At 34.0% G+C, this 142,302-nt stretch overlaps 15 protein-coding genes, 1 long non-coding RNA gene and 1 pseudogene across 24 annotated transcripts in view; 11 read left to right on the top strand and 6 right to left on the bottom strand.

Annotated features, from left to right (window-relative positions):
* The window catches only part of LOC7480050 (dicarboxylate transporter 1, chloroplastic), a 4,232-nt gene extending 3,761 nt beyond the window's left edge, over positions 1-471 (top strand). The window contains exon 3 of the mRNA XM_002299874.4: positions 1-471. This exon is cut by the window's left edge and continues 369 nt beyond it. The gene's annotated coding sequence lies outside the window, so the exon portion shown is untranslated.
* Positions 472-11,103: 10,632 nt separating this feature from the next.
* LOC18095077 (pentatricopeptide repeat-containing protein At5g27110) lies at positions 11,104-14,465 on the top strand. Its single transcript, XM_024608660.2, has one exon. The coding sequence runs from the start codon at positions 11,190-11,192 to the stop codon at positions 13,773-13,775; it is 2,586 nt and encodes an 861-aa protein (XP_024464428.2). The 5' UTR covers positions 11,104-11,189; the 3' UTR covers positions 13,776-14,465.
* Positions 14,466-17,498: 3,033 nt separating this feature from the next.
* On the bottom strand, positions 17,499-21,086 carry LOC7465150 (zinc finger CCCH domain-containing protein 56). The gene is made up of 2 exons (XM_002298367.4): positions 20,839-21,086; positions 17,499-19,989 (listed from the first exon to the last, which is right to left on the bottom strand). The coding sequence occupies exon 2, from the start codon at positions 19,984-19,986 to the stop codon at positions 17,959-17,961; it is 2,028 nt and encodes a 675-aa protein (XP_002298403.4). The 5' UTR covers positions 19,987-19,989; positions 20,839-21,086; the 3' UTR covers positions 17,499-17,958.
* Positions 21,087-22,342: 1,256 nt separating this feature from the next.
* LOC18095076 (uncharacterized) lies at positions 22,343-40,333 on the top strand (annotated as a pseudogene).
* A 95-nt stretch (positions 40,334-40,428) lies between these two features.
* On the bottom strand, positions 40,429-43,229 carry LOC7465149 (chaperonin-like RbcX protein 2, chloroplastic). The gene is made up of 5 exons (XM_002298366.4): positions 42,435-43,229; positions 41,707-41,798; positions 41,220-41,277; positions 40,845-40,910; positions 40,429-40,762 (listed from the first exon to the last, which is right to left on the bottom strand). The coding sequence occupies exons 1-5, from the start codon at positions 42,771-42,773 to the stop codon at positions 40,640-40,642; spliced, it is 678 nt and encodes a 225-aa protein (XP_002298402.2). The 5' UTR covers positions 42,774-43,229; the 3' UTR covers positions 40,429-40,639.
* A 3,459-nt stretch (positions 43,230-46,688) lies between these two features.
* LOC7480048 (uncharacterized) lies at positions 46,689-50,320 on the top strand. Its single transcript, XM_002299872.4, has 2 exons — positions 46,689-46,874; positions 49,256-50,320. Exons 1-2 carry the CDS (start codon positions 46,861-46,863, stop codon positions 50,013-50,015), a joined length of 774 nt encoding a protein of 257 aa, XP_002299908.2. The 5' UTR covers positions 46,689-46,860; the 3' UTR covers positions 50,016-50,320.
* Positions 50,321-53,634: 3,314 nt separating this feature from the next.
* Positions 53,635-55,148, top strand: LOC7465147 (uncharacterized). Its single transcript, XR_002983265.2, has 2 exons — positions 53,635-54,746; positions 54,894-55,148. It is a non-coding gene; the product is annotated as an uncharacterized LOC7465147 (long non-coding RNA).
* Positions 55,149-69,516: 14,368 nt separating this feature from the next.
* On the top strand, positions 69,517-74,480 carry LOC7484033 (nuclear transcription factor Y subunit A-1). 3 transcript variants are annotated; one of them, XM_002299870.4, is made up of 6 exons: positions 69,517-69,859; positions 70,736-71,005; positions 71,456-71,562; positions 71,706-71,774; positions 72,913-73,077; positions 73,647-74,480. In XM_002299870.4, exons 2-6 carry the CDS (start codon positions 70,738-70,740, stop codon positions 74,082-74,084), a joined length of 1,047 nt encoding a protein of 348 aa, XP_002299906.1. In that variant the 5' UTR covers positions 69,517-69,859; positions 70,736-70,737; the 3' UTR covers positions 74,085-74,480. The 3 variants fall into 3 exon arrangements, with proteins under 3 accessions (XP_002299906.1, XP_024453900.1, XP_024453865.1); XM_024598132.2 differs by having other exon boundaries at positions 69,526-69,859; positions 71,456-71,547; XM_024598097.2 differs by having other exon boundaries at positions 69,526-69,859; positions 70,697-71,005.
* Positions 74,481-75,009: 529 nt separating this feature from the next.
* Positions 75,010-80,835, bottom strand: LOC7465146 (translocation protein sec62). 2 transcript variants are annotated; one of them, XM_024593782.2, is made up of 6 exons: positions 80,644-80,797; positions 80,402-80,456; positions 79,339-79,653; positions 78,457-78,658; positions 75,923-76,151; positions 75,010-75,534 (listed from the first exon to the last, which is right to left on the bottom strand). In XM_024593782.2, exons 2-6 carry the CDS (start codon positions 80,411-80,413, stop codon positions 75,270-75,272), a joined length of 1,023 nt encoding a protein of 340 aa, XP_024449550.1. In that variant the 5' UTR covers positions 80,414-80,456; positions 80,644-80,797; the 3' UTR covers positions 75,010-75,269. The 2 variants fall into 2 exon arrangements, with proteins under 2 accessions (XP_024449550.1, XP_002298400.1); XM_002298364.4 differs by lacking the exon at positions 80,402-80,456 and having other exon boundaries at positions 80,644-80,835.
* Positions 80,836-83,100: 2,265 nt separating this feature from the next.
* LOC7485749 (uncharacterized) lies at positions 83,101-84,849 on the top strand. The gene is made up of 2 exons (XM_002299869.4): positions 83,101-83,553; positions 84,260-84,849. The coding sequence occupies exons 1-2, from the start codon at positions 83,244-83,246 to the stop codon at positions 84,553-84,555; spliced, it is 606 nt and encodes a 201-aa protein (XP_002299905.2). The 5' UTR covers positions 83,101-83,243; the 3' UTR covers positions 84,556-84,849.
* Positions 84,850-88,569: 3,720 nt separating this feature from the next.
* Positions 88,570-89,634, bottom strand: LOC7465145 (uncharacterized). Its single transcript, XM_024581475.1, has one exon. It carries the CDS (start codon positions 89,632-89,634, stop codon positions 88,570-88,572), a length of 1,065 nt encoding a protein of 354 aa, XP_024437243.1.
* Positions 89,635-91,965: 2,331 nt separating this feature from the next.
* LOC7465144 (calcium-dependent protein kinase 7) lies at positions 91,966-97,249 on the top strand. 2 transcript variants are annotated; one of them, XM_052448939.1, is made up of 9 exons: positions 91,966-91,982; positions 93,181-93,752; positions 94,470-94,593; positions 94,731-94,874; positions 95,129-95,281; positions 95,370-95,485; positions 95,685-95,852; positions 95,982-96,212; positions 96,743-97,249. In XM_052448939.1, exons 2-9 carry the CDS (start codon positions 93,231-93,233, stop codon positions 96,887-96,889), a joined length of 1,605 nt encoding a protein of 534 aa, XP_052304899.1. In that variant the 5' UTR covers positions 91,966-91,982; positions 93,181-93,230; the 3' UTR covers positions 96,890-97,249. The 2 variants fall into 2 exon arrangements, with proteins under 2 accessions (XP_052304899.1, XP_002299904.1); XM_002299868.4 differs by lacking the exon at positions 91,966-91,982 and adding an exon at positions 92,090-92,723.
* A 12,602-nt stretch (positions 97,250-109,851) lies between these two features.
* LOC7485748 (sulfite reductase [ferredoxin], chloroplastic) lies at positions 109,852-114,452 on the top strand. Its single transcript, XM_002299867.4, has 8 exons — positions 109,852-110,174; positions 110,780-111,556; positions 111,644-111,940; positions 112,075-112,272; positions 113,149-113,283; positions 113,408-113,524; positions 113,625-113,783; positions 113,910-114,452. The coding sequence occupies exons 1-8, from the start codon at positions 109,989-109,991 to the stop codon at positions 114,114-114,116; spliced, it is 2,076 nt and encodes a 691-aa protein (XP_002299903.3). The 5' UTR covers positions 109,852-109,988; the 3' UTR covers positions 114,117-114,452.
* Positions 114,453-115,147: 695 nt separating this feature from the next.
* LOC18095071 (photosystem II 5 kDa protein, chloroplastic) lies at positions 115,148-115,637 on the bottom strand. Its single transcript, XM_024588913.2, has one exon. It carries the CDS (start codon positions 115,615-115,617, stop codon positions 115,300-115,302), a length of 318 nt encoding a protein of 105 aa, XP_024444681.1. The 5' UTR covers positions 115,618-115,637; the 3' UTR covers positions 115,148-115,299.
* On the bottom strand, positions 115,532-118,412 carry LOC7465143 (40S ribosomal protein S2-4). 4 transcript variants are annotated; one of them, XM_052448931.1, is made up of 3 exons: positions 117,641-118,412; positions 116,804-116,989; positions 115,532-115,836 (listed from the first exon to the last, which is right to left on the bottom strand). In XM_052448931.1, the coding sequence occupies exons 1-2, from the start codon at positions 118,307-118,309 to the stop codon at positions 116,831-116,833; spliced, it is 828 nt and encodes a 275-aa protein (XP_052304891.1). In that variant the 5' UTR covers positions 118,310-118,412; the 3' UTR covers positions 115,532-115,836; positions 116,804-116,830. The 4 variants fall into 4 exon arrangements, with proteins under 4 accessions (XP_052304891.1, XP_024444669.1, XP_024444676.1 ...); XM_024588901.2 differs by lacking the exon at positions 115,532-115,836 and adding an exon at positions 116,035-116,396; XM_024588908.2 differs by lacking the exon at positions 115,532-115,836 and adding an exon at positions 116,035-116,391.
* A 7,097-nt stretch (positions 118,413-125,509) lies between these two features.
* On the top strand, positions 125,510-130,504 carry LOC7485746 (uncharacterized). 2 transcript variants are annotated; one of them, XM_024609744.2, is made up of 5 exons: positions 125,510-126,810; positions 127,318-127,614; positions 128,117-128,296; positions 129,235-129,453; positions 129,863-130,504. In XM_024609744.2, exons 1-5 carry the CDS (start codon positions 126,352-126,354, stop codon positions 130,268-130,270), a joined length of 1,563 nt encoding a protein of 520 aa, XP_024465512.2. In that variant the 5' UTR covers positions 125,510-126,351; the 3' UTR covers positions 130,271-130,504. The 2 variants fall into 2 exon arrangements, with proteins under 2 accessions (XP_024465512.2, XP_024465504.2); XM_024609736.2 differs by having other exon boundaries at positions 125,511-126,810; positions 128,114-128,296.
* Positions 130,505-139,658: 9,154 nt separating this feature from the next.
* LOC112323383 (uncharacterized) lies at positions 139,659-141,203 on the top strand. The gene is made up of 2 exons (XM_024581404.1): positions 139,659-140,319; positions 140,503-141,203. The coding sequence occupies exons 1-2, from the start codon at positions 139,659-139,661 to the stop codon at positions 141,201-141,203; spliced, it is 1,362 nt and encodes a 453-aa protein (XP_024437172.1).
* The last annotated feature ends 1,099 nt before the right edge of the window (positions 141,204-142,302 follow it).

Here is a 142,302-nt window from a genome sequence, read left to right as displayed (position 1 = left end):
GATCATGAAAATTCGCCGACCCAAAACTTGTGGTATCCCAACTCTTATTAGCCCTCAGAAGCGACTTTCACATCTTGATTTACTGTCTGGTGAAAGGCTTTTAGTTTTTGTTCTGAATCTTTCTCATAGAAATAATCTTTTGGTGGCCTTGGTAGAGACCTCTGTTAGAAAGATGGTATACGCTTAGTCTTATTATAGCAGAAATTATAACCTGTACCTGAAATTTTGGCAAGGCGTAACGACTGCCTGGAATTCATTACAGAGCAGTCCTGATGCCTGAATATCTTCTCTCCGTCTCTATACATAGTTTCTTGGTGGCATGAGGAAGGGATGATCATGGAGACGTGCTCGTTCGCTTGGTAATTTACCTTTCGTTTTTCTTTTTTTTGGGCAAAGTGGTTGGAATTTTACCAAGATTATGATTGCCGTGGAGGTGTTAAATCTCATTACAACCTTTTTATTTCCCATAAATGTGTTGGTTTTCCATAATTGCATGTTATTTGTTTCCATGACCCCTGACTCATAGATTCATGTCTATTGCATCGGAATTTCCGTAAAACATTATGTACATCAATGTTTTCATTGACAATTGCTCAACATGTTTGTTTATAACTGGCCAATGCGGCTGGATTAAATTTGAAAGGAAAAAAAAAAGATAGAAATTTGATAATAGTAAATTTTAATTAATTTAATAATGTAATAAAAAATAGACAACAATAATAAAAAGTAAATGGAAAAAAAATATTGCAATGGATAAAGTTCGGTTAACATATGAAATCTATGATATGAACATGAAATATGTTTATGTGTTTATCGTGTGATCTAAATTATGAGGGAGAAATAATTTGATAGAAAAAAAAATTTACGATAAATAAAATTAAAATTACAAAAATTAAAAAATAAGTATAAATTAAGATATTTAATAGTATAATACGGATTATTTAACTGGTTGTGTTTAATGAATATGTTTATTAAAATTAATTTATAATAGAAATTTACAGACACAAAATTTATTGAATATAATAAAAGAAACAAAATATTATGAGATGTTGTACATATTAAAAATATCATAAAAAAATAAATATTTTTATTTTATAAAAATAAATTTAATTTATATGAAATACATAAAAAAAAAATTATAGTCGAATTATATAAACCTCGTGAAAAATTAAAAACACTAAAAAATAACTGTTATTTAAAAAAAAAAAATAAGCCAAAAAAATGACATAGGAAAGGTATTAATTAAAAAACAAACTCAAAAAATATTTTTTTTTAAAAAAAAGGTATTAATTGAAAAAAAAACAAAAAAGTACTAGGAAAGGAAAAGCCCAGGTGCGTCAGTCTTAAAGCCCGCACGCCTGGGCCTGCAATTTTTTTTTAAAGGGCGGCCCTATTTTTCTAAAAAAAAAAAAGGAATAGATAGATGAAGTGTCATTAATCAATCCAGATCCTGACCACCACTGTGGTGGCCAGAAAATCAGGCCAATGGGTTTTTTTAATCTAAAAAACTTATTTTTCAATTCATTTTATCTACAAAACATCCTACAAATACTCTAAGAACATCAAAAAACCAACCTATAAACCTTATTAAACCCCAAAAACGGTCGAAACCACCAAAACAAACTGTAAAAAAATATTGCTTCCTTGACCTATATCTGGTTTTTAAGGCTATTTTTAGACTTAAAACAACCACCATAAGACTCCTCTCACGTAGTGGAACCTGTTAATACCGATTTTAATCTATTTGGTGGTTGAAATCATCACCAATTAAGAGCCTTATTTCTATTCGTCGGAATCTAGTGACTTCTCTCTCCCCTCCCATGAAAAAGGATTGAAAAATAAGAAAAATAAATTTTAGTATCAAAATGTAATTTTAAAAAATTAAAGGGATTGGTCATCTTATAACAAAAAAGATGGGGGACTAAAATGTACTTTACAAACAAATTTGAAAGCATTACGTATATTACTCATATTTTTCACTTCGGTCCTGTTTTTCAATTCAACATTTCCTTTCCAAAAAAAAAAATTAGATGCTAATTTAGGCTCAAAATGACTCAATTGTGCAAGGAAAAAGTTTGAAAATCAAATTGAATTTTTTAAAAAAACACCACTCCAATCAACAGTGATTTATGTACAGTAAAAACGCAACACCCTTTATACATGTACTTAATTAATACTTAATTCCATCACCTGATCAATATTTCATATTTCCATCTGCTGATTCCTGGTGATAGATTCACCTTTCTTACTGGTACAGGTTTCTTTCCCTGTGGGTAATATTTGGGTCCAAAAGCAATTAGCAGCTGATTTGATGCCTGGGCGCCCTTAAGTAAAGGGCTTTTCTTCTCTCTTTTCTGGTCATCATTCTTACATTCATTTGGGTTCGGAATGAATGTTGTTTTCCATGGACCATTGCCAAGACTACACATCTAAAGGTAAAATTCATTCCATGGTGTAGCAAAACATTTTGTCCAGCTAAAGGGATAAATGATCTGCAATCTACTATAATTAAAAGGAAAGGAAAATAAGAAGGATGATCATCGTTTTTCCCTACGAGTAAGGAAAGAAATTTAAATCCCCAAATACGATGTTCTAAGACTCTGAGGATATCTTCTTTAGCTAATTGACTTTGGTTAGAATGCTGGATTAGATTTTCACGGAGATTTGCGTATCTTAAAATCTGAAGATCATTTAGCGAGTGAGGTGCAGGATCCTTTAAAGGAAGGTTTTGGTAAGTGAAAGTTGGGATCCGCCCAAGTAAAAATCAGCAATCTACGGAAGCACAAACCTCATCCTTCATACATAGTGTACACTACCAGATTTAATAGTTTTATTGATAAAAAATTTTGTTGGTATTTATATTTATAGTCCATCGGTACCTATTTTATTGACGGGCTCATAAACAAAAACAGTCCATCGGAAAAACTTTTGTCGGTAATTTTTGGTTTGTTGGTGAGTCCGCTGGTAATTAATTTCCCGATAGATTTACAGATGGATAAAGCGCGCTAAAAAAATTTTATCCGCTTCATCCCGTCGATATTTCTCTTGGGAAGTTTGTCATATATTTGTCGGTAAATATAGCATATTACCGACGAAATACCATCTGTAATTCTGTCGGAGAGTTAAAAGTAGCATTGACATTTACAATAATGTTTTTCCAACTCTCTGGAATATACCGACGGATGTGATCTGTCGGTAACCCTTTCAGTAATATTCTAAAATATTTTTTAAACAAAATATATTGAACATAAGTAGAAAAATAATTAAAATAAATTAAAACCAAATATATAAAAAGAAATTAAAATAATATATTGTAAATATTTATTACAAATTTAAACATTTGTACGTTCAAATACAAAAAATATAAAATAGAGGCAACGCTGGAGAGAGTTTGAGTGCTCGGAACCGATTGCGAGCATCCAATAGTCAAAACACTATGGGCTATTTGCAAGTTCTCGGTCGTAGTGTTAGAGAGTCCGTACACCCAATTTCTATCAGGCCTACCAGACAATCTTACTTCGAACCACAAATCCGGATCAAGATCCGGATGGGTCGAAGAATTGTCCTCGTTTCTCTCCTTCAAATTCATCAAATTGAAGGAAATTATAACTTAATAAAAAATAGTTGAAAACTAACATACCATAAAGTGATGAGCTCCGCACATGCGTTTCAACAAAAAGTTTCATCGGGTTTGGCTCCCGTCCAAGAATCGTAGCCTGCAAAATAAAAATGTTGTCAGTTAAATATATTTATAAAAAAAATCTTACCATCCGCTTCACATGCGAAACAAATGGAACAGAGCCGCTGGTATGCGTGATAACAAAACCGTGAACAAGCCGATGTCGATTCTCCGTACCGGACTGTGATCCTCAAGTGAAATGCGCGGATGTCATGTGTTGAATGTAGTCTGCCCATATAGCCTTTGAGATATATGGTGGTCTGAAATTCTTCCAAATTGCCATGTCATTCCAGGCTGGAATCTCTCTTTCTCTCGTATATGTTTTTGCTTTCTTTTGTGCCTCGTACCAAAAATCACGTAACTTATATGTTACCAATAAGTTATCTGTTAGTAAATGAATAAATTTAAATATTTGGAATAAAAAAATTATCATGATTTCAATCTTATCTAGTTGCAGCATGATTCTCTTAAACCCTCATCGCAACATTATCATTAACTTTGTTTCATTCAAATTTTTCCTTGCAATAAAAATTTATAAAAGAAAAATTTCAGTAATTTCATTAAACTAACCTAATTATCATAATAAAAACATATTTAAATTAATACTAACCTTAAACCTTGAAAACCATACATCGACCTGCGATTTCCATTCAGAATGTCAGGAAACGTGGCTCTATTGAAACAATGAATTTTTCATTGAAGATTTAAAGGCCGATGTTATTGTTCTTGTAGCCTCAATTTTTGTAAACCTGAAATTGCATTCTTTAAATAAAATTATTTTAAAAAACAATTTATTAAACATGTTGTTGTGAAAGCAAATCAAACTTACATTGAAAGGTTGTCCTTCCACTGGGCCTCGTACTTACGAGAAAATGGTTTCCGCTGTGAAAGGACCCTTCCTCGATGTTGCGGCATCGCACTCGATGACCTTGCGTCGTGAGTCGATATCTATGCCTCAGGTGCCTATTCTTGGTCGGCACCTAATGACTCGTGGTCGTCAGCATCACTGCTAGAATAGCTAGTAGCGATCATGTCCTCACGTCGTGCAATAGACTTTCCTTTAGGTATCTACACAAATTAACAGAAAAGAAAATTAAATGACTTCTTTTTTCAAAAAAAAAAATCGGCAGCACCTCCCTTATACAGGAGGCTACCTAAATTTTTTAAACCTACAAATACACAATATATATGACACAAACCAGTTAATTTTATTCATATTCTTCAAACAAATTAGAATAATTCAATTTCGCACAAAATTCTCATTTTCTAAGTGGTAATATATTTAATCTGAAATTTACAAAAAAATAATCTAAATTAAGAAAAATTAAAATTAATAATTAATAATTAATCCTACACATTTAATTGAAATTGAACAAAAAAATTGGAAAACAAATAACTAAAATTCTTCAAAATAATGAAAAAAATTATTTAAATAACAACTAAAATTCAACACAAAATTGGATAAAAATAATGACAAAAAATAACAAAATAAATGAAAAGGGATTGTTAAAAAAACTGAAAAAAAAAGTAAAAAAAAGGAGAAAAATGAAGAAAATAACATACTTTAAGATGAGAAGAGAAGATAATGCATGATTTCGGCTCGGGTTGTGAACAAAAATAAGAGAATGAAGAAGAAAAGAGAAAATGAGAGAGGATGAAAGATGAAGCCTAAGCTGTCATGCCCGTGATTTTTTATATTAGGTTTTACCGACGAAATATTAAATATTAATATCTTTAAAAATTTTATCGGTGATTTCGTTTGTAAAGTCAAGTTGAAAATTTCAATTTGCACGAAAAATTTTAGAAACCCCTTCAAATATTACGGACAACTTTTCATTTTATAAGTGATTTTGTCGGTAAAAGAGTAAACAATGAAGAGTAAAAAAGAGCATTAATTACCAGTGTCTTGAAATTCATATTCCATCAGTGATTCCGTTGGAGAAAGTGTACCACAATAAAAAAGACTATTAATTTCCAACGTGTTAGATTTCTTATTCTGTCAGTAAAAAAAGCATTAATTATCAGTGAACAACACCTTAAGAAGTGAACAGTTCACATCGCCACATGAATATATCGATGAAAACATTTTGTTGGTATATCCATGTGTAATTAACATAATGAACATTGTCAGAGAGAAGTGAACGGTGCTCATCGCCACTGGAATATACCAATGAAAACATTTTGTCGGTATATCCATGTGTAATTAACACCATGAATAGTGCTAGGGAGAAAGGGAACAATTCTCATCGCCTTGGAATATATTAATGGACACATTTCATTGATATTTTCATCGATGTAAAATAGTGTCTAATGCCATATTGTATTTGTATTTCCTATCTATCATCTCGGATGCATACATCCATTTATATTGAACTAGGCCTTTAATTTTTACCTCAAATGATAAATGTATGAGTAGATGTTCCATCGAGTCGAAAAAAAATGGAGGGAATATCATCTCAAGTTTTCATATCGTCTGGGTGATATTCGTTTCAAGCCTTTCCATGTGTTGTGTCTGTAACTTGTTGGAACATATATCTCTAAAAAAATAATTGATCTCTGTGAGTGCATCCCATATCCCCTTTGGCAATAAATCTCAGTAAACTAATGGAATGAGTCTTTGCATAAACACGTGGCAGTCAAAGTTTTAGATGATTTTAAACCAACGAATTGAAGCTCGAACAACTCATCTTGTTGTTTGAGACACAACGACTTAGTGCTGAGACGGTTGAACTCTGATGATTATATATGGAACTGAAATCACACATTTATGGTATGTGTTCTCCCCCTTATCTCACCTTATCTCGGTGACGACCCACCTCTGCCTCAAACCCCTCTTTTCTAGATGAATTGTATTTGAACTGATAAATATTTAAATCTGTAATAGATATTTGATTTTTATTTTTATTTAATTTCTTTTAATTATTTTCTTCTCAGTATATTCTAGAGAGTTGGAAAAGAATTATTGGAAATGCCACTTGTACTATTTAATCACTGATGGTTTAATTCTGTCTGTCATATTCACCGAGGGAGATACCGATAGAATAAAGCGGGTAATTTTTTTTGGCGCACTTCTTCCGTCTGTAAATCCATTGGTGATTATTTTACTAACAGAATTGTAGACCAAACAAGAATTACCGATGAAAGTTTTTCCGGTGAACACTAACCGTTTGTGCACCCGTCAGTAAAAGTCATGTCAACAAAATCAATTTCTAACCATCAATGGAATATTCTTTCGGTAAATTGCAAAATTCTGGTAGTGTTCTAAACAAGTATTTGAACCAAAGATTATGTAACTCAAATATATCTCAACAAGATGAACCTATACTCTAAATTTTGGAGGAAAACCAAAGTATAAAAAGAGAAGAAAAGCAATAAAAATAAGGTGAGGAAGAGTGTATAAAAATCTTAAAAAAACATATATTATATCAAACTCTTCCTTAACCCTTTTTTTTTTAGTGAATTCTGAAAGCTAAAAGGTTATAGAATTAATTTTGGTAATAATCGGAATTAATTCCCACCACAAACTTTGATTAGCTACTATAAATCAAGAATTAAATCTAAACATAGTGATCATAAATCTAAATTTCTTGAGTTGGAAAAACTGTTCAAATTAAAAACAAAATGCTTTTGGAAGAGATAATTAACATTCATGGGCTAGACAAATCAATAGGCTGAAATTCTTCATAGACCAGACCCAGGCAAAAAATAATCTTTTGTGGTCCAAAATACTATTTTACAATAAACTCGGGCCAGAAGCTCGAGCACGAGCCGGGCCAATATGAGTGTGTGAGTTTAAGTCCAAAGCCTAGTTTGGCTTTGAACCTCTCCCTTCCAAAAGTTTGGATGTTTTTTAGATCCAATTTTAACTTTCCAACTTCCTACTTTACAAACACCAAAATAATTTGTTTCTTTTTCACGTGGGATAAAAGCTTTAAGAGAGTTTTGGATTTCATTAAAATATGTTAATTAAGGGTTCTTTGAGATCAATTTCTTATTTACCTATAATTTGTTTAAATCATGTTAATGATTCATATCAAAAAGTTTGCGTTGGAGATTAAATTCCAACAAAATTTTAACGTAAAAGTAAGTGGATCTCATTTTTAATTTGATCTCAAATATGCCTATTAATCATGTTTTAACAAATTTTCCAACATTCCTTTTCCTTACTACCATGGAATTTAAAGTATAGTTTTGATGGTTTGATTTTGAGGTTTCGAGGATGGTTAATGTCTGCCAGACATTAGAGGAAACTTCTAGACTTCCAGGTTGTTCTACATTTTGTAGGAGCTTTATTCTTCAATTTCAATGGGAGTGAAAAAATCAATTTTGATTTTTATATAAATTAAATCCAAAATTCCAAGTTGTACTTTTTTCTATTATTAATGTGGGTGTTCAGGTCAGCTTGCGCGTACCTCCACTAATCCCACGAACCCTGAAATTAACGACTATGTAAACCTCTAGTGGCCTTGAGGTTTGTGGGACTCGAACTGGTGATCTCTAGGGAGCAAACCTAAGACCTGACCAGTTGAGCTACACCTCTCATGGTTAATTCCAAGTTGTACTTGTTTCCATCAGTGGTTTTTATTTGTTAGTTTTTGTATATACCTAGAGGAAAGTCTATTGAGACAATTTCCAGTTTAGAAACATTAAGGCTGCTAGAACAATAGTATCGGCCTTTAAATCGTCGATGGAAATTCTATTATTTCAATGGAGTCAGGTTTCCAAACATCCTGAATGGAAATCGGAGGTTGATGCATGGTTTTCAAGGTTCAATGTTAGTATTAACTTGAATATTTTTTATGTTAATTTGGACCGTTTATTGAAATTACTGAATTTTTCCTTTAATAAATTTTTTACTTCAAGGGAAAATTTGAATGGGAGAGAGTTGATGATAATGTTACGATAAGGGTTAAGGAGAATCACGCTACAATTAGGTAAGATCAAATTCAGGATAATTTTTTTATTCCAAATATTAAAATTTTATTTTTCATTTACTAATAGATAACTACTTTGTACCATATAGATTGTGTGATTTTTTGTACAAGGCGCAAAAGAAAGCCAAAAAATATATGAAAAAAATAGACCTTCCAAACTGGAATGACGTGGCAGTTTGTAAGGATTTCAGACCATCGTACGACTCAAAGGTTGTATGGGTGGAATACATTCAGCATGTAACGTCCATGTGTTTCACTCAAAGGTCACAGTCCGGTATGGATAACCAGAACCGGCATTTTCACAGTTCCATTACCACGCACAACGACATCTTCGTTCTGTTCGTTTCACATGTAAAGCGGATGGTAATATTTTTTTTATTAAATCCATTTTTTATTAGTTGTTTTTTATAAATATATTTAAATGACAACATTTTTTTATTTCAAGCAACGATTCTTGGACCTTTTTATTGAAATACATGTGCGAAGTGATGATTGCCAAAAAAGGGTGCAATAGTTTGTTGATAGTCAAGCTCAGCACTTTGTGATATGTTGGTTTTCAATCATTTTCTTTCTTAAGTTATTATTTCCTTGAATTTGTTGAATTTATTTTTTCTTTCTAGGATACATATAACAGCCGGTTGAAGAAGAGATACATGGACGATCCTTCGACCCATCCGAATATCGATCTGAATTTATGGTTGGAGGCAAGATCTTTCAGTGGGCCCGATAGAAATCAGCTGTATGGACTATCTAACACTACGACCGAGAACTTGCAGACAACCCGTAGTGCTTTAACAGTTGAATGCTCGCAATCGATTCCAAGCGTTCAAACTCTAGAGTTCACAGTGATTTTAGACCAACAGGTACAGGATCAGACGATCCATCTTAATGATAAATATGCACAGCTCACTGCTGATTATGAATAACTTTGTGAATTGGTAATGGAGATGAGATCACAGATGGGTAGTTCATATGCACCCCCTAATTGGCCCTATGGTCCTGACAACGACTAGCATCCTTCAGCGACACCTCTATTTTAGATTTATTGTATTTAAACATATAAATGTTTAAATTTGTAATAAATATTTTATTTTTAAACTAATTTATTTTAAAATTATAAAATAAAATTATTTTAATTTCTACTTTTATTCAATATATTTTTTAAAAATATATTTTTAAAATATTACTGACGGGGTTATCGACGACACAATTTCGTTAGTATATTCTAGAGAGTTGGAAAACAATTACAATAAATGTCATTATTACTGACGGGGTTACCAACGAAACTAGACCGTCGGTATATTCAAAAGAGTTGGAAAAAAATTATTGCAAATACCACTACTTCTATTAACTCACTGATGAAATTATAGATAGTATTATGTCGGTGATATGTTATGTTTACCGCTAGATATACCGATAGAATAAAGCAGGTAAAATTTTTTTGGCGCGCTTTGTTTGGTTGTAAATCATTCGATATATTTATTACCAATGAACTCATCGACGGTCCATAAATTAGCGATGAATGTTTTTTTGATGGACTATTTCCGTCTGTGAGTCAGTCAGTAACATAGGTACCAACGGACTGCTGGTATAATTACCGAAAGAAATTTTCGTCAGTAAAACTGTTAAATCTGGTAGTGATAATCTCTCATCGAAATGAACATAAACTCTAGATTTAGGAGGAATATAGAAATTTAAAAAATGAGAAGAAAAACACTAAAATTTGAGGTAAAAAAAAGCATGAAAAATCTTTTCTTGAACTCTTCCTTCACTTCCTTTTTATAGTTAATTTTTTAAGCTAAAAATTTAAAGAATCAATTCTGGTATTAACCAGAATTAATTTCCATGTTATCAATTTTTAATGAACCATCATAAATCCATAATAAAACCTGAACATTATGGTCATAAAACAAAACTTATCAAATTCTTCCTTTCATAAGTTGGACAAAACAGTGGGCTATGCTAGAATAAATAATTTTTCTTGAACCAAATTCATGTTAATGTTCTATATTAAAGAGCATGTATTAGAAATTAAATTTAAAAAAAGTTTTAATCTTAAAATTGAGTGGATCTCATTTTTAACTTTGCCTCAAATATATCAATTAACCATGTTCTTTAAATAAATTTCTAACGGTTTGTTCTAACTTAGCCTTAAATATATCTATTAATTTCTCTAAATAAATTTATGACAATTTGAGGTTAAATGAATGATGACATATTGTAAGACCTTACATTCCTCTCGTCCCTTACACAAAGACTGGATGAATTTTAACTTTGACTAAAGCTATATTATATATATATATATATATATATATATATATATATATATATATATAAGCAAAAACAGTTGAGATCAAAGAAGAGCCGTTATGGCAAGCAGCCCAATTGAGGGTGATGGTTGGTCATCTAACATCTTTCTATTTAAACGGCAGTCGTTTCAGTTTGAGCGACTAGTCATGCATCTAGAGATAACACAAGAATATTTAACGGTCAGTAACGACCCATTTAAAACACGATATCCGTTACCCTCTTCTTTTAGCCGCCAAAAGTAAACTACCTCAGCCCTGTTATTGATAATGGACATTTCTCTCTGTTTTAAACCTCGAAGCCCTTCTCTTATACCCAAACAAACCAACATCAACACAGACCCTAAAAGGGACTGGAATGCAATCATGAAAAACCACGCCAGGCTCAAAAATGACCATGCCATTCTTTCTACATATACCCAAATGGAATCTTTTGGCATTGCACCAAATAACACAACCCTGCCTCTCATTTTCAAGGCCTGTTCGAGGCTCAATGACGTTGAGAGAGGCAGAAGGGTGCATTCTAGTATTCAGGGTACTAACTTGATCAAAGATGTTCGAGTTGGGACAGCTGTTGTTGATTTCTATTGCAAATGTGGGTTGCTTGAAGAAGCTAACCAACTGTTTGGTAAAATGACTCAGAGAGATTTGGTTTTGTGGAATGCAATGATATCTGGGTTTGTGGGCTGTGGTTTTTATGGGGAGGCAATTGGATTGTTCAGAAAGATGAAAAGTGAGGGTTTTGAACTAAATTCACGTACTTTGGTGGCATTGATTTTGGCATGTGAGGGGTTATTAGAATTGAGGTTAGGGAAGGAGATACATGGGTATTGGTTGAGGAATGGATATTTTGATTGTCATCCTCATGTGGGTACTGCTTTGATTGGGTTCTATTTGAATTTTGATGTGAGAGTTTCGAGTCTTGTGTTTGATTTGATGGTTATGAGAAGTGAAGTGAGTTGGAATGCAATGATTACTGGGTTTCTTGATTCAGGGGATTCGGTGAAAGCTTTGGAGCTTTTTGTTCGGATGCTAGAGGATGGGGTTAAGACTGATTTGGTTACCATACTGGTCGTGGTTCAAGCGTGTGCAGAATTTGGATATCTCAAACTGGGGATGCAAATTCATCAAATGGCTATTAAATTTAGCTATAGTAATGATTTGTTCATAGTAAATGCATTGCTGAACATGTATAGTAAGATATCAAGTTCAGAATTAGCACGCAAGTTATTTGATATCACTACAGTTCGTGATGCTGCCCTGTGGAATTCTATGATTTCTGCATACATTGAATATGGATGCTATGAAGAAGCTAGTGATGTTTTTAATCGAATGCGAGAAGAAATAAGCCCCGATGAAAGAACTATTGTTGTTATGCTTTCTTTGTGTAGAGAGTTAGATGATGGCTTGAAAAAGGGTAAAAGCTTACATGCTCATGCATGCAAGAGTGGAATGAGGATGGATGTTTCTATTGGAAATGCGTTTTTGATCATGTACACAGATCTAAATTGTGTTGAAGCTGCATGGAAGGTTTTCAGTGTGATGAGTGATGTAGATGTCATCTCATATAACACTTTGATCTTGGCACTGGCCAGTGCCCATTTGAGGGGTGAGGCTTGGGAATTATTTCAAATCATGCAAGCATCTCAAGTGGAACCAAACTCTCACACAATGATCTCTCTTCTTGCTGCTTGTGGAGATGAAACATGTCTAAAAATAGGACGGTCCATCCATGGTTTTTCAATAAAGCATGGTTTTGAAATAAATCTACCCTTGAACACTGCGCTCACTGATATGTACATGAACTGTGGTGATGAACCGAAAGCTAGAAGTCTTTTTGAGGCCTGTCTCGCTAGAGATTTGATATCGTGGAATGCTATGATTTCCAGTTACATTAAAATCAACCAAAGCAATGAAGCTTTGTTATTTTTCAGTCGTATGATTTCAGAGGTGGAACCTAACGTGATCACAATCTTAAATGTTCTCTCAACATGTACTGACCTCGCCAATCTGCCTCAAGGCCGGTGCCTGCATGGTTATGCCATACGGAGGTTTTCCCCTTCTGATTCAAATGTGTCTCTTGCAAATGCTATAATAACAATGTACACAAGATGTGGTAGCATGCTAACTGCTGAAAAGATCTTTAAAAGCTTACCAAAGAGAAACATCATCTCTTGGAATGCCATGATAACCGGCTATGGTACACATGGTCGTGGTTATGATGCCATCATTGCCTTCAAGCAGATGTTAGAAGAAGGTTTCCAGCCAAATGAGGTGACTTTCTTATCTGTACTATCTGCTTGTCGCCATGCTGGCATGATAGAGCAGGGTTTGGAGCTCTTTTATTCCATGGTTCAGGATTTCAAGATGATTCCTGCGCTTGAACATTATGGCTGTGTAGTTGATCTACTTGGTCGTGGCGGATGCTTAGATGAAGCTAGAGAATTTATCAATTCTATGCCTATTGAACCAGATGCATCAGTGTGGAGAGCACTGCTCAGTGCTTGTCGATTTCATTCTAACCCAAAACTAGCTTCTGCTATTTTTGAAAACCTTGTCAAATTAGAACCAGCAAATGCAGGAAATTATGTTTTGCTATCCAATATATATGCTGAAGCAGGTCATTGGTCAGAGGTAAGACAAATAAGAACATTTCTCAAAGAGAAGGGTTTAAGAAAGCCACCAGGAACTAGTTGGATCATCGTAAGGGATCAGAGTCACTCTTTTACCGCTGCAGATACATCACACCCTCAATCTGACAAAATTTATGCAAATTTGAATTCTTTGCTGACCTTGATTAGAGAATCTGGATATGTTACTGGTTTTTATTTGGTATTTCATGATGAAGAGGATTAGAGTAAAATCGGGGTATGTGGTGCCAGAATTAGAAGCTCAGTTGTGTTTGGAATGATCAGCTTGAAGAGAAGTTCTCTATGGTGACACTTACAACTTGGGGCATTCTAATGATTGTCATGAATTTAGTACATTTTTCAAATAATTGGGAATATCTCAGGAACGATTCTGTTGTTACTATCTAATTATTGCATCTGCTCATGCAAAAAAATATTGTTGAGGCACGAGTGATGGGGAAGACAATCCTGATTTACTGTTAATCTGTTAAGAGGTGGAATATCTTATAAGATTATGGAATTCCTGGAAAGCCTGAAAGGACCATTGACCATAAACCTGGTTCATTTGGAAAGAGATCAAGAATCATCCAGGAGGTTGCAAGGCTATTAAGTCGCAATTTAATTGTGTATTCACTTGTAGGGACATGACAGGTACATATAGTTTTTGCTGTATATATATATATATTAATTAACAGAAACTATTTCATGTGAGAAAAGTACCATACACTTGCTTATAATAGTTAAATTATGATTTTGCTCTCAACTAAAAAAACAAAGAATTGGTTTTAAATGGTAAAAGAGTCTTTTCATGGGGTTCATTTTTATTCTAGAATTGTTTAGGGGTATTTTTGTTTTTTTATAATTTTTTAAACAGTTAAATCACTTTATTACTATTAAAAGCAAAAAAAAAAAAAAATGGCTTAGGGGCTTTTTTGATAATTTCATTGCTATGCACAGTGTGATTACTCTACTACCCTTGAAGCAACAAAATCTTAGGCTTGACTTTAAGGGCATATTAATTATTTCATATTGATTTTTTAGCAATAATCAAGTGGTCTTGGGGTGATTCGGTAATTTAATTAATTAAAAAAAAGTTGTTCCCACGTTTCATGAACGCACCAGCAAGCCACCCCACCATCTTTGGATAGCGCGTGTGGTGTCTCGCATAGGTGGAAAATAGGTTTTCTTGGTGTTTTATGATTCCTCACTATGAATAAAACTTTTATGGATAGCTCCTGTTATTATATAACCTTTGGTTTGGCGACAAATGACTTTTTTTTTTCCTTTTTTTCTCTCTTTTTCTTGGATTTCGTGCCTAGCTTTTCAACATTTTGCATCAACTCTTCAGTTTTTGTGTTTCTTATTATTTTAATTGTTATTTTGTTTATTTTAATTAATTTATAGAATTGAATTGTTTTTTAATTTTATCCTCTATTGTTTTTTTTTTTAATTTCATATTTGGTTTTCATTCTTTTTTATTTCTATTTATTTTATTTGGGATGATTTTCAAATTGATTTTTAAAAAAAAATTCATTATCTTTTATTATATTTACATATCAGATTTTATTCTCATTCTTTTTCTTACTATTTTTTTTTTTGTCTTGACAAGTTTTTTAAATTAATATTTTTTTTCTAATTTCATCCTTCAATATAAAATTGACTTTATTAGTTGACCCCAAGTCTAGGATTTAAAAGGTTGCGTATTTAAAAACTTAACCCATGTTTAAGATATTCACCTGAGTTTATTTATTTTAAAACTCATATTCTTTAGTTTCATCATTAAACATTTGATTTGAATGGATTGTAATTTATTTATTTATTTTGCATTATATAGGATTTTTCATTGATTTTAAAAATTACTCGGGTTATCCTGGTTTTTTTATTTGTTGTTCTTTGTTAGATTTATCTTCTTTTTAAAATATATTTTTTAATTAAATTAAATTGATTTTTCAATATTTTTTTAAATATTGTTCGGTATATTACCATCTTCATTTTTTTACATTGTTTTAAAGGTTAAACAAAAATATTCAGGCCGTGGCGTAGCGCAAAGCAAAAATTCATTTGTTTTTTTCTTTATTTAAATTCATGTTTATTCTGTTTCATCCTTTAACGCTTGATTTATTTGAATATTGGGATCTATAAATTGTTTTTTGGCTTTCTATAGGATTTTTTATTAATTTTAAAAATAACTTGGATTATCTCAGGTCTTTTTTTTTCTTTGCTATTTTTTTAATTATATTATTAAATTAACTTGATTTAATTGATCCAGTCAGGTTAATGACCTGAGTCTCAGATTTTTTTTTCTTTAAATACACTGGCATCACTTGAGAATCCTTTTTTTATGTTAGAACCAATTCGGTCCAAGTCGCAGCATAGCACAGATCGCAAATCTAGGTTTGTTCGAGTCATTTTTTTGGATCTTTTTTTTAATTGATTGTTTTTCATTTTAGGCCTTGAATATTTGGTTAATTAGAATTTGGCTTTCTAATTTGTTTCGATTTGGATTCCATAGAGTTATCACGAGCTTATTCCTTAAATCCCGAGTCAATTCAATCTGTCAACTTCTTAATATTTTTTTAAAAAAGTGTTGTCCAGTATGTCACCGCCGCAATATTTTAGAAAGATTTCGTGCATTATACATCAAATTCTTAACGTTCTGACATATTTATGTTTTTTTTAATGATATAAATAAAATAATCCAGCCTGCGGTGTAGCGCGGGTAAAAAAACTAGTGTGTATATATATCTTAACATTCTTTATAATTTATTGATTTTGTGCATAAGCTTTTAGCAAACTTCTGTGACCTATTTACTTTGTGTGTTTTACTGATTAATGACTAATTAATCAGATGCCATGGATATGAAAATTTGTTTTCTAATAGCTTACCAATTACTGGAATCCATCGCTGCTTCATTTTCGAGGTTAAAAACTGGGGATGAAAGGATCAAATTTTAATGTCTTGAGCTCGTTCTTATCCCTTTATGATCTGTGAAACCATCTCCACGCTTGTCATTTTCGAGGTATAGTGAGATATATTTTTTATACAGGTTTCTTTCCTCTGTAATCAGTAGATGATGGTTCTCTACCTCTTCCATGAATACATTACCATATTCAAACACATTTCATCTGGGGAAATGGTGGTTGTAACTTTTAAGACGATATTTTAGAATTTGCTCCGAACATGGTGATAACACCAAAATCAAACCTAAAACACTTTCTCAGCTCCATTTTCCACTGCTAACATGTCAAACTTACTGATCATCTAACAATTTAACAACAGGGGGGAAAGAGGGTGTGGTTAGGCATGGTTGATCGATTGCCTTGGAAATCCACAGTTATAAAGACGTTCTACCAGCCACCAAAAACCAGAATCTGTGGGTTAAGACTGTTTCCCGAAGTTGATCATTCTAAACTTGAGCTAAAATCCTTCCATGTTTAGAAATCTTTGGATCAATATACCAAAAACAACAGCAAACTCGACCCCATCAAAGGCACATAAACGATCACGAATCCCTTCCCTGAAACCCCTAACAAGATCTAACCTTACAACCTAGCTAGCAACATTAGGCAACCCGTCAAGATCAATCCAAAGTTGCCCCACTAGAAACATCAAAGTTCCAAGAATTCCCGATGCAACAAAGACTGATCAACTAAAGGAGGCATCAGCCATCACGGTTGGTATATGATCCCTTGGTGCTCCATAGTATGTAAAAGTAGGTTCCACATCACATCAGTTTTATGGGATAAGAATTTCCTCATGCCTATATCTCATCTTCTAATAAAGATGGAAAGAATAACAATGAAAATACCATTCACCTTTCCGATCCAATATCCCCTACCCACCACCCCACTTGGACCCACCTCATCATTGATTCTGATGAAGCAGATATGGAAGCAGATGGAAAGTAAACGCTTAAGGAACCAAAGATGGAATGAAAAGGACCATAAAGATTGCTAATTGTTTTAGTATTAGTGTAAATGCAATTTATTACATCCTCAGGATTTGTTGAACTCCAATACAAATCAACCTCAGATGACAGCAACAAGAACAAATAAATTATGTAAAATGGGAGAGCAACACTTCATCCCTGCCCAAAAAGAAAAACACATATCCTATACTCTTAACAAAATAATTCAACGGAAAATATGAACCTGAAAAAATGAAAATTCCAGACGAATCTAAGTGGAGCTGGACCTTTGCAGGAAAAACCCCTGCAAAAATTTAAACCTCATGATTACCTCTGTAATAATTTCAGAAACAAAATGAAAGAATGAATGGAGAATTTCTTCTGTGAACTTTTTCTTCCTTTGAGCTCGTATCGTTACGACTACCTTATTTAAATCTGATAGCACCAACTAAAAAATCTGAAATTCAGCTATGACTATATATGTATTTATTTGCTTTTTCCCTAAGCAACGTTCTGATCAAGCTGCAACCCGTCAAGCCAGGCTTGCAAAGCCACGTAATCACTGGATTCGATGTGAGGATTTGAAGTAGAGCCATCAAGGATGGCCGAGACTGGAATAGCAGTTGCCTCGTTTGTCTCAGATGGTGAGTCCTTTAACATTGAATGAACCCATGACACATCGGGTTCCTCTCCAACGTGCTCAATTGAACATGATGTGCGTGGCTGACCCATTTCGTCCGCCTGTATAAACCTATCTACATTCCTGTTCTCAGATTTCCATATTGACCCTGAATTTGTACCATTGGATCCAAGGTCATATGATGGCTTAGAACTAAACTTCTGTGAGAGAAGGCTGCTTTGTAATTGTTGCAACATCTTCTCCTGGCGAACATGAGCAGATAGTTGAGAGCCCAAAGAGGACACAGGATAATTGATATAAGATGATATCCCCTGAATTCGAGATGCCTTGCTTTTCTGATGCTGCTGCTGTTGATTAAGAGCTGCTGACGAATATGTGGGAGAGAAAACAGATGCAACACCTCCCAGTTGCTCAGGATGCTGAGGAGATGAGACATTTGCATAGAAAATCTTGTCTAGATTTGAGTGGTTCAGGGTGTTTGAAGGAGAAAAAAGATCGGTATAGGAACCATTGTACTGTAGCTGAGAGAAAGAGGATGGCTCGTTTAGGGGCAGATGTTGCTGGAATGCAAAATCCCGCAATCCATTAAGCTCCTCGGATGAAATGTCTCTTGCATTGAGAGAACTTCTCAGACGGCTTGCTTGGAGACTGCTATGCAAATTTGGGATAGTTTGCTGAGGCCAAGGCACAGATGGGTGTGAACTGTTGCTTGAAAGATGCTTCAGTGGATTAAATGTAGAAGGTGACGTCGAGGAAACTGCTGAAGGGGAGCTAGGCAACAACTTCGAGGCCGTGGTGAAATCCATAACATCTACTTTAGAGGATGCAGCTCCAGTAGACATATTCAGAGATCTCAGTTCATTTGATGTGTGAGCAAAGAAACACACTCGACGCATGCAATTCGTGCCTTCCTTGCAAAGTCGAGTCTTGTATTGGGTAGGGTGTAGCCAGCTCTCGAAAATCCCATGAGCATATTCACACAAATCCCCACGCCTACATGTCCCATTCCTGTGACCTGGACATGGTGCACAACTGTAATGGAACTTCCTTGGGTCCCTTCTCCTTGCATTCTCACCTGGATGAACAAAAGGACACTCGGTCCAATCATGGGCATATGCCCTGGAACAACGTTGGATCTTGAAGGAGAACATCCTAAACTCATCGCTAGCGTAAACACTGTTCTTAATATCAGGAATAGTTGGATCAACAGGGTATCCTTTCTTAGCAGAAGAATGTACATCGTTAGGCATACGGGTAACTGGCGACAATATAGAGCCCGAGGGAGAGGACGAGGAACCTTCATCAATCAATGATGACAGAGAAGGTGAACTGGATCTCAAACTAGGACATGAAACTGGCATCATATCCCATTGACAGACAGAACCATTTTTCAAGAGCTCTTCAAGTGCAATTTTCAGGTGAGGAAATTTTGAGGGAGCAACGATAACATCAATTGGGCGACAACCATTGGCATCAAAGGCATTAGTATCAGCACCTGCAAGTAATAGCAACTTGACAACAGAGATGGCATTAACAGATCCACCAGAAACAGCACAATGAAGAGCAGTGCTCTTATCCGGGCCACAACAGAAATTTATATCTACCTCAGGTAGAGAAAGAATTAGTTTCACAATGTCAACACTGCCATATTTAGCAGCAATCATTAAAGGGGTTCTCTGCTCGAGAACCATCTTCCTCGATCCCCCATGGCGACCGTACCATAGTCCAACCTGCTTAACCTCGGATTCATCAAACACTGATCGCCTGAAACCCTCGACGTCATTACCTGCCGCAAACTCAAGCAACGAGGAAAAAGAATGCTCGGTATCAATCGAGTAGCTCATATCTTCAGTAAAAGAATTGCTTTCCATGGGAGACAATGGAGTCATAGTCTGCGATTTTTTTGACTGATTAGGCCATTGACACATAATTCAACAAACCGAAAACCAATTTTCACAATACAATTCTGTAAGAAACACAAAATTGAATAGAATAATTTTCTTCTTTCAGAAAACGAAAGGGTGCCCACCTCAAGTTTTTGAATTTTATGACAAAGAAAAGATAAACTTTCAATTGGGGAGAGAATTGTAAGACCAAAAAAATGACAAGAGAAGTCAGTGAGCGATAGGAGAACTTGGTATGGTGTGTATAAATATAAGAAAAGAAAGCTAAAAATCCTTACAGATAAAGAAAAAGAATCTGTTCCGTAGATTTTGAAAAGCTACCAAGGAAGTCTCAGACAACTTCGGATTTTCTACATAAAAACTTTCTATGATTAATCTTTAAATTAGTATCCAACTAATAAGTACTGTCCTGAATTCTGGTTTTTAATAGTAGTACAGATCCTTTCAGGAACCAGAAAAGAATAAATAATTTTTCTTTGATGAAATACCTAACGTAGCAGAAACCGGAGAAAAGATAGACAAGAAAGAACTTTCTGGCTTCAAAAATGATGTATAATTCTCATAAGGAAAATATAATCTCAATAATATTCAAATGGAAACTCATTTTCTTCTTTCCAATTTTAGCTCTTATTTATTACCATTTCTTGGTACTTCGGTTATTGAAATTTAAAACGAAACCATGATCTTTAAAGCTTTCTTTTTCTATTATTTTTCTTTCCTTTTTCTCATATTTTCTCACCAACCAAACAGAATCTAAAACATAAAAAACTTACTAATTAACGTATTATCAAGACGATTAAAATCATAAGCATAAAAGTAAGGAGCACATGAACTCACTCATTGAGTTAAATATTATACAAGGTGGTGGTGACTTTTTCTTCAAGAAACCAGAAGAATCCAATCAAGAAACGTACGGTCAAATCAAAGAAGCAAATATAATTGCCAAGAACTGGAAAAAAAAAGAAAAAAAGATGGCGAGTATATTGAAGGGAGAAGCTCAAAGGACTAGAGAGAGGGAAAGTCGATAGAGAGTATAACGATTTTTTGAAAAATAAATGTGAGATTAAATAGGGTTTAAGGGATTTTTGGGGTGAAGTTTGAAATTTGTGTAAACTTTGGGGGGCTTAAAAGGAGTTCTACGGTGGTTTAACGGGGTAAGGAAGTGAGAAGGGGTGAAGGGAAATCTCCTCCGTTTAAGAATTCTCCTCTCTTTTTTCAAATACAAAATAGTAAACCTTTTGTTGTTTAATTAATTAATTATGTTTTAATTATTTTAATGGACTAGGACTTTTAATATTTTTGTACTTTTAATATTTGGTAAATCTAACCTAAATACCTAATCTCTAAATAATTTCCAAAATAAGTTTTTTTAATAATGTGTGTGGTTTTTTAAAATATTTGGTAAATCTAACCTAAATACCTTTATCCCAGTATTCCAATTATATCAATGATGTGTGTGGTTTTTTTTAATAAAAAAAAGTGTGTATGTGTGTGTAAATTAATAAAACCAGAAGATTAAAACAATATAATATATGATAAGTTAATTAAATCACATAAAAATATACAAACAAATATTTTATCTAGTTAAAAATAAATTAGAAATAAGAAAATGAAAACAAAAATAATTCTAAATCTAACAACTCTAGAAATCCATCATCATATCTCTTAAGTTATCTTAAAAAATAATAATCTTTAAAATTTTGGTATTTATTAAAGGAGTACAACAAATCTTCAACTAACAAAATAATAATTAATGATATCCTAAAAAATCCAAGTAACTTAGAAATAGAACTTCCAGGTTAGATAATCGGTTGATCATTGATTCTAGCAATCTCATATATTCTCCATAACCAAGATGATTGATAATTTATACTTGGTGTTTGGTATGCTAAGGTGGTTTGTGGCTAATGTCTGCAAAAGATCTTTTTTTAGTGGAGACAGGGACTCTGATACTTAAATAAATATCTTTTTAGAGAGAGAAAATACAATAATATTCTAAAGAAAGATACTTTGAAAACATATGTGCAATAGAGAATAAATATTGTGAACTTTTATTCTGAAGGTCTCATGGTGTACTTATAGCTCATGAATCTTGTTTTTTTTCTGAAGAGAAGGGTCTGGAGAGTAGTTTTACCCTTGTGATTTTTTGAGTTATATTCTACTTGAAATAATACTTATTGGATTAGTATAAAATATTAAGGACCTGTATGAGGTCCCGAAAAAGTTATCTTGAGAGTGTTGGGCTCGGGCGTGATGGCCCGAGCCCATGAGGGGTGAAAGTGGGTCCGGACGCGCTGCCTGAACCCAAACACGCTGGGCTCGAACATATTAGAGATGAGAAATGGGTCCAGATGCAATGACTGAACTTAAACATGTTGGATTCGGGGCACGCTCTCAAGCCCAAGCACGTTGGGCTCGAGTGTGGAAGCCCGAGCACGTGCCCTCTAGGGAGTTGGACTCGGGCAGTAGCCCAAAGCTCAGGCTCCTTGGGTGTGGGGCCCACTTTCCTTGGGTCTCATGTTGTACTTTGGGCTCGGGATACCAAGCCCGAGCTCAAGAGGTGTTCCTGTTGGGTCTATTTTGGAGGAATTTTTTAGATCCATTTTAGAGGTTTTTTTGGTTCATTTTATTTTATTTGTATCCATCAATACTATATTTTATAAAACCAACAAAAATCCCATTATAAGCTTATTTGTTAGAAAAAGAATGGTATTCTCTTTCAGTTTTAAGTGAAGTTATTACTGAAGTTACATAAGAAATTATATTTATTTGAAATGATTTATAGGCATGCTAAAAATGAGTAGTTTGTTATAATCGAGTTGCAGTATCTCTTTCCTGTTGAAATTGATATTATTATTTAAAATTATTAAACAAATAAAATAAAATAAAACGTCTTAATTGGAACCTGAGCTCAATTTACCAATTCCAAGGTGAATCGAGCAAGCCCGCCCTTGCGATCTGGCTGCATGTTATGATTCTCCATCAACTGTGGTGGATTTAACTGTGATTCTTCAACTCATTCTTTGTTTTTATTTTTTTAATTATTTTATTCTAAAATGAGAAATTTTAGAATAAAATAATAAATTAAGTCATATTTATGATCAAAAAAAGTCACGTTAATGATCAAATAGCGTGATTTCGCAAGCTTATAATTTAAAAATTGATTTTATGGTTAAAGAGATAAGTTTCTTTTCTTGATTTATTATGTTCAAAACTTAGGATTAACATTGGAGTACTCTCCATGATGCCCCGAGGACTCTTTCCGAGCGTGTTTGGAAAGTCTTTGGTTAATAAGAAATCGTTATTTAATATTATAAATATTAGAAATTCTAATTGGTCTTTTAGATATTTTAAAAACAATGAATTGGTTGAACAAATAAAAAGTATTAGCACTCTTATCTAAAATAAGTTGCATTGTTTTTTTTTTATTTACTATGATTTGATGGTATTTCTATTTATATTAGCTTATCATGACAGGTTTGTTACGATAAATAAACTTTAGTTTTCTAAGTCAAGAACTTGACCTGTAAAGATAAAATATCCTCAATTATCATTGAGGGTTTTTAGGATAAACTTAGAATTTTTGCTATTACGTCATTTCAAAAAATATTTCGGATAAAATATCTTGCAATTTTTTGTCTTTATATTATAAATGAATGAGTTGTATTACTCTTAATAATATTTTAGATATTGACATTATATAGGTTTTTTATCCTGATATTAAAAAGGAGTAATAATAATTATTATTTCTAATAATATTTTGGATATTAACTTTTTTGTAGGTTTTTTTTTCTTATATTAAAATTGAATAATACATTTTCTTGCCAAAAATAAATTTTTAATATTTTTGAAATATATGTCAAAATCCTTTGGAATTTTACAAACTTGTTGTAAAATCCATACAACATTTTTAAAAACATGCCAAAATATTTTAGATATTATTAAAAAAAATACTCAAATAATTTTTAGGATTTTTGGTCATATGCAAGGAAAAAAGAAAATATTTTATTATTATTTTTTTAATTATTTTTTAGGCTTTGTTTGACAAAAACTCATTGTCCTTAAAACTAAAATTGTCAAAATAGATTTAGGGGTGTTTGTCAAACACGCCCTTAAATTAAAAAGAAAAACATTAAGCAATATTATTTCCGAGAACACAAAAAACACTGCCCAACAACTCAGTCACTTGTTAAGCCCCACAAATAGGCATTTTGACCTCTAAAACATGATTTATTCATCCCAACAAGTCACACTGTCATAAACAAACATATTTGAATAAAAAAAACAAATAACATCAAATCTTCAAAATCATGTTAGAGGTTCCAATCTTCAAAATTATCAAAGCTAAACAGCAAGTATATTCAACAATGTGGGATTCAAAATTGACATTTATCATTTCACAAGCCTCAAACAAGATCTTAGAGCCAAGAACATGCATCAGCAAGCCCTGAAAAAACAAGAAAAGCTTACTATTATATTTGGCAGATTCCACAAACTATTCTATTTTAGTAAAACAAACATCAAAACATTTCTTAAACATCTAGTAAATAGTAATAGCCAACTCAAAGGAGGATTAAGCAAACAAAAAACAACATTTTCATGCATTAATCAAGATACAAGTTTAATACGATGTATCACCAAAACAAGTTTAAAACATTATTGAAACATGTAATGAAAAAGATAGAGGAGTACCTCATAGATATCACCTACTAGTTCAGAAAAGATTTATACCTTCGAAGCTTCAAAATAGTGGTTGTTGCCTTTTTTCTCTCTTTCGCAAAACTTTACCTCCACCAATTTCAAACCTTCCAAAGCTAAAGAAAACCTTGTGTTAGGCTCGTGAACCTTCACAACTAGGGCTTTTTTTAGTATTTTCCATCCTCATCTCTTCTTTTTTTTTTTGATTATCCAATGTATTTATAACATTTTGCTTGGTTTTTTTATGGATTCAATCAATAATTGATCTATGCTTGGCCCTTTGATCGAAATGAGAGAGTTTTTGGTATGTTTTTACAGTTGTGAGCTTTGTACCTTGTTGGTTTTACAATGATGGTTTTGTAACAAAGTTGGTTTTGGAGATTTTGGTGGTTTTGCTAAACTTAAATACCAAAGAGTTGTTCCTAACCTTTTAATCTTGAGAGAAACGTGATCAACCTTTGATAAGAACCCACTGAGAAGGCTTAAAGTGTGAACACTCGAAATAGATGAGTGGTTTTTGCATAATGGGTATCACAATCATCAATGACTAAGTTATTCACTTTTGAAGTCTTGTTGGAACAACTTTAATGTCATTGTCATTTACTATCACCTGAAGTTGGTAGAGGGAATGCACATCTTTTGTTTGGATCAAACTTTGCTTGATTTGGAGGTATGTAACTTCACATTCATTTATTTGAATGTGTTAACTCGATCAATCTAGAATCTGAAAATGCAGTAATGACTAATCAAGGATAAGATGGTATTCAAATCATTGAAGAAAATGGGATGCAAATGTTTGATGAGAATAGTTGATATTTGTAGAGGGGGTGTTTCTCAGTCGAATGGTGGTGGTTACAACCATTGAAATGGTTGGAGACGTCAAATTTATTCGCCTGAAGATACCTATTCGATCAGCTAAAATTATCAAAAAATAAGATAAACAGTGCCCGAACGACGCATCGTCTAAGTTAAAACCCTAAAAATTAGGGTTTTTCATTTGGGATTTGACAAATTTCAAATATTTTTTTTATTTTTCCAACTTTTTTCCAACTTTTTCTTATATTTGTTTATATTTATGTGAGGTCCTAAAATAGGTAATAACAAACATTAAAAAAGAAAATTTACTGGTATGAACAGGCTTTGTTAATCTAGGAATATGTTCTTAAAATTCATCAAGAAATAAATTATTAAATCTTAGTTGACGCGGAAGCTAATTAAAAAAATAATCTTTACCATGAAAAAAAATTACAACTTAACAGTTAGCATGGGGACAATAAAATAACTAAAAGGATCAAATACATCAAAATAACAGTTCGCACACGCATCTAACATGTTTTGTAATGAAAATAGAAGAAACGAAAAGGGACAGTGGTGTTAGAGTCAAATTAGTTTCGTGCCCTTCGCCGTGGTTCGAGACAAAAGTCAATCTAGCAGAAAAAAACTTGAATATGGTGTTATATATATATAAGCGATGAAAAAATGTGAAATGAAAGCTTGAACATGTGTTCCATACATAGTTATTAAACCTGTTCCGGGGTTGATCTGGTTAAGGAGCCGGATCCCGAGTTTCATGGGTCAATCCAAATTAATTTAGATTAACCCGAAAAATTTTAAAAAAAATTAAAAATTTTAATATTTTATATGAAAAAATTAAGAAAATTTTCATGTAAATATAGGTTATACATATTGTAAATAATGAAGTTTAAAAGAATATTTTAAAAAGTTTTTTATCCCACATTAAAAAGATATTATGTTAAGCTTTTCAATTGAAGTATTTAAATCAAAAAAGTTTTTTATCCCACATTTAAAAAAACATAGCTTTTTTCTTGTGAATATAGAGTATATATACTAATGAGTTTCAAATCCCACATTGAAAAAACATAGCTTTTTTCTTGGAAACATAGAGTATATATACTAATAGGTTTCAAATCTCACATTAAAAAGATATTATGTTATCCTTTTAAGTTGAAGTATTTAAAACAAAAGGTTTTTTATCCCACATTGAAAAAACATAACTTTTTTTCTTGGGAACATAGAGTATATATACTGATGGGTTTCAAATTCCACATCTGAAAAAAAAAAAAAAAAAGCATCGGGTCTCGCCTGGGTCACGGGTTGACCTGCCAGGTCGATCGGGTTTGGCCGGATCGTTGCACCGGCCGATCTTTTGACAAACCCGGACCGGTCCAGCCCCCTGATCGACCCGCCGGGCCGATCCAAGTTTAATAACTATGGTTCCATAAAATTAATTCATCATGTTAAATGGTAAAAAAAAAGTTATTAATAATAAACAAAGATTTAACTTAGATGTTAAGCAATAACTGCTTATAAGAAAAAATATGATATTGCACCGCATCATCCTATGTAATATCTTGATTTAATCATGTGTTGATATTTTAAAAAATTAAAATTAAATAGAAACAAAATAACTTTCCAGCATGGTTTCTTTGTTTTTCATTGATATGACTCCAACCCATGGTGTGGCTCTTAATATGGCTTGGGTTTCAAATATAATTCTGTTAGATCTGGGCTGTGGTGACCTGTTCGACTTAATATACTTATACATGATCAAATTATCCCACTCAAAACTTGATCTTACTTCTAGAAATTTTTTAAGGGGCGGCGCATGGTGTTTAATAAGTTCCGAGATGGTTCCGACGACCCATTCTTATTTTCTCATCCTTTTTCTTTTTCCTCCCCTCAATCTTGTGCCTTATTTTCACCCCGGGTACCTCACAGTAAACTAATTAAGACAATTTCTTAGACTCGAATGCAAAACAAATAACTAACCATGTATAAAATTGAAAAAAAAAAGAATTAAGGGTCTAAAACAAAATCATAAAGACTACATGGAAAAAAAGAAGAATAAGGAAAATACAAACCACCCATGATCAAATTAAAACACTCGTTATAAAACCTTAAGGGGTATAACTCAATTAGTCAGGTTTTAAATTTGTTCTCTAAAAATCACCAGTTTAAGTCTCACAAATCTTAGGGTCACTGTTAGCTTAATCCTAAAGACTACATGGTCGTTAATTTTAGGGCCTGTGGAATTAGTTGAGGTACGTACAAACTGACCCGGACATTCATGTTAATAAAAAAAACATTCATTATAAATTATTTATTATTTTATAGCTTGGATGATCAAATACTTATTAATGAGAATTGACGCAATTAATTCAATTTATCTTTATATTTTATATATAGACTCCATTTTGTCTATGTTACTCATCAATACTTTTCTTTTTTTTAACAATCCTTGTATGAGAAAGTAAAATACAACCTGGTTTTATAAAAAAAAATCAAGTTAAAAAAAAAATGGTCACATGGTGTCAACTTTTTCATGTTCTTAATAATAAATGAGGATTGAGTTTTTATATAAAATTATTTTTTGTTTATTTTAACAAAAATAATTGAAAATATTAAGTTAATTTTATGAATAACAATAAAAAATGAAATAAGAATATTCATTACAATAATATTAAAAAAGTCATTATATTATTATTATTATTATTATTATTAATATATCCCCCATTCAAATTTTTTAAATTCTCTCTCGTTACATTAATGGATCATAGATTACGTACACTCTCTTCCTAAGCTTCATTTCTATTTCTATTTCTGTCCTCCTCTCGCTCTTATGCCATCCCAATTCCGCCACCACCGGAGCCGATCACCACCATGCCGACCGCCGCTGCCACCGTCCCTATCCACGGGCCCGTGACCTCCTCACTCGACTGGACTCACCCGACCCGAATACCAAGCTCAAGGCACTCAGAGAAATAAAAAACCAGGTAATCGGTAATCGCACCAAGAAGCTCTCTTTCCTCAAGCTCGCCGCCATTCCAGCTGTCGCCTCTATCCTCTCCTCCGCCGCCGCCGAAGCAGACTCCCAATTAGCCAATGCTGACGTCAGCTTCACCAACATTATTGTCCAGTCAGCTGCGGTTCTTGGCAGCTTCGCTTGCGGCTTCAATGCCGGCGTCCGAGCGGTCCTTAACGCTGACGCTTTTCCTAGCCATATTCGGATCCTCTCCAATCCCGATAAGAAAGTAATCATGCTCTTTTTTTATTGAAAGCTTTAAAATTTATTGATTGGGAATCTTATTTTGTTTAGAAAGGAATTTAAACCATACATAAACTACTTATCGGTGCTAAATATTGAAAATTTTGTGTTTAATGCGTAAATTTGTTTATAATAATGCTGCAATTTCATAAAATCACTGCATTTATGGAGTTTGTGCTTGGAATTTCTTTATAGAAATGTTTAATCTTTATTTTTTAAAGCTGCGTTTGATTTCAGAAAGACGAAAAAGAGTGGATATAATCAGTGCAATTTTTTCTCTGCTTACTGAAGGAGTTCTTAATCTATGACTGATTATGTATGGTTAATTTGAAATTTGTTGGGAATTTTCCTTTCGTAAGGTAAATGGGTTTTGTTTGATCTTCAGGTGGTGGATGCGAGTGCTCTTTCACTTAGAGTGATTTATCATTCGAAATTGGCACCGAAGTATGAGTTTGTTCAAGAAAAAAAACATGGAATTCCTTATTTCTTTACTTAATAGCGATAATGAAAATGTTACTGGACTCGGTGCAAGTATCATTACACATTCTTTTGAGACAAGTGTGGAGCAAAGGGCATTATGTGATGCTGGGGTTCTAAAAAGTTAATTAGCCTCCTTGAAGGTTCTATAAGTCAGAAAAATGCTAGTTTAGAGTCGCTGCCTGCAGTCTTTAAGAACAATCCTGGGGTCATCTCTAAATTCACGGGACTTAAAAATGAAAGAGCTGTTGAAGGCTCTTTAAGTCAGAGAGATGCTAGTTTAGAATCTTTGGCCACAGTTCTCAAGAACAACACTGAAGCTGTCTCGAATTTTGTGGGACCAGAAAGTGGGAGTGTTTTAAGCTCTATAATTGAATTAACAAGGGATAGATATCCCCAGACAAGGTTGCTTGCCTGCATGTACCTGATTGTCATAAGAATGCTTCTCCTAATTATATGCAAGTGACCATTCCACTGCTGCCAATTTGCAACTTCTAATATACTTCTAGTTACACAGGTCTTGAACCAAGTGATTGATGCGCACCTATGTCTACGTCTTGCTGATAGAATGTCATTCAGAACTTGTGTGCAGGTTGCTTCAAGAATGAAATGCTTGTATAGAGCTCACTGATTCCTTGTTGGAAAGCCTTATATATGGTAATGACTATAGTTTCTGCAACTGTTAATTCCTTATGGTGATTTGGTCCGTTAAAGCATAATCCGGTATCACAATTGAATTTGCACCACAGACCCTGAGCCTTGTGTTCAAGAGCAAGCTTTGGCCCTTGTTCGGAATCTTGTTGATGGATGTATAAAGTCCATTGAGTATGTGTTTGCTGAAGATGGTATTCTATTAGATGCTGTTGGAAGGCAATTACACAATGCTTCACACGAACTTGGAATACAGGTTAAAAGTCTTTTACACTCTCTCCTTAGATGTTGTTGGCAACTATTATTGTAACTTTTTAACTGCTACATGGATGATGAGTATCTATGTAACATCCTTAAATTATAATGTCATGAAATCTCACACATTTCTTTACGAATGTCAAGTATTAAATAATATGTCTAAGATTATGGAATTTATTTATTTTTTTAAAATTTCAGCAGAGTTTCCTCTATTTTTGTTGGTATCAAGTTATTGACAACACTTTTATCATATGTCATTACAACTTCTATCTTGATCCAATCATCCTGGATCACATCCCATTCATCAATCAATCACTCAATACTTAATACTTATCAATATATTCAAGTCTCATAATATCAATTAATAAGTCAACATAAAAGAACTACTAAAACAAATTGAAAAATAAACAATTTCATCACTAAAGAGTAATAAATGTTAACTAACTACATATATGCATTTAGACTAAATGAATACAATATTAAGATTAAGAGTCATATTGTCTTAAAACATCTAATATATTCTACTACTTTATATTATAATTCTGAAAATGATTTAGCCATACTACCATCTATACGTATATATAATACATCCATTACATACTACACATCTTCTATTTGATTTTTACAGCACAAAGGTTTTCAAAGAAAATAAAAACATAAATATTACATTCCAAAATGATAATTCATAAACAGAAAAATCCTACATCGCCTCATGGTGCACCTGTTTCAACAATAACCATATTAATTAATTTACTCAATATCTTAGTCATATATTAATTATTTTACTCTTAACCTTTGAAATTTAATACTTCTAACTTTAATCAATTAATTCACACAATCTTTTCAAAACTTAAATATCCAGCCAACTCATCTTGATTGCCAATAATTCTAGTACTTTCATATAATTACCCACAAAATAATTCTGGTACTTTCATATAATTACCCACAAATTCGGTTAACCTTCCTCGGTTACCAATAAATTCGGTAATTCCATATGAATTACTCAGCATTCGGCTAACCTCTTTTGTTAGCCAATCAATTCGATAATTCCATACGAATTACCTCATATTTAGTTAACTTCTTTGTTAACCAATAAACCCGGTAATTCTCTTTATTACCCAAGAAATCCGGCTAACCCATTTTGGTTGCCAAAATCAATTCGGTAATTCTATATGAATTACCCAGCATCCGGCTAACCTCTTTTGTTAGCCAAATAATAATTCCGGTAATTTCACATAAATTACTAATAATTCTCATTTCTAATAATCACTTAATTATTCATTCTTTAAATATCAATTAAATAAACAACATAGATATAAAAGGAAAACTAATAATTACAAAATAAGGTGACGAATCACCTACCTTCTGCTCGTGATGGCCTAGCTCCTCCTGTCTGATGACCAGCTCCTCCTGTCTGATGACCAGCTCCATACGTAACTCCTGAATCAATCAAATGTCATTATATCATTAGTCCATCAATATTTTTCTTACGTTCCGAAACGCAAAGCACATAATTCTTTTTTAATTCGTTCGGATAAAAATTCATTCTCAAACATAACATCATCATTTCACATACAACCACATATTTAAATCAAGTTACTTTTTTTCTTGCTTTATGTTCATAATTCCTCCATCAAATAATCCTTCTATTCTTTATGCCTTCACATCATATTATTTATTTTATCTAAACATATGTAAGAACTATTTTCAAGCACAATCTAAACATCTCGTCTTCATGCTTTCTTTTTAACTAGTTCAATTCTCTTTTAAATTGAATTTACTTATTTCTCTCAACTTTAAGGCCATTTCTTCATGTAGTCTTTCTTACTTATTTTAAATATCATGATTAAACATAGTTTCCTAAACATTAACATTAAAAGTCATTCCTCCACTTTTTCTTCATTTGGCCGAATGTTATCTTCCTTTTCCTCCCCCAGATTTTTCTTCATTTACTTGTTATTTCAACTTGTTTTCATGCTATTCCACTTATCATTTTTCCTTCCCCTCCTAATTACCCCAAATTCTCATAAGAACCCTAAGTTCAAGAATCAAGGATTTAAGGAAAATTCCATGAAATTACATCCTAACTTAATCAAGTAAGCTTAAAAACATCTAAATCAAACATTAAATCCAAACTTCTTATGCTTACCAATTGACTTTCTTCCAATTTCTCCTCTCCCAAGGTTAGCCAAATTCCCTTTCTCAATTCCTCCTTCCTTCACTTGATTCTTTCTTAGATTAGTGTTTTATAAGTTGGACTTTTTAAGTTTACAAGGTTATTCTTTCACTTTTCTTATTTTTTTCCTTGGTTTTTATGTTTTTCCCTTACTTTTCTCTCTCGCGTTTTCTTTTTCCATTCCGCTTCTGCCCAGTCGGCAACATATAAAAGAAAGGGAGAGCTGATTTGTTTTTTTTTTTAATGGCAAATAACCATTTTGCCCTTAATGAGTCTTTTTGCTTTTATTTGACGGTCCTTATTTTTTTTGTTAGCACTACCAAGCCCTGTTCATCCTAAAATTTTAACCAGATTTGATTCAATATATTTTAAGGTCCCTCGTAAAATTTCAGCTCAATCTGATGGTCGGATTGAAAATTACACCCAATAACATAAAACTGGTAAAATTGTGATTTTTCGTCAAATTTCCGAATTTCTCCAAAAATTCTGAAATTTTAACCCAAGCTAAGGCATCGTATTAGAAGGTTCCACGCAAATTTTCAGAATTTTCTGATAACCCGATCGAGAGTTATGAAAAAGAGAGGTGGGGTTGGATGAAATACTTGTAGTAAAGGAGTTTCCAGATGTATTTCCAAAGGAGTTACCAGGGTTACCTCCTGTGAGGGAGGTAGAAGTTTCTATAGACATATTACCTGGAACCACACCTATAGCTCAAGCACCGTATCGGATGGCTCCTGCAGAGTTTGCAGAATTAAAGATACAGTTACAAGAACTATTAGATAAAGGGTTCATACGCCCTAGTATATCACCTTGGGGAGCTCCTGTCTTATTTGTTAAAAAGAAAGATGGGACGTTTCGACTTTGTATAGATTACAGACAACTTAATAAGGTGACTATTAAGAATAAGTATCCTTTTTCACGAATCGATGATTTATTTGATCAGCTAAAAAGGGCATGTGTATTCTCAAAGATTGATCTAAGGTCAGGCTATCACCGGTTGAGGATAAAGGAGCAGGATGTACAGAAGACAGCCTTTAGAACTCGTTATGGACATTATGAATTTATGGTAATGCTATTTGGATTGACAAATGCCCCAGCAGTATTCATGGACTTGATGAATCGGATCTTTCGATCCTACTTGGATAAATTTATAGTGGTGTTTATTGATGATATATTGATATACTCCTCTTCACAGATAGAACATGAACATCATTTGAGAGAAGTCTTGGAGATCTTGAGGAGGAATAAATTGTTTGCAAAGTTAAGTAAATGTGAGTTCTAGTTGAATGAAGTGGTCTTTTTGGGGCATATGATATCGGGAAAAGGAATATATATGGATCCAAAGAAGATAGAAGTAATAATGAAATGGGAAAGACCCACAAATGTGACTGAAATTCATAGTTTTCTAGGTCTGGATGAATATTATAGAAGGATTTTCAACAATAGCTTCTCCGATGACTTGATTAACTTGAAAGGAAGTTAAATTTGAATGGTCAAAGGAGTGTGAAGCTAGTTTCTAAGAGTTAAAAAAAAGGTTAACATCAGCTCCAGTGTTAGCCTTGCCAAAGGGACAAAAAGGAATTGTGGTGTATAGTGATGCTTCCATTAAGGGTTTAGGATGTGTACTTGTGCAACATGGAAGGGTAATCGCTTATGCATCTAAACAGTTGAAACCGCACGAAGTAAATTATCTTGTACATGATTTGGAGTTGGCAGCGGTTGTATTTGCATTGAGGATATGGAGATATTATCTATATGTAGCACAAATGCAGATTTTCACAGACCACAAAAGTTTAAAATACTTGATGTCGCAAAAGGAATTGAACATGCGACAAAGGAGGTGGATGGAACTAATCAAAGATTATGATTATGTCATTGATTATCATCCAGGGAAAGCAAATGTTTTAGCAGATGCCCTGAGTCGGAAGAATAAAGCTTTTGTTGGTGGATTACTTGTGAAAGGAGATAGAGAACTCTTGGAATTGGGTAAATTGAAGGTGCATTTGAGTATGAATTCAGGGGGATGCTTATTGGCAAAGTTAGTATTACAGTTTGACATGAGAGAAAGGATTCGAAAGGCTCAGTTTGTTGATCCTGAAGTGATGAAAGAAATGGATAAGTTGGAGTTAGGCCAAGAATCATTGGTTCAAGTATCAAAAGATGGGATGGTGGTGCTGGGAAAAAGAATATATCTACCCGACGATGAAGTTTTGAAAGGTGATATCTTGAGGGAAGCTCATTAATCTAAACTGGCAATTCACCCTGGAAGCACAAAGATGTATAGAGATTTGAAGGAGAGTTACTGGTGGCAAAAAATAAAGAGGGAGATAGCAAAATACGTGGCCAAGTGTACCATATGTCAGCAGGTGAAAGTAGAGCATCAACGGTCGGCTGGAGAATTGCAACCTCTCCTGATTCCTGAATGGAAATGAGAGAAATTTACTATGGATTTTGTATCTGGGTTACCTAGAAGTAGAAAAGGAAATGATGTAATATGAGTGATTGTGGATAGATTGACAAAATCATCTTTATTCTTGTCTATGAAGATGGGGATTCGGTTGAAAAACTAGCCCAATTATATCGTGTACCAGTTTCTATAGTTTCTGATAAAGATCCTCGGTTTACATCGAGGCTATGGCCTAGCATCCAGAGGGTACAAGATTGGATTTAAGCATGGCTTTTCACCCACAGATTGATGGACAATCCGAAAGAATAATTCAGCTATTGGAAGATCTATTGAGAGCTTGTATACTGGAGTTTGAGGGACAATAGGAAGATCACCTGCCATTAATAGAATTCACTTATAATAACAGTTATCAGTCTACATAATGTATTTCATGTTTTGATGCTGCGGAAAGCAGACTTGGATCCTGCACGAATTTTGCCACAAATTATGATGGAAGTATGGGAAGATTTAACTATGGAGGTATAGCCTGAGCATATTAGGGACTGAAGTATAAAGGAATTACAAAATAAAAGCTGTTAGTAAAGGTATTATGGAGAAACTCTCAAATAGAAAAAGAAACCTGGGAGAGAGAGTCAGAAATGAAAAAGAAATATCCTGGATTATTTTCTTACATAGGTATGAATTTAAATTTCGAGGACGAATTTTTTTTATAGGAGGGGAGAATGTAAATCCTCTAGGCGAAAAATCATAAATTGACTAGTTTTATGAAGAAAACAAATTCGTAACTCTTGATCGGCTTATCAGAAAATTCTGAAAATTTTCATGGAGCCTTCTAATATGATGCCTTAGCTTGGGTTAAAATTTCATAATTTTTGGAGAAATTCGGAAATTTGATGAAAAATCACAATTTGACCAATTTTACGTTATTGGGCGTAATTTTCAACCCGACCATCAGATTGAGCTGAACTTTTACGAGGGACCTTAAAATATATTGAATCAAATCTGGTTAAAATTTTAGGATGAACGGAGCTCGGTAGTGCTAAAAAAAAAAAATAAGAACCGTCAAATAGAAGCAAAAGGACTCATTAAGGGCAAAATGGTTATTTGCCATTAAAAAAAATAAAACAAATCAGCTCTCCCTTCCTTTTATATGCTGCCGACTGGGCAGAAGCGGAATGGGAAAAGAAAAGGCGAGAGAGAAAAGTAAGGAAAAAACATAAAAACCAAGTAAAAAATAAGAAAAGTGAGAGAATAACCTTATAAACTTAAAAAATCCAACTTATAAAACACTAATCTAAGGAAGAATCAAGTGAAGGAATTGAGAGAGGGAATTTGGCTAACCTTGGGAGAGAAGAGAAATTGGAAGAAAGTCCATTGGTAAGCATAAGAAGTTTGGATTTAATGTTTGATTTAGATGTTTTTAAGCTTACTTGATAAAGTTAGGAAGTAATTTCATGGAATTTTCCTTAAATCCTTGAACTTAGGGTTCTTATGGGAATTTGGGGAAATTAGGAGGGGAAGGAAAAATGATGAAGTGGAATAGCATGAAAACAAGTTGAAAGAACAAGTAAATGAAGAAACATTTGGGGGAGGAAAAGGAAGATGACATTTGGCCAAATGAAAGAAAAGTGGAGGAATGACTTTTGATGTTAATGTTTAGGAAACTATGTTTAATCATGATATTTAAAATATGTAAGAAAGACTAAATGAAGAAATAGTCTTAAAGTTGAGAGAAATAAGTAAATTCAATTTAAAAGAGAATTGAACTAGTTAAAAAGAAAGCATGAAGACAAGATGTTTAGATTGTGCTTGAAAATAGTTCTTACACATGTTTAGATAAAATAAATAATATGATGTGAAGGCATAAAGAATAGAAGGATTATTTGATGGAGGAATTATGAACATAAAGCAAGAAAAGAAGTAACTTGATTTAAATATGTGGTTGTATGTGAAATGATGATGTTATGTTTGAGAATGAATTTTTATCCGAACGAATTAAAAAAGAATTATGTGCTTTGCGTTTCGGCACGTAAGAAAAATATTGATGGACTAATGATATAATGACATTTGATTGATTCAGGAGTTACGTATGGAGCTGGTCATCAAACAGGAGAGAGGAGCTAGGCAATCACGAGCGGAAGGTAGGTGATTCGTCATCTTATTTTGTAATTATTAGTTTTCCTTATATATCTATGTTGTTTATTTAATTGATGTTAAAAGAATGAATAATTAAGTGATTATTAGAAATGAGAATTATTGGTAATTTATGTGAAATTACCGGAATTATTATTTGGCTAACAAAAGAGGTTAGCCAGATGCTAGGTAATTGATATAGAATTACCGGATTGATTTTGGCAACCAAAATGGGTTAGCCGGATTTCTTGGGTAATTAAGAGAATTACCGGGTTTATTGGTTAACAAAGAGGTTAACTGAATATGGAGTAATTTGTATGGAATTACTGAATTGATTGGCTAACTTGATTTTAGGAATGGATTGGCTAGTAGCATATACAGCTCAAATAGATTGTTTTACAAAAGTAGTAACTCTTCAGGGTGAGGGTGGAGTTTTAAGGAGAAAGAAATGTCATACCGAATAGTATAATTTCGGTAATGACTGCTGGGAAACTACTAAGAAAGGAATGTATAGCCTATCTTGCTTATGTAATAGTTTATGATTTTTTGCCCAGAGGGTTTACAATCCATGCTGTATGATAGTGAAAATGTTGTGATATCTGGTTTGTCATTTCAGTTACTAATTGTTATTGTAACTGCGTAACTGTTTTGTGGATGGTGAGTCTTCTATTATTGCAAAAGTTGTTTTAAACATAGCCGTCATCTGATGTTGCAATCAAGCCATGCTGCTTAACTAGGGGATGATGTCTGTCACTTTTGGCATTATCATGATGGTATGTGGATGAACATTTTCCAGTTCATCAGCTTTGTTCTTAATGAATAGGGTTGTTTTCAGATACTTTGGTTGCATTTATGATCTTTCATTTGAAAATGTCCAATTAGTTGCTTTACATAGCTGTGGATATGGTTGTCTTTACAATGTCAAAACCATGAGTAATATATATATGTGCGGAATTATAGAATGTAGAAACAATTTGATTCGATCAGTTGGATTGCTGCCACACCCAATGCAGGAGCGATAGTGGATTGCTGCCACACCCTATAAAGGTGTTTCGTTAAGTAGCCTAAGCTGTTTTCGTTAAGTTCAATTGATCCCATGAGTGCTGAATGATTTTTAATAACTTTTTTAGAAAAAACTAATGGACATGAAAAAGGAAAAAATTGCAAAACATGCACATGCTATAACAGAACATCGATTGAAAATTGTAAGGAGACTCTTGCGTGTACATCCACCACATGTATTATTATGTGTTCTTACATTCATCATTATATGTATTCATTCCAAAAGGTTTCTTCTTCCTTCGTTTTTTTTTTTTTAAATGTCATCACTGTTTCTGATTTATCAAAAATAAAACTGTAACTTGATGTTCACTTGAGATTGTCACCACGGCATCTGATTTATCAGAAAAGAAAACAGTAACTTGATGTTAAATTGAGGTGCTCTTTCCATGTCCTTAGCATTGATCATGAAAAGAAACTTCTCGCAGGACTGTCACATATTAAAACTGTTGATCTTCTTGCTCACTTTGCTAATCATCATAGTTGTTTCATATTTTAAGGCACATCAATGATTTTCCATTGAAGGTAGAGGCTGACAAGCTTGAAGATTGCAAGTTCCACATTGAAAATTTAGACATGCATATTGAGAAATTAAACAAAACAAGCTAGTGTATTGTTGAAGGATAATGAACATACAGGGACACAAACAACTTGCATTCTACATGGAATTTGTTATTTATAAGAAAGTCTTGACATCATTGATAAAAACATGGCCGCATGAACATACACCTTTCCTAATATTAGCAAGAAATCTCAGAGACACCATGGTGCATTAGTTATTAAACATAAGTAGGTCTATTATCTTGCTGTGTGATGGTTGGTTGTCTTTTATGGTCAGCGGGTATTAATCTGTGAACTCTGGGATGAGGGCAAATCTCAGCTCTATCATCCAGATGAACTTTTGCATTTCCATGTGAAGATTGTTGATATGCAAGTAAAAGTGTCATTTATCAAGTAAGCTCAGTAAAATGTCGGCAGGGGAAACAAGACTAGTTTATATTAACAAGACATTTCTGACATGTGCCTACAACTATATGCTGGATGATTTAATTTGGTCTCTATGTTTAATCTGTCTACTTTTTGAATGATGAAGAGCATTGGGAAAGGTAACATATTGTCAACTATTGTTTCTGCCAATCATGATTGAAACCATGCAAGAAAAAGGTGGGTCTCGGGGGAATTTACAGTGTACTGCTGTTTATAGACTGCTAATAGATAATTAAAATTCTTATCATGTAGGGAATGTATCTTCTTGGCAACGTGGCAAGTGGAAATGAGTTTCATAAGGAAATAGTTATGCAGCAAATTTTTGTCCGAGCAGACAATTGAGCCCAATCTTTCATGATCAATTTCTTGCAGTGTAGTGATAGCAGGTTTACGTACAGCTGCTGTCTGGATGATAGTAAATCTCACATTCCCTTGTCCTGGTGCATTTGGTCGGCTAGTACAACTTAAGAATGCGGGCATGGTATCTCAAATAAGGAACATGGTTAATGATTCCTGCCTTGACGTGAAGGTCACTGAACTTATACCTGAGTTTGGAACACCCTTTTACTCGTTTTAACTGTTTTACTAATGTTCCAGTACTATATTTTTTGCAGCTTCGTGTAAGAACAGTGATGACTCAGTCTATGACTTTTGGTGATGGCCTCACATGATCATCTGTATGCATCCCTTGAATCTAGCACAAAGAGGAGAGACAAATGCAGAACAATCTTTGGTCTTGACCTTATTTTGTAAGATATGTCCAGCATTTCTCTGGAAGCTTGAAACATTATGCTGCAGTGAAGGTTGGTGCTCATTTAAATTTTGACTGGGTTGTGATGGTATATTTAATTGGCAAATTTCTCTCCTTTTCGATGGATTGTCATTGGACAAAATCTTTTATTTGTTTAAATTAGTTAATTTATTTTCCTTGGCACACAAGTAGCTCTGCTATAAAATTTACTTCCAGCAAATTGGTTGGACCGGTGTCAATTACTCGATTACTATAGCATCATATTGGCATGGATATACGCTCTTTATTCTCTACCTTTTCATTTAGTAGGTGAAGATGCTGGCATTAACCATAAACTATTTTGCTACATATTAGTCAATTTCCCTTCGAGTTTTAAATTGGAGATGGTGATTGCTTGTTATCTGAGCCATATTTCCTTCTTTTGTTCAATTCTTTCTTTTGTAGGGGTCACATTACATTGCTTTCAGTTTTTCCAGTTAGAGAGCAGTGTGGTTCTCGATTTGTGGGGGCAGCAGATCCCTTTCCGTGATGCCTACATTATGCATTAATTTTTGTATGTAATCGATGATCCTTGTTGTAGCACATGGTATCAACTTGTAAATTAAACCACGACATCCATACATACATACATATTTTTTTGCAAATTAAGGATATATGCTTGTTCCTCGACTCTTCTTCTGAAACATAATGACTCACTCTGTAAGTCCCTAAAAATCCATGTTTCGAAACCATGCCATGGAGTATGGTACAGGAAAACCCTTCAATTAATTTAAATCCTTCTTTTTTATGGTATCTAGACTGATGAGTAATGTCTATATACAATATATTTATCATGTCTTGTTAACAGGAGAAAAATAATAGTATAAAGAAGACAATCTTTGGAACCAAATGGGTTGATATTGAACCCAAGATAAACCTGCACTAAAAAACACGACAGCAGACAGAAAGAGAGAATGAATATAAATCTGCATCCCTTCAGCCAATCTTCTCTGTGTTTGTGTCATCTGATGGCCATATCACAGTCTCTTTGAGCCGTTCACGCATCAACTCCAAGTTCTCATCAGAGATTTCTTTATATATCTCAGCATGATCACATTTCTACATCACAATAACAAGAAAGTACCTTTTACATATTTATGTGCTTAATTTACATGTCAAAGCAAAAGCGGCAGTCAATTACCTTAATCCATTTCCCATACAGGTGAAGGCGTGTGACCATCACTCTTTCTGCAAGGTCCTGCTTCTCCTGCCAGTAAAAAGGATGAATCCATTCAAATGTTGTTACTCTTACAATTCTATCCTCTATCTACCTGTCTTTGCTAAAATACATTATTCGTTTTAATGACCATGTGAAAATTACACTTGTTTGCTGAGAAAAATTGAGCGAAAAAAGCACATATATCTTGCATCTTGTGCCCTAAAAGGATGTCAAAAGTAAGGCAAGCAATCAATTAAGCTACTTAAGGGAAAATCCGCGCAGCGTCAAAATCTGGGGAAACTATTGAAGCAGTTTCAAGGTAATCAAGTTACACATAAAGGCTTACAAAAAGACTACCTTCACGAGAGCGCGAAGGAAACGCTTGCCATCTCCTGGCTTATTATGCGCAACAAAACTGCCAAAATATAGAAATAAGCAAACTTAATAGGAAAAAAGGAATAGAACAATCACTAATCAGAATACTTGATAGATAGTCCAGCATTCACTTGATGAAAATGTTCATGTTATAATGGTTTCATGCCAACAGACAACCTGCATCTACAGTTAGGATATCTAGAAGTACCAGTGTTGATAAATCTATATGTCTCTTGTGTATTATTTTCAGTGCTCAAGTTTTCATGGATGAGAAACATGGGTGCTGCCTTTTTGACGTGAGATTCTCAACTTACAGAGCTTAAAAGCTAAATCACATCCATTCCATTTAAAAATAACCAAATGTGCGAAAAGGTGTTTGGTTAGAAAAATAAAAGGAAAACAAAGCGTAAATAAATAAGAAAGTTACTAGGAGAAGCATTAGTCTTGGCCCAGTGAAGACTCCACTTACTTATAAAACCATGTATATTGCGTTGGATTCATCTCGTAGAGCTGGTTAAGTACAGTCCTTACAGCTTTGTATGTGAAATAATTGAGTAGTTGCTGCAGGCAGGAGCATCTTGATCAGCATAAGAGAAAATTACAAAGCACTATCATTAACATAGGCATGTCAATAGTTATCAATGTTCTTGAAATTCATGGTCAGATAACTTTTATTTCAACGAACAGGGAAATTTTATATCACACAATCCAGCAGTAACTGTAACTGTATATCTCATGCTTCCAGAAGCAAATCAAAGAGGGAGTTGAGATACGTACTACGGTTCTGTAAAAATTTATCAATCTAAGCTTATGATTTATAAACGATCATTTGATTTGATATCCATTATGTTATTCAGTTGATTGCTAAGTTTATTATTTTTATAGTAGCAACTACTAGCAAAAGGAAATGTTTGTGACACCATGTTTAATTAGCTAATAATTTATGCAGCCATAGTCTTCTACATTCAGCATATTAATTTCCTTTGAGTTGCATTCCTTTTTTAACTTGATGAGTTTTATTTAAGTAGGCTTTACGCTTCAAGACATTGTAACAGCAGCATATTTGGAACACAGACATGAATTCATGATTATTGACATCTGAGTTTCATCATCTACAGGCCAAAATAGAGGAGGAGGGGGAGGGGGAGCTAATAAATATAGAGCTAATAAATGCATCAAACAACAATAAAAGCTTACCGTTTTGACATCCTCAAAACTATCCTCATATTGCCCCGCCAACTCGCTGACAATCACAAGTCCCCTATCCTTTCTCTGTTTCCTTGAGCTCTTACTAACGATTCCTGAAATAGCTTTTGATGAGAGCCTCCAATCATGCCATGAGTCCACGAAAGAACTCCCCAGTTCCAATGATCCTGGCCTTGTTAACTGCTTTCTCTTTATTGAACTCCTTTGCAAAGCCAAATCTCCACTGTTCTTAAGACCAATATTAGTTGTGGGCAGCGAATCCAAACACAAACATGGACTGGTGTGTGGATCCACCACAGATGAGCCCATTACAGATAAAGCTCCCACCATTTCTCTCCGCCCAATTTCAGCTTAAGGGAATCCTTCAGAAGTATATCAATACCCTAGTCAAGATTATGGCTGAGCTTGATGTTTCTTTGGTGTTAATGAATAAAATACAAAGATACCCAATAACAGAAATCAAGTGCGTGCAAATGGGTATCCAATAAAATGGGAGATACACGTTTGTAGTCAAAGATTCATGAACGGAAAGAGAATTAGGAGGGTGCTTGAGGAGAGAGAGGTATAATGGAGCAAGGAAAGTGGGAAGGATGTAAAAGGTGTGTTCTTTAGAAGGTGTGACAAGTCTTGACCAAACAAAATTTTGAGGTCCAAAATTCTCCAAGCCAGAAGGGACGAGGGGTTAACACGTTTAAAAATCAAAGTTTTACAGCTTCTTTTCTTGATTTCCAGAGTCTAACCAAAGTACCTGGACAGATTTTCCTCTAATTCGGTGGCTCCCCTGTTCCACGTGTTGTTTGGTGTATATGAACGTGTTAAAGTGAACAGGAAGCCTTGCATAATGCATAGTTCATACCGTTTAGGCTAGAGAGTTTCAAACGGTAACTCTATCTATGCCCACGCTCAACATTACAATGTGGAACTGAGTCGCCGTACACTCCGAGTCACTGATGGAAATTGGAAACTAGCTGGAGCAAAAGAGGTAAACGAAGACAGGTAGTGTTATTTTCGAGAATTACGTGGTCTCGACCAAACCATAGACTTATGGACAGTGAAAGGATAGAGTTAGCGTGTGTATGCTTGTGAGATGCTCCGCTCTTGAACAGTCACACTCCTAACAAGAGCTAGCAGAAGTTACGGGCAAAATATCTTTCAATTCAATTCATCAACTTTGTGTGGAAAATATGGCTGTTTGTTTGCTTGTATGAACAAGGCCAATCCATCCATAAACGGAATATAGAATAGAGCTTGACAGAAAATAACGATGCCTTGCGGTTTTATTAGCACACGAAAAAAAACATATTCTGTGATTAAACTAACATGGTGATAAACTTTATGAAGTCTCGTGGCGTATCATAGACAGAAGGAATTAAAAGCGGTGCTCATGTTTGGGAGGCGAGAGAGAAAATGACAGCCAGGAAGTAAAATTTGAATGGGGGCATTTCACATGGTTTAAGCAAGTAGTAGCCTGTAAGGACGCAGCTAGACTTGGACTTTTCTATGTAGGCAGAGAAGGGAATGGGAATGCGAGTGTCTATTATTTGTTATTATTTATTAATAAATAAATAATAAAATAATTAATTAATATATATACATATATATATTTGAATTTTGTGTATGTATTAAATGATAAAATGATAGATGTTATTCATATATTTGTATTTTATGTCAGTATTAATAAATAAAAAATAAAATGATAGATGTTATTCATATATTTGTATTTTATGTCAGTATTAATAAATAAAAGATAAATTGATAGATGTTATTCATATTATTTTAAAAAAATCTAAATATTATATATATATATATATATTTTTAATTAGATATTAGCAGATTTCAAATAGAGTTTTACAATATTAATGGCTCTAAAATCTTTTAACTGATTTATATCAGGTCGGTATTTATGAGTTCGGAATAAATTATTATGTTGCTCAGGAGTGCAAGCGCGTGAGAAGTAGTAGCACGCTCCTGTGTTCCTGAACCGTGTAAGCAATAAATAGATTCTGTTCTGTTCTGTCTGAAACTTGCGACTCTGTCTTGGTAATAAAGCTAGGAGCTAAGCTAAGCTTTAGCTCATACATGGTCAAGCAGACGTAAAGTCCTAAATCCGTAAATCGTATGCACACGTCCACCGTCCACGTGAGTGCTATACCATACCAGTATACCACCCTACGGTCTGCGCGTGAGATTGGTTGGGCTTGATTTCTTAGCCTTTGGTTCAAACTGGGCTCTCAACCCAAGCTCACTTGTTAAGCCCAAATCAAGCAAGTGAGCAGCTCAAAGTATATTAATTAACTATAAACTAAAGGATGAGGAGATTTTACTATTCCCTTTATTATTTATTAGAATTTTACTGTTTTTTTAATATTTTTAATATTAAATTTGTTTTTTATTAAATGATACACTTTTATAACATGAATCACGTTAATCTAGTTTGAAATTAACTCGATTGAGTTAAGGTTTTTTTTTAATTAGTTTTTTTTTAATTAGTTTTTTTTTAATTTTATCCTTTAATATTAGGTTGATTGAGAATTAGACTTGATGATTTTTTTTTTTTACTTTCTATTATGTTATTTCAACCTCATGACTCATGAATAGTGTTTAAAGGGTTAACCCGAGTAGACTCGAGTTGTTTTTTGTGTTTTATTTTTAATTAATTTTTTTTTTCAATTTCATTATTCAACATTGGATCGGTGGGGAATTGAGTTTCATAATCTGTTTCGATCTGTTTTCTATAAGAATATATTGATCTCATGATCAAGATCATCTATTTTAACATTTTAACCACAGTTAAATCATGTTATTTTTTTCTAAGAGGTTATCTTGGTATCATGACTTGGGTCATGAGTCCTTCAATATTGAATTTTTTATATTAGGTTTTTTTTGTCTCATGACGCGAGTCACGGGTTTGGTGGGCTAACCCAATTGACTTGAATTTTATTTTTAATTGATTTTTTTTATAATTCCATCATTTAATATTGTATTTTATTTGGAATTAGATTTCATAATTTTTTTTATTTGCTTTTTATTAGGTTATTTCGCCCTCATAATCCAGGAATAGTATTTAACAGGTTAATCCGGATTGACTTAACTTATTTTTTAAGTCTTTTTTTTTTATTAAAACTTTTACAAATTTCATCAGTCAACGTTGGGTCCGACATAGTGATTGAAAATTAAGTTTCATAATTTGTTTTAACTTACCCTCCATGAGGTTATTTCAATCTCATGGTCAAAATCGTGAATTTGGTAGGTTAACCCAGGTTAAATCAAGTTTTTTTTTTCTTCTTTATATTAGCTTATCTCGTTTAATGACCCGGTTTATGGGTTTGACAGATTGACTTGGATCATTTTTTATATTTTTTTCAATTGATTTCTTTTCTAATCGATTTGCTTTTCATAAGATTATCTCAATCTTATGACCCGAATCGCGAGTTTGACTGATTAACTCTAGTTACTTTTTTAAGTCCTTTTTTTAATTATTTTTTTTTTCAATTTCATCATTCAACATTGGTTTGATTGAAAATCAAGTTTCATAATTCATTTTAATTTGCTTTCTATGAGGTTATCATAGTCTCACAACCTAAGTCGCATATTTGACATATTAACCTGAGTTGATCAAAGTCAATCCAATATGTTGTTATCTTAATATTAAAAAAAATATCAACTTGAATTTTTTTTGTCAGATTATATTTGTACAAGTTGTGTGGATTGCTCTAGGATTTGCAAATTTAATTGGGTTATATCGTGTCAATTCTCATATGATTTAAAAAGATTATTAAAAAAATTTAATAACTTTTAAATATTTTTTATATTAAAAAAATTAATTTGTCCCATAACATATGAATATGATCTAGTTCCTCCTATTTGCATAGAAAAAGCTAAGTTCTAGTCTCAACTTTTCTTCGATTTTAATTTTAATTTTCCCTTGTTTTTCGTAACAGGGGCTGGTTGGATCATGGACGGGATGGGCTTTTAGGCTTCAGCTTCAAAACAGGGCTGGCAATGGCATGCTGCCATCCCCTTCCTATTTCGCATTCCATAAACATCTGAAGAAATTTAATGCCATAAGCAAGTTAAAATCTTCATATAATCAATAATAATATTGATAAATAAAAAAAGTATAATTGGATCTGAGATTATTTGGAGTCGAAATCCATCAGGAGGATCGCGACTAAATTTATTCTATAAAAAATCTTATTTTTGACACATAGATAAATAATAAAACGACGCCGTTAGCAGTGGGATAATGGTAAACAACATCATTCCAGCATCAGTTTCCCTAGCAAAACTAAAAAAGCCTTTCGGGGCCTAGAGAGCTTCAGTTTCCAGCAAGAAGAAAGGACAACCCGAACAAAAGAAGCAATTTCACACTTGAACGCACGCACGCACGCGCTTATTCAAAAGAATCGAAAAGGAAATGTTCTATAGAGGGTACGTGCGTGATTTTCCCAACTCAAAACCTTTTTTTCTTTTTTCTCTACAATCCAATCTTTCTTCTAAACGATTTCCTTCTATTTCTTCTGGTTTGTTAATTGGTTCTCGTAATTGGGTTCTTTTTATTTATTTTCTTTATGCCATTAATTTCTTAATTTTTCTGCGCAAGAGGCTGTTAATCTTTTGCTTATATCAAGAGGCTATGTTGGTGCCTTTTGTTTTGTTGCCCAGCTTGCTGTATCTTTGATTATATTATCTGGGTGTGATTTGTTCTTGTTTAATTTGATCTCGAGCTCTTAAAAAATTAACCATTCAGTAACTATATCTCTTTAGAGATGCTTACAGAAAGAAAATGATTATATTAGGAACGCAAAGAGCTGGTTTTTATTATTAATCTATGATTTAGTGATTGATGTTGGGGCAGAAGGCGGTGTCTTATTGAAATGATTTAGTGATTTAGTGATTTAGTATTTTGGAAATACTTTGCTCGGATATATTTTCAACTATTAAAATGGGTGAATAAATCCACCTATCGATTCTTGTGAAATATTGAGGGCCGCTGTAATTTATAACATGCCGTTACTTGTACTAGTTTTGCTAATTTGATGCTTTCGAGAGGGAAGGGATTTAACTACAAGTAGGCTAAGATGGTGTCTTACAAATTTATTATTTTGATCAGTGAGATTGAAATGGATTAAATGAATATATAGACTTATGCAGGCTGTTGTAAACAAAAGGAAGTGATATTAGAACTGCGAAATAGCATCATCTCATGATATCCTAAAGTTACATATTGATGTTAGTTATTGTGATGTTTTAATATTTGTGAGACACCATTATGAAATCACTGAAAGCTGGTGGCCTGGGGTTAAGAGTTCACTTCCTACTTTGAAGTGATTTGCTGGGGAGAGGTTGTGAGTCTGTATCTATGATTGGAAGGCTCATTTCCACTGATCCTTTTCATGGGAATGAGGACAGAGTGTGACTTAGCTCAACTTGATGGAATACCCACGGGGCAGCTACATCATGGTGTGTTTACCTGCCTGAAGAAACTAAAAAAAGGGAGAGTGAGGGGGGGGGGGGGGACAAGAGCTTTATGCAAAAGAATTTCAATACACACAAGGGGTGACCAAGCTTTGTTTTTAAAGAAAAACATATTTTAAGCAAATATTGCTTTTAGACCCCCCCCCCCCCAAAAAAAAAAAAAAAAAAAAAGAAAGAAAGAAAGAAAGAAAGAAAGAAGAAGAAGAAGAAGAAAACAGTTGTGCTTTTAAAGAACAACAATACTAAACTGGCATTTAGTTGTCCGTTTTAATTTGCCGAGTATTCACCATCAAGGATGTAAAACATGTTTTTTAAAAAAAAAACGAGGACGAATGTGTTTGCTTGACAATTTAAATCTACAAATCATGCAAGTTCAACCTAGCACATACAACGTACTGGTGCGTTTCCAATGGACATATGATTCTAATTTAGGTGCATTCCTCTATTTAAAGGGAGGTTGTAGGCCATACTTTTTTTTATTGCTGATCTTGCTTGATCTCTTATTCTTTTGGTAGGTCAGGGAGAACATAGTTCAATCATTTAGTAATTTTGGAATCCCGGACAGCTTAAGGATGAGAATCCAGTTAGTTTATTTGGGGGCACTAGTCTAAGCTTATGGATAGAATAAATGTTAAACATGTAAGGAAATGAGTAAGATTTGGGAGTGGAGTATCTTTTAGTGGAACCATGAATTTGAAACCAATCATGTGGTTTCTAAGGTAAGTTTAGGTCTTAAAAGTTGTAATTTCAGAGTTCTCATTGAAGGTTTCCAATGATTTTATAGTCCAGTAACTTGATCTCACTCACTTCTCAAGAAGCTAAACCAAGCTCTTCTAATTGTTCATGTATCTCATTGTTTCCTCAATCCTCAGACAGCCCAAATTGGTAATATGCCCATTAGTAAAACAAGAACATTAATAAGCATGGTCCACTTAAAAATTCTAATTGATTTTCTTGAAGAAAATTTAAACTGAGGCTGACCGAGTTGATAAGCACTAGAGATGTTCTGAATGCATTAAGACCAGCAAACAAATCATTCAGTTACACTGAGATGACAGAAATAACTTTGAACTTTTTAGCATCTGGAATTCTTGTGTTCATTCAAGGCTCTGGGATGCCAATTTTATTTCTTGCCTTGGAATTTTTTTTATATATATGTTTTTAATTTTTCTTAATTGATAAAAGAATACCAACCTTTAAGGAACAAAAGCTTAAATTTCTGGTGATATTCTTGGATGTAGTTGCATATAATTTTGCATGATTCTGTGCATAAAGTATTGGGGAGCTTCCTATGTGATTTGCCTATTTGATTTATTTTTTTTAAATTGAAGTAGATATCCTGACGGTCCTGATGGACGTGAAATGGGTGCAAAACGTCAGCGGATGGTTGATCAGGGTCCTTCATTCTATGGTAATTCCCCTGGTTCAAGTTTTATGTACAACACACCTCCCTATGGATATGTTAGCCAGCCACCTCCGCCTTTCCCTGTTGTTCGCCTTCGTGGTCTTCCTTTTGACTGCACAGAAACTGATGTGGCTGAGTTCTTTCGTGGTTTGGACATAGTTGATGTTCTTTTTGTTCACAAGGGTGGTAAGTTCACTGGTGAAGCTTTTTGTGTTCTGGGGTATCCTCTTCAAGTTGATTTTGCACTTCAAAAGAACAGGCAGAACATGGGCAGGAGATATGTTGAGGTTTTTCGGAGTAAGAGGCAGGATTATTACAAGGCAATAGCAAATGAAGTTTCAGAATCTCGTGGTTCACCACGACGAAATATCTCTAGGGCTAAATCTTACGATGAGGGAAAGGACTTAGCCGAACATACAGGGGTATTACGATTGAGGGGGCTGCCATTTTCAGCTGGCAAGGATGACATAATGGAATTCTTTAAAGATTTTGTTTTATCTGAAGATTTGATTCATATTACGATGAATTCAGAGGGTAGGCCAACTGGGGAAGCCTTTGTGGAGTTTGCAAATGCAGAAGATTCTAAAGCAGCGATGGCCAAAGATAGGATGACTCTTGGGAGTCGTTATATAGAGCTGTTTCCCTCATCAATCGAGGAGTTGGATGAAGCGGTTTCAAGAGGCCGGTGACTAGTTCTTATTATACATCTGCTTATATCCGGTATTTTGTACCAGAAATCTTTAACCTTGCCTTGTTGTTTTAAATTTTGCTTTACTAGTTTTTCCCTAATAAGACTACTTGTTTGTTGTTTTGAGCTGTTTATCTTAGGATTCCACTTATGAATATATTCATATCTAGTCAGATTGGTATTCTAATATTGTGTATTGGTCTAGCGTGTAACTTCATTGGTTTTTAAGGCTTTTGATGCCACCTTTGAAGAAGACTGGTTTAAAGGAGGTTTCCTACGAAAATATAGGTGCTATTTTGAAGGTCTGATGACTATTCTTCCAGAGTGTGATTGGCTATTCCAAAACGGTGTGGATTGTGGAATTTGTTGGAATATGGCTACATCAATTGCATTTCAGTGCTGTGATTCTCGGTACAAGTTTCCTTTTTCTTATTGCATGTCTTGTAGAATTGAAGAAAGGCAGCATATCATTGTCACTGGAGAATTCAACTGTTGCTTTTACTGTCATAATTGTTGCATGTCAAGTAATTTATTTAATTTCTTGCTCCTGTTCTTGTTGCAAATACTCTAGTTGATGAATAGGTTTTTCTCTCGTCGATTTGACGTGAAGTACCGGTTTCCTGATCTCTAACCCGAAATTTCAACACACATAATAGCACGTCCAGACTCTGGACTGCATGGACCTCTTTGGATCAAGATATATGTATTTGTTCCGTGATAGATAAAACTAAAAATCCCTTTTCTTTTAACCATCCAAACTTGCATCGTTTATTTCCACTCCGTTATAATCCTGCTGATGAATTCTTAGCACGTACTCCTTTGACTCGTGTGAGCTAGGAAGTGGAAAAGGAGTGAAAGGGGTACATGCACAAAGACAGAGGCGCCACTTTTGGCTGAGCGATTCACGGCAATAATTTTTGCTGCTTTTGAGGGGATATGAAGGATAAAACAAAACCTGGATTTCGACGCTAAAAGGGTACTTTCTTGGTGCTAAACCGAGTAATCCTCCTTGACAGGCAAAAATATACTGCCAACGTCCAATCAGGCTCCAAAAGATTCGTGTATTGAAACTTGGGCAGCCAGGAGAGAATGCCATGCAGAGAAGATGACAGAAATGTGGAAACAAGCTCCTCGTCCTGGCTATATTCAAAGCAAATTCTTTATCTAAAGTAGTATTTGTTGCCTAATTTTGGACCTGATGCATTCTCGATATAAAACCAAGTACTAGTTTGTTTAAACCAATGCATGAGCAACATGATTCGTGTGTTCTTCCCCATCTTTAATTTATCCACATCTTGAAAGTTAATAGAACTTATCCTCCTTTTGTTTTGAGCAGAATCAAACTCAAAGGCTAGTTTTTATTTTTTCTGGTAAAACTAACTAAGAAGCTAATGAAACACCTGACAATGGAGGTGAGAATCATGAATTCAAGCTTTATAAATTCGATTGTCTGTAGTTGATGAGGGGTAATTATGGGAATTGCCCTAATTGTCTGTCCTAGTTTTTATCAGATTTTCACTAGTTTCATTTCTTGCGAGAAAACTTGTATTTTCACCGACAATCAGCAGGACATTTCACTGCTATCGCTCCAGTCTGATCGGCGTTTTGTATTCAAGTGCCGTTGGCCAGTAATCCGGACAGAGAGCAGTAAAAATTACATAGGATTCTATTGTCAAGGAGTTGTTGTGTGCGTGCGTGTATCTGAATATACAAACAAAACTTTTACTTGAATTATGTTCTAAACTAATCAACTCATGCTTAATTAATTAAAAGAAGCAGAAAAAAAAATGTTTGATATAATAAATCGGTGAACAGATCATAGGTAGATCACATGGAAAAAAACTACATATTTTACACCCATGTATCTCCGAAAGTATCCTATCCTATCAATTTGTAGAACAAAATTTAAGATATTTTTTATTAATTTTTCAAGTATATTTGTTTTTTGCGCTTAAAAAGTATTTTTTAATGATTTTGGATTGTTTTAATATACTGATTTCAAAAATAAATTTTAAAAAATAAAATAAAATATTATTTTAATATATCTTTAAAAAAAAATACTTTATAAAATAATCGCTACCACAATTTCAAATACTATCTAAGAATCTAATTCAACCTTTACCAGATTAGTTTTACTTTTATCATATAATTAAATCAAAGATTACATGAATGAAAGAGGCAAATTTAGATTCAACAACAAGAAGTAGAATTCAAAACAAAAGAAATTCCATTGACCCATCTGATTTAAGATAAGCTCAAGCATACTCTGTTCAGTTCTAGCACCAATAAAAAAGAAAAACAGAGTAAAATTGTGCCTTTCAGTAAACAATAATGGCGTGAAACTTTGAAAAATGTGGATAAGTTTGCCACGTGCACAACAATCAGTAAACTCTTTTTTAGGATCCCCTGGAGAGGGTCTGAAAATGTTTTTTTTCCCCTTACAAAACGCCAAGAAAGAGAGAATCAGTGAATATAAAAAAAAAAGTCTGAGCCAGGTGAGCTAGCCAGGTAGGGCTGTGCCTAGCAGGTCACGCTACTAAACAGTGCCTCGGCTTTGTCCTCTCTTGACTTTCACTTGTGAAATCTTTGTTAAGTGAAGGCAGGCAGGAGGCCACAGGATATCTTTGCCTACATGCTGCTGCTAGTAGACTAGTAGACTAGTAGACTAGCAGTTGTTGTAGCAGACAAAATGTGAGTAAATAAACGAAACTCAGGAATCTTAACTATCAACTGTTCATGACTTCATGTCTTGCCCTTGTTAGTCTTGTTGTTGTGCAATCCTAGGATGCACGAAAGTTTCCAACTACTCCTTCTTTGACACTGATCTTTCTAATTAAGGGCAGGGGCAGTCACCGGATTTAATCAATGATGAAAAAAATTAAGAAGTTTTAGATTATTGGGGTGATATCCTAAAATTCCATGTTTAAATAGTGATTAATATTTAAACATTCATGTTTATATTTTCTTCTTTTTAGCCCAGAAAATACAAATAGTTACTAGAAATCTTGATGCTTATAAAATAATTTTTATTAATAAAATTTAAGAACCTTTCAATGATAAAATCAGTAATTTTAAATAAAAATAACAATAACAAAATTTTAATTTTAAATTTTAAAAATAAAAATATTTATTTTTGTTTTGTGTGATTAATTCTCTGAGACAGAAACTTATAGTGCCAGCAAGAATCTTTAACGACCTTTATACTTACTGAGTTTAGTGTATGGTGAGGTTTAGAAGAGACGAGTGTGGTAATTTATCAGATTCACGTTGCTTTAAATTCAATCATATGTTAGATCCAAGTATATTGTATTTGACATATTACTAAACTCATGTTATCTTAAGTTTAACTGAACCCAAAAATTTATCAGACTTATATTATCATATTATGTTGGTTTTCATATATGTATATGTTAAATTAATATTTGATTTTTTCCATTGAAAAAAATATTTATCACAGACATAAAATTAAGTTAACTAAAAAAAAAAAACCTAATACTAAGGCTTTTTAAAAACAAAATCGTTTTGTGATAAAAAAAAATAATCTAAAATAAATCGTCTTCACGTATTAATATGTTTCGGGCAATGAGCAATCCTGCCCAAATCCCTATATTCATGAATTTTTGAAACAAGTCGACTCCTCAATATCAGAACACGGGCAGCGGGCAGACTGACCGAAGTACCCCCGAGCACTTGAGTGAGAGAATATAAATCCTTGATCTCTTTCAAAGGGTTAAAGCTCTCTCCCTCCCTCGGCCCCCTCTTCCAGTCTCTCTAGGGTTTTGATTTGGGCTTTTACGCCCTCTTAACACCGAGCCGGCTAGTATTTTCTTTCTAGTACCTGGTTTCTCAACATAGAGTCCTTGGTGTTTCATATATAGAGTACAAGGTAAGTGTTTTCTTTCCATTAACGATAGTTTGAATAAGTATATATAGATCATTTTCTAATACTAATAGTTTAAAACAGTACCTGCTTTGGGTTTGTTTCTTCATTAAAACTAGGTTTTGCTAAATGATCTCTAGATGGTATCTGGTTGAAGAAAATCTCCATTTGGGTTTTGAAAGATTGAGCAAGGCAGTGATCTCCATATCTAGTGGGGTTTTTATGTTTAGAAGTAGCTAGCACAGTTGTAGTGATCTTGAAAAAGCTGTTTGAAAAGAGTTGACGGGAAAAAGGTTTTTTAGTTTGTTCTTGCCAGTTTTAAGTACTACCTGTTTCTTCTGTACTTCAACTCTATATCCCTACCAGTTAATTTGCCACACACATCTAGATACCAAAGTTCTTATACTCCTTGCTCTCGAATATGGCTCCAAATGGTAGAAAAAGAACAAGAGCAAAAACAACAAGAAGAACCCAGTACAAGAAGCGGGTTATGAAGCCCAAGAGCATTAAAGAAGCTTCAATAATTGAGGATTTGCCTTCTAACTCTTCCACCACCACCACAAGCTGCAATGGTTGTTCAAAGATTGATGGCTTAGATTTTGAGGGTGTTGATATCTCTGCAAGTGCATGCTCTACTCCAAAAGCTGAGAGGTTTCGGATACCAGAGATTCAAACATGTCCACCTGCACCAAGGAAGGAAAGGATAATATCAAATTGCTCTTTGCAAAGGAGACCGATTGCTTTTTTTGCTCCTCCGGATTTGGAGCTCTTCTTCTTCTATGCAATTCACGATGTATCGGTTTAAATGTTTGTTCATAGGATATGATCAAGATCATTCAGTAGTCTTAAGAGGTGATCCTTAATATTTATTACTTTCATGTAGTATAGTGTGATAGTTTGAGATTTTTGATTGAGTGCTCTCAGGAGGCAGTTGTTAATTAGCTTTAGCTTTTTTATTCTGTTTGCTTGCTAATTTTAGCCTGGGTTTTCAATTTGCAGGGTACACTAATATACTAAATTTAGCTGGGGCTGTCCAGCTAAATTTAGCCTTACGCATGCTGTTCCCTGAGCTTTTATATCTTTTTTAGGTGTATTGCTGACTTTTGGAGTTTGGAGAGTGCAAATCAATGGCTTGAATTAAGGTTCCTGAGTGTGAAATTATCAGTTTTTGTTTGTTTGGTCAACCTGGGAATGTAAAGGCACGAGTGACTTCTGCTTTTATGTTCAAATGAAGTCCCTCCCTGATCCACTCTTCTTTTCCTCATGTTATTGCTAAGTGATCACTGTTAACAGATTAATGGGTCATAAATCAATCAACTGGTTGTACAAACTACATGAAAAGAAGTCCATTCTACCACTTCAGTTGAATATTATGGTTCCCAGGCACACTCTAATGTCTTTCTTGTTTGTTGCTGTGGGCTCCCCAAGGCCCCAACACTCCACTGATTATATTGACCACTACTGCCTGTCTAATGTAATTACCGATTACACTCAATTAATGGCTGCAGTCGTAATATACTTCAGGGTCCACCAAATTCATGACCATAGATACATCAATGTATCTTCACACTTGTTGGATCTGAAAAAGACTTGCACAAAAGGTATTCCCATATTCGATCTACTTTTGGATCAGAACCCAGAGCAAGAATATGATTAATTTTCAAGGGTAGAGAGAGGGCTTCGCATGTAGGGTTGGTGATGGCGCGCAGTAAAAACACTCAAATTCTCTTTGAGATTGCAGCAGCAAGGTAACTTTTTTGAGGGGAAGCAGCAAAAACACAAGGGAAGCTAGAGATTTAGACATTAATTTGTTACAGAATGGGAACCCAAAAGTGATTGAAGGGTGTTGTTTCTTTTACTATTGCAAGGGTGGGATCGTGTTGTCAGATTGTGGGGTGTCTGTGTGTCTCAGCTTAGCCCCGCATCCACAAGAGAATCCAATGAAGTAGACTCGTGCGGGTTGTGATGATTGTCATAGTAGAGAATCTCAAGAAATTTCTCTTTGTTTTTTCTTTTGTCAACTTTTTTATTCGCGACAAAATTGATGTGGCCACCTATGCATTTGCATTTATTATGGTTATATTTTTAAACTTCAACTATATATTTCCTTTCATCATTTTTTTTTTCCTTACAACGCCATCAATGGTTTTCTTTGATGAAACTTGTGATCATAGGTACGTATATGATCATATGGTAACAATTAATCACAAATATTCATAGAATTAATTACAGGGAAATCATTCCTTATGTGTATTGGAGCGTGATCGAAGTTATAGAGTCATTTCCAATATCCCCATCCTAATTAATTATTGCTTTTATTTTTGTCCTTGTTTTAATTAGTGGGCTTTGGAACTGTGACTTTGAAGGGAAGAATTTTAGCTGAAATTTAGATCAAATTATCATATATAGCTCCCGCTATCTTTTTACCAGGCTGATATTTACATATGGAAGTTTTTTAAAAAAATAAAGATTATGCCATTGCTTTTTATTATTATTTTTAGATATCAGTAAGACCTTTTCTCTGTCGTGATATTAAGTAAACAGTACTGTTGAGATCTTTTATGTTGATGATACGTCGGTTTCAAAGTCATGGCCAAAATTAACCTTTTGTTCCAAAGTATATGTGTGTGTTTGTGTATGCTTTCAGTTTTTTCACCAGTGCATATGCTCCATGGATAATCTTGGAGAAGGTACGAGTGAGGGGTATCACTTGCCTTAAATCCATGATATATATGATGGGAGTATTAATTAATAAAAAAAGATGCTAGCTAGTGGGTAAAGCTTTGGCATTGAACATAAGCAGATGTCGGAGCTTTTGGGGATAAATAATGCAGAAGGAATATGTGAAAGGACGGTTCGCATTCATTAGAAGCCGGCCCCATCTTCTTTAAATGATAAGGTCCCTTTCCCTCAGAGAAACCTTTTTTCCACATTAACGCGTTCCCTTCTTTGTTTGGCATGATCATGATACCTCCATGTTCATTCATATTCGATTTGGGATTGATCATGGGCGCCATGCTAATTTTTCCGAGCATGATGAAGGTCTGTGGATCATCTTTTATAACCATGTGCACCAGTTATTTATATGAATGTCGCCACAAGGTGGCTAGCAAGTATATATACAATATGGTAGCAAGTACATGATCTCTTTTTCCATAGTTTAATGTTACATTGTTGCATAGCACAGACATCAAGCAAGTTTCATGGCTGGCCTGCCCCTCACATCTCAAATGTAAGCGAAGCTTGTTTCCCAGTAATATTTATTTATACACAATTAACATGCTGATCACTCATGACACGAGTATTAGTGTGTGTGTGTGTGTGATGGGTTAGAAGAGCAGGAGGATTCATTGTTTTTTGGACTGCGTACCGCTGATCAGACAAGCAGGCAAGGGATGGACCAAGGATCCAAAAAAGGTCCCATCAACTGTTAATAATTTCTTTTGCCCATACTCTAGCCAGCTCAATTCTTTCCCTAATCTTCCTCTTGTTTTTCAGAAAGCGCTGCAATTTTTCCTTTCCATGATTGACCAGCCCTCGATCATTTGATGAGCACAATTATTGGGGAGAAATCACACATTAATTATTTACTTGGATGGGGGAAATTAAGGAAGTATCATAACTCTTAATAATCACTAAGTACCTAGAGCACCTAGCGATCGACCTGGAGAACTGTCATCAAACAAAAATAAGCGGCAATATTTTTTAAGACAACAGAGGCGTGGACGACAAGACAAGGACACGGCTTAAAGAACACAGCGACGTAGAAGGGGAGAAGTGTGTGTAGAAGGGGTATTTTCCAGATCTTTTACTTCTAATTTTAGATACTTTTAAAAGTATTAAAAAGAATATTAAGGCACGGAAGAAATAAATGCTTACGTACGTGTGTGGGGGGAGAGTATGGAAACATTGGAATGAGGAGTGACAAAATAGATTTGATTGAATCGTCCTTTTAAGCAGCTAGCCACTGTTAAAAGAAAGAAATCGACGTGCATGTCTCCCCTAAAGTAGGTCCACTGATCGATGTTTTTTTTTTTTTTTTAAATATCTTACCAAGAACAAGCACAGGATTTTCACTGCTTTTACTTTTGATTAGTACCAAGGTTTAATCTGTTCACATTGTTATGTTATGTGTTTTTTTCTAGAATCCGAGGTTGCCCCTTCCCTCTAAGGATAATAATCTTCTTTAGCTTTTAGGTCAAACTAGCTAGCACCTCCTCCATTTTGTAGCTCCTCCTCACTCGCTTCCATTCCTCAATGTCACATGTTCATGCGCCTAAAGCCCTCCTCTATAACCAAATGAAATGGATCCTATTTTTCATTAAAAAAATTAAATAAGATGTTTAAAATTAATTTTTTTTATCATTTTAATATGTTTTAATAAAAAATAAAACAATATCATTTTAATTTATTATCAAGCAAAAAAAAACTTTAAAAAACAATATTTATCACACTATCAAACACCTCTAAATATCTAATAGCGTATTAATTCATGCCTGGTTAACTTACGCTTAATTGGATAAGTATTATAATTTAAAAAATTATATATTTTTGTTAGGTGTATATATATATATATAACAAAAATTTCTTGTAAAAAAAATCTTAAGATGTATGGTTCATCTCATAATAAAATTACAATTTTAACTCAAAAAAACCCAATGGTACAAGAAAATATATCGTCGAAGAGACTAATTCAGAAGCGATCTTTGTATTTTCTTTAATTTAATTGTAAAAAAAGTATTCTTTTTTTTTTCAAACGGTTTTAAATGAACCTTTTATATCAATTTAATATATGCAAGGAAAATAAATTTTTTTAATATTAATTTTGATGTTTGAATTTAAAATAAAAAAAAAGGGTAAACAATAAACATTCATTGACCTTGTCCATAGGTTCTCTAGGAAGAATTCTATGTCCTAAGAGATTCGTCAAATATTAATAGTTCTTTGTGTTCAGATTAGGTCCACGGAATCCCTGGCCGGTGAGTGGGTCGAGCTTTTATAAAACTATAATGGTTTTTATAGCTTAATTACATGGAGCACAGAATACGAGAATGATAACCTCAAATTCATGTCCGCTCTACAATGTGGGAAACTCAGGTTTTTTAAATATAAAAAAAATACACAAGTCTTAGCAAAAATTTTAGTATTATTATTAAATCTAAAAATAAAATTGCTCTAAAGTTTTTTTATCTAGATAAATTTTTTATAAATATATCACAAGGTTATATTTATCAGGATTTAAGCCTTAGCCATGTTGTCATGAAACAGAGAGGGGTGGAAAACAACATAGATGTTGAGGTATCGCGGTCTGTTCATTGGTTTTTCATAGAATATCTTGGTTGCTTCATTGTTTTTTTTTCCGTGGATGTCTAAACCAATTTACACGTACCTCAACTATTATTTCTGGCACATATTGATGTGTCTTTAACCCATAATAATTTTGGGTTTCTTATTCATCACCATTCCTTTTCTCTTCCAATTATATATATCTCCCATTAATATATCTACAATCAACACTTATAGTTACCTATTCATGCAGGGGAGCTAGCATTCCATCTACATGTGTAGAATTTTGCAGGGGAGTGGTTCACCTCAGCAATCCTTGCTCTGTTTTTCAAGCCTGCAAAGCTATTTTCTCATGCCCACTTGAACTGTTTTGCTTTCAAACATATTATAATTTATATTCAGGAAGACTCATGCTTCTGTTTAGATTTATAGGACTTGTGCTTTCAAAATACCATTCCCCTTCAAATTCTAGATCAATTTATTGTTAAAAAAATGTTTTCTTTTTTAGAGATTAAAGATTTAATTTTATTTTAACAGAAAATTATATACGTAAAGAAAAACAATGTCAAAACACGGGTTAAATAGCTAGTACATATACCGTCAACGAGAATCGTTAAAGATCAAAGGCATTAACTAGTATGTTCAATCCCCACCCTTTACACACAGACGCACATATATGTATGGATGCAGAATCACAAACCCTAAAGCTCATTTGCAAAAATATTCGGATCGATGTAATCTTGCTTTGGCTATAAAATAAAGAAAGCAAAGATCGACAAGCCGAGTATTGTATCTTAACGTACATTCAACTTAGCAACAAAAGCATTTCTCATACATGGATCTTTAGACCGGAGCAGATTCAATTTTATACTACTTTATTTTAAAGGATCACTCCAATGCATCTCCTAGACCCCTCTCTGCTTTTCTTTTTTATTTCTTTTTTTTATTATTTTTCATTGACTCATGTGCATATATTTTTCAACTATTCCCGAAAAAAATTATAGTACTAAACTTCGAATAATAATAATAACAAAACATTGGTAAAAGGTAGAATTAGGCTGGGCCAGAGTTTTCTGCTCCAAAGAAGTAAGGTTGGACCCAGTTTCAGACTGTAATTGGGCCGAGATTCGGAAGGCCTACAGAAAAATAACTAGGGCCCTGCTTTTTCGGCCCATATTCTTGAAAGAGGGAAGTTCTGTTTGGACCAGATTAGTGGCCTGCTTTATAAGTATGCTGTATAAGTAACGCACTTCTTGGGTCTAGGATCTAGAAAGCCATTGGACAACTTCAAACCATAATCCCGGCAGGTTGACACGAGACCTGATAGCTGGCCCGATCCAGATTTGTTAAAAGATTAGCCGATGCAACGACCCGGCCAAATTTCGACCCCGTGGCTGGCCCGGTCTGGGTTTGTCAAAAAAGACTGGCCGGTGCAACGACCCTACCAAACCCAGTCGACTCGGCGGGTCGACCCATGACTCAGGAAAACCCGGGCGAGACTCGATTATTTTTTTCAAATGTAGTTTTTCTCCTATACTCCTTTTTATCATATTTTTTTAGTTGATTATTAACACTTTTTAAAGTTCACTATATAAATATTAGAAAAGTGTTTTATTTTTTCAATGTGGAATTTGAAACCCTTTAGTATATATACTCTATGTTTCCGAGAAAAAAGGGATTTGAAACCCTTTCGAATATATACTCTATGTTCACAAGAAAAAAGTTATATTTTTTCAATATGGGATAAAAAACTTTTTTGATTTAAATACTTCAACTTAAAAGCATAACATAATATCTTTTTAGTATGAGATAAAAAAAATTTTAAATTTTTTTTTAAATTTTATTATTTACAACATGTATAGCTTATATTTATATGGATTTTTTTAAAAAAAATTTAATATGAAATATTAAAACTTTAAATATTTTTTTTAATTTTTCTGGATTGATCCTGATTGACCCGAATTAATTCAGGTTGACACATAAAACCCTAAACCCCAGTCAGATTTGATAATTATGCTTCAATCCACGTATCTCCATCCTTACGTCATCCATTCATATCATTGAGCATATGTACACGAGCAAAAAACTTACATGAAAGACCTGTTTATTATTCCACTTGATTAACATATGCATGCCAATATAATAAGAGGATTTTTTTTTTGAATGAAAATTTGATTTTTCTTACAAATATTTTATAAATTGTTTTTTGTTTTATATTAATGCTGATATAATTGCACAAGATTTAAGAGATTTAAAAAATAACTGGATCATTTGGCGTGTATTATACAGCAAGTCAAATCAATTTTTTTTGAACTTCAAAAAATATCAACGCGTTGCTAATGTTTTTTCTAGTATAAAAAAAAACATTAATCGTGTGAGATCTGATCCAACATGACTTGGTTGCCTTGCAGATCAAAAAACAACCCAAATAACATGTAAAAATATAATTTGACTCAAAATAAATATTTAAGATAAGATTTTTTTAATAAACATTGATACGACAACATATTGGATTGATTCGGGTCAACTTGTCAACCCACATATCATGTCATGAGATCATAATAATTCATAGAAAGAAAATCAAAACAAATTACAAAGCTAATTTTTCAATAAACTCAATAATGAAGGATTAAACTGGGGGGAGGGGAAGCACAAAAAATGACTCGATTCAACAGGCTAACCTGTCAAACCTATGAATTGAGTTATGAGACTGAGATAACTTAATATAAAGCAAATTAAAATAAATTATAAAGTTCAATTCTATATCAACTCAGTGTTAAAAGATGAAAACTAGAAAAAAAAATCAATTAAAAAACAATACAAAAAAGTACTTGAGTAAACTAGTATTAACTCGCCAAACTCATGATTTAAGTCATGAGATGATGATAACCTTATAAAAAGCAGACGAAAACAAATCACAAAGTCTAATTCCTAATCAACCCAACATTGAATGATGAAATTGAAAAAAAAATAGAAAAAATGAAAAAAATCTTGAGCCAACTGAGTTAACTCGTCAAACCCATAGTCCAGATTATGAGTTTGGGATAACCCTATAAAAAGTAAATTGAGAAAAATTATAAAACTTAATTCCCAATAAATCTAATGTTGAATAATGAAATTAAAATTAAAAAAATAAAAAAAAAAGTGAAGAAAAAAAAGAGGTTATTTCAGTGAATAATATAATGTGAGGAGAGTTACATTAAATCAAAAAATAGTTTTTTTTTTAATTGCACATAAACCGGCTCTTTGTTCATGTTTAGGAAATAGTTTTCTTATTTTCGTCACAGTTTTCTTACCATTCTAGAAAGAGTGTTTCATAAAAGAATAAGAAAACATATTTATTAAATATTTTTTTAATTTAAAAACAAGTGACTTGTTTTGATTAAATTGAAAATTGCAGGAGGAATGACTATAAAATACTAGGTGAAAACAGGACCCTGGATTTAGAACACAACTGTCTTGACAATATTTCAATTTATAAGACTTCTATTATTTGAAAAAAAAAGTACAGGTGTGATAGCTATTAATTTTTAAAATATTTTTTTTATTTAAAAATATATTAAAATAATATATTTTATTTTATTTAAAAAAATATTTTTGATATCAACATATAAAAATAATTTAAAAAACAAAAAGAATCTTAAAAAATAATTAATATTTTAAAAAATACGGTTTCAACTGGATTACAAGCTTCATTGGAATTTGTTTAGTTTTTCTTAGAACTTAAAACAGTTTTTTAATTACAAATTAAACATTTTTTTATTTAATTTAAAAAATAAAAATGTTCTCCAAACAGTTTCTTTGAAGAAGAAAAATAGGCACGTTATCTAAAAAAAAGGATAAAAACACAGTACGAGAGTAGAATATATTCCTTATTTCTTTGACAAATTAGCTAAAATAAATTTTTTTTAGTGGGTGTCCGGGTCAGTCTGTGCGCACCTTATTTAATCTTACGAGTCCTGAAATTAACAACCATATAAATTTTTTAAAATTCTAAAATTTATAAAACTCAAATTAATAACACCTAAAAATAAATAAATCTGGTATCTAATTAGTGAGGTGCACCCTACTAGTTAGCTACAATAGATTCTTTAATTACAAGTGTAACAGAGCCGCACAGATTCGAACTTTCGAAGTCTTTTTCTTCTTCCATACCCATTCTTCATTGACTGTGAGGTGCCACGTCAATAAATTATAATTAATTTATTGAGAGTGATATATCAATGAATCTGTTTTTTTTTATATAGTTTAGTGGCTTTTTTGGTATGGGTTAAGAGTTATTTTTTAAAATATTTTTTATTTGAAGATATATTAAAAATAAAATTTTTAAAATTTTTTATTTTAATATTAACCTATCAAAATAATTTTGAAAAATAAAAATAAATAAATTTAGAACTAAAAAAATTTAAAAATATGGTTTGACCATAACGTCAAACAAAAGTGATATGCCACATGGCTGCTTCTCGTCCGGCGTGGCCCCCACGGTTTGGGCCACGCGTTTCCTGTACTTTGCCCGTCAAGTGTGGGTCACGTGGGACTTTAATTCTTTTTATTCTATCCTGTTTGGCAGTCTCGTAACCTTACAAATCGCTACCTGCATGCACTCACTTAGCAACCGGGAACCTATTGCACCGGTTTTCAGCTCCTCTAAACTGCACTTGCTTTTGCAAACCCTTCGAATTTCATCACCTTCCAAATCTAAATATATAACTCATCCTGGAATAATTAAAAACAAATGTTAATGACTTTGTTACCACAACACTTTATTCATAACTAATACTTTACCTATATTTTTTCACGGGTTAGATAATTTTTTTAATAAAAAAATTATATATACATGTTTTTTCAACACATTTTTATAGCTAAAAAAATCTAAATAAAAACAAAAAATGTAATAAAACAATCGTTCACTATGTATGTTAAAAAGTAAAAAACAAATAATAAATGATAACTAAAAACAAAAATGAAAAATTGAGATATAAATATAGATCTGGATATTTAATCTCGTAAGACAAAACATTTATTCGATTATGTTTACTATATTTGTTTATTAAAATAATTTTTTTATTCAATTAAATAATAATAGAAATAAACTCACATTAACTTATTGAATAAAATAAAAAAAATAAAAAATACTATATAAGTCTACACATATTAAAAATATTATCTGCAAATAAATTTTTTATCTTATCTAAAACAAAGATAATTTATACAAAAGATAAAAAAAAAATTATAGATAAATAAAAAAAACCTTTCCAAAAATTAAATGCATAATCAAAAAATAAATGTCATTTAAAAGAAGCTCCCTAAACAAAATAAAAGAGATAATGATACTAATCTAAATACAAATAAAGTAAAAATTTGAAAAAATATAAAAAAAAAATTGAAAAAGAAAAGGTCAGGCACTGTTGGGCCTGACAATCCAGGCTGGCCAACTTGATCCATTTCTTCAGGGCCCGTGCTCGTTCCTCCCTAGCAGGCCCTGGCGATCAAGCCTTTATTTTTTTTTGTTGCATGTAGCCCGCCGTAAATTGTTTTGAAAAAAAATCAGACGACGCGTTGTCCAATGTTACCCAGATTTCAACTACAGTGGTGGCTATAAAATTGGGCTTTAACTTTTTTTTTTTTTATCTAAACACCTGTTTTGCAACCCATTTTTGACTCAAAACACATTAAAAACCATGATAAACCTATCTATAGCCTCAAAAAACCAAACAAACACCCTAAAAACTGAAATCAACCTAAAACAAAAAATGAACTTTTCTTATCAAATGGACCATTTGACACAAAATATCGACTGTTTTGGTGGTCAAAATCAGTGTCGGTGATATTTTTCTCTCTCTACCACCAGAATCTGGTAACCTTTTCCTTTCCTCTCTCTATCCAGAAACTGAAAAATAACAAAAATAAACTTTTGTACCGAAAATGAACTTGAAAAATATTAAGGTACTGAGATTGTATAATTTGTGTTATTTTTAAAGTCCTGGGACCAGAGTGTATTTGTTGCTGAAAGTTATGACGTGCTATCCATGTTTGATTTATTTTCATTCTAATTCCTCTTCTTTCAACCATATCTTTTCTTAAGAAATCACAGTCAATTGGCCTTTAATCAGAATTAAATCGTCAAAAAACAAACTTTAAGGACCAAAATAAATTTGTGAGAAATGAAAATTGCAACACAGTGGATGAACATTAATTACCTTTACAATAAAAAACCCACGCGTTTTAAGTTATAGTATAATTTAATTACAATATTTTTAAAATATCTTATAATATTGAAAATGTAATTCATCTTATAGAATACGTGTATTGTTAAGAATTATTGTATATATTCACTACTAGAAAATTATCAAATACAAATGAAAATACTAATGAAAAAAAATCGCCAGTGAATTACGGTGACATTTACCAATAAAAAATTTATGGCGGTGAATACCGAGAGAATTACAATTGGAAATCAATTAATGAAAAAAAATATAAATATGACATGTTAGTATTATAGATGGAATTACTGATGGAATATAACCATCGCTAATATTTGTTGATGAATCCGTCATTATATTTAAGTTATAACCTGTCAAACGACCTCTTCTCTCTCATTTCTTCGTTTTCTTATTTTTTTTCTTCTTTTAGAAAACAACACCCTTCACCCCCTCATTTTGTCACAAATCAAACTCTCATCATTATAAATTCAGTTACCCTAACATTTAGTTTGTCAATATCCCTATCGTGGTTCTTTTTTTTTTTTATAAGATTCACCACTTCAAGAAGGCAAACCTACCCATTTTTTATTGTTACCCTTTTTTTATGTTAATGTTTTTGATATTTTTATGTAGTATATTTGTGTGTTTACTTATTTTATAGCTTTTTCCTATAGAAATGTTTTATATAAATGCATGATTTGTAGATTTTGAAAAATTGTATTGATAAATTCTCCTCGTTTACATGAAAATCTGCCTTCGCCTCCTCCTCCAACTCTTGTCCACTAGATAAATTGTATTGAATGATATTTTTAAAATTAATAATATAAATTGGTTTTTTTATTTTATGTTATCCTTTTTTATTTTTTATATATCATTTATTTATTTACATATTTTAAAAATTGTAATACAATATTGATGGAATGACCGGCAAACCAACTCCCCCATAAAGTTTCAAAGAGTTAGAAAAAAATTATAAGACTTTTCCTTTGACAGTTGCAAATGAAATTACATAAATTATAGTACTTGCCATTGTTAGATGTGATTCTCTGAAGGTTTAATTCTATTGGTAATATGCATATGATCGCCGATGTAATTACCAACGGTTTATTATGTCTGTAATATGCCATAATCACCGATGAATTTACAGATAGAATGGATGCCGATAATTGTTTTTTATTTAATGCATTATTTTCTTCTGTAATTCTATCGGTGATTATATGTCCGACAATATATAAATCATCGACAATATGTTTTCCAATGATAATTTTGTCCACGATTTCATAATTAATTTTTTTTCAACAGAATCAGTGTTTAAACATCGACAAAATATTTCATCAGTATTATGCAATATTCAGGCAGTGAATGCCCCTTCAAAATGAATTTATTTTAGACTTATCACTTGCATGATTATGTGTTTCAGGAAAAAAATATAACAAAGAAAAATCAAATTAAATTTTTGCATTCCAACTTTAGTTTGAGCTAGATTGGTGGTCTACGTGATACCATGGACTGGATCAATTTTTTTTAACCTGGAAAAAAAAGTTCAGGAGACACTTATATTTTTTAAAAAGTAAGAGAAATTTGACAAGTGAATTAAATCTTGATTAATTTGATAATATGATATAAATATTAGGCAACAATAAAAAACAATTTCGAACAATGATGTTAAAAAAAAAGACAAATAAAGATTTCAATCCCTATTAACTTTTTAAACCGTGACCTGAATTATTAGATTAGAAGTATTATAAATGAAACAATTGTGAGGGTTAAAATTACATAAAAAAAAACTACACAAAAGAATCCAAAATAAAAAAACAACAATAAAAAGAATGAGGGTTAAAATTACAAAAAACAAATATCGAAGGGCAACAATAAATTTTCAATTTGAGAGTTAAATTGAAAAGAATAAAAATAATAACAAAAGGATAAAAATCAAAAGAATGAAGACCAATGTGAAAAAAATACACTATAAACTTGAATTGAAAAATGAAATTAAAAACAATGAAACTTTTATAAAAGGATCATGGAAAAAAATAAACAATTATAGGAATAAAGATCAAATTTAAACATCAAAACATAATAAAAAGAAATTGAACAAGTAGAATTTTTCAATGTGTTTTTTACATAAAAAATTTCTAGAAGTAAATCGAAAAACTTATACCCGCATCTAACTAAACAAACCAATAACCATCACGTAAAGAAATGATAAAAAGAAGAAGTCATCAACAATAAATAAAAACAAAATTGAAAAAACCAAAAGACAAACGTAAAGCAAGAAATTTAATATCACAACAAGTGTAATTTACCTGATTGTATTTAATGAATTTGTTAATCAAGATAAGATTTAGTGAATAAAATAAAAGAAAAAAAATATTATTGCAAGATTGCATATATTAAAAAACTTATAATTAAAAAAAATTAATTTTTTATATATAATTAAAAAACTTACAGATAAATCATACCAACCTCTTTAAAAATTAAATACGCCCAATATCATTAAAAAATAATCACAATCTAAAAAATGCTAAATAAGCGAAAAAAATCACAGAGAAAAGGTATTAATTGAATTATATACCAAAACATTATTTTAAAAAATACATATAACATTACGCATTAATTAAAAAAATTGATTTTTTTTAAGAAAATAAAAGAATTAGGCTAGGCGCAATCGGGCTTGGTAAACCAGGCCTAGCTGTTGGCTCATCAAGCAATAGCCTGCAGGGCCAGGCCCAAGCATGCGAGCCTTTATTTTTTTTTAAATGTCGTTCGCTCCAATAATTTAAAAAAAAATCGTGTTGCCTACATCAATAGACGACGTGTCATCCATGAATATCTAAAATCCAGCCATTGTGGTAATTGAAAAAAATAGGGTCTTAGATTTTTTGACAATAAATCCATTTTCAACCCGTTTTTTACTCAATATACCTAGAAAACACCTTAAGAACCTTGGTAAACCAATTCGTGACCTTAAAAAACCAACCCAAAACCCAAAATCTTCCTAAGCAAAGATTTATTTTTTTAGACGCTTTCAAGGCGAAGAAAAACATGATCTGAACTTTCTTCATTATATGGAACTATTCGACACAAAAATCGATTGTTTTGGTGGTTGGAATCATCACCAACGACAACTTTCTCTCTCTACACCGGGATCTGGCTACTCCCTCTCTCTCATCTCACCAAAAAAGACTAAAAAACAAGGAAAATAAAGTTTGGTATCAAAATTGAATTTTCAAAATTACATGGACCGGTTACCTAATAGATAAAAAAGATAGGGGACTAAAATAATTTTTTGAAACAAATTTTTAATCCTCTATCTATTATGTCGTCATTTTCACTTTAGTTTCCTATCTTTTAATTCAAACTTCTCTCCTAAAAAAATTCAATTTGATGCTAATTTGGGCTCAAAATGGCTAAATCACATAAAATAAAATTTTAAGAATTAAATTGAAAAAACATTGCTACAATCCATAGCATCATGTGAAAATGTGAACAGTTAAAAAAAAAACTTCTAGTTTCTTTTAATCTCATGTGATAATATAAAAAAACAAAACCACCATCCAGGATACATTGCAACAATGTAAACATTGTTATTGCATCATGATTTCACGTGCATTTATCATTTTATCTTTTTTTTTTATTGACATTGCCATACTTCTAGTGATTTTTGTTTTTTATGTGTTTTAAAAATATGTTTTATTTAAAATATATTAAATTGATGTTTTATTTTAGTGTTTTTTATGATTTTAATATACTGATATTAAAAAAATCTAAAAAAATAATTTTAATATATTTTTGAATAAATAATATTTTAAAAAAACAAATTGCACTACAATTTCAAATAAAATATAGAGGGGAGATAAAAAAAAAAGAATAGAATAGCCTAAAAATTTCATAAAGTTGGTCATCAAATTTGTTCATTCCTTGTTTCTCAAGTGTTTAACCATTAAAGAGTGGTTATATCATGTGAAAAATACAAGGGTGAAGAGGTTTCTAAATTTAAATGTATATAGAAAAGTCTATTGAACATGAGAAAAAAAAAACAAATTGTATTAAAAAAAGAGTAAATCATAGAAAAAAACGAAAAAACTATAAACTTTATAGTAGTAAAAAGAAAAGAGAGAAAAAAACTGGAAAAGGGGGGTGCCAGTGGCCAGTAGATAGGTCGGGCAGGTGTCCCGGAAAAAGAGGCAACGTGGAAAGAAGGGAAGTGAACATATCAGAGTAGAGGAAGACCACCACCTCAAGCTGAGGAACTATGTAAGGTCTCCTGTCCTGTTCCGTCCTCCTCTTAGAGTTAGAGGTCAAGTAGGCAAAGGAAAACGAAGAAACAGCCCTGTCTTCCTTCCTCTCTTCCTCTTCTACAACCACTGCACTTAAAAATAGCTCCTTCCTTCCTGGAGAATCGCAACTGCATCAGACCATTTGATTAAAACCCCTCAAAATCTAGTGTTCTGTATCATCTCTCTCTCTCTACCGGTATGTGTCTTTTTCACTTTCTCATTTTAGATTCTCCTCTCCTATCTTGCAGTTAGTTGAATAGTTCGTTTCTTGAATTTAACTGATTTTCTCTTTCCTCAATTCACCACTTCTTTGATTTGTTTCCTTGAGAATTTTTCTTTTCTTTTTTTTATTAAGGGAACTTGAATTTGGGTTTCTTCGTCTTTGGTTGCTAAGAAAGTTTGGGACTTTTGATTATTAAATTGAAATTGAGAAATTTGGCAGAACTAAAGTTTGTAGTATTTTTTGGCTACGTGGAGGTTTTGACGAACTTGATTAATTGATTTCTGATTAATCCAAGAGAGTTTGATGTGATTAAATTAGTGGACATGTCGAGAAACAAAGAAGATTTCCACATTATCAGTCTGCTGCCTCCATGGTTTTTTTTTTTTTTTGGCTCATGGCTGCTGCCTCTCTCATGAATTAATATCACTGTGGCATAATTTGAATCTGCGGAATTGTTGAAATGATTCTGTGTTTTCAGTTTGGTGACATAAGCTCGTCATGTTCATGTAATTAATTGTTTCTGCTTCATCCGTTTTGAGGGAAAGCTTTATTCGTAATCTGGTAGCAAACCACCACTCTATTTTTCTCTCCTCGTGCTATTAGATCGACACTAGACAGTGAATGTTTTACTTTGTAGAATGAACAGAAGCTAGCCTTTGGGACATGATCTGCACAGTATTTATTCTCCAGCACACTCGAAAAATATGCTTGTTTTTTCTGTTTCTTTTTTATACCAAGTTCTGTTTCCTCTAGCACGTTTACTATGTCAATCTCACTTGTTACCGCTACATTCTTCCTGTTCCTGGGCAGGAAATCGAGATCGAGAACTAATAAACTAATTTTTTGAAGGCATGCGGTCAAAGCCTGAGAACACAAATGGTCTAGATGCTGATCTGAAGGACATTGAATACACCGTTAACTCTGAACCCTGGTGGCGCAATATCGGTTATAGTTCCATACCTCCTGCCATGACTGGGGGAAATGCATCCAACTTAACCACACCAGAAGGACATAATGGTTCAGAATCAAATGATGATCAGTCTCTGTCGAGTGGTAGATTGAACGAGGAAGATGCTGATGCTAACAAAGATTCCCAAGCCACTGCATCGTCTCAATTAGGTGCTGCTAACTATTTTGTTGCAGAAAATGCATAGAAGGAATATTTTCTATTGCATCAACTCTTTGCCTAACCCTTTAGGAAATACTTGGTTCCTACATATTTCAGCTCTTTTTTTTTGTTTGGTTTTGTGGCCAGCTCTTTTCACTTTAAATTTACTAATTTTGACCTTCTCATTTTCTGAAATTGTTTTTCTTTCAATATGGTAGATGAATACCTTCTGTTCTCCAATGTGTCTGAATCAACTATATAACTGGATCAGGTGCAATCTATTTCTACGGATACTAAACATGACTTAAACATATGTAGCATAGGCCACAGGTACTATGCTCTTAGACAAATAATAATAATTGGGCCATGTTTTGTCAATGCAATGTTTCTTCTCTTTTGCTTGGAAAGATGCGGCATCTTGGTTCAATGCTACTCAGACATTTTTTCCTTAATTCTAACAGGGAATGGTTTACATTACCAAAATCTTCAGAGTGTTGTGTCAAGTATGACTAGAACGCATGATGGCCTCTCCCAGTCTCCACAGTTTGAGCTTGTTAGTCACTCTATTGTGAGTTCTTGTTCCTTCCATATGAAAAGTTTATTGTTTTTTGAGCTTGTTGTGCTGACTGATTCATATGTAGAAAGTAGACACTGTATATTTGATGAAATCATCCTTACATAGCATTGGAAGGGATTTCTATTTTTCTGCAGGCATGTGCATCGAATCCATACCAGGATGCGTATTACAGCGGAATGATGGCTTATGGACATCAGCCTCTGGTATGTAAGCTTAACACTTTGTTCCCATACCCCTGCAGTCATATCTTGATACTTTGTGGAATGATATTTGGATTTGTATGCTGACAATATTCTCTGTTTATTCATTACTAGAAGTCCAAGACTTTTATCCATAGGTTCTTGGAAAAATGGTAATTTTCTTTGCGAGTCAAAATCGTATAGAGATCTTACATCATAAACTTTCCATTAATGAAAGAATTATGAATTCATTTAGCTCAATTACAGTTTTCGTATCTCCATTGGTTTTGGAAAATTTTGATCTTTCTGATTGTTCTAGAGTAATCATGTCCTTGTCAGAAAAAGAAGTTTTAATTTATAAATCTTATTTAGATGAAAAGGAGAGATGTGAGTTTTATTGTGTTTGGAATGCAAAAAATAAAGGCCAAAAGATTCTTTGACGGTGCACTCTGTGTGTCCTCGAAAATTCAAAGGATCAAGCATAGCTCTGCACATATCCTTTCCAATGTCTGCTTCTTTGAGCAGCTGATTAGATTTTAGTTCTTTTGATTTGGAGGCTGTGGCCTGACCTGTCCTTACTTTTTTATTTTTCATTTTGTCAACATTGAATATATTATTAAAAGTTAACAAAAGGGGAAAAGTTTAACATGACCTATTCCAGTGGTTTGGCTTTTACTATTATCTATAAGAAAAGGGAATGCTTTCAATTCATATTAAAGTCTTGGAAGGGCAACTTGTTCTACCAGATTGCTTGTTTCTGGGAAGTTGTAAATGTATTTTCTTTCTTGATAGGAAGTGGGTGAGGATGGATCGACTTTTTTGCCTAATCGACAAAGTTTTGCTGTTGACATACATTTTATGTTCTAAAGAAGTGGGGGGGGGGGGGGAAAGCAAATTTGTCACTCAATTCTAGATACTTACCAGAACGAGACGTTAATAAACCATAATTATGACATGCTCCTTATCTGCCTACAGTAAGGAGGAAGCTGTGCTCCCTGGGAATCTGTTGGGATATTTATCCAATATGCTTACCACTTGCTGCCTACAAACAGAAATCAATAGCTGTGTTTTAATTTTTTCTTCTTCTTAATTTGTTCCATGTGTTCAGAACTTGGACTGTTATAGACATCTGTCTGAACAGATATAATCATTCAATGGTCAGGGTTACCCTCATTTTGTTGGAATGCCACATGCCAGAATGCTCTTGCCCCTTGAGGTGGCTCAGGAACCGGTTTATGTGAATGCCAAACAATACCCGGGGATTATTAGGCGAAGACAGCAACGTGCAAAAGCTGAGGTTGAGAAGAAGCTGATAAAATCTAGAAAGGTACATTCAAATAGCCAAGTTGGGATATTCTGTCTCATTTTTTTCTTCAGATTGTCTTCCACTGTGAGATGATATGCTGATATTTTATATTGCACACATAATGCAGATGTACTAATTAACTTCCTCTTGTTTATTGCTTCTGTATTGAGTCTCAAGCAATTATTTAGCTTGCATTTTGTATCATTTAGTTAACAAGGTCTATGTAAAACTCCTCTCTTTAGTAACATCAAGTTAGGCATCATGATAATGTTCCAGCAATCATTTGAGTTTTTAAGAATTGTCCTGAGGGGGCTTCAAGTTATTTTTAATGTTGACCAAGAACTGTAAGAATCTGATATGTCATACTAATTCATGTAATTGGTAGTGACCATACAAGCAAGCTTCTTGCTAAGTGGATGAGATTTTACTCTTCTTTGGTATATGATCCTATAGAAATCCTGGAATGGTGTTTTCTGGATTAGATAATGAGATATTTGCTAGCTTCTGTATTGTTTGATATTTAACATTTTGGTTGGCAAACTGGTGATACTCTCTCTCTCTACACACACACACACACACACACTCTTCAGCCATATCTTCATGAATCTCGGCACCAGCATGCTATTAGAAGGGAAAGGAGCTCTGGAGGACGTTTTGCGAAGAAAAGTGGTGATGATGCTTCCAAGAACACATCTGAAAGAAAGCTCAATGGTTCTGGTCCACTTCGTGCATCTCAGTCAGGGAGTTCATCAGGTTCTGAACCATTCTCCTCTGACTCTGTTGAAACTTTGAAATCCTCTGATGGTCAAAAAGAAGCAAGGGCGTCCCAAGTGCATGACACTTTTGAAGCTTATGGGTATGCAAATAGAGATGGCCATTATCAGAACCACCATGGCTTGCAATCCTCTACATATGGCCTGTACTTGGGTGAAAACAAGGACGGAGACCGTTCACGTGAAAACGAGGATGAAGATCATCCAGGCCGGCAGCTGAGGAAGCAGGCCAAAACGTCTTCTGCCCACCAGTGAACCGTGCATGCTAAGTGGATGCCAGGACTGGAGGGTTGATTCACACAAGTAGAGAAACTTGAATCCTTCCCTTATCTGGCAACCACGCACCTGACAATATATTGCCAGGCGGCAAATCATTCTTGGCTTTTTTCATCTTCTTGCTTGTGGCTTGAACAGAGGGAAGAGATGGCGAATCCGTGGTTGGCTTCGTTTGTCGGCCAACGGGTTGCTTGCATCATTATTCTCGTTCTCTCACTTTTTTTCTTTTTCCTGTGTACACACAACTGTCAAGGAAACTCAACTAGAAGTAGTCTGGATAGGTTTTAGTCTTATCAGCTCTTTAGTTTAACTTTGAAAATTGAAACTGTCTTGTTCGATCACTTGCAATTCAATGTAGCACTGGTTATTTCATTTGATTGAGGTTTTGCAATTCTTTTACTATGCGCATGATTTCTCCAACCACAATCTGAAGTCGAAATCTTCCGCCTTGAAATCCCTGTCTGCGCACGTCAATTCCCGACAGTTGGCATTGCATTTTGATTAATGGTTATGCGTCTTCCTTCCATCCAAATCTGTCACTATCAGCGATGTTTACTTCAAGAAATCAACTATTTTAATTATGCCGCGTGGATTGATAAGATTGATGTAGGAAGAAAAAGAACGAGAACCAGATTTAATAAGAGAATTAAAACAAGAACCAAGATGAAAATTAAATTTTATTTTAGAAACCTAAAATTCCCAGAACACGAAAATGCTTCAAAAATAAACTTCTGAGAAAAATCAGTTGAAGATTTCATCTCTCCACTACTCTCTTTTTGAGTTTTTGGTTATTTATTTTCTCTAATCACATGGCTCAAATAAAACACTCGATCTCACAAAATTAAAACTATTAGTCAGTTTCTCAAAATTGATCTAGAAGAGCAAATATAACTAATTTTAAAACTTGAAGTAACACGAATCTATTTTACCCGTCTGAAAAAAGGGCCCGGCACTCTTGGCGCAAGCATAAAGCATAGCCAATATGATATAGTAAAAGGGCTCTTCATTACAGAAATTCCCTAATCTATTCTCACTATTAATGAGGGAACGATCAAAAACTATTTTATTTCACTGTTTGATTACACAGTTTTACACTTGAAATTTAAGATGGAATCCAAAGAAGGTAGTATATTTGTCTTCTGCTTGCTATGGCCTGATCTACTGTCATATATGATCTTGATGCTGATGTTGATCAGCGGCATCCTCTATGTTTTTGATTTCTTCATCCTCGTGTTGTTCCAAGATGGTTTCTCCACCTTCATCACCTGCTGGAGGCACCTTCTCCGAGTCTGTTTGACCAGAATCTGTAAAATCGTTGGGTTCTGTGGCATTCACCAAAGTTGGCTGCTTCTCCATCATTCCAGACAGCGCCAAACTTGGAGACCACTCAAGAACATCGTCAATTATGTTGGACATCCGCTTCTGATACCTGCAGGACATAGATTGCACTTCAGACTCAAGCATGGAAACAAATATTTAAGAGGGTTCATCGTTGCAATTTTTTTATGAGAATGCCATCAAGAAGTTCCCAATCAAGGCACTATGTGAAATTATATTATACCCCCAAAAGAATAGCATACCCTACACCGACAAAGCAAGACAGCAACTTGATAGTTCTAGAAAAAAATACACGGACCACTTGATTCTGCAGTCTTAGCTTGGAAACAAGTAAAACAGACATGTAAAAGATAGTGAAAACATTTCGCTGTAATTCAAGTTTTCCACAATCATCTTTGTTCCTTGAGTAACCATATTTAGGGCAAAATGGGAAAGACAGTTTTTTTCAGTCTACTAAATTTAGCAACAGGCGTACTCACCTTGCTCTGGCAGCTTCATCGGGAGCATGGTGCCTCAGCAGTAATATAACGAGCACAGCTAGTAATGCATAGAAAAGCCTCGTTGTCCACTTGGGCCTCTCCTCCTCATCCTTGTTTGGCCATAAACGGAATAATTCTCCCAAGGTAGCTTCTTCAGCAAGGATGTTAGGGAATAACCAAACACGCTTTCCAAGAATGATGTATAAAGCACCGAATACTGTTGCTCTCACTGCAAAATGAACAGAGAACCTTAATATCCCCTAAAGGCAGTTGAAGGAATAATTCAGCACTAGTTATCACTGTCAAATATAATGAGAATAATGGTAAAATAAAAACCATAATGTAGACTCACGAGACTAGTATAAAGAATGAAAAACCATCCACATACAGAATTTAGGACTCTAGAAAATTACTGCAGCACCAGAAAACTGCAGCAATTACAGAAACTTTAGGTGGAAATTGTTTGCCTTCATTCCCATTCTGATTACCACCTCAGTGAGAAAGATCATCATGCCAGTGGTTTCTCACATACCAGTTACAGAGCACTAACTCAAATATATCAGATATGGAAGCTGGCTTGAACAATCATGATTGCCTTCTTGAAAAGATTAATTAATATGGATGAATGTCATTTAAGACTACTGAAGCTGATTTGATGATAATGAAAATTCCATGACGAGTTTAGTTATGGAAAATTCCACAATGATCTGCAAAGGTGACATCAAAAGAAAACCATTCCTGATGTCCCAACAAACTCAGAAGCCCCAAATTCCACTAGAAAACAAAAGCACACCTTCTAGAGGTTTATAAGAAACAGGAGCATCCAAACCTTACATTCCAATCTCAAAAGGTCAATGATGCCACTATTAATTGCCTCACAAAAACAATTTGGTCATATCATAGATAAGGAGCTTTATGACAATAAATGTCATTCACAAAAACATCAACAACAATCCATTTTGCAACTGAATTGGGGAACTGGTTCCTAAATGCAAACACCACCACTCAAGTCCATCCTTCTTCTCTAAAACCCATATTTCCATGTGATTGTCTGTCTGCCAGAACCCACCATCACTTTCAAGCTTCCACCATCATTGCACAAGTCTCATACAAGTGTAATCATTGGGGATCATTCTAAACATCATTAAATATTGAGCTCATTATTCATAAAATAAACCAAGTTGAAGGGGGAATGTTATCTTTGGCCTCTTTCTGTTGTTATTTTGAGCCACATGCTCTTCATCACTCATCTCCTCTAGCCTAGTTATGCATAATAATCTAAATTGAGAATGCAGTTATATGTTATGGAAATCAGAATGAACACTAGTTCTTAAATAATTCAATTTGAACTGGATGAAAGACAAGGCAGTGGAATTGACTGCTATAGACCGAGAAGGGATTTGTTCATAAACAACTTATTTTAGAATTCATCCCAAGTAAATTCTTAGGCCTCAGAGAAACCAAACGTGTTAAAACAAATTTAGAAGTTAAAGGAAAACCGAATAAAACAAAAGCAAAAGAGGTTATGAGTATTGGCTAAAAAGATCACATTTTTTCATAGATTTTGTATGAGTGAGTTAGCTCTTGAACTGGACCATGGCTATGCACCATAGACCCACTCTCATTAACAAGTGTTACCCAGAATAGAGACAGTAATTGGCAAGCAGGCAACCCCCCCAACACACACAAAAAAAATTCCACTGCCAACAAAACACACCATGCCCCTTGCAGCCAGGTAAAACCACAACTTCAAAGAGCAGAAAAGAACCAAAGCCAAATGGCAAATAGACTGTAGTAGAGGAGAATTATCAACAGAAAGAAATGCCTAATAAATACACACATGAAGGCCTCTGTACCATCCCCAACAACTGCTGTATCTGTTAATGTGGCCAAAAATACTGTCTGCAAATCATATCTCCCATCAATCGTAAAGTTTAAAATGTTATATTGTTAATTTTGCAAAAAAAAGGAGGGAAAATAGCAATTAAAAGAGCATTAGGATGATGGCCTTTTCACGATAATAGAGTGCTAGGAAACCATGTTTCTATAAGTATCTACTGATCCCCAAAAATAAAAGTACTCCCACATGTCCTGAAACTAGCACACAAAGGGGTATCTCTTTACATTAACTCCAGATACTAATAACTATAACAAATAAATAAGAATGTCCATGTATGCATTTACACCCATAGCTGACAAGTTTCTCTGGGCTTGATAACAATATTTCTCTCATAACATCAGTACAATAATTTCTCTCACAGAGGAAATTTGAGGTAGAAAAACAACAAAACAAAGAAACACAAAATGGAGTTCAACATAAGTGGCAGGTTCTGGTTTTCAAATATGAAAATTATAAGAAGCTTGCGAGAGAAATATAGATTTTCAATCAATAAACTTCATAAAAATTTGGTCAAATTTTGTTCCATGCGTGATGATACTGATTTAGCAAACATAATCAGGCAACTCTAAACTAGGGTTTGATAATGCAGTAAAAAAAATATGAAGCAATAAAAAATGAGCCCAGGAGTACTTACATGAAAGAAGTGAGAAAATAAGCAAAAGAAGTCCAGCACAAGAGTAGAGGATTAATAGCTTGCACCCATGTGGGTATATAGGAAACAGGCAAATTGCAAGAGTCAGCACAGGCCAAGAAAGTGAGAGGAGTGTCTGCCATAACGGCCTCTGTTTTACGAACGTCCACGCAAAAAAGGAATCACTTTCTGAAAACACTTGATCCTGCAAAGGACAAAATAATGTTAATAAATTGAGCTTCAGAGGCAATATAAAACAAGGATCTTAATTTCTTTGACTACAAAAAAAGACAAAAGAACATCCAACTGACATGGATAGAGATGCAAGGGTGACTGGTTCTCTAATTTCTCTATTCTTCTAATTATAATTCCCATTCCAACTTCTTTTAGCTTTTCCACATAGACTCAACGTCTTAGTAAGCACAATCTAGCGACTTACCATATTCATCCCTGGAACTCAAATTTGTCCTGTTATTGAAAGGATATGAAGGCCTGGTCTGACCACAGAAAGTAAATAACATTCTGACATAAATGATACAGAGATGCAGAATGTGTTGGGGCAAGATAATACAAGCACAAAGCACATCCATTCTTGGAAGAATGCAAGGGGCAACATATCATTGACACAACAGACTTACAAAATGCAAAAGAGAGTAATATATGATCAAGAGAATTCATACAAGTCCTGGTCTCTAAGAAGTCAATTACCCCAATCATATAGAAAATAGTAGTTAGCATTAACATTTCATAATAAAAAAGGATACGTTAAATATATGATAATTGACAATTTGCATAGTGAAGTCAGAAATTCAAGTAGGTTAGACAATCAATTAAAATATCACTTTTCATATTAAACATCCAAATGCAAAAAAGGAAACAACTTACAGGAAAGATCTCTAGATGTGCTGGCCAGGTAGACAGCTTTTTCTTCCCAGGACGAACAGTTTTCACCACACGATCACAACGCACTAAAAGGTTCTTACTTAATAAAGTATCAACAATTTCTTCAACCTCTAAATTCTTATTTGACTCTAATATATCTTTAATCTCTGGATGATTTTTCAGAAAGCTTACAAAATCCTTTCCTCTAAAATATTCAACACGTGTCTCTTGTAAGACAGCCCAACGAGAAACCAAACCCTTGTGATCTCTTACCTTCTCGGCAAACAACTGAAACACATCTTTTTTTGCAGCTTGTTTCTGAAGAAAGAAACAACCATAGAAGTCAGAAAACATTAGAAAAGGAATCAAATTGAGAACCATTATTACGCATAAAAATGATTGGCCCAAAGTTAGTCACACCAACCATTCACCAAATATGGATGAATGTCAAGCAATGACTTAAAAGGCATAAACCACCATTACTAGTTACATGAACTTAAAATGTACAAGTGAACAACACATGCAACCTTTCCACAGATTTTAAAAGGTTGATATACATTAAAAGCAAATTCCTTGAGAAAACAGTTCATGGAAGTTTTAACAAGCTAGCTACGGTTTTAACATAAGGTTTTTGCAAGAACTTAAATGCCACTAAACACTGTCAAGGCTCAGGATCATGAGAGTACAGCACATGGAAATTCCTAGAAATGTAGTACAATGATGGAGAAAGATAAAAACATTTAAATTTTTTTGAAGAATTCAAACAATGATCACTAATGTATACCAATGAAAACACTACGATTTCCTCAATCAGGTACTACAATGTGACTGAAAATTTGTACAATGGGTTATTTTCTCACAGGACTAACAATTTAACTTCCCCGTTTATTTTGCCAAACAAAATGAAATTACTGAAAAATTGCACAATGGGTTGTTTTCTCACAGGACTAACTTAACTTCCCCTTTTGTTTTGACAACCAAAATGAAACTTTAAAGACCATAAATTCGTTTCTTGGCATGGGTTTCCAGGGAAGGAAAAACACAGACAAAAGTATCAGGCCCTTACCAAAGTTTGCATCTTTCAGGTCCCATTTTACAAGAAAACACCTTATTCATATTCCCTAAACACACATGAATATTGAAGGAAAAAAAGTCAAATTTTTCGCATATGTCTTTAAACAAGCACAAGAAAACTCTACAATTGCAACGCTAGTTTCAATTACATGAATTGTAACATAAAGATAATAACTTCATTTAAAAGAAAAGAAAACAAAGGGAACCAAGATCAGAGAGAAAGAGAAGACAAACCCTAGGAGGGGTATCAGAGTTTAGATCTCTGGTGCCATTTGGTACAGCTCCTGATGATCTTCGAACCCTTTTCTTGTCTGCTGCCCCTCCTGATTTCTTCATCTTTGTGTGCTTTTACGTTTGTGTTTTCTTTTTCTGTTTTATTTATTGTCGGCTCTGTCTCTCTCTGTATTTATTTTTTATTTTTTTATTTACTTGGCTTTCGTCATGTTTCTGTCTTTCTTTTCAAACCTAACCCAGTTGAACTACGCCACGTCATCATAATCAAGTTCGGAACCACAAAAAGAGTCCTTTCTTTCTACTTACTCAACGAAGTTGCAAATTCAATGGTTTGAGAAGTTTATTTTATTATTATGTAAAAAAGTCTGAGTGACATGTCCTCTCAAAAGAAAAATTCTGTGATATTGTAGATATTTTATTCGTTTTAGATTTGTTTGGATTCTAGGATTTATTTTATAAAATGTTTTTTATTTTAAAATATAGAAAAATAATATATTTTTTTATTTTTTAAAAATTATTTTTAATATAAACACATTAAAATAATTTAAATATATATATATATATAGATAAAATAATTTCAAGCAAAATTAAATTTTAAAAAGTCATAAAATACGATTTCAACCTAAAAACAAACAACTCATTATTGTAATGGACTTATTTAGCGTTTGGGAATGCTACCTAACAAACAAATAATTTTTTATATTTGAAATTAATTTTTTGTATTTTTTAATCTTTTTAATATGTTGATGTTAGAAAAAAAATTAAAAAATAATAATATTTTAATATATTTCTGAGTGAAAAATACATTGAAAAGCAATTGTTTTTGCTATACTGAATGCTACTTAAAACGTGTTTATATTTTAATTTTAAAAATATTTTTTAAAAAAATTGAATAGCACTCCCAAATTCTACCTAAGCGCATTAAAGTAAGGAGCTGCCTCACACTGGGCTTCTAGCAGCGCCTGATATTACTGGGGTGAAGGCCACAACAACAACCCATTGTTGTAATTGTTGTTGTTGGGGATGCATTTTTTTTTTAAATTTCTGCCAAATGCTGGCCAAAATACTAAATTCTAGACAGATTCAAATAATCTAGTCAGATATAGCCGAAACAGTAGCTATATTTGTGTTTGCATAGTTTTTCTATTTAACGGATAACCCGCTCATAATAAGAGGTATAATTTATTATTTTATAAAGGAATATGAAAAACTTTATAAATTAAAAAATATTAATTTGCTACTTAATAATATTTATATATTAATTAAGGACAATTTTAGAATTAACTCAATCAAGTCCTTACTTGATTTTTCTAGGTATGAAAATATAATCCATGTACTTTTTATATTTTAGTTCTTAATTTCTAAAATATATTTTAATCAACTACTTAATTAAATCATACCAATTTAATTTTTGACTAATAATTTTTAATGTGTATGACTCATTAGGTTCATAATATATTAGCTCAAATATAAAGTATAATTTCAATTAAATAAAATTAAATAAATTAAATAATTTAATTTATTATCAATTCAATAATTGATTAATTTATATTTGAAAATCAAATACATTATTTAAAAACGTGTTATGATCCCCCAAATATTAGAAAAATCATTAGTGGTTTGAATTAACATTCTAGTGACCGGTTTCTCAATGTAATTAATATCCTTTCATCAATAATATTTTTCTTTAACAGTAAAGTATGTAGTATATTTACCATGTTAAATCATGTTTTCTCTCTAATAGTCATTAATTGTTTGAATAAGATTTAAAACTCTTTTAAATCTAATTTCATCTTGGTCAACAAGTTCTCAATCAATACTATTTGTGAACAGGTGAGATATTTTTTCTAATTTACATAGGATGATGAATCCTTTCTTAATCACTCAAGTACCTTCATATAGTTCATGTTATACCCAATATCTATAATTGCATTACCTCGATCAAGATAACATATAATAAGATCAAAGTATAACATTTTCTATATAAGATAATCACAAAAACAAACAATCCTTTATTGTAATGGGCTTAAGTAGCGTTTGAGAACACTGCCTAAACATCGTTGGACAAAAAAATAATTTTTTTGATTGTATTGATATGTTGATGTCAGAATTTTTTTTTGAAAAATATAAAATATATTATTTTGATGCATTTTCGAGTGAAAAATACTTTGAAAAAGTAATCATCACCACTATTTTTAACATTTTGATGTTAAAAATATTTTTTTAAAAATATTATTTTAATATGTTAAAAACAAAACAAATAAGATTAATCTATACTTGGTGGAAACATGTGAGGGGGGAAAAGATTTGAATAGAACAAGGTTAAGCCCATTTGTTAGTTTTTAGAGCACAAGACTCACCCAATGATTTATCGGATGATGAAAGCCCAATTGGCAAGCCCAGGCCTGCCTTATGTCCCAAAGAAATCAGCTCCTCGCTTATCATCTAGCCAAAAAATGGAATAACCAAATCCTATCCTGAACAGCTGAGCTCAGATTACCCCCAGCTTCAATTGCCATACACCATGCTTGCACTCTAGCCAACTCCTTATCGTTAGCTGTTGATGAAGTGGCTCTGGTTTCATTTTCTTGTACGTTCAGATGCTCTCTTTCTGCTGTCTCTCCCTCTGCAATATTAGGCAGCAATCACCACTTCCTCGACTCTCTTGGCTCACTAACAAGAAGACTACACCAGTCGTTTCTCTGTGGCTAGCACCTGTATATGGTCATGGCTTCAAGAGAACAAGCAAAGACCAATCTTGTTTGGTACCTTCTTTTATTGTCCACGCAGTAGAGAAAGACTCGGAAAAATATGAGATAGACTCAGATAAGGCCAAAGAAGCCCTTCAAAAACTTGACCAGCAGCTCCAAGCCTTCTCTGAGAAACAAATCAGCTCTCCAAAGATAAGAGGTACCTCTCTCTTTCTATAACTGCAATGACAGTTTATGCTCTGATATCCCAGGTATAAATAAACAATTTGATAAGCTGCAATCAGTTTAAGTTTAAATTTCAATCAATTTGTTCGAAGAAGAATTTGAACTTCCTTAATGGAATTTTGGCTGCCTGTGTTATTTGGTCCAAAATATCATATTATCAAGCAGTTCCAAAATGTCACATTACCTATCAGCATTTTTTTTTGTCTTTTTTGAAAATCGTAGTATTTCATCAAGTTGCGCAAACATTTCTTGACAAATCTGGATATATATATATATTTTTTGGTGTTGAATTTGTCAATTCTCTGGAAAGTTGTCCTCACGAGTAGATAATCAGAGATGGATAGATTCCAGTAAATAAGCAAATACTGACATTCATTGCGTTTAAGAGGAAAACTAGCTACAGGCTAGTCTAACTTGCAAACAATGAATTCCAGGGCAGTATAGTTTTGCTCTCTTGATGATATTCACATGGGTGCTAATTAACAAGATATTTTATCTGTAATCACTGATCAAATAAATAAAATTTCTGAATTTCCTTCAACAAATTAATCAGTATTAACATTCAAGCTACCAATTACGAGCATTAGGGGTGAGTGATTATGAATATGATCAGAAGGCAATGCCTAATGGTCTGATAATACCGTCTACGCTGAAACATGTTTTCTTCAACCTGATTTCAGCTTCTGACGTGAAACTTACAAGAGATGAAATGACAGAAGAAGTGCCGGAAGTTTCAGGGTCTGTCCTGGTATATACAGCTGCAGCTCTCTTTCTTTTCACAATTTTCTACAACATATTCTTCCTTACAGTGCTACAACCATCCGTAGACGGACCACTACCCAAACCAGAACCTGAAACAATTCAAGCAATCACTGCTACTACAATGGAAAGAAAACCTCCCAAAGAAGCTATTTTGCAGCTGCTGCCATTAATGTCTGAAGTTCTTATACAAAGCTCTGGAGGTGGCAATAATTAAGAAGCAAAACAGAGGAGCAAATATTCAATTCTAAAAGAACTTATTTTCAACCTCTTTTGGATATGAATCTATCAGATATGCTTTTAGTCAAGTTTTGGCTTGAAATGTTTCAACTTTTCAGAAAATGTAAAGAGAAGTGCGGTTTTTCTGCTTATCATGTTAAGAAAATTTATGAGCCAACAGGATAATATTGAGAAAAAACAGGGCACTCCACTTCTCTCCATTCTTTTTAAAGATCAGCCTGTATTATTTGTTGTTCAGTAGAAACATTGCTGATGAATCAGTATTTTTGAAGCTCATTGAAAAAGCCTAAAAGCTATTCTAAAAAGAACCAATAATAAGAAGGCAATCCACCGACAAGTCAACATACTTGGGTTCGATCATGTTTTGATTCTAAATAAACTTGAATCTGGCGACCTACCAGACCCAACATACTTGAGTTTGGCCATGAGTTGAGCCTAAATAAACATAGACCTGACGACCTACCAGACCCAACAAACTTGAGTTCAACTATGCACTGAGCCCAAATAAACATAGACCTAGCAACTTGTCAGATATAACAAACTTGGATTCGATCACGAGTTGAGACTAGGTAAGTTTGGATTTGGAAAGCTACTAGACCAAACATACTTGGGTTTGGCCACGCGCTGAGGCTGAGTAAGTGTAGGTCTGATGAGCTGCCAAACCCAACATATTTGGATTCGGCCAGATGTTGTGCCCGAGTAAACTTGGGTCTAGCAAGCTGCTAGACCCACCTCTCTTGGGCTTGGCTACGTGTGAAGCCTAATTGGTCCGAGAGTTGTTATAAACCCATGTTAAAGTTATAAAGCTTCGTTTATTCATTCTTATAACTTCTAGCATGAAATATTCATATAAGGAATAATCATCTTTCTATATTATAGGTGTATAAATGGTCTCCCAAAGTCATATCACATTTTCATCTTATTAATGACGTGTAATGAATATGCATCCCTTATTAATGATGTGTAAGAGATTTTTATTTCTCATTAATATCATTAGAAGAAAATGACTCTTCAACTCTTCCACTCCATCAAAATGACAAAGTTCAGGGATTATAAATATTCCTTGAATCATCCAGATATAGAGATCACAATTTCTTTTCTCGAGACATTCATACTTTAATTCCTAGAGCATTTGTTATACCAAAATAAGAACAAATATCTTTTTTTTAGAATTTAAAGCTCTTTTTATTTATTTATTACAATTCTTTATTTAAAGTCACTAACTTTATTATTGAATAGTTCCTAAATTCCTACAAAAAAGGATTGTTTTTACTGGTGCTAGGACTTCTATCACTAACTATACATTTTTTAAGCTTTAGAGAAGGGAATATTGATCCAAATATGTGATTAATCACCATCCAAATACCAAATAACCTCATATCTGAATACATGTGATAAACAAGAGGAGAATTTTTTTTGTTACATCAAGCAAGAATGGGTTAAAGGTTCAAAAAAATACATCAATTCCAATATACATGTCATTACTAAAGATGTGTTATAGATTTGGGTGTGCTCATACATGAAAAATCATACAACTTGACTTTGGATTATGTTGTTTTGTTGTCCTTTATGTGTGTGTACTTCATTGGTTACGTTTACAAATACATATGATTTGGTTTTGAAAAAAAAAAGGATAAACAACAACATTTTATTATATATAAAAAACAAAAAACTAAAGGAGATCTGACTATAGCTTCTAAGACAATTCATTATGGATTACCAAAGTGAATTGTCCCTTTCTTCACACAAACCAAAAGCCTAACTAGTCGAGGTAGAATCGTCTTTTTCAAGGGATACATTGGGCATTACAAGATTGGTTCAGACAAATTGGTCAACATACTTTTTTTTTTCATAGTTAAATTACTTTGTTGCCTTTAAAAACAAAAATTATATATATCTTCAGTTCAAGGGCTTTTTTGTCTTTTTAGTATTTGCATGGTAAAACCACGATTATACCTTTTTGAACAAACAACCATTAAACTTGCTCAATGAGGCTTTTTTGTATTTTCAATTTTTTAACAGTGAAGTTACGATATTACCCTTAAAATAATAATAAAAAATTATACTCATGGTTTCAAGGGTATTTTGGTTTTTACTCTTTTTTTTTTTGTTATTTTTAGGTTGATCTAGGGACTATTTAGACATTTTAAAAGGTTAAATATTATTAAAAAAAAGGCACTGGCATGTGCAACGCATGATGGTTCCTGTGCCATTCAAAAGGCACATGCTGGGCCATCTGATTATCAAATTCCACAATCTAGGACGGTGTTAGGAGCAACACATCATTCTTTTTCTGGTGATGTGGCGTGTGCTTATGACAGAGACACGGGTGGCCTTCAGCGGACCTTTTTTTTCCTCTCTCTTTTCTTTCTCCTAGCCTAGAAATTCGCACCAGCCCATCCAAAAAACAATTGTGTTCTTCAATCGATTTTGACCCTCATTCTCTTGATTACTATTAGTTTTGCTTTTGATGCATTTTTAATTTTAGATTTTTTTCAATTTCATTCATGTGAGTTTTATTTTATTTTATTTTATTTTTGTATTCAATATTGTCTTTATTCTTTTGATTTTTTTTATGTTTTATCATTTTCTTGATTTATTATTTTTCTAATTTCATCCCTGATCATTTTATTGTATTTATTTTTATCTAATTTTAGTTCTCTTTCTTTTGATTGGTTTTTTTTTTTAATCTTTTTTTTTTCAATTTTCCCTCAATTTCTTATTTTATTTAGTTTTTTAGTCTAATTTGGGTCCTCGTTCTTTTGATTACTATTTTCTTATCATTTTCTTAAATTGTTTTTTTAATTTTATCTCTAATTATTTTTTTTCATTTAGTTTTTATACTAGATTTGTTTGCATTATTTAGATTTTAAATTATTTTATAATTGAAAATTTTACTTTGTTATGTTTTAATGTCCGTCTTTCTACAAGGTAATCTCAATCTGATAATCCAGGACCAAATTGAGTTCTTTTTTGTCCTTTTATTATAAATTGATTTTTTCTCTTTTAAATTGATCATTTAACATTTTGGTTATTGGACCTTGAACTTCGTTATTTTTTTTCATTTTTTTGTTGGGTTATCCTAATCTCATATTCCAAGTAATAGGTTAGTCGATTTAACTCGAATCGATTCGAGTTTTTTTTTTTTGTAATTTCATCCTTTGACATTATATTATTAACCATTGAGCTTTGTGATTTTTTTTGCTTTTTTTTACGTGGGGTTATTCTAAATATGAATTAGTAAAGTTAACCCTGGTTATGCTAGTGATTTTTGAGCATTTTTTTTATTTAGCTTTGGTCTTTTTGGTAGGTTTTTCTTTTGAAAGTCTAATTATTTTTATATTGATCTCATATTACGGGTGGTGGGTTAGTCGAGTTAACCCAAGTTGACTCAGTTTTTTTCCTTAACCTTTTTTTTGAAAGATTTTTTTTTTAGTTTTATTATTTGACATTAGATTATTGTCCCTCAAGTTTTGTCATTTTTTTGTTTTTCTTTCTGTGAAGTTATCACAAGTGCAGGTTTGCTAAGTTAATCTAGGTTAGCTCGAGTTTTTTTTTTTCAATATTTTTTTTATTAAACTTCAATATTTTTTTCTAGGTTCTTCTTTTGAGAGTCTATTTTTTTTTTTATCCCGATCTCATATCATAAGTGGTTGGTTGGAAACATTAGCCTGGGTTGACCCGAGGTTTTTTCTTCGACGCTATTTTTTTTAAAATAATTTTTTTTATCATTTAATATTAGATTATTAGATCTTTAGCTTTATAATTTTTTTTATACAAATTTATCTCAATCTTATATTTCAAATCACATACTAGTTAAATTAACCTTAATTAGCTTAGGTTATCATCGTGATGATATTTTTTTTATATTAGAAATTTTTTGACTCGATATATCTTCTACTATATAATGCACGCTACCTATCTAGCTGTTTTAACTAATAAATAACATGTTACAAGAAGAAAAAGGTACAGATTCAAAATCAAGATCCATCTATATCAAAAATTTTGTTCCTTGATTATGCTTCCTCATCCGCTGGCGCCTCGCGTTTTCTTCTAATAGGCGGAGTTGCTCTCGATCTTCTTTCCTGCCAAGCCTTTCACTTCTTTTCTCTTCCTTCGTTATGTCTCCAAAGCTTGCCTCCATTTTTATATCTCTATCGTCACGACCAGCAAACCTTTTGGTGTTGAACATTTTTCTGATTATGAGAAGAGCCTTTTCACCTTCACATTCATCTTCTTCATCTGAAAGTCTTCTTTTCTTGGGACGATGATCTTGCAAATTAGAGACAGCCGGCGATGAAATATTGTCGCGTACTCGCTTGTTTTTCATCTCATGTGGCTTCACTGGCTGTTTGGGATTCAATGTTGCATCGTTGGGTCTTCGTGGTCCCTTGCTATCGTTGCTACCCGCGAACTGCTTTGTTGGATGAACTGCTTTGATGATAGGCTTTCTTTTATCGGTACATTGATATTGCAAGGACATACGTGATGGGATTTTCTCCATTACCGCCTTGTTTGTGAGAGGCTGATATTGCAAGGACATACGTGATGGGATTTTCTCCATTACCGCCTTGTTTGTGAGAGGCTTCAATGAACATGCCAGGGCTGGCTGTTTCGGCTTCAATTCAGGGTCATTGAATTTTCTTAACCGCTTCACATCTGCATAGTGCTTTATTGAAGGCACTGATGCTTGTGTAGGAGTGGCACTAGAAACTGGTGGCGTCAGATTATTGTCGTCAGAGAACAGGAAAGAGTAGTCTCTTGTCTGTCGAAGCCTTTGGACTTTGGTCTGATTATCCATTGCAGAAAGAAGGATATCGGCACTTACTGCTCTATGTTGTGGAATCTGGGTTTGTAGCTTGCTTTTGCTTTCTTGAATAACTCTCGGAGCGATACTCGGTTGAGAAGGGCCAAAGAATGATCCGTAAGTTTTAGTTTTATGATGATCAGAATTTGAAAGCTTCGAGAGATGATGAGGACAATTTCGTTTTCGGATTTGTTCTTTAAGCAGCTTTCTTGTTTCAAGAAACTCCAGCTCCTCCTTGGTGACGGCCATTATTGGGGCTTTGAATCTTGCAATATATATTCTCAAAGGAAGGAGGAGATCATAGACATAGACAAGATAAAAAAAAACTACAAGAGTGCTGCTGGGGAAGGAGTTTTGTGTTTCCTGATACCATATGAACTTTAGGGCAAAATATATGAACTCATAATTTATACTTGGTGTGTATATATATATAGATGACTTGTATGAGTTTTGTGTTTTCCTGATACCATTCGGATTACCACCATGGTTCAATCAACTCCTTGCTGGGAACGGATTCAATTCAATTCAATTTTCAAAAAGAAAAAAAAGAGAAAACCGCTTCACATTATACTTTACTATTTTTCTATTCTCGAAACCGTCTTTGTTTTGGCATGGCTAACAAAAAAAGGTAGCATTAGCAAGTTTCCTATCTTCATCAATATGCTCACTAAGTTTTTCAAACAGTGGTTTCAAAGTCAAGTGACCTCCCCCTGCTGTATTGTCTGAGCAGGCAAGGACTGCTGAGCTTTGGAGCTTTTGTGGGTTGTGGCTTCGGTTTGTATCAATTGGGCTTTGGTAATTTACTGGGCCGGGTTTCTGTCCCATGTTAGCCCAATTTTATACTGTTATTATTATTCTAGTTGAGTAGCCAGACACAAGGCCCAGGTTCGATTTCTCAAGTAATTTCTTGATGATTTGGGAGCTGCTACTTGGCTAGTAGGCTAGCAGTGCTTTCTTCTAAAGATAGCCTGCACTGTACGTTGGCAGAAAAACAGGATGCGAAATTCTGATAGAGGCTGCCAAGTGCCAAGGCATCGATCCATCTCTGCAGAGTGCAGATTGATACAGTTTCATTGACTTGTAACTCAGCTCGTCGACAAGTGGAGGAAAAAAAAGGAGGAGGAAATCCAAACCAGGAGCATCATCTATTAGATTATCAAATTTGATCATACCCAATTCGTTTACGCAGGGAAAATGGCAAGTCATCTTTAGGCTTTCGAGCATGGCCAAAAGCCATAGTTGTGGTCTCTTTTTTCCTGTTTTTCTCGAAGCACGTAGGGCATCTACTGGCTAAAGTGTTAAACTCTAGTCACTTCCCAGTAGCTACAAATGCCATTGATCTTGGGAAATTTTGCAGAATAAAGTGGTCCGTGAAAAGGAAAGTAGGAAGACATGGATCGATCTGTAGCTGAAAAGTGAGAATTACAGCAACATAGGGACCGTTCTTGGGCACACCTGCTAGCTAGGAAGTGGACAACAAGGCCCTTTTTCTCGCTGCCATCATATTTGTATGGTGCGTGAGCAGTGAGCTCTATCGCAGAACCAACCAAAAGAACAGCTAATTGATTGAATGCTTAATGTTGGACTGTATAATTTACTTTCTCAGCTTATTATTTGTAAATATAATTTAAAATGGATCCTACAGGTAGAGTCCAAGAATGGCCAACTGGACAGACATTTTTTTAGTTTTACGAGAGAGACAGATACAGATGGAGCTTGCGGTAAATTGAAATCATTGAGGATAATGTTGCACGAAGAAAGACCTTTCATTGTTTTTAATGGATCTGGATCTGAATCTAATCTCATGATCACATATTTGCCTCCTCCACCTATGAATTTGAACTCTAGGGTTTTTTCTCCTGCTCTTTGATAATTTAAATATAACTAATCAGATTTTTCAAGGGATAAAATAATAATAATAATAAAAAATAAGGGTTAAAATTAGTATAAAAATCAAATTTAATCAAAATTTAAGAGATAGAATTAAAAAAAAATTAAAATAAAATTTATAGCAATCAAAAGATTATTGACAAAATTTAATATAATTAACAAATAATAAGATATTTTTGAATTTATTACACCTCTATAAAAAAATATTTCCACTTAAATAAATAAAAAATATTTTTCTAAAAGTCAAGTCAAGTTTTTTTTTTATCGGAAAGGATATTTTATTAACCAAATTTTTAAAAGTTTAGAAACTGATTTTTAGAAAATTATTTTTCATAAACAGGGTCATCTAAAAATTTAAAAAAAGAAAAATTTAAAAAAGGAACTAAAAAGTAAAAACTAGCACTCCAAATTAGAATACAAAATAAGGTAACTCCAAAAGGTCTTTTCCAATGCAGGTATTGAATATGAACAGTAACAGCACAGCCTGATACAAAGAATAGAAATCCAAACTAGATCACAGGATAAATTGACCAATAATCAAATTTCAAACATGATTAGGTCAGGCCCCATTGTGTAATGTGCAAGAAATGCTTTGCTTTGGATCAAAATCAATGATAGAGATTAACTTATGGTCAAAACCGTTCATAAATGTGCTTAGAATTTCACTCACCTCACCTCTCCAACCAACACCTCTCAAATCCAAGTTGGTATGTTTCCTTTTCCTTTTCACCTGCCCTTCTTTTTTTATTATTATACCATGACTTTTGCTTCTCTGCCCTTTGAAAACCAAGAATTATACTGATTTTCTTTTTTATACAACACCTGAAAATAGAAACCTAATATACCCAGAGGGATTGCTTCTTCTTCTTCTTCTTCTTCTTTCCTTCTTGATTTCGAAAAGGACAAGTGGCCTATTTTAGCTGGTAAAAAATCAAAAGTGTTTTATTTATCTGGAAATGCATTGTTCAAAAAACTTAAGAAAATTGCTTTAAAACTAACCCAGAATAGAAAAAAAACAGGGTCTTCAGGGGGGTGTTTGAAAAGCAAGAAATATAATAGCTGTTGCTTTTTTTTTTCTTTCAGAAATATAGCAAGATATTATGTTTAAGTTGGTGTTTTGTTACCCGGGCATAATGTGGGTCTAAGGTTTGTTGGCGGCATATTTTTTAATAGAAAAGCAAGAAAAGGCAAAAGGGTAGTTGTTTCTCTGTCTCCAACGTTTAGGCAGAGAAAGAGAGAAAAGGTTAGAGAGTATCTCTGCAAGAGAGAAAAAAAGAGCTTCTTTGACCCTCCCTCCCTCCCCTTATCTCTCGTTTGAAGACCCTTTTGTCTTCCTGTTCGCATTCTTCCATTTGGATCACATCAATTTATAATTAATTAGCTATTCAAGCTCACCTGGGTATTCTTCAGATTCTCCTTTCAAGTCTTAAAATCAACAGCATTTCAAGGTGGATTCTTTTTTCCTACTTTTGTAATCAATAATATCACTATTTTGAGCTATAAATTTGCTTGATTTTTGTAGTTTGTTGAATTCTTTTAGTATTAATTTTATGTCATGCAGATATTTTTGCTTTATCTTCTTGCCAGTTTTGGTTTATGCCATAATAGTTAGTCTTTCATGAATGCTTGCTGCATATATCTGCTTTTCTTTGTGTTTGAGCATAAATTTATTCTTAATTTTTTTTCTGGGTTTCTTTCCAAATCAAAGCTTTGTATAAAAGGCTCAAACTTCCACGGAGTTGTTTATCTTTCTTTAAAAAAATATTTACTTTTTTTTTTCTTGGAAGCAAATTAATGTTTATAAGTAAAAAATGTGATATTGTTAATTGTGGTTGTTGTGGAGGGAGATAAAAATGTTAACTGTTGTTTCTTTTGCTTAATTGGATATTCTTGAAATCTTTGCAGATCTTCATTTTTTTGGAGAAATTGAAAGTTGTGGAGAGAGGTCTTGATTCATGGGTAATTGCTGTGTAACCCCTACTGGGGCTTCTTCATCTGAGAAGAAAGTCAAAGGGAAAAAGAAGGAGAAGAAAAATCCATTCTTTGGTGATAATTATGCTGTAATCAATGAATCCGGAAATGTGGATAAGCTTGGGGTCTTGAAAGAACCTACTGGCAGGGATATCTTGGCGCATTATGATCTGGGTCGTGAGCTTGGCCGTGGTGAGTTTGGTGTTACGTATTTGTGTACTGATATAAACACTGGTGAGAAGTTTGCCTGTAAGTCTATATCCAAGAAGAAGCTAAGGACTGCTGTGGATATCGAGGACGTGAGGAGGGAGGTGGAGATAATGAAGCATTTGCCTGCTCATCCAAATATTGTGTCCTTAAAGGCTAGTTATGAGGATGATTCTGCTGTGCACATTGTGATGGAATTGTGTGAGGGAGGAGAGTTGTTTGATAGGATTGTGGCAAGGGGGCATTACACAGAAAGAGCAGCTGCTGCAGTTATGCGTACTATTGTGGAAGTTGTCCAGGTCTGTGTTCTGATTATTTATTGTTGTTGAAATGGTGTTCCTATGAAGTCTTGATGGATAAAGTATTGCTTTCAGTTTTCATTTAATATCTCATATAGTTTCAACTCGCACCGTGCTTTTTTTTTTTTTTTTAAATGAGGATAGTTTATTGTATTGTAATAGATTTTCAGCATGAGTTACCAGACTTAAGCTTGATGAAGACTAAGGATTTTCTTGTTAGTCTTTTGAAATTAAATGATGATGATGTTAGATCCCCTTGTTAGTTGGATGTTTGGTGTCTACTGTTGTTAAATTTTACCCCTCTTCTTGTTAGGCTTTAAATGCCCTTATGCTGATAATGGCTCAGCTAGGAAACCAGTTGATCGCATTATTATTTTACTGCAAAAGTTTTCCTAAGCAGCCAGTGTCTTTTCCATTTTTTATATGCATTTCAATCTTTTTTTCTCCTTTTCCATTTTCTATAACTTGATCATTTTTTCCCTGCAACTTTTAAATGTATATGAATGCAGGATCGTTTACAATTGAGACTTTTCTATTTCTGCGTTGTACTTAGGATCATACAATTTTCGAGAAAGCATCATATCATTTAATAATTGATTTAATTACTTCAAATGATTATGATAATCTTTGCATTGTTAGCTGATAATGCTTCATGTTAGGGGCTTTTTTGTCTTTTGAAATAATTGAAATTTCTTTTGCACACACTTTGCTTTGTAGATGTGCCATAAGCATGGAGTCATCCATCGAGATCTCAAACCGGAGAACTTCCTATTTGCGAATAAGAAGGAAACCTCTGCACTGAAGACAATTGATTTTGGATTGTCAGTCTTCTTTAAACCTGGTATTGCATAGTATCTGAGCCAGTGCCTCCCTCAGCCTATTTTATGGCATTTTCTTATTGTTTCTTGAAATTAATCTCCAGCCATGATATATTCTTACATATGCTATTATGTCTGAAGATTCTTTTCTTCTCTACAGGCGAGAGATTTAATGAGATAGTTGGAAGTCCTTATTACATGGCTCCAGAGGTTTTAAAGCGCAATTATGGCCCTGAAGTTGATGTCTGGAGTGCTGGAGTCATTCTTTATATTTTACTTTGCGGTGTCCCTCCTTTCTGGGCAGGTTGTTTTCCAAATTTGATTGTCTAAATAGCTTGCTTTGTTTTGTTCAATGAGCATCACTGGAGGCTTTTTTGTAGTTTAGTTTAAGTTGGAAGAAAAGAGTATAGAAGACAGCTAGCTACCCCATGGAACTGATGTGAATTCTCACCCTTCTTCTGTTGTGATCCTCATGGGGATGAAAGTTATCAGCATGCAGTTTTTGCTCCTTATTTTAAAAACCTCTTTCTCCTAAAATTTATTTTCATGGTTACACAGAAACTGAGCAAGGGGTAGCGCAGGCAATTATTCGCTCCGTCATTGATTTCAAGAGGGACCCTTGGCCTAGAGTTTCTGATAACGCGAAGGGTCTTGTGATGAAAATGCTTAATCCTGATCCTAAGCTAAGGCTTACAGCTCAGCAAGTGCTTGGTAGTTTATTCTTCTATTAGTCCAATGTCTGCTATAGAGTGCATGCTTATTTGTTAACATGCAAAATTATCCCGACTCTTTGTTTCAGAGCATCCTTGGATACAAAATGCAAAGAAGGCTCCAAATGTCCCACTCGGTGAGACTGTGAAAGCAAGGCTCAAACAGTTTTCTGTGATGAATAAGCTCAAGAAAAGAGCTCTGAGGGTAATGATTCTTAATTTGTTCACTCAACAACTATTTATAGCTTTGATTATTATGGAACCTTTTTTCCATGGAAACTCATATCATTCACTAAATTATTTTGGCCATGTGGTGCTCATCTATACCCTCCCTCCCTCCCTAACAATCCTGCACACTCTCTGTGAAATAAAAAAGAGTGATTTTTTGAGTTGTCCATCTGTAGGTGATAGCTGAACACTTGTCAGTGGAGGAAGTAGCTGGCATAAAGGATGCCTTTGATTCGATGGACACTGGAAAAAAAGGCAGCATTAACCTTGAGGAGCTTAGGGTTGGGTTGCAAAAGCTCGGCCAACATATTGCTGATGCAGATCTTCAGATCCTTATGGAAGCTGTAAGCTTAATTGTTTTACTGGCTGAAAAAATTCCCACAGAGAGAGAAAAGGATAGTCTGTTATACCATTAAAATTTCATAATGAATTTTATTCAAAATTTGTCCCCTTGAATTTTCTGAGTTTTACAGGCTGATATTGATGGTGATGGAGCTCTGAATTATGGAGAGTTCGTAGCGATTTCAGTTCACATTAAAAAAATGGGCAATGACGAGCACCTGCACAAGGCTTTCGCATTTTTTGATCGGAACCAGAGTGGTTACATTGAGATTGAAGAGTTGCGAGAATCTTTGAATGATGACATTGACACAAGCAGTGAGGATGTTATCAATGCTATTATGCATGATGTTGACACTGACAAGGTAAGAGTTATTCAAGGTTTAATTGTATATAGATATAATTAATTGCAAAATTGAAACCTTCAGTTTGAAGAATGCTTCTTGTTATTTTGCTCGTCTTATTCTGTTGCCTAGAAATGCCATGGGTAAATTACGATGCATTTTTCACCAATGTAGTGGTGTGCTGAAAGTTGTCAATGTTAGTAGCAACTAGTTTTATTGTCAATTCACAGCATGTGTCTTTTCTTGCTCAAATTATGATTCCCTTTACAAGCTTGGGCTGATTGCCTTTGCTCGATGTAAACATGTGCATGCTACACACATCTTGATGGGAGTCTCTTCCTTCAGCTTTACTCCATACGATGTGAATGCTTTTCCCTTTCTGCTATGGATGACAGAATGTGAATGACAGAAGCGATTACATCACTATTGTTTGTCTCTTTATATCACTATTGTGAATGATACTCCGAACCTTTTGAGTTTTGTGGCATCTATTATCATTCTATATTGTTGCTAAATTGGAAGCATAACCTTATTTCTATCCCATCCTGCAGGATGGGCGCATAAGTTATGAGGAGTTTGCTACGATGATGAAGGCTGGTACAGACTGGAGAAAAGCCTCCAGGCAATATTCACGGGAAAGATTTAACAGTCTGAGCATAACATTAAGGCGGGATGGATCATTGCAGGTAGCCAGTTAAGGGTAGGCGAATCAATATTCAGTTACCAGAGAAGAAAAAACCAGCAGTTGCTGTTTGGTCTATGGAGTTGTTCTTAATTTTTTCCTTCTTTCTTTTTTCATAGGACCTTTTGGATAGGTAGGATTGGAGTCATGGTCTTACTGTCCTTAATATGATCAGAATTTGTTTCTCATGGGATAGTTGCAGGAGAAGAGATACACTAATGGTAGAGAAAAGTTGGCAAGGATGCACCACAACATGTTTTTGTAAATATGTCATCATCAATTAGGCTTACAGGTCCTTTTTCATTGGAGACATCTGTCTAAATTACAGTTCATTTGCTCACGTCCTGTTAATGACAGAAACGAGCACTTTCAATTACTACGTGGATAGTTTCACACCTTTTTTTTTTTTTTTTTTTTTAATATCTTATTTGGATTAAGAAAGTTGAGGTTTGGATTTTGTTTATTTTGCCTTAACAAGTCTTAATGGCAGTATCAAGAGATCCTATTGAGTTATGAAATATGCGTACATCCAAGGCATATATCTATCTTCAGCAGGATTTGGAAGATAGGATGTTGCATTCTTTGCAATGTGATTGCCTAAACTTCGCCTCAAATATGAACTGCCCAGTTAAATGAATGACTGCTCTCTCGCCAGATTAACCTCTTGCTCGCTCGGTCCCTACGATTTTCACTCACTGTTGTTTTTTAATCACTTCTAAACTTTCAAACATGGAGAAAAACCAAGAGTAGGATATCCTGTGTTTTTATGTACTTTGGTGATCGGATCCCTTTGAATACAGGAAGAAGATTCTTCAAAACCCCAACTTGTTGAACCCCATCTCTCCTACCAAATAAACCTCATGGCTTGTGATTTTCGAATTTCCAGTAAGGTTTCATCTTCTGCCTTGGTATTGAAGCTCCTTTCTTGCAAGCAAAATTCAAGACAGATAGAAGAACCAGGAATGGCCCAGAATTATGAGCTTGAAATTTGCCGATTATTATACACGCCTGTCAGCTTTGCTCTACGCTTTGTTTTTCTTTATGCCCTTTTCTTTTTGGTTTTAATGGTGCTTTAGCAAGACTATCTACACCTGAAATGTATCTGCTAGAGATCTCTTTTTAGCATGCTGTTCTTGAACTCAAATCCGAAATAATAACTTACCACTTGAGCCTCAGACTTCAATGTTAAACATTTGGGGGGTGGAGAGGGAATTGGAAAAGAAGCACGTTTGGATTTGCTGTCTTTCCAAACAATGATCTACACATATTTTTCTTATGCATAGTCACTAAATATCATAAACCAAGACAAATGTGCAATTCACCATTGTTGCTAAGAACTAAATATTCGCTGATAAGTAGCATCAGAAAAGAAAAATCGTTTCTCCCACCGTGTAGAAAACACCCCGATCAATATCTGGAATATTATAGCAGAACGGAAAAGGAAAGAAGGGAGCTTCAGCCTCTCAAAGCTTGCCATAGACTGAAGACTTGAATCCTTACCAAATCAATGGTCAGGACCTCTTGTTCTGATCCAGCTGCTTTAGGAAAAAAAACATCATATAGCAGCAGAAGTTCCTCAAATGCCTATTATATATCATTCATTGATTGAGATAAGCAGGCAAGCAACAGTCAACAACAACTTATTCTTGTATGTAATGCAGAAAACGATCTAATCACAATCGTGAGGAATTTGTGTAGAGTATGTAACTGTTCTGTTAATTAATCATTCATGTTTACTTGATCATATTTCAAGGCCGATCAATTTGATTTTTTGTTGTTTTCTGTAACTTCAACCGCTGGTGTCCTCAATTTTGTTTTACCAAGTCTTTTCCTGGAATAATCCTCATCACACAGCCTTCGTCATTATTTGTTGGCCTAAGGAGAACAAGTCCGGGAGAATGGAAGGTGATGGATCGAGATTTCTCATTATTTTCCAAAACAATTTTTTTTGTTGGCCCAAACCGAATTTAATGGGTTAAAAAAGTCACGGGCCTGGGCAGCATACTTGGGCCCAGTTGCCCGGATCAAATGTTATGGGCCCATTCAACATGTTGGGCCCATAAGGTGCCAAGCCAGTGTACCTGGGCCTGCTTGGCCGCCTTTTGGGCTCAACCACATAACTCGAGCACAACCCCCCGATCCTGATTTTTCATGTCGTTGTGCGGGCCCCTCAAGATTTTTTTCATTGACCCAAGCCATTCTTTGATCAAATCTTACTTCTCCTACACTTATAAGTGTGCAAAAGTCTTCTATGACCTACTACATTTCTATCTCATTAATACATGTGTAAGAGATTTTTTTTCTCATTAATAGTTGTGTCAAAAATATTTATCTCACATTAATACATATATAAGAGATATTTATCTCTTATTAATATTACAAGGGTAGAATTACTTTCCAGCCCTCTCTCTCAAGTAAAAGAACAAGGTTTATGAGGTATAAATACCTCTTAAACTATCTAGATAAGAAATTTATAATTTTTATTCTTAAACACACATATCATCTCCTCACTTAATATTCATTTCATACTAAAATAAAAATAAACAACATTGTTCTTATAATTTAATGTTTTTTAGCATATTTATTATTTTTTCTCTACAACAATACTAACTTAAGCATTCGAGGGTTTCTAAATCCACCCAAATAGGATTTTTCGTAGGTATCAAGAGACTTTCATCAAGATATATCTTCCTTTTACTGTGAATAATGGATTTAATTGAATAAACACTTAATTAACCCATAATTCAACCACCAAAGAACCATATTCCAAAGAATCTTAGGTTTTAAAATGTCATCAATTGGCTTTGTCTATGAGAAAAATAAACAAAAAGCTATCAATTTCTTTTTAGAACTTGTTTTTAATATTTCCAAGTCATTTTATAGCAGACAACAAGACACACCTGGACTAAGACACGTGACGGATCTACTTGTTATCACGAGCACGTTTATCTAGTTGAACTTCTAACAACTCATTAATCAAATGCAAATCTTAACTCAAGTGGTGCTAGCAACCCAGGGGCAAAATCAAGTCTTGATACCCCAACAAGTATTGGCACACTCGGTGACATTAGATGCATCAATACCACCGTCACCAGTCGTTCCCAACACCTGTAGATAGTTACACTACTTCAAGGGCAAAACTACATTCAAGAAAATGTTTAGCCTCAACGTTCATCAAGCCCTACAAGAGGTTGCTTGTGTCATCATGATACCCATGCACATAATGTGTATTCAATGAGTGATTCTTCTCATTATTGTGGGATAGATGATAGTTACCAATCCTGTCATTCTGCTCAAGATTACTCGTAGACAAAGGATTTAGAGATGGTTAGTCTTTGAGTGCATCCTGAAAAATGCTTATAGCCCCCGCCAAGTACGGGGCTTTTCCTTGTCCAAGCGAGTTTTAAATACCCGGATTCCTTGGGATTACATCTTTACAAAAATAAGCATAGACAATTATAATGGCCTTGTCGACCTAAGGGAACATGTGCAAAATATATGAAATAGCTTGGAGGTGGTCATCTAGGACAACAATATAATTTGCAAGATCATTCATATAACTTTTCGTGGATCCACGCGTGTCTGATATAATAATTTGTAGACAAGCTCTATTGGAGGTTTTAATGATTTATATGCCAAACTAATATGGTGTTCTAGTATAAATATACTCATTAAGTGAAGCTTTATTAAGCTCTTTAGGATTGCCTAGCGAGATAATGAGTTTACACGACATATTCAAAGAGATTCAATGAGGAGATGCTCAAGGTGAAAGAGTTATTTGAGCCCGTGACCTTAATAAGTGAGGTAAGAAAATATGCTTTATGACGAAAGCTTTATGCCGTGCTAGACAAAAGCTTGTTTTAGATGAAGCAAGTCATGAAGAATTATATACGGGTGGAAGAGACAAGTGTGTTGTGGCATAGACCCCCCTATTTTTATAATAAGAAGAGTCATCTGGAAGGATTTTCCAAGTGGAATCATTCCCTTAGCAGGAACCCAAGCTTAAGAAATAATAAGAAAGGACTAGCTCATGAATGTTCGGTATATCTTAGGAGGCTTTCCACTCCTCCATACATCACCATTAATAAGGGAAGATAATAATCGGACAGACCTTTTATCCAAACTTGCAAGCTTCGATTTAGAAGAGCTCCCCTATAGACATGTGGACTTAAACTTTAGAGAAGCCAAGTATAGGGGAAGAGAAACTAGTGACTGCACTAATTGCTAGCGGTAAGGATTGATTAACACCTATAAGACATTACCTACTCACCGAGAAGATACCTTTTGATAATGATATCCCATACCAAAGGTCCATCTCGACTCCACTCATTAAATGTCTATCCCCGAAGAAAGCATATATGTTTTAAAAGAGATAAATAAAAGGATATATAACCTTTATATGGGTTACAAAGCTCTCGCCACCCAAGCAGGTTTCTACTTACCAACTATGCTTTGTGATGCCATAAACTTGACTAGAAGATGTGAAAAATACCAAAGATTTACCTCAGTCTCTCGCTAGCCTTTTGCAGAGATGACAATTATAGTCTTCTCTTGGCCTTTCTCCTAATGAGGGATACATATATTTTAGGTTTTTTCCTAAGATCATAGGTTACAAACAATTTTTCCTGGTACTTGTTGACTACTTCATCAAATGAATAGAGGTTAAGGCATTGGTAGACATAATTGCCAATAAAGTGATCCTTTTCATTTGGAAAAATATTATATGTCAATTTGGACTTTCCAAAGCCTTGATAACCAATAATAGGATGCAATTGACAACCATGAAATGAAATAGCAATGTTAGAGACTCCATATTGTTCAAAAGATTTATTTCATGTCACATCCCTAAATCAATGGTCAAGCCAAGCTCACCAACAAAGTTTAACTCAATGGGCTAAAAAATAAAATGAAAAAAGCCAAGTCAAAGTGGGAAAAAACATAACAAGATTTTATGGGCCTATAAAATGACTAAAAAAACATCCATTAGAAAAACTCCATTCTTCATCACATATGCCACTAAGGCCATAATACCAGTTGAAAGTGGGTTTCCATGTCCAAAAGTCACTCATTATCCTTAAAAAAAAATGAGCATGGACTTGGAACCAACCTAAACCTACTAGAAAAATCCTGATGACTGTGGTAGTAAAGAGCAAAACCTATCGACATAAAACTACTCGGCACCACAGCGCCAAGGTTAAAAACATAAGGTTTAAATTTAAAGACTTGATACTCAAAAATTTGGAAATGACAAGCAATATGGAGAGTTAGGGTAAACTAACCCAAAAATAGAATGACCTTTTTAGAGTGATCATGGTAGTAAAAACAAACACCTACCACCTCTACGATATGAAAAGGAAGAATCTCCTTCACATTTGGCATTCACATCATTTTAAAACATATCATAGTGGATATATATGTAATTTTTTTCATAAATAAAATATATCATTATCATTATTATTCAACCCTCAAGTGGGGCTTTTGGGCCTCATGCTATAGTTAGGGAGGCTACGAGCCTCTCACATGTCAGTACGATCTAGGATTTGCACAACTCTCTAGTGGGGCTTCCAGGTCTAATGTTATTGCCAGGGAGGCCACGAGCCTCTCACTCGCTAGTGCAATCTAGAATCGACACAACTCTTAAGTGGGGCTTTCAGGTCTCACGCTATCACTAGGGAGGCCACATGCCTCCCATTTGATAGTACAACCTTAAATAAATAAAACTCTCTAAGGGACTCCCGCGCTTCATGTTATTGCCAGACTACTTTAAGTATTAACTGCAACCAAGAGTCTCCTCTAGGTTTCAGTTAAGAGGATAATAAATTTAATTATAACTTTTCTCTAACATGACTTATCACTTCACATGCCCAAGTTCTATACGTGCACGACACCTCTTGGGTTGAGATTGTTTACTAGCCACCCTTGATTTTTTATGCATGACCTAAGTCTAGTCTTGAGCATTAAAGTTGTTCTAAATATAAGTTCCACCAAGATTTGGTAGTTCTATTATTTTAAATAAAAAGGGTTGTTTGATGGAGGACATTGACTCCCCTACCTTGAAAGGCTTTATACCTTAGGTATATATGGGGCTTTGGACCCTTATAAATCTAAATCATAAAAAACAAGTATGAAGAAAGATTAAACATACTTAGCGAGATAAAGTCAGATGACATATATTAATACATTCATAAAATCAATGTATTTGATACAAACCAAACAATAGAAATGAAAGTACTTAATATAAACAGAAAACCCCATAAGACTAGGGATAATTCCTAAGAAGACTATCATTCCCCACTAGAGACTACTACTCCTCACTAAGTCTAAGTCTAACATCAATCCCCAAGCTCATATGCCAAGTACTCATCACAAGCAGCAATAACTGCTCGACCCAGGTAAATATTGGCAAAATAAAAAATAAGGTAAGGGTTAAATACAACTAAGAAGTCCACTGTTATCCCCGTTGACAGATGATAAAAATGGATGTTGGATATAACCATAAATACCTTATTTGCAATGTACATATCTAAAGCTTGAGATCCTTTAAATATTTTAAAGAACTTATTATATGAGTTCGGTGCCTTTAACCAAGCATACTCCTCTCGAGAGGCCCTCTTTGCTGACACTCGTTTTATCTTTAAAGCTATCATTTTTGCTTTTGAAGCCTTATATGATTGTATAAGGGAGGATGAATCATCCTCTACCAAACAAACCTTTTCTAGGATGGGACTTAGCTTGGATGCTTGGTGATCTCTATCCTCTGCCTATCCTATAGGCTTCTTGGGTATCACGAATATAGATATCATAAGCCTCCTTAATCTCTCTTAACTAAGCCTTCAACTATGTCTTTTCCTCTCTAAGGTCTTAAGTCTTTTTTTAGTTTTCCTTTAACTGAGCCAAAATCATCCTTATTTGGTTCTTTTTGGCAATCCAGCGCCTTTAAGAACAAACATTCATAAGAAAACCCTAAAACAAAACAAAGAGATGTTATTAAAAAAAACAATGACAAATCTAAGTGTGTCTACTAAGAAAATTATCACATAAAAAAGAAGGTGTTTAGTAAGACCAAAATGACGAGCAAAACTTTGATCATATAGTTGATCGACATTTGAGAAGGTGATCCAAGAGTTTTTCTATTATGTCCACAATCACCAAGCCATCAACCCCCAAGATAATATCATTCGCTCTAATAAAATACCGCAAGACATTCCTTTCTTTCTCATACAAGGGTAATGAAAGAGGATCTGCAAAACCAATCCTTGGCCTAACATAAAAAGAGCTTGCCTTAAGATCATACAATCTAACCTGGGGTGTGAAGCTCTTGGTGGGAGCCCTAATGATAGTGGTCACTGGCTAAGTATAGTCGTAGGTGGAGACACGATTATAAAAATAGGTGTTATATCCCCAATAACATCATGAGGCCCTTGTTTTGAGGGCACTCTTCTCTTTTAGCTCTCATGGTAGCTTCAATTAAAATATCAGGGGGAATGTTTTCTCTTTTCCCTCTAAAGACTGAGGATTGACTTCTTTCATTGGTGGTAGGCTTAGACATAAGCTCATCAGTAGAATTATTGTCCATCTCTTGATAAACCTCTTTTATCTCTGCAATCTATGAGTTAAATACCTCCTTAACCTCTACACTTTTCTCTCTAGCCTTAACCTCCTCTCCCCCAATCTCTTCCTTGAAAGATAGATCTTCCTCAAAACAAAGTTAAAACACGATAAATATATTGAATTACACACCAAGTATGAAATCTTACAAACCCTTCCTACTCTTTAGGTATTACCCCCTTACTATTAGATTCATGTTATAGTGAAAGGAAGATCTCACCATTGGATTCATGTTGTAGTGAAAGAAAGATCTCTCCATGTTCATGTACACATCCTTGTCAAAGCTACTTAGACTTGGTCTTATATTAACATCTGCCTAAGAAATTTTTCAGAAAGAGGGACAACCCTATACCTCTAATCTCTACCATAGGGAACCTTTCTAGTATGCCTTATTATTAGTCATCTCCCATGCCACCCTTCACATGAGTGGTCTTACCCTTTAGTATGTTTTTCATAGAGCTTTTAGGTCAACTAGAGAAGGTGAAGAGCCAACAAACATCATGGTCACCTTGAGGGCAACCATTTAGGGTGTAATAGTTCCTAAATATTTTTTCGGATGGCTCTAACCCTATCATTACAAAATACTCCTCAAAGGCCTTCAGTAAAACCCATCCATTAGGATGTAGCTGGTTAATACTAATGTTGTAATGGAATAATAGATCCCTCATGAACCCTTATTGAGGGAAGATATATCTTAGATCAAACATGAAGTAGGGTGTAGTGATCTCATATAGACCGTGACGGGAACTCCTAGTTTGTTTGCCAATCCTTTCCGACTCGTGGGGGATTATGGCCAAATTCCCCCCTCTATTTGTCGTTAGCCTTGACTATTTGTTCAGTGGTCAAGTTACTTTCTTTTGTGTCCTCAGAAGCCCTAAGTAATATACAGTTTCCCAATAAACAGACGCCAACTCCCTAGTCCTTGACATGTTTTTAATCATTCCCAACTCCCTATTAGAACCCCTAGTTTCTGGAGGTCCTAGTCTAAATATAGAATCATAACTAGAGGCTACCTATTTCCCTATCTTTGGATCTATTTCTATGAAAAATGTTAAGTATAAGTAGGTTACCTCAAAATGAATCCCTTTAAACTCCATTCCACGTCAAGTTACCATGCTTAACACAAAGGCCAAACACTCTACGCGATTACTCTCCATCAAGAACACACTTCACACGTCTAAACACCTTAGCAAAATAGCTTAAAGAGAAGTTGTAAAAAGTGGAATCTCATGTCAAACATGAAGTAGGGTGCAATGATCTCATATAGACCTTGATGAGAACTCATAGTTTGTTTGCCAATCCTCTCTGACTCGTGGGGGATTATGGCCAGATACCCCTCTCTCTGTTTGTTGTTAGCCCTGTCTATTTGTTCAGTAGTCAAGTTACTTTCTTTTATGTCCTCGAAAGCCCTAAATAATGTAAAGTTCCCTAATGGATAGACACCAACTCCCTAGTCCTTGACATGTTTTTAATCATTCCCAATCCCTTATTAGAACCCTTAGTTTATGGTGGTCCTAGTCTAAATATAAGATAACAACTAGAGGCTACCTGTTTCCCTTTCTTTGGATCTATTTTTATGAAAAATGTTACATATAAGTAGGTTACCTCAAGATGAACCCCTTTAAACTTCATTCCACGCTATGTTACCGTACTTCACACAAAGGCTACACATGTCACGACCCGAATCCTGGGTTCATGATCGGCAATATAGGAGCGGTGTCGAAAGGACACCCCACCTATGCTAAGCCTCAGAACAGACATATCAAAAGAACAAGTTATTCAAAAATACGCAGCATTTTATAATCTTCAGAAATATTATAGTATTCAAAACTGATGAAATCAAAAGATAATTCAAAACTTCTCATCAGTAATTAAAACAAAAACAATATTCATAATACTTAATACATTGTCAAAATCCAAACTTAATTAAAACAATGTAATAGTGGAACGTCTAAGACATCGAATCAAAACTAAAAGGAAAGCGTCGCAAAACAAGCAAGGCATACCGACCAAAACTAAAGGAGCAGGAACACTCAACAAAGTTCACCTGCTATCAGAAACTAAGAACCTAATATAATATTAAAAATGAAGGGTGAGTTCAACCAACTCAGTGATGAAATAACATTTAATATACATTTTAGATATTTTAGATATTAATAGTTTTCAAGTCGATTTATCTTAATATACATATACATATACATACTAAACATATTATCATAAAGTAGTGGAATACATGTCAGAGATCAGATGACACCCGAAGGTGACTACTGTGGGATGATTAGTCGTCACAGGTTGATGCCTCTTTCACCAGCTATGTATATAGAATACTATGTGCACATAGACTAACTACTCTCTGTTAGCATGGAGTTTCTGACAAGTCCTATATCGAGGTATAATAGATATCCACAAAATCATCAAAGAAATGTATATCATATCAAATAGAATTTAGTTCGACAGATTGCGAGTGCAAATTCAAGAATAAATGAGTACTCGGGAAATAAAGCAATATATATAAATATTCAAGAAATTAACTAGTTTTACTCATCGTATAATCAACATACATATTTATTTATATTATATGCATATTAAAGATTTTCCCACTCACCCGGAAAAATATAGATTAAAAAGAATATAAGATGAAAGATCCGAAAAACCTATTGAGAATCTTTAGGAGAACCTACAAAAAATATATGAAATATACTAAAAAAAAACACAAATAAAAGATTCCAATGCATGAAAGAAAACCAGGTTTAGTCTTCTAGGTTTAGGGATTAAAATGATAATTTTCCAAAACAGGGACCAAAACATAATTTTACCAAAACTGGACCAAACTGTAAATACATAATCATACTGAAATTTCACCCATAAACCATCCACAATTCTGTCCAGAACAAACAAGGGACCAAATTGTAATTTTTTAAAAGTTCAGGGACTAAAATTTAAATCCCTAAAATTAAGGGACCAAACTGAAAATATTCCAAATCAATCATCAAACTGAGATTCATCATCCTTAACCTCATAATAACACAGTCCAGAATCTCAAAAAACATATCAAGGGTCAAATTATATTTTTTCAAAGTTTAGGGACTAAACTGTAATTTTCATAAATCAATGACCACAATAAAATTTTGTCATCTTCAACCTCAAGACCATTCTGTCCAGATTTTCCAGCAAGGTTGAAATGGATTTCTTAACCCATAAAAAAAAATCAATTTAAACAAATCAACTCATAAATCCTTATTTTTAACAACATACTCAAAATCAATCACTTAACATTAAACCCTTAATAATCATGAATTAATCTTAACAAAATAAACTTCAAATCCTTATAAAACCTATTATCTTCTTTAATATTTCCATAAACAAACCATAATCGAAAGTAATATGAGAGAGAGAATCACTTACTTGCTACTTCAACCTTTCTTGAATCCGAAAAACTCAAGATCATAAACTGAAATTCTTGGTTTGATGGAGAGAGGGTTATGATGGCCATAAGAATTAGAAAAGAGAAAAGTAATCCCCTTGCAACTTTTTCTTATATACCTAGGTTAACTTAGGTTGAGTTTGGGCTGACTTAGGGTTGAGTTTGGGCTGATTTTGGGTCTTACACTTTACACGATTACTCTCCACCAAGAACACACTTCACACGTCATAACACCTTAGCAAAATAAGTTAAAGAGAAGTTTTAGAAAGTGGAGCTTCAAATGTGAAATGAAATGGAATGAAGGGAAGTTCTTATATAGTGAGAGGTCTTCATGATCCTTGGTCGGATTGGTGACATATGTCATGACCTTTTGCAAATCCTTAAGGATGAAATTAAAGTGTTTCTCTAGGTGTTTTTCCAACTGGAATGAGCATTCTTTCACTTATGATGGTACTTTACAAGTAAATACTCTAGCGAAGTACCTCAAGATATTCCTTATTTTTCTCAAACGGAGAAAAATAAAGGACTCCATTGAAGAAAACATGTATATTTCTTAAGTCTAAAACAATACCACAAAGAATTGAGAGGCTATTTATGGATCAAAATTTCTCAATATTTCCCAAAAAAATATTTGTTGGCTTACACCAAATTTAATGGGCCCAACCACCCATGGGGTCGGGGCTTCTCTCGAGCCTAGCGCCCAAGCATGGGTGTTGTGGGCCTAGACGACACGTTTGGGCCTATAAGTTACCAAACCAACGCACCCAGGCCCATTTAGGTCCCTCTCGGGTTCAATCGCATGACCCGGGCCCAACCCCCCGAACCTAATTTTTATGACCTTGCGCAGGCTTTTCAAGATTTGTAAAAATCTCTACTACACCTTTAAGTGTGCAAAAATCTCTCATGACTTACCACATTTCCATCTTATTAATACACGTGTAAGAGATATTTGTTACTTATCAATATTTATGTCAACGATATTTATCTCAAATTAATACATGTGTAAGATATATTTATTCCACATTAATACATTTGTAAGAAATATTTATCCATCATTAACAATTCTATGTCCATGGTCGTAAGGTTAGCGGATTAACCTGGATTGACTCATATTTTTTTAATTAAATATTTTTTTTTCAATTTTACTATTGAGTATTTGGTTATTCGATAATTGACCTTATAGTTTTTTTTAACATGCTCTCGACGGCACGATCAGGTCATAGATTTGACAAGCTAACTCGAACATGCTTGATTCAAGGGTTTTTTTTTTTTAATCTTTTTTACTTCATCAATTTTTTTTGTAGTCGTAATTTTTTATTCTTATTATCTAAGTTAACCAAAAGTATTAAATACAAAATCTTGATTTCTTTTTTTACTTTTTTTAAAAACATTGCATCATGTTAAGAAAAAAATTGAGAGGGCAGCGGCCGGCCCCAATCCATTAATACTACTACTTGCTGCCCTGCAAGGAAGATCAAAATTTGAGTTTGCCATTCTTGGCGAAAACAAAACTTCAATTTGCTTTGCTCGGCTCCGTTTATCATTATTCTCCGTGACTTTATTTATTTATTATAGTATTTACACAGCAGTCAGTCCCTAATTTGACCACCTTTTTATTATTATTATTATTATTATTCATTTTATTCTTAGCATCACCAATGTAATCCCGTCCACGTTCATCAACCATGGAATCCAACTTTGGTTTTGCTTCGCATTTCTGTCCTTTCTACTCCCCCACGCGCCTCGAACCACGCTTCTCTCTCCCAGTCCATCCACAATCCACATAGCAAATTCCGTCATGTTATGTGAGAGCGTGGACAAGCGCGTGGAAATACAGGAGAGTCACCAGTTATAAGATACCCATGTCAGGCACGTGACGGCGCATAATAGCAAAGACCACCAACCTGATAGAATAAAAAATAAAAAATACAGCCACTCACGGTTTTAAAGCTTTCGCTTATATTACTATCTTCTCCATTCACCAGTCTCCACATAATATCAGCCTCTCTGCTTCTCTACTACTCTTTTGGTTCTCGTTATCTCGGGTTTTGTTTCTTTGTTGGAGAGAGAGAGAGAGAGACGGATGGCGGCGGCTGCTTCGCTTGGTGCAGCTAATACTGCAGTGTTGAAGGAGGTGAAGATTGAGATAGGGAGTTTTGATGGACTGAGGAGTTGGAATCCAGTTGGTTTGAGTAGGAGACGTGTCAATTTTTATCCAGTTTCGTCCTCAACTTCCAGACCTAATTCGCTTATTAAAGCTGTCTCTACGGTGAGATTTCTCCCACTGCCTTTTTTTCTTCTTATTTATGGTTTGTTTTCTGAATTTGATGGTCAAAAGGAAATATAGAAAAAATAAAGGATAATTAATTTGTTTAGTTTTGATCTGTTTGGATTGAGTCTTTTTTTTTTCCTTATCGAATGCTGCTTATTTGAATCTCGCTTCTCTCTGTTTGATGCTGAGGAAAGAGATAACGTCAAAAGTAAGGAGAAAAGTCTTGTTTGTTTTCACTTTTTTACTCTTTTCAATCTGGTGGTGTCCTTTCTACGATTTAAAATATATAAAAGCTAAACTTCAGGTGCCGTACATCGAAATATCTTTCAGAATCATGTCATGTTGTTGAATTTCTTTGTAAATGTGTGGTGCTAAGTAAATTTGGGAGGAAAAGGAAGGTGTTTGGAACCCGCGAAATGGAAATGCTCCTGATTCAACATAATTATAATTAGGTTTTCCTTAGTGAACTTGTTTATTAGTAACATTAAAGAATTGTAAGGCAGTTTCTTGAATAGAATGAGATGAATGTTGATAGTTATTGATAAAAGTTTGTGAAGTTCTTTTCTTTTCTTTTTTGTAATTTGCACGATTTTTGTGGGCAGCCAGTAAAGCCGGAAACAGAGACGAAGCGTAGTAAGGTTGAAATTATTAAAGAACACAGCAATTTTATCAGGTACCCTCTTAATGAGGAGTTGCTCACTGATGCCCCAAACATTAACGAGTCTGCTATACAACTAATCAAGTTCCATGGGAGTTACCAGCAGTATAACAGAGAAGAACGAGGGGGGAGATCCTACTCCTTTATGCTTCGTACAAAGAACCCATGCGGGAAAGTCCCCAACAAGTTGTACTTGACCATGGATGATCTTGCTGATCAGTTTGGAATTGGAACTCTCCGATTGACAACCAGACAAACATTTCAGCTCCATGGTGTTCTAAAGAAGAACCTCAAGACTGTGATGAGCAGCATTGTACATAGCATGGGTTCAACTCTTGGTGCATGTGGTGATCTGAACAGGAATGTTTTGGCCCCTGCTGCTCCATTTGCGAGAAAAGATTACCAATTTGCACAGCAAACGGCTGATAACATTGCTGCGCTTCTAACTCCCCAGTCTGGTTTCTACTATGATATGTGGGTGGATGGAGAGAAAATCATGTCAGCAGAACCTCCAGAGGTAGTGAAGGCCCGCAATGACAATTCTCATGGAACAAACTTCCCTGATTCACCGGAGCCCATCTATGGAACTCAATTCTTGCCTAGGAAGTTTAAAATTGCTGTCACTGTGCCAACAGATAACTCTGTGGATGTTCTCACAAATGACATTGGTGTGGTTGTGGTTACCGATGCTGATGGCGAACCTCAGGGGTTTAACTTATATGTAAGACTAGATTAATATACACTCAGCAGTCCTCATTTTTCTTCTTTACTGCCTGCAGCCTTTTGTTTCTTACAATTTTCAATGCAGGTTGGTGGTGGTATGGGAAGAACTCATAGACTAGAGACCACTTTTCCTCGGTTGGCAGAACCATTGGGTTATGTACCAAAGGAGGACATTTTATATGCAGTTAAAGCTATTGTTGTAACTCAACGAGAAAATGGGAGGAGAGATGATCGTAAATACAGCAGGATGAAATATTTGATAAGCTCCTGGGGAATTGAGAAGTTTAGAAGTGTTGTGGAGCAATACTATGGGAGGAAATTTGAGCCTTCCCGTGAATTGCCGGAGTGGGAGTTTAAAAGTTACCTGGGATGGCATGAGCAGGTTAGCCCAAATTTATAAGTGACATGTTGCGTTCTGTCTCATCACATTAAAGTGTTTTCCCTATCCTGCTTTGGATCACACATTTTCTTATTATTGTCTTTTCTGCTTACTGATAGATTGAAATTTATTGGTAGGGTGATGGCGGGTTGTTTTGTGGGCTCCATGTTGACAGTGGTCGTGTTGGGGGTAAAATGAAGGCGACGCTAAGGGAAATAATAGAGAAGTACAATTTGGATGTACGTCTCACACCAAACCAGAACATCATCTTGTGTGGTATTCGCAAAGCATGGAAGCACCCCATCACCACAGCTCTTGCACAGGCTGGTTTGCTGGTAAGACCTTTTTCTTTTGATGTCTGTATTATTTTCTGTCTGTGTATTCTGTGACTGTGAAATTTTTCTCAGAGTTAAGTTCATTGATAAATATGACCACGCATATATCATTTTCTTGTTCCTTGAGACTGGGTGTTAGAATTTGTATAATTGAACTTCTTAATTTTTAGTGAATTGTTAAAGTGGATCGATTATGAAACTGTTTGTGAACTAAAGCAAGGATCTGATATTGTGCTTTCATATTTAAAAGAAACAATTTCATTTAAGGTTGTAATTGGTTAGGTCTCATCAGATGGTTCCATTATGATTTAGATGGAATTAGCACACAATTGGAAACCTAACATGGAGTTGAACTGTTATAAAAACCATGCCATCACAATATCTGGATTTCTTTCCCTGTTATTCATCTATTTTTCCAATCAAATGGCAGAGCGAAGGTCTTTTTTTTAAATCTCACGATGCCTTCATTTAACTAATAGTTAAGTTTGCTAAAGACTATTTTATAGTCACTCGTTGGTATCAATTTATCAGTGGACACTTTCCAGAATTATTATTCAATGTAATGGACATAATAATCACATGTCATGTCAACAGTCGATCTGTCAGGCAAACCTTTTGCAATGGTAATTGACATTTAAAGTCTGTAACAACATTCTTGCATGGTCTGTCAAAAGGATCCACTTAACATGACTGTTTCTTGCTCCACACATTCATCTACTACTGTCTGAATGGTTCTGCTGCAGTTTAGTTGGCAAATAGTGAATTTCTTGAGGTTATTACAATGTCTATTTGGTTAGCTAGGTTTTCGTTCTACTTGTTTAGTTTAGTTTTGTTTTCTTCATTTTTGTGGTTTTGATTAATATCGCTCCTGCACAGCAACCCAAGTATGTGGACCCCCTCAATTTGACTGCAATGGCTTGTCCAGCCTTTCCACTTTGCCCATTGGCAATCACTGAAGCTGAACGGGGAATGCCTGACATCCTCAAGCGTGTTAGAGCTGTATTTGAGAAGGTATGTCCATTCAAACAAGTTCGTGAGAAATGTACCAAGCATTTATAGATGAAAGTGCTGAATTGTCAATTCCATGCAAATGGAAATCGAGACCTCATTTACAGGTAGTTCTTTGTGATTTCAGGTTGGTCTTAAATACAATGAATCTGTGGTAATAAGGGCAACTGGCTGTCCCAATGGCTGTGCCAGACCATACATGGCTGAACTTGGATTTGTTGGTGATGGTCCTAATAGCTACCAGGTATACCAAGGACTCCATTGATGTCTTCCTTTCTCATTCGCTTTTTTTTATCAGTAATTAAAGGAAAACATAATGAACCATTCACGTTGTTTTCAAACAGATTTGGCTTGGGGGAACGCCCAATCAAACTTCAATAGCAAGAACTTTCATGAATAAGGTTAAGATTCATGACCTTGAAAAGGTTTTGGAACCTCTGTTTTATTATTGGAAACGGAAAAGACAATCCAAAGAATCATTTGGTGACTTCACAAACCGTGTGGTGAGTATAGAGTTTACTACCTTGCAAATTAGCATCTCTCGACCCATTTGAGGAGAAGTTAGCTTGTGAAATTTATCCAATCCCATTGAAAATGTCACTTAGTATTGACTCGATTATTTTTATCAGGGATTTGAGATGCTTCAAGAGTGGGTTGATAAATGGGATGGTGTGGTGGCTACACGACCTACATACAACCTGAGGCTCTTTACTGACAAGGATACATATGAAAAAATGGATGAACTTGCAAAATTGCAGAACAAAACTGCTCATCAGTTGGCCATGGAAGTTATTCGCAATTATGCTGCAACTCAGCAAAACGAGAAAGGAGAATGAGTTACCTATGTATATCCTCCGCAATCTTATTGCCTGGCAAAATGGCTGGGGTGATTGTGGAACAGTCTCTCTTTCTAAGTCTTCTGAGCTGTTATTGGTCGGTAACAGCTGCAATGCATGGTGCTAAGTGTCAGTGTCGTATCCCAGTTTTGCTTGTTTAGGCTTTTTTCACAAGACCTGTATTTTACACGGGCTTGAATTTTATTAAGTGAATGTTTGTTGAGTGTTTTTCACTTATTTTTCCACTGATAAAATCTCTTTTCCATGCATGTAATCATGGACATGTTTTTCAGTTTACTTTCCAAGAATTATGCAACAAGTACCGGTTCTAGATAATGGAGTGGAAAAGCTCGTGGGAAACCTCCGTTTTGTGTCGTCATGCAATGCAATGCAATGTTTTTTCTTTTTTTCTTTTTTTTTATTGTACCAGGATATTCTCTAGCCCCTGACTAATCCTCTTCGCGGCATCTTCGGGCACCTCAAAGCAGGTTCCACTACCAGCAAGGATTCGAACCGTGTTCGTCTTAGGGGAGGACTAGCCCTTGCTGCTAGACCCCACCCTTCTTGATTCTTTATTTTTTGGGTGCGGAAGTAGAACTAGCTCTTCTTGGATTAAAATTGGAAATTGCGAGTATTTGATGTTCCCATTTTTGTGTCTCTCTCTCTCGGGATCGGATAGTGTTTTGAATTCCTGGATAATTGAGGTCGGCAGTGTCATATTCCTTTCTAGTTTCGATCAACTGTTTCTGGAAGGTGAAGTTAACCTCCATAGGCCATATCTTAAGGCAACCATTTCAGCTACAGAAAAATGGAAGTTTGTTGTGATAATTTGTATCGAAGTTTTATTTGGTAGTAATAATTTTGACAACCTAAATTGAAGGGAAAGTCGAGTTGTTCGCTTGTGATCGGAAAAGGTGTTTCCCGAGTGGTAGGAGGTAACCCTACGCTGTACCTTGAAAAATAAAAGGTTCGTAAACGCCTTTAGTCCTTTTGAGCAACCTTAAATTGAGAGACAAGGAGGAGGTTGGGTCTGAGGAATTGGGTTCTATAAAATGAAACATAGATGGAGAAGAGGAGGTTTGAAAGGAGGAGACTTCTCCAATAAAAGCATACAAGTGAGTGCGACTTTTACATTACATTCATAATCCAAACATCAACGAGCATAAAATAAAACATCAAATTGTCACTTGCGGCAGATGCGAGCAGTTGGCATTGTGACACAAATAGGAGCATACTTCTTCTTAGCTTCTGGGGTCCCTCGCTCAGGTTCTTCATCAGCGATGGCGACTCTGGCAATGGAGTAGGCCGCAGCAGCTGCAGCTGCAAACATCAAATCCCTCCTCCCACTGCTACTCTCTTCTTTGTTCTTCATCTCCACGTTGACTCCCTCTGTGGTTCTTGAGGCCTTGGCCACAATGAGCCCTCTGCGCGGGGTTGTCAAAGGCTGTTTCGCCATGGTTGAACCAGCTAGGAATGAGGCTGTCATGGTCATGGATGCCATCTCTGCTCTGCAAGTTCTTTGCTCTTCTCTGTTGCTGAGTGTTTGTTTCTGACTAGGCACCTAAAGAATGGATTGAACTATTATTAGTTTAGGAGTTCAAATGGCTCAAAGGGCTTGATGGGAGACCATCATCCATTTCCTTATCCCAAAGAGTGTTTGCACGAATGGATTAGTGCCACGTGTTGCTTTATCTTTGCCAGAATTTGTGGTTACGAGGCCCTGTGGTCAGTAGTGGACATCAATAAGCTAATCTCGAACTCAAAACATGGAAGGAAAAGTAATCTTTGGTAAATTGCTAACATTCGTTCCCCAGGACATCACTTGAGGCTTCAAATTTTGGGCCTGGAAAAGAAATCATAATACTGCAGAAAAAGCAACAAAATTTATATAAAAATGGACAAAAAGAGAGAAATCCAATAGCCTCGAATGACATGCTCATAATTTTATAGCAGGATGATACAGTCGCACAATACATCGCTCTGAAACTAGAAAAAAGCGAGTTGTTTCACCCTATTACAAAATTCCATGTCGAACGGATTTGAAGCACCTAGATCCAGATCATTCATTATTTCCAACAAGAGCAAGATCAATATTAGAGCTGTTGATAACTATTTGTTGCGCCCAAATGCATCTGTCGGTGTTCAATCAGCACTCGAAAATTAAAAAAAAAATCACTTGAAACCTAGAAATCACTACTCTTGAAGCAGCTCTATTGTTCTGTTCATGTTTCTTTTCAAACCTAATTCCAGCCTTCAATGTTCTCCCAACATCAAACTTTACTGCAACAAAAATCTCAAAATTATAAGAAATGAACTGTTTACAACCGCAGAAGCTAGAAAATAATCCTTTCTATTTGAATATGTCACAGCGAGTATTCTAGCATACAAGCAATGGTCCTTCGATTTGCATCACTTTACCACATTAATCTTTATGTAGAGATTTTTTGCTTATGATTGGAGAGACAACAAAAACACCAGAGGCAGCAAAATTTAAATAAAACACAACACAGATAGGGTGCATTACGGAAAAAACATAGCATTAAACTGATGTTAACCGTAAACCAATCCAAGTTGGTCAAAAAAATAATTTTTTCTTTTAAAAAATCAAAAATTCATGACAAAAAAGATCACATGTTTGAAGCCCTAACAACCTATTAAGCAATTCATACTACTCTTGGACATATGACCTCATCTTTCAGAATTCCTAGCTCCAATCAGGCCTCCACTCTCTCCACATCTTCAAGGACAAGGGTTTTTGTTGGCTTTGCTAGTAGATCAGTGAACTCTTGGAAAGGAGATTTGATAAAGCGAGTCTCCGTCCAGAAATCAGGAGTCAAGAAACCATAGGTTTTCAAGAGACAGTCAAAAGTGGCCTGCATCACAAAATACATCCATCAACTAATTCAATCGATTGATAAAAGAAAAAAAAGATGCAATTAACCAGAACAAATAGGATTGTCTCGCATCATCAAAAATAAATATTTCATTGCAGAGAACTTTTGGCTTTGGCAAGATAGGAATACCAAACAATTCAGTAAAAGGAAATCTTGCATACGCACTCACAGGCCACTCTTCCAGGTTTCAACAATGTCAAAATATTCATAAACAATGACAAAGAAAAAAGGCAAAGCCATGTTTAACCCACTCTGCCAACTAACGACTGCCTCCAGAAACACACTTGAGGATCAAACACAAGCAAAACATTCCACTTGTAGCAACAAGGAAACATCACTTAATATACTACGTTATTGAAGAAACATAACAAACATACAACTTAAGTACACAAAACTTAATTACCAAAGTGAAAAATACATATATAGAAGAATTCATTGAGATGACACATGAACACAACATGAAGGGCAAAAGACTATTGGAAGAGAGGCAGGAGACTCTCAACTTCTACCAATAAGTAGAGTCAACAAATATGATCAGTCATTTCCACGAAACCAAATTAACTCAATCAAAGGAATTATAAACAAAAATGGCAGACATATTAAACTGATTAAAAAAAATAAAAATCAAACCTTGACAAAGTTGCCAAGAGTCTTAGTAGACCCTCTGGAAGACGTAAAAACATCCTCAATCCCAGCAAATTGAAGCACCTTCTTCGGCACTCTAGCCGCGACAATTCCCGCACCACGAGGAGCAGGCACCATCCTCACAGTTACAGACCCACACTTCCCAGTAACCTTACAAGGCACAGTATGTGGCTGCCCAATTTTGTTACCCCAATACCCTCTCCTCACAGGAATAACCGACAATTTGGCCAGTATAATAGCCCCACGAATGGCAGTCGCCACTTCCTTCGAACACTTAACTCCCAAACCCACGTGTCCATTCCCATCACCAACAACCACAAAGGCCTTAAACCTAGTCCTTTGACCGGCACGTGTTTGTTTCTGAACCGGAGTGATCTTCATGACCTCATCCTTCATGCCTGGTCCAACAAGGGTGTCAATAATTTGATACTCTTTGATTGGGAGTGAGTGGAGGTAGATTTGTTCGAGAGATCGGATTTTTCCGTCGCGAACGAGACGGCCAAGCTTGGTAACTGGGACCCATTTTTCCTCCTCATCACGGCGAGCACGGCGGCGACCACCTCGTCCTCCGCGTTCTCCGCGTGGGCCGCCGAATCCACGGCGGAAGGCTCCACGGTCGCCTCCCCGTTCTCCTCCTGCTCCTCTGTCTGCCATGATTGCAAAACTAGGGTTGGTGTGTGGAGGCGATGTAGTTTTTGGAGGAGGAGAACAGAGATGACGGCGGCGGCTAGGGTTTTAGATATTTGTGCATGTGTGTTTTATTTAGGGTTTTCTTTCTTTCTATTTTGGTTTGGGTTAGCAATTGGGCTTGGCTGCAAATTATTTGGTGCAAGTGATGGGCTTAAGATTGAGATGGCCCATAATAAGAAGAAGAGAGTGGAGGGCTCAGGGCTGGTATAAGTATCCTAAAAAAAATCAAGTAATTACCCATTTTCCAAAACTTTTCGAAACATTTGGTAATTAGGGTGAACCTACGGTACGCTCACCCTACTAATATATCTCTTATACCGCACAATCTCTCATGCCAGGCCCATCTACTCTCTGGCCCATGTCAGGTTACACTTTCATCCTTCTTATACTTCTTCTCTCTCTCTCTCTCTTATCTTTTTTCCAAGTGCAAATCAAGGTTATCAAAATCGTGATTTTATGAGTCATTATCGTAAAAAATTAATTGAAAAATAAAAAAATTAAATTAGATAAAATCGATAAAATTGGATTGAATCAAGTGAAATTATGATTTTATATACGAGTTTATGAGTTTGACTATCAAAAATTTTATTGTCTATTCCATTCCTATTTTTTATCTATTAAAGATGATGTTTTGTATATATTTTCCTTTCTCTACCCTAGTGTCCCTTCCTCTCAACTCATCATCCATTTCTCCTCCTCTCAGCTTACAAGGAAATGGTAAGTGGTAGCCTAATAGCTATGGATTTTTTCCCTCTAAGCTCGACAGGTACACTCCTTTTCCCTTTCTTTTTATAGTAGATCAAGCATGGAATGTTGGATAATAGCATTATGTCTCATTGCCATTGCTTCTTCCTGCTCTTGATTTTTCGGTGTATGAGAGGTTTTTATAGGATTAAAGCAACTATAACACATAAGAAGGGTGAATTAAGTATATCCTTTTTATTAACAAACAATGCAAGTTAATTCAAAAAAACACAATAACTAACAATATAATTAAAGTGTTTAAAGTAAAGAGATAAGGGAGAGAATTTGCAAACTCGTTTTTAACATGGTTCGACAAGTCTACACCCACATCTCAATTAATAAATCGTACTTGAGTATTGTATTCTTTCACAAGTCCAGGTTCAAAAGTACAATAGCCACTTGATGAATCTACACCAAAATTTCACGTCACTGGAAGATATTTCATCACTTGATAAATCCACACAAAAATTTTTCTCACTTGAAGACATGTCATTTTCAAGATTTTTTCTCGGTGAAATTAGCTCATTAATACCAAGAGTTTATACCTAACTCTCAAAGGTTTATAAGTATGATTTTTGTTATCACAAATAACTCTATCGATATAGTAGATAATACAATTGAAAGTTTTAATATCTCAAATCTTACAAGATAATATTTAAAGGATTTGAAGGTGTTTAAGTATGGTGAGAATGATATTAAATAATCTTGTGCTAGAATATGAAGGTTTAATAACATCAATTAGAGTATAATCAATTATTGATGAATTTGTAGTGTTTTTACACCTAGAATAACTTGTATATCATATAGGTTTGCATTCTCTTACTATATGTGTGTGTGTGTGTGTTTTTTTTTTTAGTAAAAACTAGTCGTTTATAGCAGTTATAGCTCTATTGATGACCGAAATGGTTGATCGGTTTAAATTAGTCAAGTCAATTAATCAACCAGTTCCTGTATAATTCTCAGGTGCTCACTATGGATGAACAAACGATTGACCAATTTATTTGGTCAGGCCAAATGATCAATTGGTTCATGCATAATTTTAATTTTATCAATTTTAACCAAGGTGAATTCTTAGAACTGTTTATTAGGTTTTTAATCAATCCTTTTAAATGTATGCATGATGAATGTGTGTGCATTCATTTTAATTTGTGTTATCAAGATAAGATAAGATATAAGATTTACATAAAACACTAAAATAAACACTTAATTATAAGTCTTCAATATGCTTTTTTTTTACTTCTTCTTGATTTCTTCATGAAATTCTTCATGCTTATTGATATAATGCTTGTATAAATATCTTTAAAACTTATTTTCAACCAATATATTATTAGTTTAATTCTCATATTATTGTTATCATTAAAAAATATATAAAAATATAAATATATAACCTAAAGATCAACAAAAAAGACAAAATAGGTTGGGTGTTTATAAGAAGTAAACGAGGCATATGGTTTATTCTAAACAATTGAGTTGTACACTGATTAAGGAAGATTCCAAGTCTAACCAATAACATTAGAAGATTGACAAGCTTTCCAATGAATTCCCGAGTCCTTTAGGCTATGAATTGAAAAGGTGTCGATTTGGTATTCAATTAGGTTAAACTTATTAATCTGCTTGAGAATTTATTTTCATTTTTTGTTTATGGGCTCTATTACTGTTTTAATTTTTTATTTTCCATTTTGTATTGAGTAAAAGATTTTTAGCTCATTAATTAGGAAGGTCCTACAAACTAATAAAAAAACATGAATTATATAAAAAAAATTTACTCTATAGACATCTAATTGGAGGGTGCAAGGTTTTTCGAGTATGAATTGAATGATCCAGTTACATGGATGAATTATTTAGAAAACTAGTTTTCATATGGATGTCAATGCATGCCAATATTACTTGTTGCTTTGTTTCCAATTGAGTTAAACTGAATAGAATGAATTTGAAACTTGGAATACTCTGAACAATCTATTCCACTAAACTTGGAATACAACTGAAAATCTAGCCTTGTGACAACTGACAGACAATCAAGTTATTGCAGCTAGAAAAAACTGATGTTTATAATGAAGCCTCATGTTTTGAACCATTAAAATCTATGGACATAATTGTTAGTTAATAAAAATTTATGAACATAATTGTATTGGATTATATTTTTAGGTTACATAAACTATATATGGATTTTAATTTGAACCATGTACTTTAAGGTACTTGAACTTTTATATTGTTTATTTCACTTTTGTCTTAAATATGCTATATTGTTATTTACTACTCGGCTAGAAATGTCTATATAATTAGTTAAGAAAATTTACTTATAATTTTACTATCTATTTTTATGATCCTAGTTTGAATTGTATTTTTTGTGTCATATTAAAAAAAATATTTTTGACAATCCTAATATTTATGTTCGGCCTTATTAGCTTTTGTTTTCACCCCTCCTTTTGGGCTTTACAAGATCTATCTGGGCTTTTTCAAGAATTGAGGTTTGAGCTTGGTCTAGATCTTATTACCATGTTGTCATTATATGATATTGGATTGGTTGCTTAACTTTTTATGGACCATAATTCTTTGTGTAAATCCAACTTCTCTCTTTCCATTGTGGTGTTACTTAAGTACACCAAAATAATCAACCAACTTGACACACCAAAATAATCAACCAACTTGACAGTACAAACTAATCAACTAACTTTATGAATGCGCTTATTTTTGTAGTAGCTTTTGTGGTTTAAAAATAATTGATTTTCAAAACACACTTTTTATTATGACGTGTTTGATTTAAATATATGTTTGGATAAAACTGTGATTGAAAATGCTTCTTGAAAAATAATAATAAGTGTTTGCTTCAATACACCAAAATAATCAACCAACTTGGTTGTACAAACTAATCAACCAGCTCTAAGTGCGTTTATTTTTGTGATAGCTTTTGTGGTTTAAAAAAATTGATTTTGAAAAACCATTTTTTATTGTGATGTGTTTGATTTAAATAAGTGTTTGGCTAAAATTGTGATTGAAAATGCTTCTAAAAAAATAATAATAAGTGTTTCTTTAAAATTGTGATTAAAGTTGTTGTTGCATGTTAAATTAGTAAAAAAACCAATTAATTTATATATCAATTTACATGTAAACAATGCTTTTTTGTGAAAAATACAAAAAATATAAATGCAATAAATTATATTGTAGTAATTTATATGGTTGTAATTTAAAAAATATTTTAAAAAACAAATAAATATAAATTTGCATGAAGCCCGTTAACAAAGAAAAACTTTTTAGCCAAGGCTGTCTCGGATGTCTATGATGGATGACTTTCTCACGTGTTGTTGTTGTTGTTTTTTATTTAATTTTTTTTTGAATATTGCTAGCGTTGGGTAACCTGTGAAAGTAAATTTAAAGTAGGTAGTTGTGGAACGAGTTTGTCGTGTTGTGTTTTGTGGCTTTTATCACTTTAGAAGCAGAGAAGATACTTTATGGGCCCAGAGGACCTACTGCTTCTGCACACTGCACAAATACTGAGTTTTTATTTGCTCATAGTAGTACTGAATCTATACAAATTAAATAATTAACATACAATTAGTTGTGATATTGTATTTTGAGAATCAATTTCTTTTTCTTTTTTTCCTTCTAAAATGTTGATTTTCCACAAGAATCTCAGAACTACATTCAAAAGTCTACGTAAATCTTGCTTCAAGCTAATATATATATATATATATATATATATATCAACGAGGGGATGATGGAGATTCCCAGCTACCTTGGCTCTGAGCAAGAAGAAGAGAGAGGACAAGAGCATGAGCTCCAAGATAAACGACAAAATCGTTCTTTGTGTCCAATAAACTACTGCCACATGCTTTGTTAAAAAATGACATTGACTTGAGTGTATCTAGACATGCAAAATATGCTGTAGGTTTGTTGTATTAATACCAAGTGATTACAGACAAGTAACATCTTAAAAGACTAAAAGTACTATATATAATTAAGAGAATAAATTAATTAACCATGTCTTAGCTTTGTTTATTGCGCTGGATTATATTTAAATTACTCAGCACTGAGGTTTGTTTTGAATTGAAACACTGCATGTATAGTAAATCCCACAACGGCAAGATTTAATTTACACTGCATATGAAGTTACAAGATGAATCGATCGGTATTCTTGACGCTTTGTGAAAAAAACTTAAGATTCTATATAACAAAATTGATAATAGAAGGGTAACTTGAGTTCGGTAAACTGTCAAACTTAATATATTTATATTTAATCATGTTTTGAGTCCAAACAAGTATGAATCTAACAACTTGTCAGGTTCAATAAACTTGAATTCAGTCACGTACGGAGCCTAAATAAGCATAGTGAGTTGTCAGACTCAACTCTATTTAGCTAAGTACCAAGTCTAATTGGTCTAAGGATCGTTATAAACTAATATTAGAGTTTTTATTCTTAAGATTTTTAACATGAAGTACTATTCATGTTAGGAATAATTGTCTCTAATATCTATAGGTATATAAAAAGATCTTTCAAAGACCTACTACATTTTCATCTTATTAATGATGTGAAAGATATATTTGTACCTCATTAATGGCACTAGGAGAAAATGATTCTCCATTTCAAAGAACAATCTCAACCCAATAGCTTAAACTGTTAGGTAAGGTTCCAAGATATGATTTATATTATTCTCTAATATACCCCCTGAAGGTGCAGGTGCTCACATTATCTTGTGTTTAATTTTTATCAAATAAATAAGGATGGTGAGATTCGAACTCGTGACCGCTTGGTCATTAAGGCTCTGATACCATGTTAAAGAACCATTTCAACCCAATAGTTTAAGCTATTAAATGAGGTTTCAAGATATGACTTATATTATTTTCTAATACTCCAACCCCTCAATTGCATCAAAACAACAAAGTTCAGGAATTATAAATATCTCTGAACTATCCAAGTAAATGGTTCACAATTTCTTTTTTCCAGTCACTCATACTTTAATTTCCATAACATTTATTATACTAAAACAAGAACAAACATTTTTATTTTTAGATTTTCAAACTTTTTTTATTATAATTTTTAATTTAAAATCATTAACTTCATCATTGAAAAGTACTTAAACCTTCAATAAAAAAATATTTTGTAGATGCTATGATTTCTACCACCAATTATATATTTTCTAAGTTTTGAAAGAGAGAATATTGACTTGAAATAATGATTAAATACTATCCAAATACCAAATAATTTCATTTACGAGTATATTTGATTTTGAAAAATCATCTGAATGTAAATGTATGTACGTAGTATCCTCTTGCAACTTGATAAATGTGCTTGCAATTACTGTTTTAATTCATTGCAGTAATATATATATATATATATATATATATATATATATATATATATATATATATATATATATATATATATATATTCTATCCCAATTGGCATGACCATGTGCTTATTACATGATAAGAGGTACTTGCCTTCCACGTAAAATGCCAACTAGACGTGACGTATCAAAAAAATTAAAAATAATAATTGAATAATGGTGCATAAGCCCCACTGTTCACTTGTTTCTTGAACAGAAACAAATTACTCTAGGGATATACTTGTAATTTATTTTCGTGTTTTTTTAAATGATTTTTGCTTATCAAGATTAATTTTATTTTTTTAAGACCAGTTTAACAAGTTAGTGTTCGAAAATAGAGTTAAAACCATATTAATATTTTTATATTTTAAAATAATACTAATTTAAAAATAAAAATATTATCTTAATATATTCTAAATAAAAAGTAATTTAAACTATAATTATTACTGTATTTTCAAACACCATGCTGATCATACTGAGCACCCCCACCAAGCTTCCAACAGTTGTCAAAACACAAGTAGCAATAAGATAAGAGGAAGACTTGGTAAAAATCAAGGAGGAGCAGAAAAGGTGGGTCCCTTGGATGATTCAAACATGGCTGCATGTCTCACTCTGTCTCTCTACAATGGCAAAGGCATTAATATTTCCGAGGACAAAAGCTTCTTTGGGTCTGGGTGCTTTTCTTTGAAAATGGAGAAGGACGGGAGAATCAAGAGAATCGCAATGGGTCAGGGCACTGAGGGAGGGAGGGAGGGAGGCAGCGAGCGAGAGAGAGAGAGGGCGGAGGAATGAGGCTGTCAGTCTTGAAAATCATCCCTGAGGAAGAGAATCCACAATTAATAAATAAATACGAACAACAGAATCAGTCTAATTATTAAACAATAACTAACACATGAACTTTAACGGCACGCACTGCTTTAATTACATATTGATTAATATAATCATCTTCCAATGTGAAGCTAAACTAGACACTGCTATGCCCCCCCACCCTTGTTCTCTGTGAAGGTTTTTGAACGTTACCATTTATTTCTCACAAATCTGATTTTTATTCTTTTATTTATATATATATATATTCATGCTGCATTATTTAGCATTTCTCACTAACTTAGACGTACATCTCAGTTTTCTAAAAGAAAACAAGGTCCAAGAAAACGAAATAAATTAGGCAGCAGGAGGAGCAGACGAGAAAGAAACACTCACAGCACAGCTTTCATTTGAAATCTCTGTTCCTTCCACATAACGAGGTTGCACGCCTGTAGTCTTAACTTCTCTCTTCTCTCTCTTAACCCCTTTCAAGTTTGAACCCACAGGATGGTTGCTAGCATCATACAGATTTGGTGCCTGCCTGTTAAAAAGCATTTAGTATGAGCCTCTGCTTTTCAAATAGAAAATCCCTATAGTGTAAGCAGTCAATAATCATCCAGGATCTCTCTGGGTTCCTCTGAAAAGTCGATAATCACACTCTTCAATTCCAAGCTGGTACATTTTCGGTACAATTCATATGAACCATTGTGAGAGTATTTTTCAAATTCTCAACCAAAATCAAGGCTTAGCAGGAGTACTATATCTCTGTCACAATAGTCCAAACTCCGACTCCTCTCTCTCTCTCTCTAGCCCCAGACTATTACTTTAACTAGAACCCACTTCCCAGCAGGCCAGTTCCTACACAATAAAACAAACAACCTGTAAATTTTCAAACCAAAAAGGAAAGTTGGTGGTCTAAAAAATCTCTGTTCAGAACTCCAAACTCTCTCTCCTACTCACTACCCGGCATCCACCAATAGAACGCAAAGTTGTTATGAGCTTGTAGGAGTACTATTTGCGTTCAAATCTTCAAACTCCTCCATCTTCTTTGACAATAAACCAAAGTGTATCTCAAAACCAAGAAGGAATAAAAGAAGAAGAAGAAGAGAGAGTGAAGTAGCTGTTGTTTCTTGCATGGATAAAGTATCAACAATTACAACATTGACATCAAGAAGGCCAAAATGGCAATACCCACCGGCCCAACCAACACCAAGAATCCTCCATTTACCTCGCAGGCCTCGCAGGAAACAAGTGCCAAAGTCCAATGCTTCAAAGCCAAGTTCACAAAGAGACAGGAAGGGGAAGTTAGAAGTTTTGTTTGATCAAGAAAGAGGGTTTGCTAGAGGGGCTATGCCAATTTTGATGGTTGGTGGTATCAGGGGTGATCAGTGCCTCGAGGAAGAGAGGAGGGAGAGAGTGGAGGAGAGGGAAAGCGTGGTGATGGAGGAGGAGAAGTGGAGGTTCCAAGCTGAGATGTTGAGGGCAGAGTGTAATTTGTTAAGGATGGAAAGGGAGATTGCTGTCAAGAAGATGGAGAGAAGAAGGGTTCAAATGGAGAGGATTCTAAGATCTGCAGTTCGAGCTCTGCTTTCTGTTAGTAATTCTTTTATCAACTCATAATCTTAGTAGCTGCTTTCGTTTGGATTCTTAACATCTTTAATGATGTGATTGGTTCTTGAAAAATTAAAGGTAAAGAAAACAACAATACATAATGGTATGAGAGTTCATAATTTTGATTCTTGACAAATTCTAGCAAAAGACTTGAGACTTGAGGCTAATTCTGCCTCAACTCAGGCAGGCCTGGCACAGCTATTAGTCTAGATTTTTTTTATTCTCTCTTCCCGTGTCAGGTTCTTGATTAATGTTGACTAGGCCTTATATCTAGTTTGGATAGTTTTGTGACAGCCTCTCTGCAGCCAAACAGAGTGCTCTGTCTGGAAGCCAAGAAAGCATGGGCAAGGCAAATGTAATGGATACCAAACAACAGTAAACACATGAATTGTTTTTTAAAGGACATAATTTAGGGGCTAACTAAATTGTTTAAATGTACAAGACCGTTTTCTTTTTTCTTCTGAGTTTTGTTTGGTGATTTGTTTGCAGGTGAGAAAAGGGATTTGTGATGGCAAGGATGTGAGAATGGTATTGGACGAAGAGATTCAAGAATTGATTGAGAAGCTAGAGAGGTTGCAAAGAAGATCAGGAGTTAAGGATTTAGAGGGTCGAAAGTGTAGTAATTTAGATAGACAAGTATCTATTCTTCGAAGACGGCTAGAGAAGTTCGGAGGAGAATCGGACGGGATATGTGTTAAGGAGATCCAAGAGATGGCAGAAGCAAGCTTGTCCATCAAAACAAATTGCAGTGTCTATGAGACTTCTGCTTCAAATCACAGTTGCAATGTAATGTTTAATCTGTCCTCTTTTTTCTATTAGATTTGATCACTATACCATCTAATCATCCGCGTTCGAGTTGCGTAAGGCCTTTTCTGTCATACTATCTTCTCTGTTGGAAGAAGACCAACTAAATAAATCTAGTAGTTCTTCCATTGTTTAGATTCCGAATGAACACTTCACTCGTATGAAGTCAACTTGTTTTGTTATAGTTAGCCGAGCTGAGTTTTTTCCTGTCTCAAAAGTTCAATTTTACTCGGATGAATGTGGCTCTGGTTTTCTTGAAGCAAAGAGACTAGCATATGCCTGTTCAGTTGCCAAGAAAACAGAGGAACACAGCGCAAATTACTTCTTTTTTTAATTATTATTTTGGATCACTTTTAGTGGGTTTGCTATCGGTCTTCTCTCCTTTTATTTGGTTAAGAAACGCAGCTATAATTTCCTATATTATGTCACAATTAACATTGCATGTGCAAATGGCTAATTTCTAGAAGAAAACAATGTGCAGCAGATGGAGATGCTGAGAAGGAAAATGGAGGGATTGTCGAATGGAAGCTTGTTAGAGAGAATGGAAGATGAGTATGGGTCGATGCTCTCTACAGCCAGCAGTTCTGCTACCAACTCTGCCTCCACTTCCAAGAGAAAAGAGTTTCCCGATATGCCTTCATCTTCAACAAGACAACCATGCAAGGTAAAATTCCACGATATTACACAGAAGGGAAATAGTTCTGTTCTCTTCCTCTTCTTGAGCAAACCAAGCACGGTGAAAGTAAAGTTTTTGATAAAATTGTTTAGTTGTTTTTGAAAATGTTTTTTATTTAAAAATATATTAAAATAATATTTTTTATATTTTTTAAAAATTATTTTTAATATCAACGGATTAAAATATCTAAAAATATAAAAAAATATATTAATTTAAAGTAAAAAAAATAATTTTTTTTTAAATTTTTTTAAAATGTTTTTAAAACACAAAAACAAACAGAGTTTTTATGAATTTTTACTTTATTTCTTATTTATTATGGAAAGTAATTTTTGACTTTAAGTTATAATTTAATTTTTTTTCATAAATAATTCATGATAAAAATAAGTTAAAATGAATTTAAATTAGAGGTATATTTGGTAAAAATCATTCAAATCAACTTTTTTAAGAATATATGTAGTTTAAGTTGGAAGTTAAAAATCTTAACTTTTAATTAAATCAAGATTTTGACTCAATTTTATAATAAATTTTTTATTTAAATTATATCTAACCAATCATATTTATGATTTTTTTACAAGTTAAAAGGTATATAGTAACTTAAAAGGAAGTGTTTAAAATTATAATTCTTTTAAAATATTTTTTATTTAAAAATATATTAAAATAATATATTTTTTTTGAAAAAATGTTTTTAAAATCAAAACGATTTACTTGATATATTTTCAAAAGCATTTTTTAAAGACAAAAATAAACACGCTCTTACACAAAAGTTATCGATTTCAGTAAAGTCTGGGAAACACATGTCAGATAGTGAAGTAGATTATTTAATGACAAGAAAAAACTGAGTCAGCTCACTGATTTCGTAGGATTTTAATATCAAATAATCTATGAATGGTGGTTGTCTGAAAGTTGACGAAAACTTTTTCCTGCAGGAGACAAAGCCCGGTGAGGAGAAAGCATGCTCTGGGCGCTGCAAGGTTATATTGCGGAGAGTCATCGAGCAAGTTCGGGCTGAGACAGAGCAATGGTCCCAAATGCAAGGGATTCTGGGGCAAGTCAGGAAAGAGATGGAAGAGCTGCAGGCTTCTAGAGATTTTTGGGAAGATCGAGCACTTGATTCTGATTTTGAGATTCAATCCCTGAATTCTGCTGTAAGAAACCAAGCTCTATGTCGTCTATTTTTCCTTTTTGCTTCTTTCTTTATATATCTCTTAGTCAGTGAGTCCACCCAATGGAACAATTTTGGCTATTTCTAAATGTCTTATAGAACACATTTCCCCCTCAAAGTTTGCATTTCTACAACATCAAACATTCGGAAAGATCCAACTATCATTGTCTGGATTACAAAAGTAAATGTGAACAGTCTCCAATAATAGCCTCTTTAGTTATTGTCTTCGAATGCTGATAGCTCATGAATCAGTGAGCCCGTGAGAGATGAATAGAATGGGACTTTAGGTCCTTTCGTTAAGAGTAAAAGGCTTATCCGAAAACATTTGATCCTAAGCTTGTCAATTTTTCATTTTGCATTTATGCAAAAATTAACAATGTGGCTTTTTACAGATGCAAGAGTGGAGACAGAAAGCCCTCTCTTCTGAAGCCAAGGAAAATGAGCTACAAAATCAGGTAGCTGTGCTTCATGTTGAGCTCGAGAGGCTGAGGAAGGCAAGTGCTAAAGAAACATCAAGGTCTAAAAATTTACCATCGGTTTCTTTGGACGCTCCAAATGAGACGGAGAAGCGAGTATTGGTTTGTCGCTTAAAGGAAAACTGCAATACCAATGATGATTGTCGCAAGCAGAAGGCGGCCTTTAGTGATGGAAGAAGAAAGCCACACGCCTGCACCGGTGGGCTTGATGCCCCGAAACGCTCTCCTTTCGGAGATATTGGAAATTCATCTCCCTTGGCGAGGCAAAATAGTAGAGCAGTTTTCCCTTTGCACTACCTTGCGCAGGAAAAGTTTAATTTCTGAAAATTCAACAACCCCCCCTCCCCCCTATCTAACTACATTGACTGTAAGAGAAAGCCAAACTTAGCACTCGGAATTAGAGAAGAAGTCCATGTCTAGTCTGTGGGGATCCATGAATTACCATTGCAGCTCCTTTAGGTTTTCGTTATTGGATTTCTTATACATTTGCCAACTATGTTATTCATTTGCTAAGATGATAACTTGAATTCCAACATATGCAAATCTAGCTTGACACAAGTTCATGTGCGTCAACTTGTGTACTTATGATACAAAAACAGAAGTAGAGGCTTTCAACGTGACAATAGCATGATCATAGCTATGCCATTGCAAATGACACAAAAACAAGCAAAAAATAGGAGCATTTCATCAACATCGGCAGAAATTTTTTCGAAGAAGTCATGCCATGATATGCATTAAACATTTTGTTCCAAAAAAGAAAATGGAGATGCATGATATGATTTTTTTTCCCCAACGGAGACTCATTTAATGAGCTTCAACCCCTCCCTTAACTACTGTGAATAATAGTGTTGATAAGTGAGCCAAGAGATTGTTTCTGTATATTATTACATCTCTGCAATACAAGAGTTTTATACAGGGAAGAAAACTAAATCAGGAAATCTACAACATAAATGCCTATCAATCTGCTAATATACAATGACAGATTATTGCCTAAGATGTTAGCACACCATATTGTGTAGTGATATCTTGCCTTATTAGAGATAAATTCTGCTTCCTTTAACACCTCCCCTCAAGTTGACTTGTGAATGTCAAGAGCTCCTAACTTGCCTAGATGATAATGGAAGTCAATTTACCTCAAAGGTTTTATAAACATATCTGCAATTTGTTTTCCTGTTTGTACATATACTTTTTCAATTTCCCTATTTTGAATGCATTCACGAATTGTATGGCAATCCAACTCAATTTGCTTAGTTTGCCCATGATATACTAGGTTTGCTGCAATATACAAGGCTGCTTGATTGTCACAAAACAACTTCGTTGGCTCATGATTAACAACACACAAATCTTTCAGCAAGTATCTCAGCCAAGTGAGCTCACATGTAACTGCTGCTATAAGCTTGTACTTCAACCTCTGCTAAAGATCTTGATACTGTTGATTTCTTCTTGCTTTTTTAGGACACAAGTGCTTTGCCAAGAAACATGCAGTTATCCAGTGATTGATCATCTCATTGTTGGGAATCTAGCCCAATTTGCATCACAATACCCGATTTGTTTCTACTGTCCAAGTGAAGGGAAGAATAGTCCTTGACTTGGAGCTTATTTGAGGTATCATAGAAGACGGTGTACAACATCAATGTATGGTTTTTTGGGCTGTTGCATGAACTGGCTAAGGGTGGAGACAGAGTATATAATGTCCGGTCTTGTGATGAAGAGGTAAATCAGTTTTCCAACTAACATGCGATAATGAGTTGGATCTTTGAGAAGTTCATGATATAAGGGGGTTAATTTCAAATTTTATTCCATTAGAAATTTGGCGGGTTTGGCTCTAAGCAGACCAGCTTCCTCTACTAGCTATATCTAAGGCATACTTTCATTGATTAATGGCAATACCATCCTTGGATCAAGAGACCTCTACCCCAAGAAAATCTTTTAAGGGTTCAAGATCTTTGATCTTAAAACAAGTGCTTAGAAACCTCTTAAGATCTTTTATAGCCTTTTCATTATTTGTTGTTTTAACCATTTCATCAACATAGAGTAATATGGCAGTAAAAGAATCATCTTGAAACTTTGTGAATAGTGAGTAATCTGCCCTGGATTGTTTGAAGCCAAAGTTTTGGACCTCAGAGGTGAATTTACGAAATCAATTTTGTGAGGCTTGTTTAAGACCGTATAGATAGTTATTGAGTCAACAAACAATGTTCTACCCTTGTCGACCAAGATTTAGAGGAGCTTTCATATAGATTACCTTAAAAAGATCGCTATAAAGGAAAGCATTCTAGACATTCATCTGATGGAGACTCCAATTACGGGTAACAACAATGGTGAGAAGGCAAAGAACAATAATGAGTCTTGAAATAGTCAATGCTTTCATTTTTGTTTAAACCTTCTTACAATAAAGCGAGCTTTATAGCGCGCGCTTAATGCTACTACTTGAGTGGTATGTTGAAGATTACCTCATTTGCTGCTAAAAAAAATGGTCTTTGGAGCTAAAAAGATTGAGTCAAGATTAACTCCAACAAGTTAGGAAGTTAGTTGCAAATGAAGTTGTTGTAGAACAGCTCTTATTTTGTTAAATCATGTCATTATTTTTCTGCAATTAGTTATCAATACTCTTGTATAAAAGAGTGATTCAATCAATAAAAAATATTATGATTCTGCAGTCACATTACAACCTTTTATATTTGCTGGTTTTTATTTTTTATTTTTTTGTGTCTCTATTCTGATATCAGAGCATAATTGATCTTAAAGAACCAGCTTGAGTGAAGAGAGTAACCTGTGAGGAACCTTTTTCCACCAAAAAAATACAAACACTTAAACCTCCTATCATTTTTTTCAATTGCATCAAACATTTATTCTCTTGCATCACCACCAGTGTTTATTGGTGAAAACTATCATATGTGAGTTGTAAGAATGAAAACATTATTACAAGCCTGTGGTTTTTGGGATGTTGTAGAACAAGATCATAATCCACAACCACTTCCTGTAGATCCTACTCTAGCTCAAATCAGAAATCATCATGAGGAAAGAGCCAAGAAGTTCAAAGCTAAAACATGTCTTTACTCTGTTGTTTCTAAAGCAATATTTCCAAGAATCATTGTACTTGATACAACCAAGCAAATTTGGAATTATCTTAAAGAGGAATTCCATGGAAATGAGAAAACAATCCAGATGCAAGTCTTGAATTTGAGAAGGAAGTTTAAGATGTAGAAGATGAAGGAATCAGAAACAATCAAAGATTTCTCTGATAGATTGCTTTCCATAGTTAATAAAGTAAGACAATTGGGGGAAGACCTTCCTGATAAAAGGGTTGTAGAAAAAAATACTCGTAACTTTATCTGAAAGGTTCGAGTAAAAAATATCTTCATTGGAAGAATCTAAAGATCTGTTAAAAATTTCTCTGGCAGAATTGTTGAATGCATTACAAGCATAAGAACAAAGAAGGGTGATAAGGCAAGAGGAGTCTATGGAAGGAGCTTTTCAAGCTAAAATACAAGTCCAGAAAAGTGACAAAGGTAAAAAGAAATACAAGAAAAACAATAAAGGTAATGGTAGCAACATTAAAAGAACCGGAAGCTTTTCTCCTTGTCAACACTGTAAGAAAATAAATCACTTACAAAAATATTGTTGGTGGAGACCTGATGTGAGATGCAAGAAATGTAATTAATTGGGACACATGAAGAAGATTTGCAAAAGAAAGACTCACCGGTAAGAAGAAGAAGCACAAGTTAATAATTAACAACATGAAGAGTAGTTGTTTGTGGCTACTTGCTTTGTTAGCAAGTAGGCTCGTGATTACTGGCTCATTGATAGTGGTTGCACAAACCACATGACTAATGATGAAAGCTTGTTCAAGCAACTTGACAAATCAATCATTTTAAAGTCAGAATTGGTAATGGAGAATATATTTCTATAAAAGGAAAAGGCATAGTTACTCAGTAGTGTTTAAAGGTAAATATTGCTTAATTTCTGATCCTGCTAGATTAGAAATATTCACTATAAAAATGAAAGGAAAAAGCTTCTCACTAGATTGGATGGAAGAGGAGTCAACTGCATTTCTAAACATAACAAATCAGATATAATTGTGGCACAAGAGGCTGGGGCATTTCCATCAAGCAATGTTGGTGCATATGCAGAAAAAAAAGATGGTGCATGGAATGCCAAACCTGGAAGAAGAAATCTTAGTTTGTGCTTACTGTCAATATGACAAGCAAAACAAACTTTCATTCCTTCATAACAAGGCTTGGAGAGTAATAAAAAAGCTTCAACTCATTCATACTGATGTTGCTAGACCTTTAAAGACAATATCTTTGAATGGAAGCAAGTATTATATTGCTTTCATTGATGATTACACAAGAATGTGATGGGTCTAATTCCTAAAGTTTAAGTCTGAGGTAGCAAATGTTTTTCTGAAGTTTAAAAATTGAATTGAAAATCAAAGTGATCACAAAATTCAAGTGATAAGATTTGATAATGGCACAAAATATACCTCAGACAAGTTTGTCAAGTTTTGTCAAGATGTAAGGATTAAACATCAATATACAGTGCTTTACACTCCTCAGCAAAATGGTGTAAGTGAAAGAAAAAATAGAACAATTATGAAGATGGCAAGATGTGTGCTATTTGAGAAAGATTTACCCAAGAAGTTTTGGGCAGAAACGGTGAACACTACAGTCTTTTTGTTAAATAGGCTGCCAACAAGAGCATTACAAAACAAGACTTCATATGAAGCCTAACATGGTTATAAACCCTCACTTTAGAATTTAAAGATTTTTGGATGCTTATGTCTCACTTCTATTCCTCAGTAAAAAGAGATAAACTTGATAAAAAAGCTAAAGCTAACATTTTTGTTGGCTATAACAATGTTACAAAAGGCTACAGAATGTATCAGCCTCAAACAGAAAAGGTGATAGTCAGCAGAGACATCAAGTTCATTGAAACTGATAAGTGGAACCTCAAAGATGTAGAAAAAAAGTCAAAGTAAGGAGATTGTGCAAGATCTTGGTGATTATGTTGATGAAGCACCAGTTAGAGGAACTAGATTGCTTGATGACATCTATCAAAATTGCAACGTAGCTGTCTTAGAGCCTACGGAATTTGAGGAGGCTAAATAGATTGATGCAATAAAAAAAGAGCTAAGGATGATTGAGAAGAATCAAACATGGGAACTGGTGGATTTGTCAAGCCACAAAAAGCCTATTAGTGTAAAATGGGTATACATAATAAAACTTAATGCAGATGACACCATCAACAAACACAAAGCTAGATTGGTAGTTAAAGGTTATGCATAAATATTTGGTTTAGATTTTTTCAGAGACCTTTGCACCGGTAGCACGACTAGACACCATCAGAATACTACTAGTTGTTGCAGCATAAAAAGGTTGGAAAATATTTCAAATTAATGTGAAGTCATCATTTCTAAATGGCTATTTGTAGGAGGAGATTTTTGTGGAATGACCTAAAGGATTTTCTGTTAAATGATAAGAAGACAAGGTTTACTTACTAAAGAAAGCCTTATATGGATTAAAAGAGGCTCCAAGAGCCTAGTATAATAGGATTGATGAGCATTTACTCAATCTTGACTTTAAAAAAAGTTTGAGTGAATTAACTTTATACATCAGAAGCTCAAACTCTAATTTAATTGTGGTTTCACTGTATATTGATGATCTATTTATTACAGAAAACAATCCAAGATTGGTAAACCATTTCAAAGTAGAAATGATAAAGGTCTTTGAAATGACAGATCTAGGTGAAATGTCCTATTTTGTTGCATGAAGTTACAACAAAACCAGCATGAGATTTTCATTGTCTAATAGAAGTATGCCAAATAAATTCTAAGGAAATTCAATATAGAAGAATGCAAATCTATGAACACGCTAATGAATTTGAAGGAAAAGTTTTGTAAAGAAGATGGAGTTGATAAAGTAGAAGAAGGAGTTTATAAAAGTCTTATTGGATGTTTGATGTAACTCAGAACAACAAAACCTGACATCATGCATTCTATGAGCTTATTATCAAGATTCATACATTGTGCAAGTGAAATTCACTTTAGGACTGCAAAAAGAATAGTGAGATATATCAAAGGTACATTAAATCATGGCATTTAGTTTAATTGTATTGAAAATTTTGTGTTACAAGGACATGCAGATAGTGATTGGGCTGGCAATTTTGATGACATAAAGAGCACTTAAAGATATTCCTTTAGTTTTGATCAAGAAATTATTGCTTAGTCAACTACAGAAACTGAGTATGTTGCAGCAACTGTAGCTGCAAATCAAGCCTTATAACTTTGAAAAATGTTAGTAGATTTTGATATGGAGCAAAGGCATGCTACGAAGGTTTATATTGATAATCAGGTTGCAATATCAATATTAAATAATCCAATTTTCCATAGTAAAACAAAGCATTTCAAGATCAAGTTCTATTTTCTGAGAGAAGTTCAGAAAAATAAAGAAATTCAACTTGTTTATTGCAAGACAAAAGACCAGCTTACTGATATGTTAACAAAGTCTTTATCTAAAACAAGGTTTGAAATCTTGAGAAGCAAAATAGACAAAAGAAGCAAGGAGAAGTGTTGAAGATTACCTCATTTGCTGCTAAAGAAATGGTCTTTGGAGCTGAAAAGATTGAGTCAAGATTGGCTCCAACAAGTTAGGAAGTTAGTTACAAATAAAGCTGTTGTAGAAGAACTCTTACTCTGTTAAATCATGTCATTATTTTTCTGAAATTAGTTATTAATACTCTTATATAAAAGAGATTCAATTAATAAAAAGAATTATGATTTTGCAATCACATTACAACCTTTTATATTTGCTGTTTTTCATTTTATTTTTTCGTGTCATTATTCTATAAAAAAACAACATGGTATTTAACTTTGAATATCCATTTGCAATCAATAACACGATGAGCAGAAGGCAAACAAACCATGGTCCATGTATTATTAGCCTCCACTACATATAATTCTTCTTGCATAGCTACAACCCACTTGGGATCTTAACAGGGCTATTGATAAGAAGCTAGTTTGAACAAGCCACAAATATTACTTATAAATGTTTGATATATTAGAGAGAAAATGGACTAGGAAACATACCGTGAAATGAGGTGTTGAGTACTGGACAAGGCAGAAGAGTAGTCAATCGGTGCAAGAAAAAAAACATGATTGACATGGTAATCTTTGAGACGAGCAAGAGGTTGTATAGGCCGAGTAGAGTAATATAAGGGCTGTTGATTAGGTTGTGTGGATTTTGAAGTATCTGGTGGAGAAGGAATGTCAGCAAATGGTGAGGATGGATGTTGTGTTGGTTCCAAGTGATTTTGAGTTAAGGTGGTATCATGAGTAACATGATGGGCTAAAATATCATTAAGAGAAATGGGCAAGATAGGGTAATCATATTAAATGGCATGTGTCATGGTGGAAAATGGAAATATATGTTCATGAAAAGCAACATCCTGAGAGGTTAAAAACTTTCTTGTCTCACGATCATATACTTGATACCTTTTTTTTACCAAGGGGATATATAACCAACAAAAATGCACGCATATCAAATTTGTGATCTGGAGTGACATTAGTTGCATAACATAAACAATTGAAAACTCTAAGTGTGAGTAATTTGATATTTGACTATGTAAAGTTTCATACAAGGATTTATGAGATAATAAGGGGGTTGGCATGCGATTTATCAAATATCATGTTGTTTGGACACTTTCTCCCTAAAAATTCAAAGGTAGATTCGCTTGAAATCTAAGAACATGACTTACATTCAAAACATGACGATGTTTTCGTTCCAAAATCTTATTTTATTGAGGTGTATGGGAGCAAGAATGGTGAAAAATGGTTCCAAAATCACTAAGAAAGAACGCATGGACATGAACTCACTTTCATTAGCTGTTGGTAAAGTTTTAATATTACAATGAGATTGAGTCTTAATCCATGCAAAAAAGATTTCAGTATCGACCATGTTTCTGATTTAACATTTATAAGATGAATCCATGTAAAAAAATAATAATAATTAACAATAGTAAAAAGAATATCATGCTCCTGAATGAGAATTGATTTTATGATGTCTCTAAATATCACAATGAATTAAATCAAAAGGTGAAACTGAATGAATTGATCTAAGAGAAAATGGTAAACGTGTTTGCTTGGCCAGTGGACATACATCACAAACATGATGAGAATTAAAGATTATTTCTAGAATAGTTTTAGACAATACTTGAATAGGTTCAAAAGATGGGTGTTTTAGTTATTGATGCCAAATACTGGAGCTATGACTGATATTGTTCGCTAGGTGGGGGTTTTGACTTGTCTGAAGAAAATATAGCCCATTATGTTGCTTGTCCAGGCCAATCTTTCTCCTCGTAACCATGTCCTATATAACAAAAAAAAAAAAAAAACATCATGATACATTTTAATGTGTGAGAAATTTTGCTAACTATAACAAATTTACTTGAAATTTCAGGACATGCAACTCCCCATCAAGAATCAGATATAATGTCAGTTTGGTAGAACCAATAGACACTATTTAGGCCTAGTCATCATTAGACAAGTTCACATAATCACGATGATTGATCTCATTGTGTATTGGTGACTACTTGATGATATGGTCAGTTGCACCACTGTCCACAATCCAACATATTTCATAGGGTAATGTTGAGCAGAGTGACATGAGTGTGCAATCATAGTTGACATGTTTACGTATAAAGGATTGGTTATTACCATTTTCTTTTTCCAGTAAGGACATGATCTTGTTATATTCTTCAATTGTGAATGTTGCCTATTTTGTGGTGAGTCCTTGAATGGTTGTAGTGTACTGGCTTGCGCCTTGTACGTACGCAACTGGAAATCCATGCAAGTAGAAACATTAATCAACCAGGTAACCATCTCGATCATAATGACTACATTTAAGTTGCTGCCTCATATTGCCATCATCCTTTGTTGAAGAATGTTGATTGGTTTGTATAGCTTGCCGTGATCATTGTGAATAATTCATTTGTATTGCATGATACCCATTATTTGTTTCATAGGGGGAGGCTACACCAATTTGTTTTTCTTGTTGAAGCAATAAGGCATGGACTTTACGTGTATCAGGAAAGGGGATTCATCATCAGAATTGATCCTTTAACAGCACCATATGATTCATTTAGTCCTATAAGGAACTGCATAACTCTTTTTTTTTTCTTTGTGATCTGTTACAACCTTCAAACCATCATAGTTACAGGTGAGTGGTTCATGATATGATGCCAATTCATCCCATAATGCCTTCAAATCGTTGCTCGATAATTTCTTGTTGAATTTGATAAATTCTATTGTTGACCAAGAATGACTCTAGAAGCAAAATAAAATCTCAGCAGAATCTGAGTTTGTTTACAGTATTAGAGTTTGTTTCTTGTTGCTAGTCTAATGGCTATTTTTATTCCATGTAACAGAAAATCAGATATCTTAGGAGAATATCTTACAATTATGTTTTTCCTTATTGTATAAATAATCGTATTGAAAATCAATAAAGTAGTGTGTTCTGCTGCAACTACAACAACAAATATTTGTTTTCTCTTCAATATATACAACAAATTGGTATCATAGCTGATTTTCTTGAGGGACTTGTGAGATTGAGAGATCCTAAACACAACCTTCAAACACTTGTGAGATTGAGAGAGCCTAAACACAACCTTCAAATACTTTTCATCCAAACACAACACATCCAGTATGAACTCAGAAATGCCATTTACTGCAGTTGCACCTCCAATATTTGATGGGATCAATTATCAAGTTTGGGCTGTTAGAATGGAAGCCTATCTTGATGCTAATGATCTATGGGAAGCAGTTGAACAAGTATATGAAGTGCCAACTCTGTTAGACAATCCAACAGTTGCACAAATAAAAAATCACATAAAGAAGAAGCAGAAAACATCGAAAGCAAAAGCAACTTTGTTTGCAGTAGTCTCACCCACCATTTTTTACAGAATAATGACTCTCAAAACAACAAAGGAAATCTGGGATTTTATGAAAGGAGAATACGAAGGAAATGAGAGAATCAAAGGGATGCAGGTGCTAAACTTAATCCGAGAGTTTGAGTTACAAAAGATGAAAGAATCAGAAACAATCAAGGAATTTTCTAACAAACTTCTTAGCATTGTTAACAATGTAAGACTTCTTGGCACTGATTTTTCTGATTCTAGAATTGTTCAAAAAATTCTAGTAACAATTCCAGAGAAGTTTGAGACCACAATCTCATCTTTAGAAAATTCTAAAGATCTGTCAAGCATTACCTTGGCAGAGTTATTGAATGCACTACAAGTACAAGAGCAAAGGAGGCTGATGAGGCAAGAAAGAACTGTAGAGGGTGCATTCTTTGTCAAATCTCAAAACAACCGTGATGGTAAGAATAAAAAAAAACAGAACAACAAGTTTGGAGGCTCTGCATTCAACACCAGAAACAATAAAACCAGCAACATTCAAAGCTTTCCTTCTTGCCCTCACTGCAAAAAAAAAAAAAACAATCATCCTTAGAATAAATGCTGGTGGAGTCCTAATGCACGTTGTTTTAAGTGTGGTCAGTTAGGGCACATGGAAAAGATATGCAAGACTCAACAACAACAAACTGAAGCCAAAGTTGCCGATGATCAACATCAGGAGGAGCATTTGTTTGTGGTATCATGTTTAGCCACAAATAAATTCACAGAAAATTGGCTCATCGACAGCGGCTGTACAAATCATATGACTCATGATGGAAAGCTCTTCACAGAGCTTGATAGAAATATTATTTCCAAAGTCAAGATTGGAAATAGAACTCACTTGAAAGTAGAAGGCAAAGGAATAGTAGCCATTGAAACACACTCAGGTTTTAAATTAATTTCAGATGTACTATATGTTCCTGAAATTAATCAAAACTTGTTAAGTGTTTCCCAGTTGCTGGACAAAGGTTATAAAGTGTTGTTTGAAGATAAAAGTTGTGTTATTGAAGATGCTGAGGGCATAGAAGTCTTCAATATTCAAATGAAAGGCAAAAGTTTTGTGCTGGATTTTAAAGAAGAGCAGGCTGCTGTACACAAGGAAGTCAATAATTCATTGCTTTGGCACAAGAGAATGTGGCATTATCGTTATGGAGCATTATTTTTCATGGAAAAGAACAACATGGTGAAAAGCTTGCCCAAATTAGAAAAAGATCTGTGCTGCCTATCAATATGGAAAGCTGTCAAGACTTCCATTTCAACAAAGCAAAGCCTGGAGAGCTACACAGAAGTTGCAACTAATTCACACTGATGTTGGAGGACCAATGAACACATCATCTCTAAATGGCAGTAAGTACTATGTTGCCTTTATTGATGATTATTCCAGAATGTGTTGGATTTACTTTATGAAATTCAAAGCTGAAGTTGCCAACATATTTGGAAAGTTCAAAGCATGGATTGAAACTCAAAGCAACTGCAAAATTCATGTAATCAGATCCGATAATAGAACTGAATACATTTCTGAAAAATTTAACAGATTTTGTGAAGATGCAGGCATTGAACACCAACTAACAGCACCATATTCTCCACAACAAAATGGTGTTGTGGAAAGAAAAAACAGAACAGTGATGGAGATGACAAGATGCTTGCTACATGATAAAAGACTGCCTAAGAAATTTTGGGCTGAGGCAGCTAATACATCAGTATTTTTGTTGAATAGATGGCCAACAAAAGCCCTACAGACAAGGACTCCATTTGAAGCTTGGTTTGGCTACAAACCAAAGCTAATTAATCTGAAGATATTTGGTTGTTTATGTTTCTCTTATATTCCTCAAAATAAGAGAGACAAGCTGGACAAAAAGGCTAAAGTTGGGATTTTTGTAGGCTACAGTGCTGTTGCAAAAGCCTACAGAATCTACATACCTCAAAGAAACAAAGAAATCATCAGCAGGGATGTTCAGTTTTTCAAATCTGACAGCTGGGATTGGAAGATGAAAATCAGATTGAAGATCAAAATAAGAAGAATGAAATAGATGATGTACATATGAGAGGAACTAGAACTCTTGCTGACATCTATCAAAGATGCAATGTTGCTGCAATAGAACCTGCAAATTATGAAGAAGCTGCAACTGATCAGAAATGGTTAGATGCAATGAAGGAGGAGCTAAAGATGATTGAAAAGAATCAAACGTGGGAATTGGTGGATAGACCTCAACACAAAAAAGCCATAGGAGTCAAATGGATTTTTAGGACCAAAATGAATTCTGATGGTTCTATGAATAAATACAAGGCAAGGCTGGTTGTCAAGGGATATGCTCAGATGTTTGGGGTGGATTTTTCTGAAACATTCGCTCCAGTTGCAAAGATGGATACAATAAGGATGTTGCTGGCATTTGCTGCACAAAAAGGCT

Source organism: Populus trichocarpa, chromosome 1 (genome assembly GCF_000002775.5).
Source record: "Populus trichocarpa isolate Nisqually-1 chromosome 1, P.trichocarpa_v4.1, whole genome shotgun sequence".
Taxonomy (NCBI): domain Eukaryota; kingdom Viridiplantae; phylum Streptophyta; class Magnoliopsida; order Malpighiales; family Salicaceae; genus Populus; species Populus trichocarpa.
The sequence above is the reverse complement of the archived record's forward strand: the minus strand, read 5'-3'. Positions and strand labels throughout refer to the sequence as shown.

What these genes read in the sequence shown, in the direction of transcription:
- LOC18095077 (XM_024608660.2), top strand. Translation starts at nt 11,190, where the DNA reads ATGGACATTTCTCTCTGTTTTAAACCTCGAAGCCCTTCTCTTATACCC.
- LOC7465150 (XM_002298367.4), bottom strand. Translation starts at nt 19,986, where the DNA reads ATGACTCCATTGTCTCCCATGGAAAGCAATTCTTTTACTGAAGATATG.
- LOC7465149 (XM_002298366.4), bottom strand. Translation starts at nt 42,773, where the DNA reads ATGGTGGGAGCTTTATCTGTAATGGGCTCATCTGTGGTGGATCCACAC. An exon ending in TCCTTCGCGCTCTCGTGAAG is followed by an intron (nt 40,911 to 41,219) that starts GTAGTCTTTTTG and finishes TTTTACTGGCAG; the next exon opens with GAGAAGCAGGACCTTGCAGA. An exon ending in TGTATGGGAAATGGATTAAG is followed by an intron (nt 40,763 to 40,844) that starts GTAATTGACTGC and finishes ATTGTGATGTAG; the next exon opens with AAATGTGATCATGCTGAGAT.
- LOC7484033 (XM_002299870.4), top strand. Translation starts at nt 70,738, where the DNA reads ATGCGGTCAAAGCCTGAGAACACAAATGGTCTAGATGCTGATCTGAAG. An exon ending in AGCTTGTTAGTCACTCTATT is followed by an intron (nt 71,563 to 71,705) that starts GTGAGTTCTTGT and finishes ATTTTTCTGCAG; the next exon opens with GCATGTGCATCGAATCCATA. An exon ending in AGCTGATAAAATCTAGAAAG is followed by an intron (nt 73,078 to 73,646) that starts GTACATTCAAAT and finishes CACACTCTTCAG; the next exon opens with CCATATCTTCATGAATCTCG.
- LOC7465146 (XM_002298364.4), bottom strand. Translation starts at nt 80,745, where the DNA reads ATGAAGAAATCAGGAGGGGCAGCAGACAAGAAAAGGGTTCGAAGATCA. An exon ending in ACTCTGATACCCCTCCTAGG is followed by an intron (nt 79,654 to 80,643) that starts GTTTGTCTTCTC and finishes TTCTTTCTTCAG; the next exon opens with AAACAAGCTGCAAAAAAAGA. An exon ending in CACATCTAGAGATCTTTCCT is followed by an intron (nt 78,659 to 79,338) that starts GTAAGTTGTTTC and finishes TGTCCTTTGCAG; the next exon opens with GATCAAGTGTTTTCAGAAAG.
- LOC7485749 (XM_002299869.4), top strand. Translation starts at nt 83,244, where the DNA reads ATGCTCTCTTTCTGCTGTCTCTCCCTCTGCAATATTAGGCAGCAATCA. An exon ending in CAGCTCTCCAAAGATAAGAG is followed by an intron (nt 83,554 to 84,259) that starts GTACCTCTCTCT and finishes ACCTGATTTCAG; the next exon opens with CTTCTGACGTGAAACTTACA.
- LOC7465145 (XM_024581475.1), bottom strand. Translation starts at nt 89,634, where the DNA reads ATGGCCGTCACCAAGGAGGAGCTGGAGTTTCTTGAAACAAGAAAGCTG.
- LOC7465144 (XM_052448939.1), top strand. Translation starts at nt 93,231, where the DNA reads ATGGGTAATTGCTGTGTAACCCCTACTGGGGCTTCTTCATCTGAGAAG. An exon ending in TACAGCTCAGCAAGTGCTTG is followed by an intron (nt 95,282 to 95,369) that starts GTAGTTTATTCT and finishes TCTTTGTTTCAG; the next exon opens with AGCATCCTTGGATACAAAAT. An exon ending in TCAAGAAAAGAGCTCTGAGG is followed by an intron (nt 95,486 to 95,684) that starts GTAATGATTCTT and finishes GTCCATCTGTAG; the next exon opens with GTGATAGCTGAACACTTGTC.
- LOC7485748 (XM_002299867.4), top strand. Translation starts at nt 109,989, where the DNA reads ATGGCGGCGGCTGCTTCGCTTGGTGCAGCTAATACTGCAGTGTTGAAG. An exon ending in TTAGAGCTGTATTTGAGAAG is followed by an intron (nt 113,284 to 113,407) that starts GTATGTCCATTC and finishes TTGTGATTTCAG; the next exon opens with GTTGGTCTTAAATACAATGA. An exon ending in ATGGTCCTAATAGCTACCAG is followed by an intron (nt 113,525 to 113,624) that starts GTATACCAAGGA and finishes GTTTTCAAACAG; the next exon opens with ATTTGGCTTGGGGGAACGCC.
- LOC18095071 (XM_024588913.2), bottom strand. Translation starts at nt 115,617, where the DNA reads ATGGCATCCATGACCATGACAGCCTCATTCCTAGCTGGTTCAACCATG.
- LOC7465143 (XM_052448931.1), bottom strand. Translation starts at nt 118,309, where the DNA reads ATGGCAGACAGAGGAGCAGGAGGAGAACGGGGAGGCGACCGTGGAGCC. An exon ending in CTCTTGGCAACTTTGTCAAG is followed by an intron (nt 116,990 to 117,640) that starts GTTTGATTTTTA and finishes TTTGTGATGCAG; the next exon opens with GCCACTTTTGACTGTCTCTT.
- LOC7485746 (XM_024609736.2), top strand. Translation starts at nt 126,352, where the DNA reads ATGGATAAAGTATCAACAATTACAACATTGACATCAAGAAGGCCAAAA. An exon ending in CTTCAAATCACAGTTGCAAT is followed by an intron (nt 127,615 to 128,113) that starts GTAATGTTTAAT and finishes AACAATGTGCAG; the next exon opens with CAGATGGAGATGCTGAGAAG. An exon ending in CAACAAGACAACCATGCAAG is followed by an intron (nt 128,297 to 129,234) that starts GTAAAATTCCAC and finishes TTTTTCCTGCAG; the next exon opens with GAGACAAAGCCCGGTGAGGA.
- LOC112323383 (XM_024581404.1), top strand. Translation starts at nt 139,659, where the DNA reads ATGCCATTTACTGCAGTTGCACCTCCAATATTTGATGGGATCAATTAT. An exon ending in ATCTCAAAACAACCGTGATG is followed by an intron (nt 140,320 to 140,502) that starts GTAAGAATAAAA and finishes GTGGTCAGTTAG; the next exon opens with GGCACATGGAAAAGATATGC.